The following is a 120604-nucleotide window of genomic DNA, read 5'->3' as shown; positions in this document are numbered from 1 at the left end:
GCTCTGAAAGTAAGTAGCCAAATTAAGAATACAACAGGTCTCTGAGAAACTCAGTGCATGCTTGTTGAATGAACCAATGGGTGAATGAAATGGAAGAAAAACAAGCTATTACTGACTACCTCAGAGAAAAACACAGTTATCTAAGGTAGGAATGAGATATTCAACCTGAACACATAGGGAATATGCCATAGAAAGGAAGAGAGACAAATACAGAGAGAATGCCTACATTCATGTGCTTCCAAGGATTATGAGAGGAGTTATTACTAATTTCTAGGAAATGTAAAAAAGAATTGCCCATAAGACCATTGTTTTAGCCTTTTCCTCTCCTGTTAACATTTTTTGCTTTTGTGTTTGTGTTCTCCAGAAGCCATATTTACCTCTCTTATCTGTGCTTTGTATCCTTATTTAGGTAGGTATTTTATTGTCGTACCTTGGTTTTATAGTCAGCTCTTAGCTTTCATTTGGATTTCAAAGTTTTATATCCAAATCAAACTGTTGTTCTTTGCCACAGGGATTTAATTTCTCTCAAAATGCATCCCATATTTTTCATTGTCCACACTCTCTTCCATATGTCCTGTTTTAGATGATTGTGCTTGAGATCACAATCTCTGCTTTTTTACTTTAGAAAATGTAAATTTGGGTAATTGATATGGCTCAAAGCATAGCTACACATTACCTAATGGTGGGTTATAATTCGGAAATCTTAGCGCATAAGGAATAAGGAATTTTACTGAACACTTACTATGGGCCTAGCACTGTGTCTGTTTCATAAGATAAAATCAGCCATGTGCTGGAACTGGCTTATACCAACTCACAAATGTGAATTTTGCACATCTCTTTCCAATGTCCAGTTCAGTGACTTCATGTCAGTAGCTTGAAATCCACCATAATAGGGGTATTTACACAACAGATATTGACAAATACTACAAATACTTTTTTAAAGAGAGCCAGTTGTTCAACATTTATCAACATACCAATTGACACAATCTAATTATTTGATTTAAAAAATTCATCAGCTTTACAGTCCTGCTATTCAATTATTGCTGAGTGAGCACTAAATACACTGTGAATTAAAAGTTGCTTAAGGAAGCAGAATATTTATGAGCTAGAAATATTTAAAAATCAGACCTTTAAAGTTGTTCTCAGGTGGCAACAAGTAGTTATTTTGTTGCAAAATAAAACAATTTTTTTCAACTTTTCTTTTTTTTTTTTGGCTGCATCACACATCATACCAGATCTTAGTTCCTCAACCAGGGATTGAACCTGTGCCCCTTGCAGTAGAAGCACAGAGTCTTAACCCCTGGACTGCCAGGGAAGTCCCATAACATTTCTTAAGTGCAAATATTTCTCCTATACAACACATTTACATTCACACATTGTGAAGTCAATGAAGGATTATTCTATGGTAGTTTTCTGCTGGTATGTTAGTTCATAGTAATTTCTTAAGATATTTATGAAGACTGCAGAAAAGAGTTCTTGACTGTTATTTTCAGCTAGCATGTAAGATTTTAAAAAAAACCCACAAGGATGTATGGAAGGTAAGTTTGGTGTAGATTTTCACTATACTTCAATCATCAGGGGACAAGACATTATAATCCACTTTTCCAGTACTGAATTAAAGTAAGCAGAATTTTTTACAGCATGAAATGTTTCAGACATATAAAGATATAGAGAGGATAATATTCAATATCATAAACTCCCGCTGTCTTTGTCTCTGACTCTCCCCTCTCCCCCACCCCATCTTCAGAGGTAGCTACCATCCTTAATTTGATGTTCATCATTATCCAGCATATGCATATTTTACTCTAAATTATCCATTAAAAGTATAGAGTTTTTCACATTTCAAAACTATACAGGGCTTCCCTGGTGGTGCAGTGGTTGAGAGTCCGCCTGCTGATGCAGGGCACGCGGGTTCGTGCACCAGTCCAGGAAGATCCCACATGTCGCGGAGCGGCTGGGCCGCTGAGCCTGCGCGTCTGGAGCCTGTGCTCCGCAACGGGAGAGGCCACAAAAGTGAGAGGCCTGTGCACCGCAAAAATAAATAAATAAAATAAAATAAAATAAAAATAAAACTATACAAATGCTATCATCTTGCATCTATCTTGCAAGATTCATTGACGTTGATAGGTGAAGCCCGAGATCATTCATTTTAACTTCTAAATAGTATTTTATTGTATGATATTTCATCATCTAGTTATCTATTCTTCTGTTCAAGGTCATTAACGTTGTCTCCAAATTTTTTACTCTTCCAAATAATGCTGTTATAAACATTCTGGCACATATGTCTCCTTGAGCACATGTGTGAGTGTTTCTCTGGGGGAGACACTTAGGAGTGGAATTGCTAAGCCATACAGTATTCACTTCAACTTTATTTGGTATTAGCAAATTGTTCATCAAAGGGTTGTACCAATTTATGCACCAGTAGCACCGTGTAAGAGTTCTTGCTTCACATTTTTTTTCTGACGCTTGGTATTTTTAGAAATAGAGGCAGAATTTAAAGCTACTAATACTCATGTAAAATGGCTGTTTTGCATTGAATTCAGGTATTTTGAAACTAGTTCTAAATGTATAGGTATAGCTCTGTGTCTTCTCCAAGGTCAGTAAAGAGACCACTTTAGCTTCTAACATTAGATTCCAAAACATCCACTAGGATTTTTTCCCTTTTAAGTCATTTTTGTCATGGTTGAAAAGTTACAGTTCACTGAGTTACTAACATTTTATTTGTTCTCATAGCTTGCCATGTGAAAGAGCACACTCACTATCAAACTGAGATAAAAAAGAAATATTGACTTAGATAATTCTCAGCACGTCGAGTTCTCTTCATGCTTCAGATCTTTCTGACTTTCACTCCAGCCTGGTTTTATTTGTTTGGTTATTTTGGGAGTAATTGAGTTAGTGAGTGTATCTCAGAAATACTTAGATGAAACGTATCTTTGAAACAGTTTACATTTTATTTGGGTTTGGGCTTAAGGGAAGTTTCATTTACCTTAAGGAATTCATCTTCACAAAGTCCAGCTTCATTGGGTGTTCTCAATGCACACTATTAGTCCTATTTGGTGTACATTTGCTGAAATTATCTCTTCAGAATTTAAAGTGCAAATTCATATATGTGAAAATGAGGTGATCAACAAATATTAGGTAGTCCCTCACCAAGTACAAGGGAAAACTTTAGACTTGAGTGTGTCATGAGCTTTAATATAGAAAATACATTTTGAACTAAAAAGGAATTACTTTTTTTAAAAGACTATTGTCAATTCTATTAATTTCCTTTTGAACGATAGAAAGGGTTTACGTTTTGTCTGTGACACTGGTTTGTTTGTTTGTTTGCTGTCCTTGGGCCCCATAAGACCAACTGCAAACTGATCATTCCAAATCAACATAGGGAAGTGTACTGAAATGTAATAAAAATGACTTGTTTTGACAATTAATTGCTTGAGACTTGATTCACTGAGCACTCTGGAGTCTACTGCTCCTAAGGGAAGCACGTTCCTGTGTTCTAATACCTACTACTAATAAGCATTTTTTTCAGAGAAAGTCTGTTAAGTGAAACTGGATTGATTTCTGACTAAACATCAGACAAAATCACTGACCTAATTTCTCTTCAGGTGGAGCATTTCTCATACTCCCTTACACTTTCAAATATATGTTCTGAAACTTTCTCTCTTCTTAAGAGAATACTGTAGCCTGGAAGTTGGGGAGGCTTTTAAAACAACTACATACTCTATATTGTGAGATTCATGTGTAATTTTGGAAATGTCAACAATAATACTTACTCTTCAGCCAACACAGGAATAAAGACTTGAATACACATTTTAATTTTCAAGGAGTTCTTTTATTAATTTTTGGCCCCTGTGTGGCATGCGGAACTTCCTCAACCAGGGATCGAACCTATGTCCCCTGCAGTGGAAATGTGGAGTCTTAATCACTGGACCACCAGGGAAGTCCTCAAGGAGTTCTTGAAGATGGATTAAATGCTTGATTAAGTAGTTCACCAATGGTGCTTCCTCAAAAAAGCTCAAAATAAAATTAAAGGCAAAAAGGAACAGTTGATCCTGTCATGGGATGTTCATTAAGACATCCAAAACAATCTGAGTTTTTGAGAAATGGAAGATTCAACCAAATCAGTTTGATAGGTTTTGATTCCCCCTCTATATTAAGGCATACTTCTAGTTCCCTAATGGGCTGTGGAAGAGATTAAGTCTGGCAAACCTAACTAAGAGCCCTTTGCAAAAGCAAGCAACAGTTCAGAAAACAACTGTGGGTATCTAAATGCTTTCCAGCTTTCCTGGGGCTCCATCACATGGAAGTAGAATTTTTCAGTGTGTGGAAATATCCACTCATAAACATGGCTATCTAACCCCTGAAACTGCTATCCTACAAATTTGGGTAAAGAAATTTTTTAAGCAAAATATTTTATCCTAGCTCTGGTCATATCTCTGTGTCTCTGTGTCTCTCTGGCTCTGTCTCTCTCAGAGAAGCAAGGCTGAAAGTGAACATTTCTTTCTACATTTCCTAGCATCGTTTATTAAACTGTCCCTTATTTCCCCACATGCAATGCTACATCCATCAATACAGCAAATTAAATATATGTAAGACTCTGTTTCTGGGTTTTCTTTGTTCTATTGTATTTTGTCTATCATTGAGCTCATTCTCTTTCTTTATTACAACTTTATGACAAATCTGAAGGTAAGCATTTAACTCAAAATACTTACTGTGTCTTTACTGTATCACTAATAAATGAAAGGACAGGAGTTTTCCATTCTTTGACATAAATCGTACCAATGTTTTCTTAGGTCAGTCTCCCAAGGCAATAGAAATAAAAACAAAAATAAACAAATGGGACCTAATCAAACTTACAAACTTTTGCACAGCAAAGGAAACCATAAACAAAATGAAAAGACAACCTACAAACTGGGAGAACATACGTGCAAATGATGCAACAGACAAGGGCCTAATTTCCAATATATACAAACAGCTCATACAACTCAACAACAATCCAAAAAAAAAGAAAACAACCTATTCAAAAATGGGCAGAAGACCTAAATAGACATTTCCCCAAAGAAGAAGTACAGATGGCCAATAGGCGCATGAAAAGATGTTCAACATTGCTAATTATTAGAGAAATGCAAATCAAAACTACAATGAGGTATCACCTCACACCCATCATCAGAATGGCCATCATCAAAAAGTCTACAAATAACAAATGCTGGAGAAGGTGTGGAGAAAAAGGAACCCTCCTACACTGTTGGTGCAACCTAAATTGGTGCAGCCACTATGGAAAACAGTGTGGAGGTTCCTCAGAAAACTAAAAATAGAATTACCATATGATCCAGCAATCCCACTCCTGGGCATATATCCAAAAAGATACATGCACCCCTATGTTCATAGTGGCACTATTCACAACAGACAAGACATGGAAACAACCTAAATGTCCATGGACAGATGAATGGATAAAGAAGATGTGGTACATATATATAATGGAATACTATTCAACCATAAATGAGAATGAAATAATGCCACTTGCAGCAACATGAATGGACCCAGAGGTTGTCATACTAAGTGAAGTAAGTCTGAAAGAGCAAGACAAATATCATATATCACTTATATGTGGAATCTAAAATAGGACACAAATGAACCTATCTATGAAACAGAAACAGAATCAAGGACATAGAGAACAGACTTGTGGTTGCCAAGGGTGAGGGGGTGGGAGAGGGATGGATTGGGAGGTTGGGGTTAGCAGATGCAAACAATTATACATAGGATGGATAAACAACGAGGTCCTACTCTACTGTATAGCACAGAGAACTGTATTCAGTATCCTGTGATAAAACATAATGGAAAAGAATATGAAAAAGATTATATATATGTATAACCGAGTCACTTTGCTGTACAGCAGTAATTAACACAGCATTGTAAATCAACTATACTTCAATAAAAAAAAAAGGAAAGGAGTTTTCAATGACACTATACTAAACCAAAAAAAATATATGAGTGAGTTTAAGGTTGGATATTTTTAATGTGGAATTAATGCAAGTACATTTACTTTTTAAGTACATTTATAACGTAATTAAAATTTGAAGACTTAAAGGGATTGCTGCTGTTTCATAGTAACACACATTTATAAACCCAAAAAAATTAATACAGTGCAGTTACATATACAAATACATGTACAAATATAGCATTCATTGTACAGTGATTAAAACATTAAAAGACTACACTGTATGTTTGAATATATAGAACTCAGTACTGTCTTAAATGATTAAAATCCCTAGTTTAATACCATGAAAATAAAATGCCTTGTGCAGAGGGGCATCATTATTCAAAGATTTTATCTCCTAATTCTGTCTTCTAACCACAGGGTCAGCACACAAAGAAATGTATTTTAATATCATTTTGTTGTTGTTGTTATTGTTGCAGAAGCATTAATTGAAATATCAAACATATGGACATTTTCATGAGTCAGTTATAAATCAACCATCACAAATTCCAGCAATTTGACATTAGAAGATTTATAATTTACAGGTAACTTTGAATAAAATACAATTGGTTTGTCATATAAATGGTTACATCTAATGATACCACTGAAATAAACTATGATTTGACATGATACACAAGCCTACTTAAAAGATAATTTATGTATTATATAGTTATTGTATTGTTTTCTGTAAAACCAATCATCAAAAACCATGCACCTAATATGCCAACTTGATAGTAAAACTCACGATCCATGATTCAAAAGGCAGCAATTTCAAACCATTGTCTTCAGTGGCCCATAATATAAAATACGCCAAGCCTAAGTTCAACACTGCATGCAACAACTGGGCCTGTGCTTTAAAACAAGTGATCTCGCTGTTTACATATTTAAAAGAAGGGCATCTATACATATATTATCAAAGAAGAACCACAGGAAGAAACACAATATAACTTAAGAAAACCTGCACTAGAATAGATTTTTCTAGAAAATTCAAAAGCAAGTAAAGACACTGGAAAGCAGAGCTTTGTTACAGGAACACCTCTTGTGCAAATACGAATATTTAACTTAAAGCTGTGATGTCTCTAAATTTCAATGCATAAAGTGTAAACTTCAACACATCCTAACTGCAGGATTTTTAGCTTTGAGTCTTTTTAGAACCATTAAGACAGCTCTGACAACCCTAAATACCAGTCCAAGTGCAAAAGAGGTCCTTCAGAACGTATCCCTTTGGTACATTATAGTCACATAGTTAACAAAATTAAATAATAACATAACCTAACAATTACCAAAGGGGTTTAAAATCTCTGATTCTCTCTCTTCTCTCTTTGGATTTTTGTTTTGTTTTGTTTAGATGGAATCTGAATGCATGCCATGAAAAACCCTACTTGGAAACAAAATAACACTGCACTTTTCACCTGGGGGGATGGAAGGTGTGAAGATGGCTTCTTGCAAGAATGAGACAAACTGTGAATGACGAAGTCCACCTCAGTCCTGAGGAAGTTCTGTGAATGTCATGGGAAGCATAGGATCATCCTGACTCCTGTGCTGTTTATCTGTAACACTTTTAAGAACTGTAATCTAGTTCATACCTCCAAAGGAAATCTTATTTTTTAAAGTCTATTCTTTCTCCTTTAATTCAAAGGGAACTTAGTTTCCTTGTGTTACTCAGAGCAGCATCTACAAAATAATGAAGAATGATGTTAATACTCGTGACTTTTAAGGCCAAAAATGTTGTCTGTGCTATGACTTCTAACACTAAATGTGAGGATTCAAAAGGTCCATCATAAATTCAAAGGTGATGTCTTTTGGTTGTTTATTTTAATTTGAAAGTTGTTATTCTGTTACATAGTGATTTATTAAAGGCATCTATTTCATGAACAGCATAACTTCACTAGAAGCAAAATAAACAGAATTCACATCTCCTAAAACCAGATTTCCCGAATATTGTATGAATTATGCTGTGTGCATATAGATGAAACATGTTAAGCACATAGTTAACCGAGAGACCTTTACGTTCCATTTGCCAGATTTCAAATAAGAGACTCTAATACATATTTTGAAACCTAAGTGCTGTTGACAGTTGCATATGCGATCAACTTTCATTTCCTAATCCATTAATTGACACACAATACAACATACTTTTGTAGGCCACGTTATACTATTTTGCTCTATGCAATGTAATGAGGAACAGGTCTCAATCAAGACCACTTGATATAGCATTCAACCAAAATCTACCAAGTACTAATTTGTCAATTCGATCTGTCATAAATCCATGTTATTTGAAAGTAATGTATATTTTTAAAACTTCCGAAGTCAGAACTTTCTAGAGAACAGGGAACTATGGGACCTTGTCACCATATCTAGTAGCATGTCATACCAAGAGAGTAATACATGCTTTAAATGCTGATGGTATATCAATCCATTACACTTAACTCTCCTGATGACACTGCAAAAAAGAAAAGGATATTGAAAAAGTGTACTGATGGCAGAAAATAAAAATGAAAAGAACAGTGTTATTTTTTCCAAATAAACTGTATGTATGTTAACAAATGTATAGTAAGCCCTTCACTGACTGAAAAATAAGCACAAGCCCAAAGCAGATTTAAGTTTTTTTGCCATGCACTTTTTAAAAGGTGGTACTATGCCCTAAATCTACTGTGATTAGTTACAGTAATGGAATCATTTCAAATTAAAACTAATCATATATGTAATTTTACATGTCCTCCATTACTGTTAGCTAAAATTGAATGTAATTAACTTTGTCCTGAATTAACTATGAGGACATCTGTCTCTATATTTAAAATGATGATTATAAAATTTATGGAAAATCTACTGAGTGTTCCTAATGTTGAATACAAATGCTAATATTATATGGAAGTTAGATGAATGCACTTGGTGTTTTCAATTTTGAATTTTGGAGACCTGAGTACAAGAAACGCCATTATTTTCTAGTATATACACTGCACTCTTATTTCATGGCTTTATTGGTTTATAAAATGTGCTTCATTAAAAAAATGATTTATATATTTAATTTACACAGCTCTTCGAGCACGTATTTTAAGTGACTCATGTGTTTCTTTGTCTCTCTCTCATTAACCACTTAAATAAGCATAAAGCAGTTGGCAGAAAGCTGGTCATATTTATTTTCAAACTTAACTCTTTAATGTGTAAGATGGAATCAGTTAATTTGAGGGGAATATATGATTCATTACAGCTATCTGCCTTTTGAAAGTGTTCAAAATGTCACTACCTTAGGTTTTACCTTATTCGAACACATACACATTTTTAAAGTGTAAAGTGCTCAATTCAGCATGTGCAATGTTTCTTTGTGTTTGTCTGATACTCTTCTTTTATGGCTAGTACTTTTTCTGCCCTGTATAATTAACAAGAAAGAAATGGTTAACTGCTCAAAGGCATGAAGATATTGTCCTGTACTTTCAGAAGCTTTATGATTCTAGCTTTTATGTTTAGGTCTGTGATGCAACTGAAATTAATTTTTGTGTATGGAGTGAGGTGTAGGGATGGAGGTTCATTTTTTTAATGTGGATACCCAGTTGCTCCTGCACAATTGCTAAAACAACCTTCCATTCCCCATTCAGTTGACTTGACACCTTGATTAAACATTAATCAGTTATATATATGTGGGTCTATTTTTTTCAATTCTTTTAAAAATTTATTTTATTTATTTATCTTTGGCTGTGTTGGGTCTTCATTGCTGCGTGCTGGCTTCCTCTAGTTGTCTCCAGCGGGGCTACTCTTTGTTACAGTGCGTGGGCTTCTCATTGCGGGGGGGCTTCTCTTGGTGTGGAGCATGGGCTCTAGGTGCGTGGGCTTCAGTAGCTGTGGTGTGTGGGCTCAGTAGTTGTGGCTCACGGGCTCTAGAGTACAGGCTCAGTAGCTGTGGTGCACGGGCTTAGTTGCTCCACGGCACATAGTATCTTCCTGGACCAGGGCTCGAACCCGTGTCCCCTGCATTGGCAGGCGGATTATTAACCACTGCGCCACCAGGGAAGTCCCTGTGGGTCTATTTTTGAACTCTATTTTTCTATACTTAAACCAATACCACACTGTATTCATTACTGTAGCCTTTTAGTAGGTTTTGAAATCAGGTATGTAAATCCTCAAGATTTCTGAGATTCCTCTGTTCTAGGTTTTTTTGCCTTCCATATACATTTTAGAATATACTTGTCTTTATTTTTTCTTCCAAAAGGGCTTGCTGAGATTTTGACTTCATTAACTGTCAATCTGGGGACAATGGATTTCTTAACAATGAGATCTCCAATCCTCGAATATGGTATATCTCTCCTTTTAGTAGGTCATCTTAAATATACCCCAGCAATTATTTGTGGTTGTCAGTATAGAAGAAGCCTTAGACATCTGTTGTTAGATTTATTCCTATTTATTTTATATTTTATATTACTAACGTAAATGGTATTTTTTATTTCTTTTTTTTCTAATTCTTTGTTGCTAGTATATAGAATTACAGTTTATTTTTGTATAATTATTTTATATACCATGGCCTTATAAAATTCACTTATTACTTCTAATAGGGTCTTTTTGTGTATAGATTCCCAATGGTTTCATACATACACATGATCTGCTAAGCATGAGAGCATTGTCTCTTTTCTAATATTTTGGTTCCTTATCTCTTTATCTTGAGTTATGGCACTGGCTAGGACTTCCAATACAATGTTAAATATAAATGGTGAGAATGAATATCCTTGGCTTATTCCCAATCTTAGGGGCAAAAGCTTCCAATATTTCATCATTAAGAATGAGGTTAACTGTGATTTTTCACAAGCACACATTATTCCCTTTATTCCTAGTGTGGTGAGAGTTGCTATCATGAATGAGTATGGAGTTTTGTCAAGTGCTTTTCTGTATCTACTGAAATGATTATGTAATTTTCCCCTTCATTATGTTAATATGGCAAATTATACTGACTTTTGAAGCATGTAATACAAGTACTTAATTTAAAGCTATACAATTCCCTACATTTCCTTCCCTCTTGAGCTGCATCCCCAAATTCTGATATGTCACATTTCATTTTCATCCAATTTTAAATCATTATAATTACTCTTGTGATTTCCTCTTTGTCCCATGTGTTGTTTAGATGTGTATTATTTAATATCCAAATATTTAGGGATAATCTATTTCTAATATAATATCTTTTGAGACTTTATATGATTCCTATCTTCTGAAATTTATTATTTCTTTTATGATCCAACATATGATCTATCTTGGTGAATGTTCCATGTATACTTAAAAATAATGGTGTATTCTGCAGTTGTTGGATGTCGATTTTGAATAAATGCCAACTGGTTCAGGTTGTTGGCCTATCAGACTCTTCTGATTACTAATTGTCTAAATAATTCAGTAATTCAATAATTATCACAAAAAAAAACCTTTGAAAGGTGGCCCAGATTTAGAGAAACAAACAAACAAACAAAAACACAAATAAGAAGTGACTCTATTTTGGAGATTCCCATGTGACCCAATATTTTTATTGAGCCCTATCACCCTTAGATTTTGTTCCATGTCATAAATGAAATTTAGAACCAAGTAAGTTACTCCTGGCCTATTAGATTCATTTAAACACAAGGTAACATCACCTAGAATTCAAATACAAGTCCAAAACTAGGAATTCAAAGGAAATATGTACATATAATAATAATAATCTTGTTCACAAAACAAATCTGTTGTTGTTGTTGTTGTTTTTGTGCTGCCTTTTTATAGATAGCTCAGTATCAGGTGAAAAATTTATAAGAATAGTGGTTTGTATACAGAAATTTCATGTACTAATGCTTGGCTTAATAGAAAGGAACATTCTCATTGCTTCCTAATATCTTCACACATTAAGTCTTGGGAACAGACACAGGGTATGTTTGTTTGTGTGTGCATGTGCGTGCACATGAAACTTTCTTTCAAACCTACCAACCTTGTAGAGAAAAGTTTAACATGTTTAAAACATCTCTATTCATTAATTTAAAACTATTAAGGGAAAAAATTAAATCCTAGCTAACATAATATGCTTGCAGCTCTATTTCTAAGTGCAGAGAGGTTCTTACCCTAAGCCAATTACACATTTGGTGGAGCTTTAAAATTTTTAGCCTTTAAACAAATAGCATACAGTCAAGTTCATACTATACCTGTAACTTTGGCATTCCGAAACCTATAGTCACCAATTAAAACCTGCAAACTGGGGCTTCCCTGGTGGCGCAGTGGTTAAGAATCCACCTGCCAATGAAAGGGTCATGGGTTCGATCCCTGGTCTGGGAAGATCCCACATGCCACGGAGCAACGAAGCCTGTGCACCACCACTACTGAGCCTGCGCTCTAGAGCCTGCGAGCCGCAACTACTGAGCCTGCATGCCACAACTCCTGAAGCCCAGGCACCTAGAGCCCATGCTCCACAACAAGAGGAGCCACTGCAATGAGAGGCCCGCGCACTGCAACAGAGTAGCCCCCGCTCGCCGCAACCAGAGAAAGCCTGCGCGCACCAACAAAGACCCAACGCAGCCCAAAATAAATAAATTAATAAAAAAAGCAAACAAGCAAAAAAAAACCTGCAAACTGTTCCCTGGAATCAGATCTTCTTTTCTTCTGTTTAGATTTTTCACCAACCTAAATAATAAACTAATTAGTAGCCAATAATGGTAATATAAGGTAATAAAATTAACATATACATTGCATTAAAGCTCAGATTTTCACAAACTATTGCACGTATTCAAAGACCTACATGACACTGTGCTTGAGTCCTTTGAGTAATCTACAAAAGACTTAGCTCACTAGCAAAAATGGTTCTTATGTTAATGATCCATCATTAATTTCACCGTCAGATGTACACTCTTCCCCCTTTAGGGTCAGAGTACACAGTCAATGTGGCACTTCAGTTAAAGTTATTGACACAATGAAGGCAGAATTATTTCATATAAAATTTCCAAAAGCTTTATGGAAGTTTCATTCAGTCCTCTTCCAAATAATATTTCCTTCCTCTTTGGGTTCTCTATAATTAAACAGCATATCAGGCAGAAGCATCTTTGCAATCAGTGCTGTATAAAGTCAAATGCATGAGGATAGAATGATAAGACTAAAAAGTCAGTTTTCGAACTGATAAAGCAAAGTGTGGCTATGTTGTAAAGTAGCGAACATGGTCCCTGTCACATAGTGGGCATTCATTAAACATGTGACGAATTAATGAATGACTTAAACGACCCAATGTAATGTGATCTGTAGCCATTACAAAGCCTGATGTATCAGCTGAAACATCTGAGCCAAAGGTAAACCACAAAAGAGCATGCAGACTCATAGCATTTCATTCTTTCAAAGCATTTTTCACTCACCAAAGGTTAACATTCCTTTCGGTGAGCTATATAGGCATGGCTGAAGCAATGAAAATGAAACACTGATAAGAAATGTGTTATTTCTGCTTCTTGAGACTGTATAACAAAGATACAAGTAAAGCAGAACATTTGATTAGATATCCATGTGCCCCAGGCGGAGGTCAACATAGTCATGGAGAATTCACCTACCATTGACCCTTAGCATCCTCATGGAGAAGCTGAATGACATCTCCATTTCTAATCAGGAGGTCTTCTGAGCCTCTCTTCCTGCAATCTGCTAGGGCTTTATATTTGCCTGGAGACTGTAAGGTTGTTGTGAAAATTACATTACAAATTTGAATGCAAAACTACTTGCATAACTGCCTGTTCTGTGACGTACAGACTTCATTCTTTACTTCAATGGTAAATGTGGTTAGCTGCAGCAGCTTTGCAGTAACAAATAAACATAGAGCAGTTTATGATGGCAAAAAAAAAAGCAGGACGTGTTTATTTAACCTGAAGAATTCATTTTTATTTGCAAGAAGAGAATTACAGCATGAACTACACAGAAAATAACAGAGCACAACTGATTTAAGTTACATGAATAATAAACATAAATCCAGAAAAAAATAAGCATGAAAATAATTTTTAAATACTGTTATTTGTAAACTACTCTCATTAAAAATAATTATCTTGGCACATAAAAAAGGCAATGGCCCTGAACAAAGATTTACTAACGCCCCTAAAATGATTCATGTGCTTTATCGTTTTGCACAGGTAAAAATAATGGGCACAAAAGCTTAGTCCAATAAAAGCATATTAAACCATAATGTTGTGCTTTACTTGGCCTTAATCTTTTTGCAGCTATAATTTTAACTTGATTCATTAATAAGCTAAATAATCCAAGGCACACTGATTGCATTTGGTTACAAGGTAGACAGAGAAGAAATAGTAATCTTCAAGTCCAAATGTATTCTGAGATGAGAATTTTTCCAGCACAGTATCTTACACATTGAATATATGATTTTAAAGAGTAAGAGTACCATAATTAAAACTTTTTTAAAATAAAAGGAAAGAAATAATTATGTGGTGTTGATTCTTTGCACGTCCAAAGGAATTAACCTGAAAACATTATTCGCATCACTCGGGCTGAACGTCTTTTGAGCAGTATTTTTATCAAATGGGCCGAGGAGCAGACAGGAAAGAGCTACTTGCCATTTAACAGAGTAGCTTCATTAAAATAGGGCAGCCATCTCCGACACGGGCCTCTACAAGGGAAGCAGCACCCATTATTTCTTGTTTTTGACTTGATAAAGCGAGGCTAAAAGATCAGCTCTTTCCAACCTGTTTTGCTTTTTAGGTTGGGGGTTATTTAATTGAGGGGGTACAGAATGCACTATATTGTCCCTTGTATGTTTTCCTTAGTAGCACAACTCAGGGAATTCTTGGGAGAAGAGAGGAGAGCTAGTAGGTTTTTCTACACTCCCATCCCCTATGATGAAAGCATTAATCAATTTTGCATATTTGCTTTATTTTCTGACATCATAGCTGGAAAAATGCTTACTGAAGGCTTTCTCGGTTCTTGACAATCCCTTCATAGAGCACCATTTACAGCAAACATTGAAATCCCAACTGGCTTCCCTTGACTTACTGCTCACACCTGAACAACGACCCCTCCTGTCCTCAGATAATGTTACTTCAGGAAATGAAGTTCTTTTTATTTATTCATCTAAATCAGCAATTCTCAAAGTTTGGGAGGCTGACCATTGGGAGTTGCAAGGGTCAAAGCTAAATATATTATTTGCCTTTTTCACTCTCATCCTCTCACAAGTCTACAGAGGAGTTTTCAAGAGGCCACCGAATGTGTGATAGCACAACAGGTCAAATGCAAACGCAGATATGAGAATCCAGCTGTCTTTTCTGAAGCCAGATGTTAAAGAAATTTGCAAAAATATTTCATTTATTATTATTATTTTTATTGGCTGCACTACGCAGCTTGCGGGATACCAGTTCCCTGACCAGGGGTCGAACCCATGCCCCCTGCAGTGGAAGCGCAGAGTCCTCACCACCGGACCGCCAGGGAAGTCCCTTATTTATTTTTTAATTTTTAGGCTGCAAAAATATTTCAAATGCCACTCTTCTCACTAGATTTTTTTGGTTTCAAAACTGTAAATTCATTAAAACGTTTGAGCACTGCCAGTCTAGACAACGAACGCTGGACAAATCTCTTACCAGCTCTGAGCCTCGGTCTCCTCCTCCGCCAGTTGGAGGGAATAAAGTCTCACTAAGACTATGAATATTCAGTGTGAAATCACTTTGAAAACTGTAAACGGCCATACAAATATGAATTATGGTCACTGTATTATTAGTGGAAAGAATATTCTGTTGCTTTTTTAAAGAAAGCATTCCAGCGTCGATGCAGCTTTGGGATTCTCCATGCCATTACTCCCTTACCCCAACACCAGAACTGCCAAACTGAATTTATTCCTCTGAAAAGCACCAAGGAACAGTCCACTACAAAGCATCATTCCCACACTCCACCCTGGTGACTTCAGAAAATTGGAGATTAATCCTAAACAGTCCTAACTCCCCTGTAATAATCCATCAGGATCCTAACAACACTGCAAACTAGTTCTTCTATAAAACACTTACTTTTGCCCTAAAGCAACCTTTACTTTCATGGGGTGCCCTCTTGCTCTGATATGCTGAGATCTGTAGCATTAGCATGTTTTTTGACAGCCCACTAAAATACATTCCCCAGATGGTATTAAATAGTTTTTAATGTGTAATGTTTATTTCCTATACTTTCTAATCTGGAATCTAAACTGATTTCTAAGTATATCTGAACCTCCTTTGTGCTCTGATTTCATCTCACATGCCCAGATTGAAAACAGAGTGGTGAAGCTCAATTATAGATAAAATTGGTCATGATATGGGACTTGGAATGATTGACTATCTCATTAACTTCAGTAGGAGCTCCATGTATAGCTCAAACAAGTTCTCACAGAGATAAAAGTGCTTACTGAATGTTCACAGTAAGACTTGCTTCAAATCTTTTGGCTGTGGAAATGACCTCATGACCTCAAGGATACTGACAAAGGATTGCCCCATGTGCCTCACCTATTTCATCAATAAAATTGTTTGAAGGGTTTTTATTTCTCTTAATATGTCATTACTAACCATTAGAGGCCTTTCTCCTTCACTGTCATCATAAGAAGAGTAGAAACAGTTACTGGACCATTCCTCAGGCTCAACAGAGATTTCTGCAGGTGATGACATCTCAGTCCAAACTGTAAGAAAAACATGGAGGGTGGCAGTTACTGGTCCACCACAAGGAGTGAAGTAAAATGAAGTGTAATAATCAAGGCCATACCCTTTAATTGTCCAAGAATAATATCTTTTGTAATAAAACATCCAATTAGGTTGTACTAGTTTAGAATTTCTGATATTTCAGAAAGGGCCTAGAATATCTACACTTCTTTTACTTTTTAGGATGGTTTCATGTTGGGGTTGGTGGGAGTTATTACAGATAATAATAAGTTAAATAACATTCCAGAGAACATTTACCCCTTCTTATAGAAAATCATCTCTTCCAAAAATTCTTTCTACAACATTCTTCTTGGTCCCACTTAAATAGCACTTATAACATTCTACCTGGTAATATTGTTATTTCGGACTTGTATCTCTTGTATTAGGCAGGAACCATGTGTTACACATTGTGTGTCTCATAAGAACCTGCCTGCAAGAGATGCTTAATTAATAAAATGCATTGAACTGGTGTGGATGAAGCAATCTGACGTAGGCAGAGAAATGACAGCATTTTATCTTGGCCACACTAAACTATTCATGTAACCTTGGAAGAGTCATGTTAACTTTCTCTGACTTGGTTTCCTCACCTGTCAAATGAAGGCAGTGGTACTAGGCTCTCTCCTGATGGCTCAGGGGGCCACAGTGTAGATGACCTGAGGGAAGTGACCCGTAAATGGAGAACTGAAGTTGAGCAAGGTTGTTGTTCCTTGTTTCTCCTCAGCTAGTAGAGAAGTCTTTCAGATTAAGGAACATCATATTTAAGCATTGAGTATCAGGCACCCCGTTAGGCATTTCTCCAGGGAAGTCTATGCTGTTGATCCCAGGGTTGTTGAGGTGACCCTTGCAGGTGCTTCTGAAGTGCCTTCCCTGTTATCACACTATCAAATTGAATTTTCATTGCTTGTTGCATTATCTTTCTACTCCCCTAGCTCCGTGGGGATGGCAGCTGAGTGTATCTCAGTTAGACTGTATGCCCAGAGTACTGCACAGTTCCTGGCACACAGGCTGTTATGTTTGTTAAATTAAACAAATTATTTTAAATCCCTTTAAATGACCCAATTTGCAAAATAAAAAGAAATATTCCTGAGCTGTAAATGACTCTTCTCTATTCATTAAACTTACGGTGAGTCAAGCAAGTGTGCATCCCTTGATGCAGGATGTGTTTTATTCACCTCTGTATCCTGTGTAGGAGGGGCTCCCAAACTTGAGAAGGTGCCAGAAAGAATCACATGAAGAACTTGTTACATTACAGCTGGCTGGGTCTCACTCCCAGAGTTTTTGATTCGGAAGGTCTGGGATGGAGCCAGAGCATTTGCCTTCTTAACAAGTTCCCAGGTGATGGTGATGCTACTGGTCCACGGATCACACTTTGAAAACCTCTGCTCAGCTGAGTATCTTGCATATACACAAGACAGAAGAGCCTTCTAAAAATGGGTTAACTTTATTTTCTCCATATAAAGTGAATAGATGGGTAGATTTCTCAAATTAACAACGGGAGGAAACAATTTGCACAGCCATGAATTCTCCCTTCGGATAAGCATTACACATACCTGTATTTGCTTCTGCCCGAACTGACGCGATGGCCTCACCGACTTCCACCATAGCGCTGGTGTGCTCCAAGTCAGTTTCCTCAGCGCCTATAAAAGCTCCCTGTTGCCTTCTGAAATAGTAAATATGTAGAAACTGGTAAGCTTTTTTTCAGTTTAAGAGTAATAATAAATTTTAAATGGTATTTCTTCTACTAATACCATGTGTTAAGAACATAGTCTAAGAATCCATTCAAACAGAGCTGATTTTCCCCCTTATTTAAGTCTGTGTGATAATAGCTCATAATATACAAAAGCTTAAATCCTGGGATCCAAGCCAGCATGGAAAAAAAAAAGGCTCCCTTCTGGACCCAAGGCAGGTATATTGTTTAAAATCCCTGTTGCATATTATATTGTATACCCGAAATTTGCTAAGAGGTAAATGCTAAATGTTCTCACCACAGACACAAAAAATGATAACTATGTGAGGTGATGGATATGTTAATTAGCTTGATTGTGTTGATTATTTTACAGTGTATATGTATGTCAAATCACCAAATTTTATTCTTTTTTTAAAATATCTTTATTGGAGTATAATTGCTTTACAATGGTGTGTTAGTTTCTGCTGTATAACAAAGTGAATCAGCTATACATATACATATAACCCCATATCTCCTCCCTCTTGCATCTCCCTCCCACCCTCCCTATCCCACCCCTCTAGGTGGTTACAAAGCACCGAGCTGATGTCCCTGTGCTATGCGGCTGCTTCCCACTAGCTATCTGCTTTACATTTGGTAGTGTATATATGTCCATGCCACTCTCTCACTTCATCCCAGCTTACCCTTCCCCCTCCCCATGTCCTCAAGTCCATTCTCTATGTCTGCATCTTTATTCCTGTCCTGCCCCTAGGTTCTTCAGAACTTTTTTTTTTTAGATTCCATATATATGTGTTAGCATATGGTATCAAGTTGTACTCTTTAAACGTATATAATTTTAATTGTCAACTATAACTCAATAAATTGGAAAAATATAAACAACAAAAAAACCTTTTTGTTCTATGAACTTTTAACTTCAATGAATTAGGCAAAGTGTATATGAATGACAATGAAACCTCAATCTGATTAATACTGTTGAGTTGTATCAGCTACTATAGAGTCAATTGCTCCATGAAATCTAAAGACTTTACTTCCAGAATACATGATAAAACACTGAGTTTTGTGAACCGTGGAAAATAAAGACTTCCACTGTCATTTTTAAATGGTTCTCCTGGGGCTTCCCTGGTGGCACAGTGGTTAAGAATACGCCTGCCAATGCAGGGGACACAGGTTCGAGACCTGGTCCGGGAAGATCTCACATGCCGTGGAGCAACTAAGCCCGTGTGCCACAACTACTGTAGCCTGCGCTCTAGAGCCCATGCTCCGCAACAAGAGAAGCCACCACAATGAGAAGCCCATGCACCACAACAAAGAGTAGCCCCCGCTCGCCACAACTACAGAAAGCCTGTCCGCAGCAACAAAGACCCAATGCAGCAAAAGTAAATAAATAAAAAATAAACTAAAATGGTTCTCCTAAAGCCTCAGATGAATCAACATACTTTGCACCTGATCTTAGCTACCTGTGAAAGATGATGTGCAACTATTTTTTTATTAGAGCATAGTTGATTTACAATGTTGTATTAGTTTCTGCTGCACAGCACAGTGAATCAGTCATACATATACATATATCCACTCCTTTTTAGACTCTTTTCCCATATAGGTCATTAGATAGTATTGAGTAGAGCTCCCTGTGCAGTAGGTCCTTATTAGTTATCTATTTTATCTATAGTCATATGTATATGTCAGTCCCAATCCCCCAATTTATCCCTCCTTCACCCACCATAACAGTAAGTTCATTTTCTACATCTGTGACTCTATTTCTGTTTTGTAAATAAGTTCATCTGTACCATTGAAAAAGAGTACTTTTAATAAGTCCTTCAATGATCCCTACATCATGCAGATGCTGCGTGGTGAATTTCTGTGCCAAGGCTTTGGAATCAGCGTGGGGATTCTTTCTGCATATATGTAAATGTTGTACGGAAACTCCACCTTTTAAGATTCCTAGAGGTGGAATACAATGGCCACATCTCTAAACCAGCAGCAAAGCTATCATTGAGGATGGCTGCCTTCCTCAAAGACGTCGTGGCTCTGTCCAGGCACAGCCCCCGCCCCTGGGATCCATACCTCCTCTCTAGCTACACAGAGAGGCCAAGTCACCAGCAAGTGGTCTCCATCAAGGGACCACAAAGCTGCAGGCCAGTATTAGCTGCCAGTACTTCATCATTCTTATACCTCTCCTTCTCCAATCAGATTGGAGGTGCCCAGAAATACTTTGAAGAGAAAGCCATGAGTGTAGCCACTTTTGCTAGCAGCCTACATGCAACTCCCCCCAGGGTATACTGAGAACAAAGCACTTATAATCGTGTTTAAAAATTAGCCCAGACTATTTTTCTTTGAGGTAAGGAATACAACTTTATTTGGAAAGCTGGCAGACCGAGAAGATGGCAGACTAATGTCTCAAAATAACCATCTTATCGGGGTCTGCATGCCAGTTTCTTTTATAGAATCAGAGAGGGAGATAAAGTAAAAAGGCATAATAGAGAGTGAGAGGCGGGGAGGAAGTAAAGTAAAAAGGGCCATCAGTCTTGCAAAACATCTCCTGGGGGAGAGGATGTGTTAATCTCTTCTTTCTTGCAGCCATCCACAGGTGGACAGGGTCAAGATGTTTCCCTGAACAAAGGCACTTCCTTATATTCTTTTTAACATCAGGGGAACAGTGGGATAAATATTAAGGACTATCAGGCTCCAAGTCCAAGGACAGAACTGAGAAAATGTGTTTATAGAATTTGATGAGTTATTGCTAAAAGGGCAGGTAATTTTTGTCTGATAGTTTAATTACATTGTTTCATGTTATATACGGAAAACAGAAGATTGGAGAGTGGTATTTCTTAAAGTATAATCACTTACTCATTCCGCTGAGAAGAAAGAGTCTGTTCTGTTAACTGATTATGTTGTTCTTGTTTTTTAACTGTGAAATAAAACAAAGATTATATAAGCATTGTTCGGAAGCCACACTTCTTACTTCCTTGAGGACCAATGACCTTCACATAGCACCCCCCCAATCCCATTTGAGTTCACCTTCACAGACTTGAAACAGCCAGAGAGAAGGCCAGTCTGAATTTGGAATATAGAAAAGGATCGAACCATGTAATATTTTATTCAAGAAATTCAAGTTTATAACTAGCACCACCCCCAGGCCAACATTACCAAGCACTGATTACTGAGGTCCTAAGCAGAGTTGCCTCATAGGAAGCATTTAGAATTAACACATTCAGATTGCTCTATCACTGCACCACTGCTTCTCAGGCACTAGAGCTCATCTTCCATTGTAAAATTCATTCTCCGAAATAGTTTAAACAGCCTCCTGCATCTTGATCTGCTAATGAGTTGAGCAAACCTTTTCATTATAAATAGTAGAAAGTAAATATCAGCCCCATTCCCTGTAAAAATTATCACAAAATCTGAGTCACTGAGCTGTTCTTGTATTTCATTTTCTGGAGAATGCATGCTTGAACTTACCTGTCATAAGTTCCTGTTGCTTGAACAAAATACTTCTGATTTCTTTTAACCACATCATCTTCACATCTACATTTGAAGCCTAAAGATTTAAAAAGCAGGGGAGGAGAGGACATGTTTCCTTTTTTAAATGATGCTTTATAATAAAACAAATGTCACTAAGTATATCAAACACGATTTACATCCTGAACCACCATATACCAACTCTAACATTTTGATTCTTAAAACTTCTAAGAAGCAAATAAGTAGCCATTGGATTAGATGAAATAACAGCCAAAACCATTTAGAAATTGGCCTTCGATAATAATGCTCAGACAAATATGAAATATAAATCTCACTTATTTTTTCTGTGTAGGAGGGTTCTTTTAAATATATAAATGTTTTTATGTTTAATTTTGGTAAAACAAAACAAGTTCTACTGTTTCTGAAAAGACAATCTATTGTAGGGACTTCCCTGGCGGTCCAGTGGTTAGGACTCAGTGCTTTCACAGCCGAGGGCCGGGGTTCGATCCCTGGTCAGGGACCTAAGATCCTGAAAGCTATGTGGCGCGGCCAAAAAAAAAAAGGACTCTTTGAAATGACAATATTCTCTTGAAATGTTCTAATTCCTCTCTTCTTCCATGAGACAGGTTGAAGCTTACAGTGCGTCTGGCCAGAACTTTAACCACATTCTTTAGAAAAAACAATCCGATCTGAATCATCACATCGCCCTGTCTCGTAATCAGGTTCTCTCTGAATGCTGAGCACAAGAGGAACTCAGAACTGTTATAAATCTGTAACTTAAGAAACTTGATGGGGACAGAGAAGCACCGGCCAAGCTCTTGGCTATCGGCTCTTGTTGATAAGTCTCCTGATGTTGTGGTGAAAACTTAAAGCCATAGAAAGCATCGCAGACATATCTCAAGTTAAAGAAAACTCCTGCCAAGATATGGAAGCAACCTAAGTGTCCATAGACAGATGAACGGATTTGGAAGATGTGGTACATATATACAATGGAATACTACTCAGCCAAAAAAAGTATGAAATAATGCCATTTGCAGCAACATGGATGGACCTAGAGATTATATGTGGAACCTAAAAAATAAACTAGTGAATATAACAAAAAAGAAGCAGACTCACAGATACAGAGAACAAACTAGTGGTTGCCAGTGGGGAGAGGGAAGGGGGAAGGGGCAATATGGCAGTAGGGGATTAATAGGTACAAACTATTAGGTATAAAATGAGCTACAAGGATATATTGTACAGCACAGGGAATATAGCCTATATATATATATATATATATATATATATATATATATATATATATATATATATTTTTTTTTTTTTTTTTTTTTTTTGGCGGTACACGGGCCTCTCACTGTTGTGGCCTCTCCCGTTGCGAGCACAGGCTCCAGACACGCAGGATCAGCGACCATGGCTCACGGGCCCAGCCACTCCGCGGCATGTGGGATCTTCCCGGACCGGGGCATGAACCCGTGTCCCCTGCATCGGCAGGCAGACTCTCAACCACTGCGCCACCAGGGAAGCCCTAGCCAATATTTTATAATAACTATAAATGGAGTATAACCTTTAAAAATTGTGAATCACTATATTGTACACCTGTAAAATATAATATTATATAGCAACTATACTTCAATAAAAGAAAAAAAAGAAAACTTGGTAACTGAGAAAATGTTTAATTGCATCACAAAGAATAATAATCAAATAATATTGGGGTAACCTACAGGAAAGGACTGAGAACTTTTGTAATGTAACCAAAATTATTTTTGTTTGAAAATTCAGACTTTTGTATCTTAAGGCAGGTTATGGTTTCTAGAATAATTCTTAAATGACCAACCTGGACAATATAAACTTCTTCCTTCCCAGCATACCAGATTTCAAACTTGCGGTTGTCTCCTTTTACATATTCAGTGATTCCAACTTCATCCATCTACAATATATGAGTCACCATTTTCATGAGCATTTTATTCTGAAAATGAAATTACATTAAATCTACCCCCATCATATTCTAAATGAAACAGAATTTCTCACTTCTGCAAAATGTTTTATAATCAAAGAATATGAAATGATAAATACAATCAGAGACCTGAGTGTTTATATGCTTTCATTAAACTATGCACTTATATAGCACAGACTACATGCTCCATTCCAGTGAGTGAAACAAATGTTTCAAATCTGAGCATCCAAGTAGTCCACATAAGACTGAATTCCTTTATAACTTAACTGTACACTATAAAAACAAATTATTGTGTCAAACACAGAAGTAAAACTAATTAAACATTGTGGAAAAGGTCATCCAAAATTAATTTAAATGGTTCTTTTTAATAACTTTATGCCAGATAAGTTAATCTCACAAATTACTACTTATGTCTATAGAAACCCTACAAGTTATAGACATCCAATTTATGGGTCGGGGAGAACCAACCAGGTACACAGAAATCCCCTCTATTTCCACCAATCTCTTGACCTCTCTAGAAAGCAACCTGTCACGGGACAGTGATGTCTTCTTGTAGCCAGTGAAAATTAGGTATGCAATATCCCTTCCTTACCATAGATTTTCTTCTCTTTCATATGATTGTGCAAAGCACAGACTCTTCCATTTTCTTTCATCCTGTGCTGCTAATAGCTTGGTTAGTTTCATTTTGAGCAATTTCACTCCCTTGTACACACATTCTCTTTTAGTTTCCTTCTGCCTTCTCTTTCCTTTCAATCCTTTCCTAATTAACTAAAGGAATATCTCACTCTCTGTTCCATTTACATGCCTCCCAAATGACCCTCATTACAGCTGATAAGCATTCAAAGTAGTGCTAGTGAGATCCCCATATCAAGGAAAAGAAAAAGGATTATACTTAGAAATGAAAGAGCCTGTGACATCTACCCTGAATGTACTCAGAAGTTACTTTCAGAATGTCCAAAAATATCTTTACATTCCTACTCAACCACTCTAACTAACCTACTTTTGCTCAAACATCAGGTTTTAAGATAAACAATAATCTCATATTCAATCTCTATTTAAATTGATTTTGTTTCAATACATGGTTTTGTTTTAACAGCATAATAAGTTGGAAAGCCCATGCGCTAGCTATGTGTGCCGGGACAAGTTGCTTAACCTTTCTGAATTTCAGTTTCCTCAACTATAAAGTGGGAAGAGTACCTATTTCATAGAGTTGATATAAGGATTAAATAGCATGCACTAAAGGCTTAGATAACATGGTGAGTTTTTAAAAGTATGAGTTTGCTTTTTCAACTTTCCCTTATTTGAATAGCAATGGTTTTGCTATTTTTCATTGCATACATAGAGCACAGCATTATAGATTAAATGAGCTTTTTTGAGTTACTCTGGAAACCTAACCATGATCTCTATCAAACAACACTGTTCTTAGTTCTAAACAATTCACTACAAATGATCCACTGCAATACAATCCATTTGTAATTCATGGATTGTAGATATTTTCTCAAATAACACAATATAAAGGTTTTATCAAAAGGTTTTTATTCTACTTATTAAATATTTACTATACCATGAAAACTTACCTTTAGAACGTAGAGGCAGAGTTAAAGCTCTAACTATATGAATATAGTTATATGATATATTATATAATAAATAATATATATAAAAGAACGAGGCTGATTCTACAGTTATACCCTAACTGTGGTCTCTGCCTCACCCTTCACATTTTCACTGATGATTTCTGGTAGCTATGAATATATTTTCTTTATTTTAAAGCATTTTATCTGAAGACATCTTGCTCTATCAAGTGCTCAGGGCCCCAACTTTTAACCTAATTTTCTGTCTTCAGGGTAGTGTGAAGATGTCAACTACCTTGTTAAAAGTCACCCAGTGGGTCAGAACTCTGGGATTATAACCAATAACTACCTATCTTAAGATTTTTATTAGGCAGATCAGCTCGGTGCTTTGCGATGACCTAGAGGAGTGGGATAGGGAGGGTGGGAGGGAGGCTCAAGAGGGAGGGGATATGGGGACATATGTATGTATGTGGCTGAATCACTTTGTTGTACAACAGAAACTAACACAGTATTGTGAAGCAATGATACTCCAATAAAGATCTATTAAAAAAACTACTTGAATATTGGGAGGGAAAGCACTTGATATATTAAATGAAAAGTCCATGTTATAAAACTGAAAAGATAAAAGACTTTTATTTCTGTATCTGGGATATATAATAGTTACTTCTTGGGTCAGTATTATGAAAAAATTGATCTTGGACTTCCCTGGCAATCCAGTGGGTAAGACTCTGTGCTTCAAATGCAGGGGGCACGAGTTTGATCCCTGTTCAGGGAACTAGGATCCCACATGCCACGTGGTACAGCCAAAAAAAAAATTATATTGATTCACAATAACAATAACAACAAAAAAATGTAGCTAGGCTGAACTGCCGTGAAGCAGTTAGAAACAAGATATTGGATATAAAACAGTAACATAACTGTATATTGAAAATAGTTTATGGGATCAAAAAAAGAAAGAAAATGAGAATTATAACAGAATACTATTTATATAAATTAAAACTAAGTGGGGGGCTCCCCTGGTAGCACAGAGGTTAAGAATCCGCCTGCCAATGCAGGGGACATGGGTTTGAGCCCTGGTCCAGGAAGATCCCACATGCTGCAGAGCAACTAAGCCCGTGCGCCACAACTACTGAAGCCCACGTGCCACAACTACTGAAGCCCATGTGCTTAGAGCCTATGCTCCATAACAAGAGAAGCCACTGCAATGAGAAGCCCGTGCACCACAACGAAGAGCAGCCCCCACTCACCGCAACTAGAGAAAGCCCGTGTGCAGCAACGAAGACCCAATGCAGCCAAAAATAAATAAATAAAATAAATAAATAAGTTTTTAAAAATCTAAATGGGCACAGAACATTAGTATATACTTAAAAAGAACACACAAACAGAAGGATGTACATCAAATAACACAGGGGTAGAGCGGAAAGTAAGTGTGGGGAATGATAAAAAGGAATGAAAGAATAAACAAGCAAGAACAAGGCCTGCCAGCACGGCGCAGTGATTACAATCATGGAGACCGAAGCCATCCGCCCGGGTTTGAATCTGTGCTGCACCACTTACTAGCCATGCTCTTGGATGAATTATTCACCACTCTGGAACTTGGCTTTCTCATCCTTAAAATGGGGTTAATAATAGTTCCTACTTCATATAAAGTTGCTATGTGGATTAAATGACTTAACACTGATATTCGTAAACACTTAGAACAGCTCTTAGCAAACACTGAGTACTACATGTATGTTTGTTAAACTTAAAAACATAGATGATAATAATAAACACATGAACTGAGGAATCTGTAGAACTCAAATGTCTCCATTTGACTAAACATGACTTTAGGGCCTTTCCTTTGCACAGGAGCAGCCGACTTAAAATATAGCACACAATCATCGTATAGCTGTGGGGCTACGAGATTCCAGCTTGATACGATGAAGTCACGGCACCAGTCCCCTGAAAGTGCATCTGCATTGATCCTCTCTACCAAAGGGAAGATTCTGAAACCAGGAACCCAAACTGTTATGTAACACACTGACTAGTCCTACTAGTAATTATTTAATCCTGGAATCTCATATAAGCAAGAGGAAGAAAGCATAGTGAGCTTATAAGAGATAGCCTAATTTCCATCTTTCTCTGTCAGCGATATCACCATTTTCCTAGTAATCCTGGTCTAAATCCTGCAGGCATCACTGACTAATCTCTTTTATTAAGGACACTAGGCATTACTCGGGAATCAAAGAAAAATCAGGCTGATTTTTTTCCTTCAAATGTCAGGTTTTATTTATTTTCAGTATCTAGTAAGTCAATAAGCCTGCCTGTTTACCTGCCATGGAAGTGTTTCTTGCATCTATCCCACCCTCTGTTTCCATGGTAGCCACTGTAGTTCGAAATCTCACAAATTGGTTACCTCATACCAGTCTGTCCTTACTGTGATGTACTTTAGAAACACTCTGTTGGTGTGCCCATCATTGTGACAAATTAAAGGTAAAAAAAGAAAAATAGACACAAGCCAGAAATAGTATATTAGGTAGTAACTAGGTCACACCTAAATGCCCATTGACAGACGAATGGATAAAGAAGATGTGGTACATATATACAATGGAATATTACTCAGCCATAAAAAGAAATGAAATTGAGTTATTTGTAGTGAGGTGGATGGACCTAGAGTCTGTCATACAGAGTGAAGTAAGTCAGAAAGAGAAAAATAAATATCGTATATTAATGCATATATGTGGAACCTAGAAAAATGGTACAGATGAACCGGTTTGCAGGGCAGCAATTGAGACATAGATGTAGAGAACAAACGTATGGGGACCAAGGGGGGAAAGTGGTGGGGGCAGGGGGGTGGTGTGATGAATTGGGAGATTGGGATTGACATGTATACACTAATATGTATAAAATGGATAACTAATAAGAACCTGTTGCATAAAAAAATAAATTAAATTAAATTTAAAAATTAAAAAAAAAGTGAACCAAATGGATTTGGGTCCAACATGGCTATGAAGATAAAATACCTTCCTCTGGAATAAATATACAGACAGCAAGAGACCTGAACCCTGTCTGAGGTCAATTACAAATTCTTGCTTCTCGACAGATGTTTATTAGAGACATAAAAGACCCTTGGAGATTTTGGGGGCTTAGAGGTGGGCGAATATCAAAGGAGCAACTGGGAGACTTCCCTGGTGGCGCAGTGGTCAAGAATCTGCCTGCCAATGCAGGGGACATGGGTTCGCGCCCTGGTCCCAGAAGATCCCACATGCCGCGGAGCAACTAAGCCCGTGCACCACAACTACTGATCCTGTGCTCTAGAGCCCACGAGCCACAACTACTGAGCCCACATGCCACAACTACTGAAGCCCACACGCCTAAAGCCCGTGCTCCACAACAAGAGAAGCCACCACAATGAGAAGCCCGCACACCGCAACGAAAAGTAGCCCCCACTCGCCGCAACTAGAGAAAGCCCATGCACAGCAATGAAGACACAACACAGCCAAAAATTAATTAATTAATTAATTTTTTAAAAGGAGCAACTGGGCGTTTGTTATGAAAACAGTGAGGGTTTTGAACCACCACCGCTGTGGGTTCAGAAGTGAAGCAGGGAAAGTACACAGTAGGAAGAAGTCAGAGACCTAACCCTGGGCAGGAACCCATTAGGAACAGCATGGGGTCATTGGCCTCTGGGAAGAATCAAAAGCAGGGCCTGCTTCTCGGGTGGCCTCCTGACACAAAGCCCTCAGGCCTGGCTCAGGACACATGGCACATCCTCTCCATTACCACTGCTGGACATCGCATCAATTCTGAACATGCTAACAACCAAGAAACAGTGGTTGGGGAGTCGAGGGTCATAATTTTCTCCATTTTCCATATTTTCTTCAACAAATGCCATACCACTTTTACAATGTAGAACTTGAAAGATAAAATTAATTAGGTGTGAAAAAAATCAAATTTGCCAATTACAGACTCATGTGGATTGGAGGTTCCTCTTGTCAAATGTCAAAACCAGCTGGGAGTGTCACTGGATTGCCAGTAACTTCCTCAAACAATACTGCTCTCATTTTAATACCAAACTAACATTAGGACACAATGGCAGTTTTGGCTATGGGAGAGAAGAAGGTAATTTCTAAGGATCGGACAGGACAGGTGTGTGCAGGATTCAGCGGTAGGTGGCTTTGGACACCCAGGAAGGGAGGGGATGGAGGAGGGATACAATGGGAATGTGCTAACCATAAAAGTGATCCATCTTTAAATCACACGGAAAAAAAGGAAGAAACTCTTTCTTCCTTGACTCCCGTATGAGAAAAGCTCCTTGCTACCAAGACCAAGAACTCCACCTGGTGCCATTGGTAAGAGAGTGCTAATGGGGGAGCCTGGGTCACTGCCCACAATTTCAAACTGTGCCGTGCAGGAGTCTAGGACGCCCCCTTGGGGACTGCCTGGGACTGAAGTGAGAGAGGAAAGGAAGGAGGCCACAGTCTGCCCTCCGTGGCTCTCATTTCAGGCCGAAAAGTTCTGCTTCACCTGACTTCTCTCTAAGATTTCTACTTAGGGTTCCATGGGTGGGAGCGTGCGAAATGGGTGGTGAAGGGGGAGTCAAAGGGTACAAACTCCCAGTTATAAAATAAATAAGTCCTAGGGATGTAATGCACAGCATGGTGACTATGGGTACCATGGTTAATAATACTGTACTTCATATTTGAAACTTGCTAACAGATTAGATCTTAAAAGTTCCCATCACAAGAAAAAAAGATTTGTAACTATGTGTGGTGACGGATGTTACTTGTGGTGATCATTTCACAACATATACAAATATTGAATCATTACACTGTACACCTGAAACTAATGTAATATGTCAGTTATACCTCAATTTAAAAAAAAAAGATTTTCAGGGCCTCCCTGGTGGCGCAGTGGTTGAGAGTCCGCCTGCCGATGCAGGGGATACGGGTTCGTGCCCCGGTCTGGGAGGATCCCATATGCCGCGGAGCGGCTGGGCCCATGAGCCATGGCCGCTGGGCCTGCGTGTCCGGAGCCTGTGCTCCGCAACGGGAGAGGCCACAGCAGTGAGAGGCCCACATAACGCAAAAAGGAAAAAAAAAAAAAAAAAATTTTCTTTTAAAAAAAGATGTGCAACTAAAGTATGAGAGTATACATACTTTTTCAGCCCAGTCATCTGAGCTGATAAAGTATACAAACTGGAATACAGTATATGTATATATGAAAGACTATTACATTACACAATTCAAACAGTCTTACTTTCAAACAGTGCTTAAAACTGTATGACGGGTATCGATCAGAGCCTTCTCTGCTTTCAACACGCCTTTTACAAAAAACAATGGCTTTTTCGTACAAGAAAAGGTGCCGCTGCATTGGCTTGAATCTAGCAAAATCCTTCATCTTTGTAGCACCTTTCTTGTGTCCAATCCAAACACTGAATGCACCCTGCATTATCATCTTGCCCAGCTCATTTAAGTTTCCCTGGAATGGAAAACCCAAACTCATTAGTACAAGGCAGAGCAACATTCAGATCTCTGACATCAATATTACAGTGTTTAGGTTGAGTTACTAAAACCCTGAAGCATAATTTATAGTTTTTAAAGTTTCATTCATCATAACTTTTCACAGGAAAACATGCCATGTGTCACCCAGTTACAAAATGACTGTGGGACCAGGAGATAGAAGAAGCCTCCTTTTCCCTGGCTTCATGTTTCCATTACTTCCTCAATCCTAATTGGTAAATGACCTCTCCCAGTCCAAGTTTTCCCACGGGGGGCAGTTAACTCTAAAGATTTGATCTCTTTCTTCCATCTCTATCCTGGACTGAGGCAAAGAGCAATTCTGAGACCATAAGCCTCCTTAGAATAGACCCAAACATTCCAGCAAGCGGGATCTCCCAAGGTCTGCACTTGGGGGTGGGCCTTGTTAGGGACAAGGGGAATGTCGTAAATCCATTTGGGTGCTGATCTGAAGCCAATTTTCCACTTAGCATCATAAGTAATAATGCTGACATTCGGATCCTTCATTTGTCTGCCTCTTACATCTTATTTCTCAGTTGATTCCAGGAGAGGAAGAAAGAGATATTAACATGCTTTCCCTGTAAAACTGCAACAATCATTATGATCTACTTACGATATAGCCATTTATTGCACTCTGATGCATTGAGTCATTAACTGACTTCAGTAAATCCAGTATCATGTCAAGTGCCTCCTTTAATTGTACAGATCCTTCGCAGTCTTTGCTATATTTTAATAGCTCCTGTAATTAGAAGTCAAGAATTAAACTTAATATTAGGCAGATATTAATAACTGGAGAAAATGAATACATTTTTGGCTAACACACTTTCGAGGAGGAATCCAAAGATAATGGCAGTTTTTCGAGTAATTTCTTTCATATGCTATTTGTCACATTAATACTATATTTAATAACAATGTCAAAACTGGGGAAGAAATGGAATAGTGACTAAACAGTAGAAAGCAAAGGGCATTCAATGCTTCTCGAGCTGGAGAACTATAGGTATTAGGACACACTAGAGATCCGTTTTTAAAGCAATTACACATTTTTTGGTCCTCCACTTACAGCAATTCATTTTATTCATTATGCATATACCATAGAACGTTGTAAAAAGACATTTTAAAACAAGCTATGTTGTATTTATACTTAACGTGACATTTTTGGAATCCTTTCACATTACTCAGAGGTGTGCCATCTTCATTTTTCATTGAGAAGAACCATAGGAAATACAGTCTCAAAACTATAGGAAATACAGTCTCAAAACTATATTTGTTTAGTTCTGCTTAACAACAGTAAAAGTTCTGCAGTCAGGGTTATCCATATATCAGTGTAACTTGTATGGACAATTAAAAAGCTAGAAGCATTGATTCAACTGCTAAGTCCAGCTGTCCCAGTCAGGAAGCCTACCTATTTCTAGTGCTTACTAGTCAGCTGCTTCCGTTTTAATAGCTTTGACACATTTGACCCAAAGAAGTAAGTAAAGAAAGAAACTAATGTTTCATGCAATTACCTTCAACAGTAACTGATATTTAGTAATCCGTTGCACTGGTTTCAGTAAATAGGAATCTAGACCAAGTCTGTGTTTTAATTTCCTTTGACATTCCTGTCATTAAAATACAATGATCAATAAATTTAAATTGACATTTACCTATGAAAATGTCAAATGTTCATTGATTAGAACATTATTACATCTCAAGGAAAATTTACCAGAAAAATTGCTGTTATATATGGTATGGAAATTGTAAGAGGCAGTATGTCTAAAAAACTACAGTAAACTTTATTTCAAGGATTGGAGAGGTAGAAAATCCCCAAATTTCAAAGACTAAAAAGTTTTTGTATATAAATTCACAATGATGTGGAATGCTTAAAAAGTAAGAAAGCAATGAATGACCATAGGTTAACATGACCAAAAAGTTCTTCAAAGTATCCAAGAAAATTAACAAAAGGCTCAGCTCTGCAGGCCAAGACCCAGAAAAGAAATAGGTTGTACTGAATATAAATCAGACTGGGTATGAGAAGAGTTTTTTAAATGTCACAAGAAAAATACAGCCCTTATCAACTGGTGCTACATTTCATCTGATTATTGGCTTGCTGCCACTATAAATATAAGAGCCATGACTTTGGGTCCTGGGAACATTGTAGGGTCCATAATTAGGGCAATATGGAGCTGTTTAGGATGAAATCTGCATATAGGAAGTGCAGAACACAAAGGGAATGGGAGAGGAGATATCTATGGAAGATCCAGGACCCTCCTCTGTATGTGATAAAATCCAATACATAATCTAATTCGATTATCAACTTTTATGGTTAAAAATGGTGGACTGATACATGTATTTAAGCTCTCCACTCATGAAACCCAATTAAAGTGATGGAAAAGTTATTTTTACAATGAAAAACCCAAAGTTACAAAGATGAAAGAGGGAAAAACATTGACAAAATTTGGAAACTGGCAGAGGGAAAAGCCAAGGAACAACTCAATTTATGTTAAAGAACACACTTACCCCTCCTCCACGAAGACTCCAGAATCAAGTACCTCTGGAAGTTGGAGATGAAGGTGGGGTTTGATAAAAGATGACTGTTTAAGAAGTAATTTTAAAAGTTTGTTTAAGAAGTAATTAGATACTAACCACCTCTACAGAGGTGTGGAGCAATCAGGCCCCTCATACACCGTTGGTAGGAATGTAAAAAGGTGCAGCAGCTTTAGAAAACAACCCAACAGTTCTTCAAAAAGTTAACAGAATTACCATACGACCTAGCAATTTCACACCCAGGTCTATGGCAAAGAGAAATGAAAATAATGTCCACACAAAAACTTGTACACAAAAGGTGGAGACAACCCAAATGTCCATCAACTGATGAATGGGTAAATAAAATGTGGAATATCCATCCATACAATGGAATATTATTAGGCCATAAAATGGAATGAAGTTCTGACACTTGCTACAACATGGATGAACTGTGAAAACATGATGCTGAGTGAAAGGAGCCAGACACAGAAGGTCACATATTTTAAGATTCCATTTATATGAAATGTTCAGAACAGGCAAATCTATAGTGACAGAAAGTAGCTTTGTAATTGCAGAGAGCTGTGGGGCTTAGGGGAAAATGGGAGGTGACTGTTAAAAGGTATTTTTTTTCTTTGGAGTGATGAAAATGTTCTTAAGTTGACAGTGGTGATGGCTGCACAACGTTGTGAATATAGTGAAACTACTGAATTGTACATTTTAAAAGGGTGAATTTTGTGTTATTTTAATTATATCTCAACAAAGCTGTTACCAAAATAAAAAAAAAAAGAATTAAATGAGCATTAAATCTAAACAAAGCAGCACGGGCAGCAGCAGCAACAGTAAGCATCTTAGACAGCATGCCACTGTGCAAAATTGGGTGGCTGCTGCCCTTGTCCTCATAGCAGAAGAAGGGATGTTTATCTGAAAAGAGTAAAACAGAGGGCCTTTGGACTAGGGAATACCAGGTCCAGCTGACGGCATCATACCATATTGAAAGCAAAGAGATTACTTGAATATTTATGTACCAACTAAGAGACTCTCAACCTTTCCCCCCACTTGGCTACCAGAACACTGGCAGCCAGATCCTTATTCTCCAGGTAGCAGACTGGAGGATCTGACCAGCCTGAGCAAAACGACCTAAACATACAGGTCTTGGGGATCCTCCAAGGATCAAGGATTGGAGCAGTGAGGACCATGGTCAATAAACCCACATAAGCACAGGAAACTTCCAGTGAGCTTTTTAGTGCTTATTCCTAACGCAAGTGGACAACCAAATATCACCAGACATTTGAGGAAAGTGACAGAAACAAAAAAGAAAGAAGAAAAGCAATATAAAGACAACAGAAACTCTGCAAGGAGGAGAAAGCTATTTTTAAAAGGAAAATCTATTATAATTCTCCTCATATAGATAAGTGAAGATATTGAATTCATGAAACATAAACAGGGTTGTACTGAAAGGAACATTCAGAGAACAAAAAGGGGTAGAGGCACTTCAAAATTAATAACATGATGGCAGAAACAAAACCCTCAACAGAAGGACTGGAAGATAAATCCCAGAAGATACAGGAACAAGACAAAGACCCAGAACATAGAAAGAAAAGATAATTAGAGGACTGGTCCAGAATCTCCAACATCTGTACAATAGAAATTCCAGAAAGAGAAAATGGAGAAAATTGTGTGGAGAAAATCAAAGGAAAAAATATCCAAGTAAATTTGGACAAGGGGTTCCAAATTCAAAGGGATCACCATAAGATTGGATAATGGCACAGCACTGTGATATTTCAGAACCCTGAGGATAAAGGAAGCTCCCATAAGCTTTCATAGAGAGGACAAAACTAGGTCACATGCAAAGGAACAAAAATCAAAATGGCATAAGATTTCTTAACAGCAACACTGGAAACTAGAAAACAATGGAGCAAATACCTTCAAAATTCTGAGGAAAATTATTTCTTACATAGAACTCTATACCCAGTCAAGCTAGCAATCAAGTGTTAGGGTAGAATAAAGACATTCACAGACATGCAAGCTCTCAAAAACATTTACCTATCATGCACACTTTCTCAGTAAAGCTACTGTAGGATGTATTCCGCTGAACAAGTTAATAAAACAAGGAAGAGACAGATATGGCACCTAGGAAACAGGAGAGCCTAGGCAAGAGACACGTGAACAGACTCCCTGAAATTGATATTCACCAACATTCCAAGATGGCAGCTGCACAATGGGCTTAGTGAGTCTAGATGAGCAGGTCAGAAGACTCCAGGGGAGATGTTTTCAAGATGAAATTCAGAGAAAGTATAATATTTAAATGTACTAAGAAGAGATTGATGTAACTATCACAACTGGGAGAGTTTGGGGTAGAATAGGGATAAGTACCTAGAAAATTAAGTGAGTAAAAAAGACACTTGTAAGAAAAACAATAAGGAAGGAAAAGCAACCGTCTTATTCCACATTATTCACCTGAGCACAGAAATTACATAGTCTTAATAATTTAACACTGTATATCAATCTAACCAGAGTTACACAGTATAACTAGATTGGGCTATTTGGAGGAAAAGAATGTATGTGTGTGTGTGTGTGTGTGCATGTTGGGGAGCAAGAACAATGAAAGAAAGCTAAATCCTCCTCTTCCATCATGGGAAGTAGCAATATGAGTATGATATTTGGAGGTATGGAGGTAAATATCGAAAGAAGTAGCTAAAAGAGCAGAAAATAGTTGCCTCTGGGGAGCAGCATATATGTTTGTGTGCATGTATGTATATTTTGGGGTGGGTCAAACCACTCTTATATATATATATATATATATATATATATATATATATATATATATATATATATATATATATATATATATAACTTACTTAAAGCAGAAAATGAATTTATAAATAAGAAATATCCCAGTATCTTCCACAGAGAGTACATCCAATACCTGAACAATTACTATACCTGGAAAAAGGCGCATTCTGAATACTTCTTCCAAATTGCCTCTGACCTGGGCTTATTCTGACAATATTCTGCATACATTTGAAAATCATCTTTCTGTGATAAAAAGAAAATTCAAGGGTATTAGCAATTTGTGAGCATGTACTTTTCTTATCAAGGAAGCCTGAGCAAGAGTGAGTATGGCCAAGCATCACAGGGAATGTGGCCTAAAGGGCCTGTCACACTGGCAGCTGGTCAGAAGCCCTCTTTATATTCCAAGAACAGCATGCCCATCAGACCAGATACAGGGACACATAATTATCCAAGGAATTTCATAACTTCCATTTACCAAGTTTAAGAGCTGGAGGGAGAAAAGAAAAGTCAGAGGGAGAAAAGCCTTCTTTGAATGAACTATGAAAACAGACTACTTTTTTCATTACTATGAGGTAATAGGGTACCATGAAATACGCTCCTTCTATGCTTTCAGTCTCTCACTACCTAGTGAATGAACTTAGAGTAACTCCCGAGGTCTTTGGTTCCTCGGAGCATCATCATTGTACCATAACACTGCGAGGCATGTGCCCATGCTATTCTTTCTCCCTGGAATCATCTTTATTTGAGCCTTATGTAATGGGCTACCTCTTACTCACTCATTAACATCCATCTCATGAGTCATCTCTTCTATACAGCCATCATTTATACCTCCAGTCAATATCAGATGCACCTCTTCTTGGCTCCTATAGGACCCTTTGTATATCTCTAATATACCACATCTCACACTGTACACAATGGATTTCCTGTCTTTCTATGTGGATGCTCTTGGTATTCCACATTGCCTAGTAAAGTGCTTGGCACAGAGTAGGTATTCAGTAGATGGCTGTTGAATGAATGAACAGATCAACAGGCACTTATTAAATCCCTACTGGTTGCCAAGAACCATGCTGACCTTATTAGAGATAGAAAAATACATAAGATATAGACCCTGCCTCAATGAGCTTTCCATCTAGTTGGGGCAGATTTCATGAATATGTGTAAAGATGCGTAGTAATGTAAAATTCCCAATGAGTAGCACAGACAAAGGAAAGAGAGGTTGCTGTTGCTTAGGGAAGTCGGGGAGGAATTTGGCCATGGTTTAAATGTGCTTGAAGTTTGGATATATTGAGAAAGGTTCTGCCTTATCCTTATTATTTTCTCACGCCATAAACGCTTTCTGAGATAAGATATCTCCTTGGAAGCTTTCAGTGATCACCTCTATCAAACTGACTCTCAAACCAAGACAAAACTGATCTTTCAAGAAGAGGAGGAACTAGATAAGCAGAGAACATTGTGAGAGAAAACGCTAATGGAAGAGAGTGTGATTACAAAGTCTGGGAAGTCAATTGTACTAAGTACACTCCTAGGACGCAGAGAAATGAGCCTCCCTGAATGATCTTGTAGAATAAAAGGAACACACAGCTCCCCATTTTGCAAAGTTCCTGTGATAGATGCCTTGGTGTCTGAAAGCCAGACTCCATTTGATTCAAAGACTTCACATGTATTAGAGGGGAATATCAAGGCATCTCTTAGGCTAAAAATTAACCAAGCCAAGAATGGTTGTGCTGAGATGATCCCAAATCTCCCATCTTCACAACCAGGATGGTCCTTGGACTCCTGGGATCACCCAGGGGTCAGTGGACACAAGCTGAGCCATTGTAGCATTTGATACCACAGAATACAATGGCCATTTGCACGTTCGAATACCCCATTCCTGTAACAAAACTTGGTTTAGCCTCAAATACTTGCTGGAGTGATGTGTTTCCTCCAAGAACATAAAGACATAAAAAATAATGCCTACCTTGTCTCTAAATCTGTAAAATGACCTGCTCTTTTGGTGGCCTATATTTATCTATTTTGAAATAATCATTGAACTAACCCTTTCCAGGAAACAAGGTCCCACTCTTTCTGGAGCAACAACGCAATTTTCCAGACTGCTCGTGAAAATGCTGTAAAAATTTCAAAGAAAAAATGATATGATTTTGTGTGAAATATGCTAAATTGGTCAATAACCTTTTAAATAATAATCACGAAAAAGAAAATTCAATTCAGCAATTACATACTTGTTATGGAATTCATATATTTCTGCCATATTTCCAAAGAGAACATCCTTTTTATTTCTCAGGAGAGGTGGTATAAGGTCAAACATCTCTGGATTATCCATCTCCTCTCTATAGCCCTACCCAAAATAAATACATTTATTCATTTAAAAAATATTTACATCAACATTTGATTGGGCCACCAAAGGTATAGGTATAGCAGAACACATATGGGATTAATGGGTAAAGTTGTTTGTAATTTTAACATTCAAATTTTCTAGTTCCCAAAGTTATCCACTATTATTATTATTATTATTTTAGATAGCAGAACAAGGAAGTCAAGGTTTTCTACTCAATGGGTAGAATAAAGTAACAGCTCTTTGGCCTTCAGGGTAGCTTATAGGAAAACAAAAGAGAAACAAAATAGGAAACAAAATAGAAACCAGGTATGAAAAATGATATTACAGGTCATTAACTTCTCCTTAAACAGGCAATAATTGTTTGGGTTTTTTCAGACCAAATTAACATTATGACATTTGTATCCAGAGAATGTTTTTTTTCCCATACTTAACGCTTTACATCACAATCTCTAAAGAGCACCCTGGGAATAATTATAACAATCTGCTGTATTCCTAAGGGAACAGCTTATCTGTTCTCTAATAAATTCTGAACCCACAATTCTCACTGCTGAGGGAGAACCTGAATATGCACATTTAATAATCAAGGAAGGAGACAAAAAGAGAAGTCTGCCCGAAGCACTTCCTAAAAGACAGGAAAATACAATCTGAGTCACTTACCAACAAAACAGCAAGTAGTTCCTGAACATACACCTTCTCTGTCTGTACCAGCTCATTTAGGATGTGACTAAAATGAAAGGACCACATTTGTCAGTTATTTTATGGCTTTAGAATTGTATTGCAACATTTCACTTATTATCATTATAAATTGTCTAAGATGAAAATTAATAATGCAGGGGAACTACCAATGGTTTGGTTTTATCATCAAAATATAAAATTAATTCTATGGTTTCTAGAGTAAGTACTACGCACAAGACTTAAATTTTTTTTTAAAAAAAGAGGAGTGGGGCTCAGGAGTTATTTTTAAATGAGAAAGAAAACCTCATCTTATTTCTAACTCACTAAGCTTAAAAATCATTTACTAAAAATTCACAAAATCTATTCCTAAAAATCTGAGGAATACTTTTTGCAGTTAACAATAATCGCGCCTCGAATAAACCTCATTGGCTATGATAGTGCCACTGTGCAAAAGCTGGAAATACTTTTCTGAACAGCACAGTTTCTGTGCTATAGTTCCCTCTCTCTTGCTCAGAAAAAAAAATGATATTAGCATTTTAGGCACAATTTTTCCTTTTTTTCCCAGTAATGTTCTGAAATTTTCCAAGACATGATTATACTGGTTTTCCCAAATATAGATGATACTTAAGTTTCTGTAGTAATTTTTTTACTGTCTTTTTAAAATAAAATACATTTTCCTTCCAATGTGATTTCTAATTGACATCATATTTAAAATTTATTTCCTCACTCCCCAATATAAGTTACCCATTTAATTTGACTTCTATCCTTGGTTTCTTTTAAATTTTTACACTTTTAAGAAGTAACATTTAACAATCTTTGACTATATACATAACTTGCTCCAAAATACTGGTTACTTACTCAAAAGTCTGTGATATAAAATTTAAAAGGTGAATATTCATATGTGGAATATTAACATAATAATATAAAAGTGAACGAAACAATGATTTTTATTAGCACCTATAAAATCACATTGTATATCTACATAATGCTTTGTAGTTTTTGAAACACTGACCCATTCACTCTCACCTCTTTCATAAAAGAGGAGACTAAGATTCTGAAAATATCTAGCTAATTTTCAAGTCACATAAACAGAATATAGGTTGGCCAGGCCTAAATCCAGGACTTCTGACACCTTCTCTAGTGTACTTTTCATCACATCCAGTAGAACCCCATTCTGTGAACTCAAAATTCTAAGCACATTTGCCTTGAACACTGAATCAGAGCCTCCTACTGGTAGATGTATATATGGGTGTATGTTAATAAATAAAAGATACTTTAAAATATCCGGGCTACTGTCATTGTCCAAACTGGAGGACTGAGCAGAACTACTCTTCTGATAATCATGCACCACTTCAATCTGAAATGAAAATAAAAGTGAAATTAGCATCTACGTAGGTATAGTTCTTTTTCATGGAACTCTAGCTCAAATTAAGTTTTCTTCTTTCTACGTTCTAACTATATAGATAAACTGAAAAGTAACACTATGAGTATGATTTTTTCAGAAATAACTTTGATATGTACTAGTCAAAAAAAATATTTCAGTTGCCTAAGAGGACAGATTTAAATTATTCATTACCATTTACTTTATATGTTAAGTAATGTTTCATTTCTTTGGCACTTCGGGAAAATGAGGTTAATTCAGAAAAAGTTGATTGTACTGGGACTTCCCTGGCGGTCTAGTGGCTAAGACTCCGTGTCTCCACTGCAGGGGGCACGGGTTTGATCCCTGGTTGAGGAACTAAGATCCCGCATGCCGGGATTTCCCTGGTGGTGCAGTGGTTAAGAATCCGCCTGCCAATGCAGTGGACACAGGTTCAATCTCTGGTCCGGGAAGGTCCCACATGCCGTGGAGCAACTAAGGCCACATGCCACAGCTACTGAGCCTGCACTCTAGAGCCCGTGAGCCACAACTACTGAGCCCACGTGCTGCAACTACTGAAGCCGGTGTGCCTAGAGCCCGTGCTAGGCAGCAAGAGAAGCCACTGCAATGAGAAGCCTTCACACCACAACAAAGAGTAGCCCCCACTCGCCGCAACTAGAGAAAGCCCTCGCGCAGCAATGAAGACCCAAGGCAGCCAAAATTAAAAAAAAAAAAAAGATCCCGCATGCCACGTGGCACGGCCCCCCCTCCGCTGCCAAAAAAGCTGATTGTCCAGATAACTAAAGTTTATTCATTGAAGAACCAACATGGCTTTTTAATCTTACTGAATTTTTAAAATTATTTATTTATTTATTTGGTTGTGCTGGGTCTTAGTTGCAGCAGGTGGACTCCTCAGTTGTGGCTCGCCAGTTCCTTAATTGTGGCAATGCAAACTCCTAGTTGCAGCATGCATGTGGGATCTAGTTCCCTGAGCAGGGATCAAACCCGGGCCCCCCGCATTGGGAGCTCGGAGTCTTAGCCACTGCGCCACCAGGGAAGTCCCTAACCTTACTGATTTTTTATGGAAATCTGGATAGCAAACATTACATGAATCCTTGAATTCTTTAACCAAGGACACACAGTATCACTGACCCTTTTCCCAGTGACTCAGTGGCATCATCATGAACATGAATGATATGATAAAATCTAATGACACACTCCAGGGCCAACAAGACGTGCAAAACTGTCTATTGTGTCTTGAAATGGCTGTGACCTGTTCATCTTTCTCTGCTCTCCGTCACATGTCAGTGATCTCCCTGATCCTAAACCACTGCCTTATTTTGCAGACTCCACAGGACTTGGACTGCCCTACTGAGTCGACTGCATGAGATTTGTGATGGTTATTTGCTCTTTGGAAGCATATCGCAGGGATCTTGGCTGTACTGGACAGCTGAGCTTGCAAAAAGCCTAACCCCAAAGTAAATGTAGTGTTACTTCTTAACAGCTACAACCGAAAATGAAGTACAGGATCTATCAGCTGAAAAGCATCTCCACACAATCTGACCTACTTATTAACGATACATGTGGAAGGGAACAAACATTCATTGACTGCTTTCTATATATTGAGCAGGCACTGTCTTAGGTGCTCAACACACCTCATTATATCTAATCCGCACAGCAATTTAGCAAGCGATGGCACACTGATCCCCATCCCCATCTTACAGATGGGAAAACTGAGGCTCAGAGAGGTTTAGCAACAGGGCCAAGGTCACCTAGTAAGTGGTGAAACAGAGTCAAGCACATGGTCAGCCACCATTAACATGCTCCCTCTTTAAAAGGTGTGCTTTGGGACTTCCCTGGTGGCGCAGTGGTTAAGAATCCACCTGCCAATGCAGGGGACACGGGTTTGAGCCCTGGTCCGGGAACAGCCCACATTCCATGGAGCAACTAAGCCCGTGTACCACAACTACTGAGCCTGCACTCTAGAGCCCGCGACTCACAACTACTGAGCCCACGTGCCACAACTACTGAAGCCTGCGTGCCTAGAGCCCGTGCTCCGCAACAAGAGAAGCCACAGCAATGAGAAGGCTGCGCACCGCAACGAAGAGTAGCCCCCGCTTGCCACAACTGGAGAAAGCCTACGCACAGCAACGAAGACCCAATGCAGCCTAAAATTAATTAATTAATTATTTTTAAAGAAAGAACACACAAAGAAAATGTTGGGTGCTGCAGTTTTGAGGAGGCTACTCTCTGCAGATACCAGAATATCATGGCTAACTGAGAAGGAATCTTAAATCTATCAAGAAATGAATAGATGTCTGTTTTGAGCCAAGGGGATGGTCCATTAGAATCTGTCTTTTGTCCATGTTTCACACTTGCAGGACTGGAATCACTTATGAAAAGAAATCTCCTTTTGTAAGAAGATGCAACAATTGTTTAGGTGAATTGAGGTGGGGGCAGGAATGAGAAGCTGGAACTTATGTGAGATGTTCTACAGCAATTATTCTGAACTTGAGCCAAGACCTGAGAAACTGCTCATATATCTGGGGCTATGCCAGTACTGCAATTAGACACAATGCAACAGCAGCTTTTTCTTTTAGATGAAATAGGCTTTCAAATGCACAATATTGGTTTAGTGAATGAAAAAATATGGTTTTAGCCCCTATCCCAATTCTGAAACTACAGCAATAAGGCCAATTTTGAATTAATTAATGATATTTACTTTTATGTTGCTCTGACTTTGTCTCCAAGTCTTCCTCCCTGGTAGAGAAATATGAAAGAAGAATTTCAAATGAGAATTAAAATCAACACTTTTCATAAAAATACGTGCATGTGTGTTAGAGAGACATTAATGTTCCATCATGTTTATATTAGTATTTTTAAATCACACTATACATAACAGATGATTAGTTAGACTTATCTATATGATTTCAACTTCTTACAGAGCATGATCTTGCTATGTATTCACCCATTCTCTCATTCATCAAACATGTGCTGGATTGCCAAGCAAGCACGAAGCTAGATGTTAGTACCCATGATTATTTGCAGGTTTAGTGTTCATTCTGCTAACATAAGCATTTAATCAGAGGGTAGCTCACTGATTAACTGAATCAAAATGAATTTTGGAAAAAAATCTCAATTTAAATAACAATTATAGCCTCTGACATTTATTTGGCACTTACTACATGCCAGGCACTATTCTAAGCCCTACACGTGCATTTTCTTTTTTAACCCTCAAATCAACACTAAGCGATAAGTACTACTTCTATCCCCATTTTATAGGTAACTAAGCTTAATATCTTGTCCAAGAAGCAAAAGTGGTACCAAATCCATATAGTCTACTATCAGAATCCATGTTTCTAACTACTACAGAAAACGTTTCTGAAGCACATTAAAATGCTAAAAGAAAACCAAATAAAACAAAAGAAATACTTTATCAAAATTCCAAGCTTTCATCTTTCTGTTCTTCCTACGTAATCTTTCTTTTACTTCTGTTTAATCTTTCCATTTTGCTTACAAAGGGTGAGCTCCTGTATTATTAAGAAAGGAGTCCAGACGTTCCTCCACAGCCTAGGACATGGTCCAGTCAAAGACTAGGCCAGGGGCTTCCTTGGTGGCACAGTGGTTGGGAGTCCGCCTGCCGATGCAGGGGACACGGGTTCGTGCCCCAGTCCAGGAAGATCCCACATGCCACAGAGCGGCTGGGCCCATGAGCCATGGCCGCTGAGCCTGCGCATCCAGAGCCTGTGCTCCGCAACAGGAGAGGCCACAACAGTGAGAGGCCCGCATACCGCAAAAAAAAAAAAAAAAAAAAAAAAATGACTAGGCCGTTTAGGCTCCTAATTGTCAGGGCTGCTGGAAGGAATAGACTTTTTGTCCTTTCTTCCTCGGTGGGAGCCATTACAAGGCCCACTCAGGGAAAGACTCTGTTGTTAAGTTCTCTAAATCTTATCCTTCACTTTCATTTACTTAAAAATATACTCTATATGGGAATATTTACCTTTACACGATATATATGTAAATAGATAAATATAAATTAGACTTAGTGGCAATTACCATATAAAATCAATTTCTCAGTAAATACTGATACCCATCACTTTAAAGAAACTTGATATACAGACATCCAAAGATACTTATAAAGGAAACTTAGGGAGCTTTACTTATTAGCTTTACTAATTAATTCTTTGCAAATACATTAAGAGATGAAAAAGGAATATATACACAACTTATGAAGAATGCATCTTTTTCTGAAAAGCAAGGTAGATGTATTCATTCTTTTAACAATATGACTATATATATATATATATATATATATATATATATATATATATATACACACACACACACATATAATTCTTAAGCACCTATACTCTCTGCTAAGCTTTGTGTCTGGTGCTGGGCATACAAACGTGAACTGCACACAGTCCCCCCTCTGACAGAGCTTACAGTCTAGCAAGAGAGACAGGAAACAGGCAATGACGCTAAAGCTGAGAAGAAATGAAGAGGGGCTAGTTATGCCATAGCATGAACATCTGACCAAACTGGGGTGCAGGGGAGGAGGAGAGGCAGGAAGGAAAAGCTTACCTGAAGGAAGAGGCCTAGAGATAGGAAATCTGATGGAGGAGTAGGAGAGAACAGTAGGTGTAAAGTCCAAAAGGCAAGACAACTAGGGGCATTTAAGAAAAGAAAGTGGGAAACAGGGAGACTGTTGTAGCTGGCAACAGATGGTTGTTAGGCTGGATTCCGGAAGTGGCAGTGAGGGCTAGCAGGGCGGATGGAAACAAGTGGGTTTTTTGGACTGATTAGAGGTCAGGAATGAGTGAGAAAGGGGAGCAGGAGAAATGGTATCAGTTTTGGGGTTCGCTGAGACTGAGCTGCCGGTAGGAAATTCAAGGAGGCAAATTGGAAACGCAGACTCTGAAGTTTAGGAGAAAGATCTAGACTAGAGCTACAGATTTGGGAGCTCGAAACACATCTTACCCCTCGCACACAATGTTCTTCCATAACTTCCCTCTGTATGAAATGTTAATTCAGCAAATAGTTACTACATCTTGCTAGGTGCCAGGCACTGTGTTAGATACAAGATTCTATTTGATGCAAATTAATGAAAATAAACAAACAAAAACACAGTTTGACTTATTTTATAAAAAAAATTGATTTGACCAAATCTTTTTTTTTTTTTTTTTACCAAATCTTATATATTTGGCTTAGCAATTAAAAGTCTTGAAGAATTATTTGGAACTGATTGTCAGAATCCCCACTACTCACAGGCCAATTAGGTAAAATGAACAGTGTTTGTAGCGTAAATAATGCTCTGATTTAATTTAGAAATCATGATGGATAACAGATAAAATCATTTATCCATCCATGTCATTTATTCAGTAAGCTGCCTTCTTCCTTATAAATACATTAGGCAGTTCTAAACCGAGGCAAATTCAAGCTACTCCCAACAATTAGTTTCATTCTGGGTGACAGAGAGTCTCTACAATGAAAGCAAGCTTGATTTATTTTAACATGGCCAATTGTTTTTTTCCTGTTTTTGTCTTATGAGTGGTCATTTGATGAAAGGGAATAATCTACTTTTTATATAGTTATTTTCCAAGGTAAGTTTAGTACTGAGAGAATAATGGATGCTTATTATGAAAAAAAGGAGAGAGTTAATCCTAGGCAGAATGCAAGAATGAATTGCTGCTGGTTTTAGATGCCAAACTGGTTTTTCACACGTACACAAACTCAGAAAATGTACTGATGAAAAGTAATAAAGATGGGTACCTTTTGAAAAAAGTTTACATGCTTGAAAGAAAGAGTATCCAACTCCCACTGCAGAAAGAAAGTGTAACGCCATTAAGTAAGAATATCAGAAAGAAAAAAAATGAAACAACACAAAGCAAAATGTACTTTTAGTGACTAAGGCCTTGAGTGGGTCTTGGGCAGTCTTTTCAGAGCCCTGTTCCTCAACCCGAGGCATGCCGCTTTCAGAACGCCCTCAGAGGAGTTGAGCTTTTAGAAGACCATAAACCAAGAGGCCTTAGTCATGAGGGAAAGAATAGTCTAGTTTATTGAGTATTTTTTATATTCTACAATTTTTTTCCACTTTGTCTTCACAACAACACTTTGAAATCACTAAGTATTATTGTTCCTATTTTACAGACAAGGAAACCAAGGCAAAACCAACAAAGGAGGTTAAGTGAACTGCCCAAGGTCACATAACCCATGAATGGAGCCAGAAATCTGAGTTCTGTCTTCTGCTTAGGAATATCAACCTATTCTATTTTTATTCTCATAGCTATTGGTTTTTATCCCCTATTGGTTGCTTGTTCTTTTTATTCTTTTTCCCAGTATCTTCTTAGTATAATTTATTTATGGCATTGTTCATGGTTTTACTTGTGAGTATATTTTTATATTTAATAACTATTAACTATATAACTTTTATCATCTTAGCCTAGTTATCTGCTTTCATCACCTCGTTTTAATCTGATCCATGCTGGGGCTGAGCTGGATTTTTATATTCATTATGCCTGGCTCAGGCTTTCTCTGATTTTCAAAGCAGTTCCCATCATTAATGAAGTCTCTGATTCTCTCAGATCAAAGAGACCGAATTTAGTCCCATGTTCACCCACTCAACTAACTTAGGGTCCCAAAGGCCAAATTTCTTTCCCCTAAAAGGCCCCAGAGGCAGCTCAAGAAAAACCTTGGGGCAATAGACATCTTACTTCCAAAGTAGCTCAACATCACAGTGACGATAATTCTTTTTATCCCATAGAACGTAGAAAACAGAAATGGATATTACATGTTTAACACTAGTCTACAAAGATTAAAATGAGTAAATGAACTTTGTAACAGTTAATTACCAGTGAAACTACTCAATTTACCTGTGCCTATTTAGAAAAGGCAATTCATTCGATTATTTATCTATCTTATCATTCACTTACTAGAAGCTTGTAAGAACCAAGTAATAGTTTATCCCAAGAAGTGGTAAATGCATGCGTATATATACCAGTTTCATATGCTTTCCTCTACCTGCTGAAGAAAAGGGTGAGTTTGATGCTAGTATAATGTTCATATTCATTGCAAGACTGGGCAATTCAGTCCAGATGTTCATCATCCTGTACTATACTATACTACTACTATGTTTAATTATTGTACGATAATCTCTATCACAACTCCTGCCTTGTGCAACATAATTTGTACATGACCAAGGACGCTAAAAATAAAATTTCAGTTTCTCGGGACTGAAGAATGAGTTCAGTATTTACATCAAGAGTAACAAAGTAAACAATAGCAGGGAAAGAAGAGATAGAAAAGGGGAATGTAAGACACTCTACCTTGTTTAATTGAAAAAAATGGTTCCTTAGGTCTGATCAAACCGTCAGAAGCAGGTACTACAAATGGAATTGGCCTCACATGCTTATCAGTCAGGTTTCTGAGACCGGCTTGTTGGTTCTCAAATATACGTCGGATGTTTTCAAGCTTGAGTTGTATGGTCTGCATTTGAACCTGCAGGTTGCATAAGAATTCTATGAAATAGTTTCTGAAATGGGGGTCATTACAAATCCTATTACATTTCTCAGATTCAGACAGATAAAAAATTAATATAGAGTTTAATATATAACTAGAAGAAATTTAGGAAAGTAATGGGAAACAGATTAATGCATTATTTCACATGGTTATAAAACCAGAAGGTCTCAGCCAAAGCAACTTGAAGAAGAAATTTATCAAGCAGTCATGAAATAGGTCACTGCATAAAGTAATTTACCCTTCATTGGGTGAAAGGGGATCAAGGCCTGAAAAGAAGGCGTGTTTGGTACGAGAAAGCCACCAGGTTAAGCGTTATCATGGTAGTTTGTTATATTTTAGCCTGCAGGACATTCTATAGTTCACCATGTTGTAAAAGGTTCCTCAGAGCCACTGATGATTTGAGGCAGCTAGAGAATCACTTGGTTATCGCCACGTTTCTTATTTTCTGGAGCATTCCCCTCAGATCTGCAGCTAAGAATGGATTTAGATACTGCTCCAAACTTAAGGGTCAATGAGACATTTTAGCAGCAAATAGCATCACAAATGCTCTTATCCATAATGTGGAGACGGGGCTTCATTGCAGCTGCAACAGGGTGGTGCTGAACTAACCTATAGCTCTCTACCCTGCCAACACCAGCCTCTGCTGCTCCCCCTTCCCCAAGAAGACCCAGATCCTTCCCTCATCTCTTCATCCTCAAACTGAGTAGGAAAGCCAGATCTGTGTCCCCAGAGCATCTGCTGGTGGTCACTGCAGCACAAAGGAAAGATGTTTTGGGTAGAGTGTTCTTGATATGGGCCCAATATTCTAGCACAGTTTTGGGCCTTAGTCCAAGGATGCACAAGAAAATGTGTGTGAGAGCTCCTAGTATGTGAAAAGAGTTTAAAAATAAGGCAGTCATGGGACTTCCCTGGCGATCCAGTGGTTAAGACTCTGCGCTTGCACTGCAGGGGGCACGGGTTTGATCCCTGGTCCGGGAACTGAGATCCTGTGTGCCGTGCAGTGTGGCCAAAAAAATAAAAATAAAAATAAACAATAAATTTAAAAATTAAAAATACTGCAGTCAGAGCTCAGAAAGGAAATTACTCTTCATTATAAGGCAAACATAAGCCTTTGGATTCTTTGACGCCTAACAGTGGCTCTGATACAACCCCTAATCCTTAAGAGAACTGTGTAACTGAAATGTGATATAAAGTTACCTGTGAAGCAGTAAAACTCTTAACAACACTAATGCAATTATAGTTTTTTAAAGTTTGTTTACTTGCCCCCAAAAGCCTCTTACCTTGAGTTCAGGGGATAAAATCACATCAAATTCATACTGCAGGGCTTCAGGATCATAATTTATAAAGGGTAGAGCCATTTCAAGAAAATTGTCGATGTCTTGGAGGGCTTTCTGAGCATCTTTTTTAGACTGAAACTTACTTATTTCTTGATTAGCCAGAAGGCACTCTCCTTCATCACAGCACTGGCGAGCCTGGTGAGCAAATCACACACATGCACAAACCATGAATAAAGAAGAAATATGTTTGTCCCTTAGGAGAGTGTTTATCAGCTCTGGCTTCTGTGAATCAGAGTTGTTTTCAGAGCTGTTAAAAAAAAAAGATATCCGGTTTCTACCCCCAGAAATTCTGATTCAGTAGCTCTGGGCTGTAAGCCAGGCATTTATATTTTTACAGCATTCCACAGGTACTTCTTTTTTTTAATTAATTTATTTATTTGTTTATTTTTGGCTTATTCGTTTATTTGTGTTGTCTTTGTTGCTGTGCGTGGGCTTTCTGTGGTTGCAGCGAGTGGGGGCTGCTCTTTTTCATTACGGTGCATGGGCTTCTCATTGCAGTGGCTTCTATTGTTGCACAGCACGGCCTCTAGGCACATGGGCTTCAGTAGTTGTGGCACGCGGGCTCAGAAGTTGTGGTGCACAGGCTTAGTTGCTCCGCGGCATGTGGGATCTTCCCGGACCAGGGCTCGAACCCATATCCCCTGTGGGCTCGAACCCGTGTCCCCTGCATTGGCAGGTGGATTCTTAACCACTGCACCACCAGGGAAGTCCCTTCTTTTTTTTTTTTTTTTTTTGCGGTTCGCGGGCCTCTCACTGTTGTGGCCTCTCCCGTTGCAGAGCACAGGCTCCGGACGCGCAGGGTCAGTGGCCATGGCTCACGGGCCCAGTCGCTCCGCGGCATGTGGGATCTTCCTGGATCGGGGCATAAACCCGTGTCCCCTGCATCGGCAGGCGGACTCTCAACCACTGCGCCACCAGGGAAGCCCCCCTTCTTTTTTTTTAATTGAAGTATAGTTGATTTACAATGTTGTGTTAATTTCTGCTGTACAGTAAAGTGATCCAGTTATACATATACATACATTCTTTTTCACATTCTTTTCCAATATGGTTTATTACAGGATATTGAATATAGTTCCCTGTGCTATACAGTAGGGTCTTTTTGTTTATCTATCCTATATGTAATAGTTTGCATCTGCTAATCTGAAACTTCCACTCCATCCCTCCCTCACCCCCTTCCGCCTTGGCAACCACAAGTCTCTATGTCTCCACAGGTATTTCTGACACACAGCCAAGTTTGGGAAGTGCTGCACTCATTTCATAATGAATTCATTCTGCAGCAGGTGTCTGACCATTCTCTCAACACCAGCACTTCAGCTGCACGCTATTTTCCCAAAATCAATAATTGAAATATGAAACTCCTAGCAAAATATCAAGTGTAATATAAATGCATAGTGATTGCCAAGGACAAGGATAAAAGTTTCCTTGCCAGAGAAGGAGATGTACAGATTAGAATGCTCACATTCAGACCCGATGCCTATAAGTGATACCCCTATTTTACATTCCACTGCCACAATCACAACTTCTCTTCACTGCCTAATCATCAAAGGGGTCAGACCCACAAGCCATGGAGGAATAGTTTCCAATCACTGTTTAATTTGTTATTGCTGTAACTATGAAATGTGGAATGAGTGTCAGGCTTTAGCAAAATGCCCCCAGGGCTTTTTTAAGTGTTCTGATTGCAAACTATCGCCAGGGCAGAGGCTACAGAGATGGACCCAAAATAGAGAGGAAGCCACTGCCACCACCATGTCAATATTCAGAACAGAAGCCAAAATTCGTACAATACTGGACCTGCTCTGAATACTGCAAAGTAGACGGAGTAAACAAGCATAATCAAACTCAGTCCTTCAGACTTCTTACAAATTTAATTCCAAAGCTATACCAGACCTTAGCCCCATAGCCTCTGAGAAGGACCCAGGAAAAAAAAAAGTATCTTCTCTTTCAGAAATGCACCATGTCCCATGACACTACCTGCTGTAGTATTTTATGCATTTTAAAGGTCCTGCTGAGCTGTATCCGTTTGGTTTTGATCTCATTCACCAAAATATCAGAAAGGTAACGTAGCTCATTGCACCTCTGGCAGATCAAATCCAGGGCGTAATGGTGACTTGCTGCAAGCCTGTGTCCATGTAATATCACGAACTGGGCCTTTGCTAACAGGTCCTGATTTTAAGAAAGAAGGGAAACAAAAACTGCATGATCTCTTTCTGAATAGAGGGGGAGAAAAGAACGTAATTAAACAAGCATAAATGGTTGAACCAGAGACAGATATTGCCAAATATACAGTTTGTTGTCATACTTCTGCTGGCTGCAAAAAAAGCCTCCAGTTAAAGTCACTAGCTATGGCAGTGATGTCATCAGAAGCTCATGCACTTCTGGTCACAGAAACAGAAAATTAACCAGCCTGCCCAGAATGTGGATTAGATTTGTTCCTCTTGGTATGTACAGATTTAGAACAGAACCACGCATATCAAATGATGTACACAAAAGCCAAGTGAAAGCTAAGGGATTTCATATCACTTCAGTCTTGGAAATCCCATTGGGTCTAGTTGGCATCTACCTGAGTACTTTACACACATGAAGTGACCGTCACAGAGTTTCCCTGTCAAAAGGGAAGTCAGCAGCCTAGTCTCTACTCTATCAACTACTGACTGCCCCCCAACCCCACGCAGTATAGTGCAAGATGAAAAAGTTCTGGAGATCTGTTATACAACAACGTGAATACACTCAATGAACTGTACACTTCAAAATGGTAAAGATGGTAAATTTTATGTTGTGTGTCTTTTACCACAATTAAAACTAAAAATTATTCAAAACAAAACAAAACCAGATGAAAACAAACAAACAAAAAAAACAAACAAAAAATTCAAAGCTCCCTAGTTTGCAAGCCAGTTTGCCTTCTCTTTCTCCTATACCATAAAGATTTGTAAGTTGCCCCATGATCACAAAGATCTACAAGCACAATTTCAGAACTAGGCACCACAACTGCTGCCTCTCAATTTTGGTTTTTAGATATTTGTGGTACACCCATAAATCTATTTGTTTGCTGAGAACACACCTTAAAAACAACGGCCTTACTCTCACATACGAGACAGGAGAGCAAAGCTAGAATGTGCTGAGTATTAAAGCCATGAGTCCAAGCTTTAAGACCAGCAGAACAATGACAGCTGGCTCTTGTGGGTACTTACTATATATCCATATATCCCAGGTACTGTGCTAAGTGTTTTATCTACAGCATCTAGATAAATCCTCACAATCACTCTGAAAAGTAGGTCATTACATCCCCAATGTATAGATGAGGACACTGAGGCTTAGGAAACTTAAATCGATTTACCCAAGGTCACACAACTGGTAAGGCTAAGCAGATCTATCTGTATGAATCTATGTTTGGTTCAATTGCATATATCAAATGATGGTTATTTAAGGAATTATGTTTCCATCATTTTCAAATGCCAAATAGCATTCTTGATAGACATTTTTCTAGCTTCTTCAAAATGATTTATGCTCTTGTTCCTATTGGTGGGCCTGAAACAGTTACAACTACATAACATAACTGCAGAGTCAACTCAGGCCCACATTGAACAAAACAGAATATAGACCAATATTACTGAACCAATTATACAGATTGTTGCTATGAGAGATTAATCATAATAAGGGTTTATATTACTAAAAAACATCAAAATGTGACTATTATACCCCATAAATATAGAGAACATCTAAAATGTAATTTTACCTGAGAATTTTCTTCTAAGTTTTCCAACTTTTTAATTTTTTGTTTTACTTGAGCTATATTCCCTGTTACATCTGCCAACTCTGCTTGTTGGTTTAAAAAAAGTTCAGCTTCACTCACGAGCTAAAAATAAGGGGGAGAAAAAGTCTTAAAAGCATATAAATTATTAAGCATTTTCCCTTAATTATCAAGTTTTGTAGTAAATGCTAGCAATTAAGAACATCAATATGGGAAAATCGCACATATGGAAAATGTCTTCAGTTATTTTATTCACAGAAATCAATTTAATCTGTTAAAATTTAACCTGCTAGACATCAGTGTGTACTGATGATTTATAAAAGATCACTATGTACATGTAAGGGCATGTGTATATGGACAGGTATGGAAGTATATAGACGTGTATATACATGCATATATATTCCCTAGCTCTATGGTGAATGGTTCTAGAAACAAAGACCCTTCAGTAGCAATGAGCACACCTAGCACCCAGATCTTGGTCTTTAATATCATTTCCCAGAAAAAGAAAGCGGGGCTTTGCAGGAAATTGGCTGGTTCCAGGGCTGAAGCAGAGTAGGAATAAGATGAGTTTGGAACATCTCTTTATGCAAGGAAGTAAAGAAGTGATCAAAATGTTTGGACATGTCACAAGGACACAGCAGCCAGGTGGAAACACCAAAACAGTTAAGAACAGTAATGAATTAAAAACTAGGAAGCCATGAGCCGAATAAATAGATAAACACCAAACAGCATTCTTTTTTTTTGAAAACCCCCCTTTATTTATTTGGCCACACCACACAGCTTGTGGGACCTTTGTTCCCCAACCAGGAATTGAACCCGGGCCCTCAGCTGTGAGAGCACAGAGTCCTAACCACTGGACCGCCAGGGAACTCCCCCAAACAGCATTCTTGATAGACATTTTCCTAGCTTCTTCAAAATGATTTATACTCTTGTTCCTATTGGTGGGCCTGAAACAGTTACAACTCCATGACATATCTACAGTGAGATATGAAAATCAGCATTTCACAACCATCATACTTTGAAGCAAGAATCATCAATTGATGCTAAACTGGATGGGGAATTTTTGATGAGGAACAAGATATTTGCATGGCTTTAAATGTTCTCCCCACATATTGTCTACTAGTTGCAAGAGGGAAAAAAGTAACTATACTCTGGAGAAATTCCACAACACTCTGACAGGGTGATCAAAACCCCTACCAACAATGAGGGGCAGATGGACCTCATCTACCTGCAGATGTGATACCCTCCAAAGGAAACATCACTTATGCAGTATTCTTGCTGGTCATGCGGAGATTAATCTAATCATGAGACAATGTCAGACAAACTCAAAATGGTGAATATTTTATTTTAAAAATGACTGTATTTTTCCAAAATGTCAGTGTCATAAAAGACAAAGAAAGGCTATGGAAATGTTATAGATTAAAGGAGACTAAAGACACATGACAACTTAGTGCAATACCTGACTCTCTAGACTGGATCCTGTGCTGAGGGGGGAAAATGATATAAATGGCATGGTTGAGTCAATTGACAAAATCGGAATACTGATGGCAGATAATTAGAAAACTATTGCATTATTCGTAAATGTATAAAATTTGATCGCTGTACTGTGATTATGCAAGAAAATATTCCTATTCTGTATGTTCAAGAGTATCTCAAGTTTGAGAATATTCAATTTTTTCTTGTAAGTTTGAATTGCCAAATAAGCCTTTATTTAGTTAATTCCTAAATATCCAGAACCCATCTGCATGGATGTGTCAGTGAGATTACAATCCAAGACAAACAACAGCAATACTGATCGGAGGCAACAATGACTTCATGAAACAGACTATAACCACAGGACAAGAATTTAACCTGGAGGCAAATTAACATACAAGTAGAGGCGCAATGGGTCTGTTCAGGAAAAGTGTTGTTTTTGCATGTGTTTGGTTGGGGAGGAGGGACCGACACAAATAATCTGGAAGGCCCAAGAGCAATTTGACCTATTCTCTCTTTAAGAAAGGTTTCATGGAGAGCACGGCACTTCAAAATCTGAATCACTGGAGGGAAAAGGCTGGTAGTAACTGAGCCCTGGGTCCAGAACGCAGTACCTCTCCCCCAACTGATTCTGCCAGACGAGTCAGCCACTCATGGGTAGAAACAAGCTGACCACGTGCAAGAGAGAGAAGTGAGTTTTCCTTGGATCCCTGGGAAAATACTATGACAGAGACTGGGAGAAGCTTGGATGCTGACCATTAAAGAAAAGAAGAAAATAAATCCATATGGGATGGATTTTTCAGAAGGATGGAACTAGAATATACTTATATACATATATATTTAATATATCCATTTAAATAATGTATAATTAAACATGATTTAATTTCATCCATCAGGCTTTTCATAGAAAATAAATTGCTGGATCAGAAAAAAATGTTTTGTTAGATTATATTAAATATGGTCAGCATAGATATATGGTATTTAAAAAATCATGAAGGAAGTTGGTATTATTTCCTTGGAAAGTTATCCCATAGTCTGAAAGCATTTTGTATCTAAAATAAATTTGAATATCAAACATCAGTGTAGATAGCAACTTTATCCATGTCATCTATGTTAGGACTTAAGTGCTTTCTCATAAGAAATGAGTTTAAGCCAGAGAAGTAGAAGTCTTGGCATTTTCGAAGCTGTTTTCTTCATTCTAAGTCAAGGTTCACTCACACTTGCCTCTTTTCACTTCTCTGGGGGGATAAATGGGCACCTTGTGAGGCTGTTTCTGATGATCAAGGAGTAAGAACCTCCAGCATAATGAAAAACACTGTATCAAGGAAAGTTTTAACTGACCTCTTGAAAATCCTGCTCAAACTTCCAGAGTTGCAGATATTGCTCCATTTTTAGCTGGTGTTTTTCCCAAAATCCATCAAAAGCTGTTTCCATATCATGTACTTGAGTCAGCAATCTTAACAAAGCAAAGTCATAATTAAAACAATGATTTGTGTTGTAGGTATGCAGATAAACCTGGTCTGGATGTTAAGAATTATAGGCAAAGTCACAGTCCATGACATTTGGTCCAGGTAGAGACTATCAGTGTCCACAGAACCTCCTCTCTGAGCAAACTAATCTCTGTGAGACAACTCAGGAAGGAGTTCTCAGATTCCCAGAGGTCCAGGAATAATATCACACTTAACAGGTAGCAGCAAAAATGTATAATTCCCTTTCAAAGGTATAAAATAAGTAACTCTAAACCCAAAAGAGTACTACTCACTTATTAATAGTTTGCCAGTCACCACAAATTTGCTGATGATTTTCAAGTCTTGAGCTCACAGCATCCTCGGCATCAGGCACTTCCAGATTTGTTAGCAGGATTTTCCCTTCTTTGGTTACAGCTGTAATATCCTTCTGTACAAAGGCAAAATAGGATGAATCAGCCTGCTGAGAACCTATTCTGAATGACCTGAGGAAAAGGAAGCATACCGCAACAGCATGCAGAATAGAAACAGCAGTTCTAGAAAGGTCTTTGCTTTCATAAGTGAAAAATCAAGGAATACCTCATTACCACAGAATCCAAAAGCTGTGAGGATCTCCAAGAAGTCCTGCTTATTGAGATGGATTTGCAATCACTAATTTTATAAGATCTTTACAGACAGAAGTACCCCATGCTCGGTTTGTAGCCTCCTTCTGTCACAGGTAGAAAGTTCTAATTTAGGGACTTCCCTGGTGGCACAGTGGTTAAGAATCTGCCTGCCAATGCAGGGCACATGGGTTCAAGCCCTGGTCCCAGAAGATCCCACATGCCGCAGAGCAACTAAGCCCGTGTGCCACAATTACTGAACCTGCACTCTCAAGCCACAACTCCTGAACCCGTGTGCCACAACTACTGAAGCCTGAATGCCTAGAGCCCATGCACTACAACAAAGACAAGCCACTGCAATGAGAAACCCATGCACCAAAACGAGGAGTAGCCCCCGCTCCCTGCAGCTAGAGAAAGCCCACGTGCAGCAACAAAGACCCAACACAGCCATAAATAAATTAATTAATTAATAAAAAAAGAAAGTTCTAATTTAATGTGGAAACAACCTAAGTGTCCATCAACAGGTGAATGGATAAAGAAGATGTGGTATATATATACAATGGAATATTACTCAGCCATTAAAAAGAATGAAATTTGCCATTTGCAACAACATGGATGGACTTGGAGGGTATTATGCTAAGTGAGGTAAGTCTGACAAAGAAAGACAAATACTGTATGATATCACTTATATGTGGAATCTAAAAAATACAACAAACTAGTGAATATAGCAAAAAAGAAACAGCCTCACAGATATAGACAACAAACTAGTGGTTACCAGTGGGGAGAGGGAAGGGGGAGGGGCAAAATAGGGGTAGGGAATTAAGAGGTACAAACTACTATGAATAAAATGAGCTACAAGGATACAGTACGGGGAATATAGCCAATATTTTATAATAACTATAAATGGAGCATAACCTTTAAGAATTGTGAATCACTATGCTGTACACCTAAAACGAATACAGTATTGTAAATCAACTATACCTCAATAAAAAAAGAAAGTTCTAATTTGTTCTATTCTATTTTGCTAATATTTTTAATGTGTTCCAATAAAGCAGTAGTAGTGTAATAAAGACTACCACACTAGAAAGCATACAGTTACAAATAATATTTAATGTATATTCAGATATAGTTACATATCTTTCCTTAATTGTTACCAATCACTGCCGGCCATGAGTACTCTGTTACTTCACATTTGGATTAATGAATTCACCATGAAGCATGTACTTCTATTCAGAAGGTCTTAACCTTAGAAAGATCTTGATCCTTTAGGGATCTAAGAGTGATCTATCACTCCCTTCAGGAGATGCAAAGGCCCTCTGAAACTTAAAGGAAAAATTTGGGTGCCCATGTATTTTCTGGGAACAGGTTCCAAGATACAACCACCAACACGAAATAAGAACATAAACATTAAGAGCTACTGTTTATGAAGTGCCAACTATGTGTCAAACACTGTTTGACATACATCAGATACTTACTCCATTTCATTCTCACGACAGCCCTACAAGGTATGCATGTATCATCATCATCATCATCAATCCCATCGTACATATAAGGAAACTGAGATTCAGAGAGGGTAAGCAAATGACCAAGTCACTCAACTTGTGAGGGACAGAGCTTTTTTTCCTTGAATAGAGTTTTGCTTTTAGATTATGATTCAAAATTTCCATTTCTCTCCTCTTCTTAACATAAAAATGTCACCTCCACATAGAGCTTGTATCTGTCAGTGCCCCCAGCATGCCTGTTATCATACAAAGGATGTGAGTTTTACAGGGATGCCTGGTGCTTGTTCAGATCATGCTCAAACTTTTGGGGGAAAGTGAATCTAAAAGTATTTGGTGATTGTCTGAAACGTGACTCGGAATCCTTCACAACACAACACTCCAGACAACTGGGGAGGAGAGTAAGATCAACTTGCTAGCTATGGTCTATTGTAGAAGACATCAAGAACTAGTACTCTGTGGAAAAGAAAGCTTGTAATCAATTTAGCAATGTTTGGCTTGGTCACAAGGCTAGTATATGGCAGAGTTGGGACAAGAAACCAGGCCTCCTGACTCCTCATCAAGTTCTCCTTCTCCATTTCACAGTGTACCTCTGCTGGATGTTGAAACAGAACACCTGTCTGCCTCTTGATCCTCACTCTAGCTTTCCAAATGAGAGGGCCTTTCTATAAGATACAGAATGCATGGCAACAAAAAGAACTGTGGATCTCTTATTCTGGATCATTGATAAACTATTCTATTTACAAATAAACAGCTGCTCAAGAGAATGCACCATTTAAACAAGGGACACTTTTGATTCAACATATCCAGGACATCTTCCTCTTGTAAAGTATTCTTTTTTTAAAATAGTATGCTTTATAATATATAAATATCTCCTTTGTCTCCCTACCCAGCAATCTGTGTGAAATGGACACTGAACATGTCTCTATCAAAAGAAAGACCATGGGAAATTTTGGTTTGTCCCCTCTATCAGACATACCTTTAACAGGTGGTACCTCTCAGCATGAATTGCAAGGATTTCTTCTATTGCGGGAATATCATCTGGTAGTTCTGTCTCAGCCAGTTCAGTTCCAAAGGACTGTAACATCTGAGCCATGTCTTTCACTGTGAGGGCAAAATTTTCTATAGCCTGCAAAGAGCCCAAGATTCTTTTAATTGTATGGAAGTTCTGCCAGCACATCAAAACCTAGACCAGCAATCGTATTAACTTTCATTTAGGTATGACAGCAAACACATATACTATGAACTCTGCTGAGGAAAGCTGGCAGTGCCCTTGACAATCAACTCTAACTTTGCATCTTAAGCTCCTAAGAAACTGAAGTGAGGTAGAAAGTCTTCTCAAATGTCTTTTACCTAAACTTCTGTACTTATTTCTCGAACACCAATGAAAACTCTTTCTTAAAGATGCCATGTAAAGAGTAATTTGTTTTATTCTCTTGCAAAGCACAGTGGTTCCTTATTCTATTAAATTCTGAAACTGCAAAATTATTTTATAATAACTTTACTTCTGAAGAGAAATGAGAACATCAAAGCCACTTTATATTTATTATCATTTATGAGCAAGTATTAGCATTTCAAACAAGGCAATGGACTAAGGTGACAGAGGAATATTAGTCACAACAGTTCATTTCAGGTACTGGGGAAGATTTGAAATTGTTACCCCCAAAGGCTCTGCTGCCCTAAAATGTCAAGTAAGGTTGGGTTGTTTATTTTGTTTCCAAAATCAATGACTCAGAGAAAGAAGGACAACATGTAGAGACCATATAAACCCTTTGTTTACCATGCAACTCAATGTGTCTGCTCTTTTATTTATAGCTTTATAGGTTATTAAAGGCAAGACACTGCTTATTTTGACAATACACTTTCATACGAGTGAACAGGACTGCTGAATGAAAATAAGGATGAGGAAAACAGAATCCTGATTGAATTAAATATCATTATTTCCTTCAGAAGGGTTCCCATATCTCTGGGATTTGGAGTAAAGATTTTTATAGGACAGATTCACACCTGTGAGGCACCGGGCCCTTGCCTATTCGTACATTTCTAGAACAGAAGGCATCTTTGCTACAAATCTAACTGCCCCAGGAGAATCACTAAGCTGATGAGATTAATAAGATTACTTGCATTTTTTGAGGGCGGACCATAGGCCAGGCACAATGTCAAACATTTTACATCTGTAATCTCATTTAATCTTCCTGATATTCCTATGAGGTAAAGTCTTATTCTTCCCATTTTATACTTGGAAAAACTGAGGCTGAGAGAGCTTTTACAACTTGCACAAAGTTATATCCCTAAAAATCAGCAGTGCTAGGATTTGAACCCAAACGCTTGGTTTCTTCAAGTTACTACACGGCCAGAGGAGGGGGTGGGTACAATAGGATCTCCTTACTCCCTATAGGCCTCTCATTCAAATGGCATCCTCAGTGACTCTGCATCATTTCTACATATTTCCTAGGGAAGAAAATCAAGATGTTGAATTATACATGTTTTTGGAAAATAGGAGGCCCAGAACCCTGTTTTTCCCAAGGAGGAAAAAAAACAACTCTAGAACTAGATTTCAAAGCTAACACAAACTATAGGCTCTACGGTAAGGGCAAAAGAAACATACATTTCTGAAGATGATCCATTCACTGTGGCAGTACTGCAAGGTGCCGCCTAACTCAGGGGTTAACTGCCCGTCATCAATGTATGTCAGCAAATCACTAACTGAGCTCAGCATAACAACCTACATAAATAAGCAAGAAAGATACCGTTAACTGCCCTCTGCACAGCCGTACAATGAACTTTAGCATTCATTTAGCAGAATGTTATCGTTTATAAATGGTTCTAACAATTCTCTCCTGTACATCCCCTCCCACCTGGATACACTACCTTCCCTCAGGGAATAACAGCTGTCATTTACAAAACATTTCTCTGTAAAGCGAAAGTAATCACAGAAACCCAAACACCTGATTCTCCCTGATCTAAAATTTTTCACTGTCAATGGTCAACCTTCTGAAAGAATGTTAAGCCCATAACAAAGTAAAAGGGCTTTCTGCAGTAAATTATAATTTATCAGGAGAGACTGATCTTTGCAAAAGTACCAAAATTTATGAGCACTCTATTCCTAACTCTAAAAATGTATAAAAATATCTTTTGAAAAAAAAATGTTACTCTGAACTAGCTCAGGATGTAAGTTCATGGGAGTTCAAATACATAAAACACACACTCATTTTTTTTCTCTAAAAATAAAATGTCCTGATTTTATACACATGCACACATACATATATACACATATACAACATATGTGACAATCATCTTTTTCAAAAGGAACTGCTTTGTTACAAGTTGATTAATCTTTTCCTCTATTTTAACAGTAGGAGCAGAAGACTTTTAGACATTTTGATTTTACAGTTTTGGAAGATAAATTCTATTTTTTTCTTTTACATGCTCTGTGACCACATGTAAAACATAAATAGCATGGTGCAAAGTCTTCATGAGAAAGGGACAAAACATTTAAATACTCTTACTGGTAATTTGAGTAGGAAATCTTCTTGACTAAATCGAAATCCAATGTCTGTGAAAGTTCGTTGGAGAAAACTGGTAGGACGAAGGACCAAAACCAAGTGCAAGTTCCCAGGGAAGGAAACCTATAGAAAGACCACAGGAAAGCAAGAAAAAATTGTCAAAACATGCATTCAAGTGAGCACATGGCAGAAAATATATAGTTAAAGAAAACAAATTCTAAAGTCATAAAAGCCACTAAAAGGATAAAACTTTAAAAAATGGATATTGATAAAATCTAAAAACACAAAAATAGAAATAAAACTAATGTAAGGTCATCAGGTCAGATCCTTGCAGTTCTCGTGGCCTGGAATTTTCTCACACTAAAGTCAATCCCAAGTTATGAAAAATTATACTCTTAAACTTCATTTTAAACTTAGTTGTTTGTACTCAAATTGCATTTAATCCCTGTAAAACAGAATTAGGAGGCAGGTTTCTAGGATAACCCTAAATGCCAAAGGGAGCTGAAATACTGAATACCTGCAGTAAACAATGGAAGAAAACTATTTTATGGACTCATATTTTTATTTCAGTCAAGCAACATTCACAGAATATCTTCTATGTGTCTATTCCATGTATTTAAGTGAATGATTATCAGGCACTGTTAACACTTGGTGTACACAAATTAATAAAATATAGTTCCTACCCAGCTTGCAAGAAAATGACAGTCTAACAGTAGAGTCCATTAGTATCATTTACTCTATAGGACGATAAGTTGATAAATGAAACAAGGGAATTAGAATAATATACAACAGGAAGTGGTAGCACAGAGCATCCTAGACCTAGGAATGTCAAGAAGGTCTCCCATAGGGTCCACCTGCCGGTGCAGGGGACACGGGTTCGTGCCCCAGTCCAGGAGGATCCCACATGCCGTGGAGTGGCTGGGCCCGTGAGCCATGGCCGCTGGGCCTGCATGTCCAGAGCCTGTGCTCTGCAGCGGGAGAGGCCACAGTGGTGAGAGGCCCGCATACCGCAAAAAAAAAAAAAAGGTCTCCCATAAAGAGGAATAAATTGGATTAGAATGTTGTTCTGGTGCACCAATGTTTCCCAGCTTCTTAGAATACTGGCGCATAGTAGGTGGTCAAGAAATAATCATTATATGAAATAATGCAAAAGACAAGGAGGGCACTATACAGAACTTGCAAGGAGTGGAATAGTATAGCCTGATAGAAATGATAAAACACCACATATCAAACGCTTACTGTATACGAAGTATTTTGCCAACATTATCACAGTTCCTCTTCATAATAATCCTGTGAATTAGTTAGGCTATCCTCTTTTACAAACAAAAAATAGTGAGGCTCATAGAGTTTAAGTATAACTTGACCCACCTGGTAAAGTCTGAATTGGTACCCGAGTCTGCCCCACATCAAGAGGTCCCAGTCCAGAAAGCTAGAGGAAAATGCTGATGGGGGTGGAGGGGTGCAGCAATGGGAGATGGTGCTAGAAAGATGAGCAGGAGCCAGATCAGGAAAGATCTTGGGATTTTTCCTGGCGGCAAAGGGAGACTCAAGAGTTTTTAAGCAGCAGAGCAACACGATCAGATCTGCATTTTAGAAGGATCACTTTGGCTTTGGAAAAGGACAGGATTTGGACAAGAGTGGAAGCAAACAGATGAGCCTGAAGGCTGGAACAGTCATCCAAGCCAGGGATGGTGAGTTTCTGAACTGGAGCAACAATAGCAGGGATGAGGGTAGAATTTAGGAGGTACTATCTGCAAGGCATGATGACTGGCTGTGTCTGATGAGAAAGGAAAGACTAGGACAATCAATTTCCAGATTTTTGGCTTGAGTAACTGAGTGAATGGTACGACCCTCACTGACATGGGAACACAAGAGAAGCAGGTTTTCAGGAGAGGGATATGATACTGATTCCCATTCCTTGACCTGTTGGAAGGGGTCATCAGGACAATCTGATGATGTCCATCAGACAAATGGATATACAAGTAAGGAGGGAAAGAAGCCTACACTGGGAATGTAGAGTTGGGAGTCATCAGTCTCAGAACAGTGGGTTAAAGCATAATAAAGCAAAATATGTCCAAAATGTTTAAAATACAGTCATCTTTTAGGAATGCTGGAATATTAATAATTGAAGAAAGCTATAAAACAAAAATTAATAAGACACTGTGGAGGCGGGGGTATATGGGAACTCTGTACTTTCTGCTCAATTGGCTGTGAACCTAATCCTGCTCTAAAAAATCAAGTCTATTAAAAAAAAGAGTAACTTTCATAGAGGGATAAGACCTAGACTTTGAAATGACATTCAAAACTGGAGATTTTTAAAATTCAACTTGAGATGATGATAAAAACATAAACAAGTGGCGATGAGAACTAGAGTCAGGGAAAGAGAACTGAGTGTGATACAAATAGGTAAAAGAAAGGAGCACAAAATTAAATCAATAAACTAAACAATGATTACAAATAGACACAAATCGGGATGGCTGTCTACCTGAAAACTCTTCTATGTGGCCATATCTGTACTACCCTCTCCCTTCATGAGAAACTACTTCCCCTCCCCTCAAAATTCATATGTTGAAACTTAACGCACAAAGTGAAGGTATTTGGTGGTGGGGCCTTCAGGAGGTGATTAGGGCATGAGGGTGGAGCTCTCATGAATGGGATTAGTGCCCTTACAAAAGAGACCCCAGAGAGCTCCCTCACACCTTATGCCATGTGAGGACACAGAGAAAAGATGGCCATCTATGAACCAACCAGGAAGTAGGCTCTCACCAGACACCGAATCTGCTGGCACCTTGATCTTGGACTCCAGACTCTAGAACTGTGAGAAATAAATTTCTGTTGTTTATAAGCCACGCAGTCTATGGTATTCTGCTATAGCAGCCCATAAGGACTAAGACAACCTCCTATTATTCTTTTTTTTTAAATAAATTTCTTTGTTTTATTTGTTTATTATTTTTGGCTGTGTTGGGTCTTTGTTGCTGCACGTGGGCTTTCTCTAGCTGTGGCGAGTGGGGGCTACTCTTCATTGTGGTGCGCGGGCTTCTCATTGCGGTGGCTTCTCTTGTGGAGCACGGGCTCTAGGCATATGGCCTTCAGTAGTTGTGGCATGCAGGCTTCAGTAGTTGTGGCTCATGGGCTCTAGAGTGCAGGCTCAGTAGTTGTGGCGCACGGGCTTAGTTACTCAGTGGCATGTGGGATCTTCCAGGACCAGGGCTCAAACCCATGTCCCCTGCATTGGCAGGCAGATTCTTAAGCACTGTGCCACCAGGGAAGCCCAACCTCTTATTATTCTTAATATTGGTTTCTAATGAGAACTGTTCTCTTTCCTCATGGCCTTGCCCTTCTAACACACAATGATTTGCAGTGTGATGAAAATTTGATGTAAAAAGTCCCACACTAGGGTTTTTCAAACTAGTGCTGAGGGAAGGAAGCTTTGAGGGTGAAGTTCCAGAGCTACTGGTAGCCATGACCCCTGCTGCTAGAGGAAGCTTATTCCAAAGAACAAAGCCAACAATGTATAGAGAACTGGAAGTAGAGACAGAGAGTCCCAATGATAATATGTATCCTACTGTCTATTATGTACATAATGTCTATTATATTTTATGCTAAGAATGGTACATACTTACCATAGTTATTATAAGAATTAAAAGAAATAATGACTATAAAGCTATTTTGTTGGGCTTCCCTGGTGGCGCAGTGGTTGAGAGTCCGCCTGCCGATGCAGGGGACACGGGTTCATGCCCCGGTCCGGGAAGATCCCACATGCTGCGGAGCGGCTAGGCCCGTGAGCCATGGCCACTGAGCCTGTGCGTCCAGAGCCTGAGCTCCGCAACGGGAGAGGCCACAACAGTGAGAGGCCCGTGTACCACAAAAAAAAAAAAAAAAGCTACTTTGTCAACTCTAAAACAATTAATAAGATAGTTTTTTTTAATTTACCTTGGGTTCTTGGACCTAAAGAAGAACAAGCAGACTTAGGTAGAAAACTTTTTCGGTATATGGATAAAGGCTTGCTTAAGGGGAAACTCTGACAGGGACTTGTGAGAACTCTGGACCTACTGCTAGACTGACAGCACTAAGTATATTTCTATCCTATTCACTTTAGGAGTTAAGCCTTTCCTTCTCCTTCACATGGGAAAATTACCAGCATAATTATTATACTTAAACTGCCTTGCCCCAGCTTATTTTTTCACTTTTAAATGAAATCAAAAGCATCCTACTTTTGCCAACACTTAAAGCACTATTACTTTTATTGTTTCATGGATCCTAGGTTGATCTGCTCTCATTGTCTTTTTGTCTCTGACTTTCCTTAATGTCCTATTCTCTGGTATTGCATTGGAAATCTCTAGATGCAACACCCTAGCGATGACTAACTTAAAGCCTGGAATACTGACCCACCTCCAAAATTGGGGGTGGGGGGGATACTATGGGAGCAGAGAAGAACATGTGGCATCTCTCTGCCCTGAGGTCAGGCCCTGGTCTCTAACCTGCCACTCCTAGGAGAACAAGCAGCCAGGCCCTGTGACAGCTGATCACACAGCAGGGAACAAACTAGAGAGGAGAGAGAAGCAGAATCACTGTTCACAGCATCCATGGGGAAGAGAGTTCAGGAAGGGTTTGGGGGTGTTCAGCTGCTCCTAAGTCAGGGATTTCATGTTGGCTGTTTTATTAAATCAGTTATTCCATCTATTTGATAAAGGGGTTTATCCCAAACATTGAAAGCTGAATAAAATGCTTCTAAAGATATTTCTACGTTCTAAGGAGATCATTCTTAAGTAAAACTTCCTGATTATTTTATCATACCTTAATTCCTTAATTCCTTAATTCCTCCCTTAATTCCTTCAAAATGTTTAGTGATTCACTTCTCACAGAAAGCCTATAGGACTTCACTGGTGGTCCAGTGGTTAAGACTCCGAGCTCCCAATGCAGGGGGTCTTGGTTCAATCCCTGGTCAGGGAACTGGATCCCACATGCTGCAATGAAGATCCTGCGTGCTGCAACTAAGACCCGATGCAGCCAAATAAATAAATAAATATATATATTTTTAAAGCCCACAAATATTTGCATTTCTAAAGAACATGCACTATCAAGGATGAACACTTCATTTATTGCCTGTATAATTACATTTGCAATGTTGTTCATTATAGGATAATTTTAGGATCTTTATTGAGCTGCCATGCAAATCTTCCTAGAATACATGGATTCTGTTAACCCAATAGCTACTCTCAAATCTAAGCCATTTGAAGGAATAAGTAACTTGTAGGCAATAGTTATTATTTAGTAGGCAGGACTACTAAACAATTAGGTGACACTCAAAGAACTCATGTGATTTGTCAGAGTTATATTTTTAGAAAACTAAATCATACAGTTCAGACCAGGCATATTGTTTCTATGCCTCACATCCATTAGATCCCATGTATGAATCAGATAAACTTGATTTTTTAATCCCAGTCCCACTCACTTATCCCAAATTTAAATAGGTGCTTGCCAAACTAGTTATAGTAAAACTACAAACTCATGTGAATGACCTTTAATAGCTTCTCTCCAGCAAAAAAAAAAAGTATATATATATATACACACACGTACATATATTTACATGTATTCAGGACCCCTCAAAGCCTTAAGGTAGGGACAGGAGATTGGCTAGCTGGCCATGGGTGGGAGTGTTGCTTTTTACTGAATGACTATTATGAGAACTATCCTCATCGTGATATTATGACATCATACTAAGTATTTTACATGCAATAGGTTCTTTTATCCTCATTTCACAACTAGTCAGTTCCATAAACGCTGTCATGTGGGAAGGTGGGCCCAGCTCTGCCAAATCTGTGATTTCTCAAAAGCCAGAAATCCAGACCTCTGTGGGAAACACGATTTTCAAAGATGGGAAACAAATGGAAAGTTTGTTAAAGCACCGGATGGTCTCAACAAAACACATGTATGGACTACCAGTTTGCAACCTTGGAACTAAAGCTTCATACATCGGAACCTGGGCCAGTATCAACGCTTTGTCCACTTCTCTGGCTGTGATCGCTGGCTATGAGAATCTGGAGGGGACAGGGCACTCTTGAGAAATTTTAACCTAAAGGGCCATTTTGGATTTAGGGTCAGTCTGCATGTGTTTGCATGTGAGCATACAAATAGGTATAGAGACAGATTCTATTCTTTATATACAGATGTTTACATAACTAAAAGATTCAAGATAATCTATTTTAAAGCCGCTATTGAAATGAACATTCAAACAGCATATCACATATCATAAACAGGATCAGATGCACGTATCTTATAGCAAATATAGCGCAAGCCCCCTGAGGTTTCCCATTCAGTTTGGGGAAACTACATTTTTACATTCTCTGGTATGCTGCCTTAAAGATCTCTAATCTGGATGGTTATATAAACATGAAAAGGCCCAGTTCCTATTTTCTCCAAAATCAAACCCTAGATTTGCAAACTATAAATCATTTTTGAGAGCCTGTCAAAAAACCAAAAAGATGTGAGCAAGGGTCAGCCTTGTTTTTTTTTATTGCTTTCTTCTTTACCAAAAAAAAGCATGCAGCATGAGAGAGGAAACAGCATTGGTTTTAGGCACTGGTTGCAGGCTTTTTTTTTTTTTTTTTTTTGGAGTTCCAACATGTGACTGCTTAAAGGCGCCTCAGTAAAAATGAACATGCAGCCTGTCTTCATAGGGCTCAGAGCCATTTCTCCCGTTTCTGAGCACGGCCCCACCCCAGCCCTCGGCAGCAGCTCCGACCGGTTCTTCAAGTTAAGGCTCACAGGATTCGTTTTCTCTCCCCTTCCCCTCCTAGAGAAGACATTTACTCCCTTCTCCTCATGCCTGTCTTCAGATCACCCAGTTATATGGCCTCACGGCAGTTTGGACAGCAATAGCAATGACAAAAGGCATCGCTTTTTCACTACTGAAGTCTGGAAATTAACCTTGTTTAATATTCTTTTGTGCGGCATCTCAGACAGACAATTCATACACCCCCTGCTCGCTTTTCAGTTATTCTAGTTATTTCTTTAAAAACGCTTACAGTGGCTGATGCCACATAAAAATTTGATTATTTTACTATGAAAACAATTTATATTCCTAGAGCTTTTTCTTTGCATCTTTAGGGCAGAGAAATGCAGTCACAATAAGAGGGAAACCAGGCCAATCTGAATGCTAAGGACAAGCTCTTTCCAGGACCCTTAACCCTTTCCAGGACACGTACTTAACAACGCACAGTCTGAATGCAAACTCAGACTTGCTGCCTGGCATTTAGTAATAACTTGACCTTGACATCTAGAAAATAGGACAAATACTAACAGTAAAAACAAATGTTTGAAACAATTTAGCATCATGGAGCCTACTGAACAAAACTATTATAATTTCATATTACAATAGTTACAGAATATAACTATTACAGAATATAAGATACTGAATTGTTGGCAATGTGATTGACCTCGATAAAGTCCACACTATCACGTTAGAATACGCTGGGGAACATCTCGTGCCCTCAAGCTACAGAGAAGAGTTTTCAAGGCCTTGAGCTACTCCTGCACTCTTCCCACATACCCCACCCTTAAAGAAGAGAGAAAGGAAGAGTAACTCCACAGATAGCCAAATAACTTGCCAAGTGATCTCAGGAGCGGGACAGTCCCAGGCTATACTCTTTTCCTTGTGATTCGCCCTTCTTGTCCCATATCCATTCTCAATCCCCTCACTTGTTTACACTCATTTCGATTTCCTCCAAGTAGCCAGTTTAAGCCTCTCTTTGGACTTTAAATCCACTGCTACCATCCTTCCAGGTGCTACCTATCATAGCCTCTAGAATCAGCCCAACTCCAGAGATCCTTCCAAGTCAAACTATGGTGTCACCAACTGAGTTGCAAATTTTTCACTCTGGTCAGCCTCTATGCATGCAACAGAACAAATTTGTCTTCCACCATAGTTCTGGGCTTCAGGCTGAATCCAATCAATTTCATTTCAAGCTAGCTGTTCATAGGGACCACTTAAAGTAATTCATTTGAGAGAAAAAGAGAAGAAAGAAACCAAGAAAGGTAATAGACACATATGCTCTTCCTTAAGGTCCAAACAAACGTCATCTCCTTTGTGAGCCCTTCCCTACCAACTAGAAGTCCTTTCATAACAGTTATTTAATAGTGATTTATGAACATGTCCTACCTTCTCTACTAGATTGAAAGCTCCTTCAGGTCTGTAGCCATTCCATGTTTACCTTTGTAACCCATGTTGTGTGTGGCACAGTACTAGATATATCTATTCACTGAGTACTTGTGTGCTGTATTAATTTGTGTGTATATTAAGGGATGTGCATCTACATGAAACAAAGTTCAGAACTGAGGAAACATCTATGCATATAAAGGAATTAGGAATTTTCTGAAAGCTTAAGTAAATTACTTTTGATAAAATAAGTACTAATGTCAGTTGCACCCAGTATTGCAAAGCATATGCACAGGCATCTCTTGTGCACCATGAATTGTCTGTTAAAAGTCTGAAGCTATTATTCCCATAATACAAAATCATGTGTAGAGATGGAGATAAAAGATTCATATCCTAAACTGTAATTTTTAATATACCATTTTGTGCCAAGAGCTTTATTAGAAAATAAACCGTTTACTCACCCACTGATGTTCACTGGCATTCAATAACAATAAAATTCTTACTGGTTTATTTCCCTGATCTTACTTTTGATTCCAAGTGTCAGTTTTTTCTATGACTGATTTTCACTTTCTTATTTTTTGTGTGTTGTCTTGATTATTTAAATAAGCAAGTCTTATATTTTAAATCATAACATCAACAACATTACCTTAAGTTTTGAAAGAAAAAGAGTAGCCCTGAAAACCTTGCTGATGACCAGTTAGTTATCAAATCAGCTAGTGTTACTTCGTATCTCTCCAAAATACATCTAAATATTCCTTCAGAAATTTGCTGGGAATTTAGTATACAAGTGAACCAACGATGGGAAAATTTGAAAATGTATCTGAAAGGAGAGATTTCTAAATTCTAGCTTATAAAGAACAGTGAGTCACTTTTTTTCCTTTAAGAAACAGTTGTCAACAGGCTAGAACTCTGCATCTTTCAAGTTTGAATATGTGGAAGAAATGAAATCAGAAAGATTTCAAATCATCAGACTTCAACATTTTTTCACTTGTCCGGTAACACCCAGGAAGGGCTGCCTTTTTAAATGCTGATGAAGTCGTCTCCAGGTCTGTCCATGATATCATACTCTACTTGACCATGGTGAAAGGAAGGATGAATCCTTTTGTTAGATATTCTTTTAACTAGTCACCTAAAGCTACTCGGCCCAACGATTCAAAATTGCTCATACAGTCTTGAACAAGTACCATGACGGATGGTGCTTCCTCATAAGAGGAAGATTTAGATTTTGAAATTACATTCTACCTCCTCGGCCTTAACATTCCCCTATGTCCGTATCACAGGAATCACATCAGTGCAGTCCATGCAAACACAAGACTCCATTCTCGCCCTCTGTCCTTAAAAGCCCCATTCAGCAGTTTGTGCTGTAGCACCATGCTGCCGCATCCCTGCCCTTGAACTTGGGAACAGGCTTTCCTGGACTGCAGGCAGAGCCCTTACCGCATTCCTTCTGAACCTCATCTTGCCTCTCGGGGGAGTTGCTTCTGCCATCTCGCCTATACACAATAACACTCTTCTTTTCCAATTGTCAATGCCACATTGATGAAATATGAGCCGCTTCTTAGGTAGTATTTAAAAGCGGCAGCCAAAAATCTCTATCAAACAAAGCTACCGTAGCTGCTTCCATTACCACCGTGGCAGCGCTGCAGAAAAACCACTATCCCTGATTCGTCAGCTGACAGAGCCTTCCCTGCTGCTCATTGTAATTCAGAGTCGACACATTCCCCCAATTACTTAGCCTGATTGAACCTCATGGATTAGCTGGTGCTGGACTGCTCAAGAAGATCAGCCTCGTCCAGGGAGTGGAAGAAGGAAAAAAAAAAAACCACTCTCCTCCTAGGGGCTAGATGGGACTGGCTTTCTCCTCTGCGCAATTTGATTTTTAAGGTGGAATGCTAAGAATCTTTGTGAAGGTAGTATTAACTGATATCTTTAATCTTGTCCTACCCTGGTCTGTAACTTGAAATTCAATTCTGTTTGTTTTTCTTTTTAATTAAATTCTATTCTGGGTTTAAGCCTTGTGAAAGGTTAATAGCTTGTGAAATTTTGTCCTGATGATAATCTAGAAAGAGCAGAATGTGCAAACTTTCTAAGACGGATAGGATTCTCTCCCAAATGAACATTTCCCCAAAATGTATAACTAAAAAAAAAAAAATCTTGTCTCTTATCATTATGAAGTATAGCCTAACTGCGTAGTTTCTTTTGGAATCTAGAAATTAAGATCTTCAAATTTAATCATATAATTACTTCATAGACACTAGTTTTAAATAATGTACAAAAGACAGTTAGACCTATCTATACAACGGCCATTTTCACCAGAAATTCTTTCTGGATGTCAACTTTTGTTCTTGAAATTGGCTTGCATTCAATATTTACCTCTATCGCAAACAGTGTCCAATGGCTATTAATGGTTGAGATACAATTAATGTGATTTTGAGTATGGGTATAGAAGCTCTACCATAAGCAGAAACATTTAAAATGCTAAAAAGAAACAACGCTTAAACTAATCTATAGCCAGTTACATGTCATCATCACCTGCCATTCCCCCACCTCCCACTCCTGCCCGGCTGTTATGCAAGTAAAGCGACCTTGGGCTCAAAGCTCTTTGTTGGGCATACTTCATACTTCCCCACTGAGAGAACATTCCCTAGGGAAACAGAACGGGGAGCATCACCTCCCTTTCGGTTGGGGTCAACAAAGTCATTATTCCTTTGTTGACCCCGAATCAATAGTATCAAGACCCAATTTTGTATTTCTCTTTTGGGAAAAACAAGAACTCTGTTCTAAGCAATCTATTTGATTAATAAAAATAAAACTTTACCAAAAAACTGATGCCATGTGCCAACCAGTCACTCAATGAAAATTAATCTCATCAAGCAGGTAGTTTTGGTCAAAAGAAAAAAAGCTGGGCTGGGTGATAAAAAATGTTTTATTGTAACAAGTGCTATATTTAGTATTAAATAATTGATTATTGTCATAAACTAAAGTCTGCTCAATAAGCCCAAGGACCGATCCTAAAGGCCAGGGCACAATAAATACCTTTTATATGATTCAGCCCATTGATAGGGCTCAATAGTACCTGGAGGCCAGATGTACTCTCTCCAAAGGAATTTCTACCTTCCTCTAAAAAAAAATTAATGTATTTTTCTATCCACATGTCAGTTGGAAAATGATAGGAAGCAGCAGGTGGAAAGGTCACCAACTGGAGTTCATGAAAATTCAATTCTTGCTCCTGCTCTTTGTTACTTAGCTATTTGACCTTGGATTCAACACGTAATCTTTCCAAAATGTGTGTATCAATGTAATTCCCTCATCTATGGGACAATTATAATGATACCTGCCCACAGGACTTAATCAGGAAACAAAGAGAATCAACATTACTTAATAAATGTGAATGCCTTTGAAAAAGCAAAAATGTATTATACAAAATCGAGGTTTTACCATTTTATTTTGGTAACTTTTATGAATCTGGTATTAACTCTTCTCTTCATTGCTTAGGATTAAACATTTCTGTTATAAAAAATAAACAAAAAACCACCTTGCCGACTTGCCCAAGAAGAGAAATAATTCATACTGGGTATGAGAAGAATAATGATCTCATTCATTTTACCATGTGAGTGCCAGTGTATTTCTTACACTCGTCAGCAAGTTAGCAGAGCAAAAAGAACACTGGCTGAGAAGTCCAACAGCCTAGATTTTTGTCTTGCCTTCACAACTAAACCAACTGCCTCTGCTGGGTGTGGCCTCCCGCATGAGTCCGGAGACGAAGGAAGAATTTCAGATGGCTGATGACATTGGACTCTCAAAGAAAAACATATATTGATTCCCAGCTATTCTGGTCTGATAGAGGAAGTTGACTGCACGGCACTTTTGCAGACAGCCCCTCTTACCAGCTCAGGAGGAGTCTATGGGTTCCTCACCTCCCTCTTCTTCTATGAAAGAGAAGTGTCAGACAATATCCAGATGAGCCTAATAATGTAAAAGATCATCTTGGCTGTGGGCAGGATTGCACCTCTCTTATCGTCTCCTTTAGGGAAACTGTTTTTTCTCTCTGGGTCTTGGAGAGCTGGGGACTAGCTTCCAATAGGGACAATATGTCATTTTGCAGGTGACTCCCTTCCCTCTCTACCCCAGGGGAAAGAAAAGTCTAGAAAGATACCCACCAAAATGTTAAAAAGTGCTTATTTCTGGTTGGTTCGATTATTGACTATTGTTTTAATACTTCTTCTTTATACTTTTCCATATATAATGAGTATACAGCAACACAGCTATTTCCATTTTTTAAACAGTTCTCATAAAAGAATTGCCTTGCTTTGAAAGGCATAGGGGACCATGAATCACTTCTCACTCAACTTGAACCATTAACTACTCATTCTTTCCTATTAGGTTTTATTTTGGGTAAAGTTGGTTAGCTCAATCTCCTCTACCAATTCGCCTCTCTAGTTTCCCACCTCCCCATTCCATCTACTTTTATTGTCTCCATCAGTATCAAAATAAGCTGTACCCCACAAACAGAAAGTATAATGCAAAACAAAGTCAAGAAGTTACTGTAGAATACAAATGTAAAACAGTTAGCTAGTGGGAATCAGCCGCATAGCACAGGGAGATCAGCTCGGTGCTTTGTGACCACCTAGAGGGGTGGGATAGGGAGGGTGGGAGGGAGGCTCAAGAGGGAGGGGATATGGGGACATAGGTATGCATATGGCTGATTCACTTTGTCGTACAACAGAAACTAACACAGCACTGTGAAGCAATTATACTCCAATAAAGATCTATTTTTTAAAAAAAGAAGTTACTGTAGAATAAATTGGTACTCACTGAGATTTTTTGGAGAGAGATTTTGAGAGAAGACCAGGTATCCAGTCTTCGATCAAGAATAATGGTAAATCGGGAGTCAGATCCATTTCGCCTACAAGATGAGAGGAAATACTCTGTTTTTCTTAGTAATAACCCAACTTTGCTAGATATGTCCTTACTTCTGATTATTTCATTTACATGTGATGTCTTGCCTGAAGACAGATTTGGAAAGTTATCACAAAGTGCTACAATGGAAAGCCAATTTAATTCCATATTCCACTACTCACTATTTAAAATTTCTTTTTTGTCACTAATGTCAATCTTTTAAATAGGCAAGTAATAGTGTCATGCAGGTAGGCCACTAAAATGGATTCGGAACACTACGATTTGGGGTATGGGAAAACCTTATAGACAGCTGTCCTTCATGACGTCAGATGTAACTTCACGGCAATCCATCAGGAGTCAATGATCCATTCATTCATTCAGAAAAACACTGTTAAATACATATTCCTACCTCTTGCCTGCTCCTTGAGGGAAGGCAGTATTGTAATGGATAATAAAACTTTTATTTGCCCTAAAAAGACCACTTTCAAGCTTTAAGGGGTGCAGTGTAAATTTAGTTTTCTGGGATTTGATTTTTGTTCATGAGGTTCTTCACAATATTATGATTTTAGATTCCTGCTTTCTTAGTCTTCAGGATTAATAACCAGAAAATGTTTCCTTTAAAAAATTTGTTTTCAACCTAAATAAAATCTTTAAGGAAGCTTTTGAAACTTTCCCCTTAAAGCATTCTCATCTCGAATGATTTCTAATATCATGTAACTCCTAATCCATTCCAATATCACTTTTGAGTCTATTTAACTTTCAGTCTTCATATTTTATCATTGGAAGAAATGAAGAATAGCTGTCTAGCTACTGGCTAGTCAGAGTTCCTTTTAGGCGAATTAAAGGCTTTATGTATGATCATCATTTTTAACCTATGTTCTTCTGCATGGGGACAAATACTTGTAGACCCCCAATTTGGTTTTCATAGATCCTCAGTATAATTTTTATAGCAAATTTAGGTAGCTGTCAGCTTCCCCTTTTAAGTTATTTCTTATCTACTCTGAAGGTGAGTCTTATGATCATTTACAAAAACAAAAGCCACACTAAAACACCATTTTTCTTGTTACTACATTCAAATGGGTAGCCAATAGAAACCAAACTGAAAAAAAAATGTAATGAAATGCTATACCTTGCAACAGATGTCAAGTAAGTCAGCACTTTTGCTATCATCTCTTCTGGTATGCATCTGAAATTACAATTTTCCGGAAATGTAATGATCCAAGCATTGTCCTTTCCCCGGCCACCTAAAATAGTATAAAAAAACAAATTAGCATTTTTGTGACAACAATGCAAGAAAGAGGACTTTAGATTTGAGAGGGGTGGTTAGAAGACAGTCTGGGGCCAATGCAACTTTTATAAGGATGATGATCTCCACAGAAACCAAAACGGCACCATGCTCCTGCTGAAGTCTAAAAGTGGCAGGGTGGTTTTGAAATAAAAAAGGAGAAAGAAAGGGGGGGAGACAGAGAGAGAGAAAGAAAGAAAGAAGAAAAGAAAGGAAGAAAGAGAAGGGGGGAGGGAGGAAGGAAGAAAGAAAAAGAAAGAAAGAGGGGAGGGAGGGAGTAGAGAAGGCAAAATGAGAAAAAATTTCACAGAATGTGTATAATAAATGCAGTTGAAAATAGAGCTGATCACTCATATTGGACAACCATGGGTATTGGGAAATAACTATTTCTATACCAATGCTATGAGCCTGAATTCAAAGTGAGTCACTGACAGCTTGATAACAAGTGGAAACCTTGATAAAATTGACCACTTAGAGTCATGGTGAGCATGAAAAGAGTATAGGAAATAAGTGATGTTCTAACGGATTGGTGGAAGAAACAATATAATCAATGGAATAGGAATCTTACTAATGCAAAGAAAGAAAGACCACAAATTCTCCATGGGTTAAAATTCAGTGTGCACCCCACTCCACAGCCCTCTACGCAGCCTGGAGGATTGAGAATGAAAGCCACCCAGTGCACGGATGAGCCTTACATGTGCCTAAGGTCCCACTCTGTAGTCAGCCTAACACCTGGGCACAGAGTGGGTGCTCAGTACATATTAGTACTAAATGGAAGTTGAAAGATTATTTTAGGAGAAAAGTTGTACGGCGGCCTTTGAATTTAGCTTGCTAAAAAAATTTTTTTGAGAGGTTTAGTTGTAATTCTTATTTGGCTAAATTTAAGTGAATAAAGGTACAGGATATAAAAATATTCAATATGCAATAAAACTATGACAAAGGCAAAGGAGAGAAAGTAGAATGATAAAGCAACTAATTCCAAAAGAAAGCAAAAATGGAGGGAAAAAAACAAAGAATAGGACAAATAGAAAACAAATAGTAAATGATAGGTTTAAACTGAGCCATGAATAATCACATTAAATGTACATGATTTTGACAACCCAATTAAAAGTTAGAGATGGTCAAATTGGATAAAAGAATCAAGACACAACTATATATTGCCTACAAGAAACACACTTTAAATATAAAGGCACACAAAAAATATATACATATAAAGGCACAATGCATTAAAAGCAAAAAGATGGAAAAAGGTATATCATGCTAAGTAGTCAAAAGGAAGGTGTCTAATTTTAGACAAAGAAGATTTCAGAGTCAAGATTAAGAAGATCATTTGATAATCAAACAGCAGTAAATTCATCAAGAGGTCATAACAATCCTAAGCGCGTATGTATCTGTTAACAGAGCTTCAAGATACATGAAACAAAAATGGATAGAGCTGCAAGGAGAAATAAACAAATCCAGAATTTTAGTCAGAAATTTCACCACCCCTCTCAATAAGTGATAGAACAAGTAGACAGGCAGTTCACTAGGAAACAGTACACCCGAATAACAATCTGAGCACTGTGACTTAATTTACGTTTCTAGAACACTCTATCCAACAAAAGCAGAACACATATTCTACACAAGGGTACTTGGGAAAGATCAAATTCATTCCTTGCCTTAATCTTTACCAACGGAAACTGAAGGGAGGTCCCCATTCCCATAGTATCTGTTGAATCAAACTGGACCAAAGTAATAAATCAAATGACAATAAATCTTTATAACATTCTAGACTTAAAGAGCAGGATGAAGAAAGATAATCATGGAAAATGATGGCACCCACCCAAGAATTTTAAAGGAACTCAAAGGAGAAACTGTACAACTCTGAACCAAGAGATTAGCCAATCATGAAACAAAGGGCCTCTATAGGTACTGTATGGTGTAGAACTAGGAATATAAATAATATATAACATATAATGCTCTCTCTCTCTCTATATATATATATATATTATATAATATAACTTAGACTTGCCAAGCAACACTTAAGCAAACTATACCTGTCAAAGGAAAGAACGTTGCTTCTTGTTAAGGACAGATTGTCACTGACTAATCTATAAACCGTTATTACCACTGAGTACCTACAAGTGCTATACTAGGTAGTAAACATGCGAGAAAAGAACAAGGGAGATATTTATATTCTGAAATGGGGGCTTTCAGTATTTTTCCCATTGGGAACCCTTTCTTCAGAAGAAACGATAGGCATAAGCATTTTTTAAAACAACTAGAAAAATCAGAGAAGGAAAGAAGTTGTGGAGCAGGATCTAGGTCTAGGAACAGGTCCTGAGGGTGGTTCTATTTGGAACACAGTTGGAAAAACACTAAGAAGCTTCATTAAAATCCCTGAATCTCAACAGTGAAAGCATATCACACATTTATACCACTTATAAAATAAAACATAAAACCACATTAATTAAGTCACCACAATTACCGCTAATTATAATCATTAAAGCAGAGGCCAGATTGAAGTGTCCAATTAGGATCATCTGTAAAGTAAATGTGTGTTTAGTAAACCGAGCATGTAGGTATCATTTCAGAAGAAATAATTAAACTACTTAAAAGGAATAAGATGGTCTCTTGTACTCTGAACACTTAAGAAGGATTTTCATGCAAACAATGCATATACTCGTAAATTCTTCTTATCTGTGTAATACAATAAATATAATATTTAATGGCATAGTTCAAGTTACTCTAACACCTGAAAGGAATCTGCTTGTCTCTAGGCAACGCTTTCCCTAGATATCTGACCAAATTAAAAAGACAAGGGTGGTTTCCCATTGCTATATCTCTCAAAATATGTTAACGCTTTTGAGCAGCATTATTCACAATAGCCAAAAGGTGCAAGCAACCCAAGTGTCCATCAATGGATAAATGGATAAACAAATGTGGTCCATCCATACAACGGAATGTTATTCAGCCTTAAAGAGGAAGGAAATTCTGAAAAACGCTACAACATAGAAAGACCTTGAGGACATTAGGTGAAGTGAAATAAGCAAGTCACAAAAAGACAAATACAGCAATGATTCCACTCATATGAGGCACCTAGAATAGTCAAATACCTAGAGACAGAAAGTAGAATGGTAGTTGCCAGGGGCTAGATGGAAGAAGGAATGAGGGGTAATTTTTTTAACAGGTACAGAGTTTCAGTTTTATAAGACAAAAAGAGTTCTGGAGACGGATGGTGGTGATGGTTGCACAACAATGTGAATGTATTTAATGCCACTGAAATGTACACCTAAAAATGGGCCTCCAGGGGCTTCCCTGGTGGCGCAGTGGTTGAGAGTCTGCCTGCCGATGCAGGAGACACGGGTTCGTGCCCCAGTGCGGGAAGATCCCACATGCCGCGGAGCGGCTGAGCCCGTGAGCCATGGCCGCTGAGCCTGCGCGTCCAGAGCCTGTGCTCCGCAACGGGAGGGTCCACAACAGTGAGAGGCCCGCGTACCGCAAGAAAACAAAAACAAAAACAAAAAAACAACGGGCTTCCCTGGTGGCGCAGTGGTTAAGAATCCGCCTGCCAATGCAGGGGACACGGGTTCGAGCTCTGCTCCGGGAAGGTCCCACATGCCTGTGGAGCAACTAAGCCCGTGTGCCACAACTACTGAGCCCGCATGCCACAACTACTGAAGCCTGCACACCTAGAGCCTGTGCTCCGCAACAAGAGAAGCCACTGTAATGAGAAAGCCACGCACCTCAATGAAGAGTAGCCCTGGCTCACCGCAACTAGAGAAAGCACGTGCGCAGCAATGAAGACCCATGCAGCCAAAAATAATAATAATAATAAATAAATAAATAAAATAAATTTCATTATAAAAGAAGAAAAAAGAATAGCTAAGATGGTAAATTTTATGTTATGTGTATTTCATCACAATTTTTAGAAATTATATACAAATGCATATACAAATACCTATACATATTTTAGAAAAGTAAACTTTTTTATCATGTGTAAATGAAATCCTTTAAAAGAAAACTTAATACATGATGCTTAATTAGGGTGACTTGCAGCATTTGTAATGAACATTTAAGTCATCAGAGCTATGGTGGAGGGGGAAACCTCAAAGAAGACACCTGAGTGGTTACCCTCTCACTCAGCCTGCACCCACCTAGGAGATGTATTCCACTTTCGCCCATCACAGATTGCTGAAGACTTGCCCACACGTCCAATATACAAGACTGGTAAGACTGGTTTTAATCACATATCTAAACATATTTCAAACCTCTAGTTATTCTCTAAGTGTCCGTTTTTTAGCAACTACATGCACAATGTATGAATGTTTATTAAAATATAAAATTTATACAGCCACTTATATAAGAAGGACCAAACTAACTTTGCTAATAGATTCAAACATTTATCTGGTCTAAATATATGAAAAAGTCTACTTACCAGACAGGAAGGCAATGTCTTGCATTGGGAAATGGCTGATGTCCTTCACACGGTGGAGCACCTCAGTTTCTATGACAAACGAGAAAGGGATAGAAACAACGGGCATGTTAGAGGACAGCCAGAAACGCACACATGATTTCTCATCGTGCCGAAAAGAACTCTGGGGGTCTCACAGATCTGCATCCCCAGACGCACTGCTGACCTTCTCTTTATTCCTCTCAGCCACATAAGAAGGAAATCACACTCTGGACAATATCACTGGGTAAGGAGGATCAGTGTCCTCATTCTCAGAATCTATGCCTGGGACATAAACTACTCTCACTCACCAGAAAGCCAGGGGCAAAGGTCCAAACTCCAGGACATCCAGATGTATTTATCTAAAGGGTAGATAGTCACATAGAGACACTGGCATAGTGTCTTTTACTTCTAACAATGCCTTTCACTCTGCAAAGCTTTATTAGTGGTTACAAAGCACTTTTCGGATCGTTTTCACATTGGATCCTCAAAATAACCTGGAGAAAGGTATTATTATCCCATCTTACAGGTCAGGAAAATGTCAGAGAGCAAGTACAAAGTATTGGTTAAGCATGTGAGAAACCTAGATTCCAATCCCAGCTTGTTGCATTTACTGGCTGTATAAACATGTACAAGCTACTTAGCCTCTCAGAGCCTCAAGTTTCCTTACCTGTAAAATGGGCATAATACCTACCCCACAGGGTGCCTCGCCGACCAAATGCAAAATAACTGGCATAAGAGTCAGTGTTCCATGAACGGCAGCCTATTAACTCATCTTTGACCATTAGAGGTGGGACACATCCATGTGATGTTCAATATTTTAGTTGTCCCAGATCTTAAGTGCTAATTTGTAATGTTCAATTCTAGTGAACTCTACAGGGGCCCCAGGTCAAAGTTCACTATGTGCCTCTGGTCCATGAGCAAGGATAACTTTTTAAAAGAAAATGGGTCATCAAACTCAGCTATTTTGGATTGCTGGTTTTAATGCCTGTGACATCTCTCAGAGAAACCATATTTTCCCCTTGCCCTCTGATACATAGGGCCTTCAAAGACCTGGTCTCTGGTGGTGTCAGACTGATGACGCATTACCCTTCTTAGTGCTCTTTAGATCATACCGTATGGAGGTGGTGGATCAGGGCCTATCCTGCTCAAGGACCCTGCACAGACAACTTCTCAATGACCCACACCAGACAGTGGAATAGGGCCTCTGTTATAGAGCCACACACACACAAGCGCACGCACACACACACACGATTTGAAACATAAATTCATTGACAAATTTATTTTTTATAAGAAACATGCCATTAAAAATCCACCATTTGTCAGGACATAAAAATCAATTCCTAAAAATGTCCTGCAATTTAAAAAATTAGCCTCCTGGTACGTCCCAGTCTTCACAACTCAAACTGCCAAAAGCAGTTATTTTTACAATGGTACATGTTTCCTCTGATAAAAGCATGTGTTTATGACAGTCACAAACATGTGTCATATATTGACACTTTTTATGCCTGGAGACCTGAAGGAAGGATGAGATGGGGATAGTGCAAAGAGGACTAGAACTTTCTCTGCTCTCAGAGGCCTGCACAAGTGGCAATGCCCCAAACGTGTTCTACCATTTAGATGAGAGCATTAGGCATTAAAATATTCCTACATAATAAGACCCAATTTTCTCCCCTGCTTTGATCAGTAGAAATAGCTATCAACATAAATGGATAAATTTTATGTCATGTGGCAGATCTGGAAGCACTAATATCTGCAGCCTGATTCCTCCCATACCATTCAGGCTCTTGCACAGATACAGAAACTATGTCTACTTACTCTACAATTTTTTTTAATCCATTCACATAATCAGAGAGGCATCAGGGCATAAAATAAAAGGCCGAGGGCTGGGAATGGGAGGACCTGGGCCCAGTGCTGGCTCGGCCACTGAGCAGCTCTGGGATCTGGGGCAAGTCACTCCCTACCCCTCAGCTCACTACCCTCTGCGGGTAATACAACAAATGCTTTCCAAGGCCCCTTACATTCTCTGAGATCCGACAACAGGTAAAATCCATAGATATAAGGAAAACACACTATCATAAAATGTCTCCCACAATTATGCCAACAAAATGACATTTCCACACTAACAAAAAGGATAAAATAATGGTTAAAAGAAACAGACTCACAGGTATAGGGAACAAACTAGTTGTAACCAGTGGGGAGAGGGATGGTGGGAGGGGCAAGATAGGGGTAGGGGATTAAGAGGTACAAACTAGTATGTATAAAATAAATAAGCTGCAAGGATATATTGTACAGCACAGGGAATACAGCCAATATTTTAGAATAACTATACATGGAGTATAACTTCTAAAACTTGGGAATCACTATGTTGCACCTGAAACTTACATAGTATTGTAAATCAACTACACCTCAATTAAAAGAAATGGTTAAAAGAGAAGATGTTACTACTTTAAGAAATGATCAGGGACTTCCCTGGTGGCTCAGTGGTTAGGCCTCCACACTCCCAATGCAGGGGGCCCAGGTTCGATCCCTGCTCAGGGAACTACATCCCACATGCATGCCACAACTAAGGAGCCCAACTGCCACAGCTGGTGAGCCACAACTAAGACCCGGAGCAACCTAATTAATTGATTAATTTAAAAAATGATCAAGTTCTGGGTTGGAAACAGACTGAAGGGAGAGAAGATGGCAGGAAAGGGAAACAGAAGCCACGGGGTTATCACTGAACAGCCACAAAAGACAAGGTGGGCCTTTTGCTGAGAAGAGAGGAATAGAGTACAGACTTTGGAGAAAGCTGACACTGTGTTAAACCCAGCTTTGTATCTAACCTTCTTGAATTTCCACACAGATTTCCTCCAGAAATGTAAAAGTGAGAACAAATATGGTTTAGAATGTTCTTCTTGATGACCCTTTAAACTCTTTTACTCCAGAGCATGAGAAATAAAAAGCCTGGGTCACCGAAGCCGGATCAGGTCCATATTACAGTATATTCCTGTTGACCAGATTCACATTTGATAGGAGGGTTGCGGAGCCGTCCCACGTGGTAAGGTCAATCATTCAAAAATGAAAGGCGTGCATTCTCCTTACTTTGGACTAGTTGTGAAAAAGGGCTGGTTGGGAAGCCAAAAAAGGGAACTAACTCAATAAGTAATCTGACAAACAGCCTCAAAAACACCCCGATGGAGCAGCTCTTCATTGAAAAGCTCTGCTGAAGAACCAACCATGTGACTGTACAGTCAAACACAATCAGGCACAAACTGAAAACAAAAGACGAGGAGAGTGCTTGTCAACTCATGCATTCCATACATTTGATCAGGAAGCAAGAGAGGCAAGCTTTTATTGCCTTGGCCATAAATTGCAAACTCAATTACTAATATATCTTTTATAACATAACAGGTAGTTGTGCAAATGAGGATACAAGCTCAGAATGCAAATACAAAGAATTTTTAAAGTCCTAAAAGGCATGGAAATAAATAATATATTTAGGATGGTTCGCAGAGGAGGAAGGTAAACCCATCCAATTAGTTGATCCACTTTGGTTGTGTCACTTGCAGAAATAAATGACACTTGTCAGGGCCTTCCTTGGTGGTCCAGTGGCTAAGACACCATGCTCCCAATGCAGGGGGCCCGGGTTTGATCCCTGGTCAGGGAACTAGATCCTGCATGCCACAACTAAGACCCGGCGCAGCCAAATAAATAAATAAATATTAAAAAAAACACTTGTCACCTTGATACAGGGTGCCCTTTATACCTTTTAAAGATTTATCTTGCAACCATTCACTTTTTTTTTTTCGGCTGCGTTGGGTCTTCATTGCTGCTCACGGGCTTCCTCTAGTTGCCTCGAGCAGGGGCTACTCTTCATTGCGGTGCGCAGGCTTCTCATCATGGTGGCTTCTCTTGTTGCAGAGCATGGGCTCTAGGCGCTTGGGCTTCAGTAGTTGTGGCACGTGAGCTCAGTAGTTGTGGCTTGTGGGCTCTAGAGCAAAGGCTCAGTAGTTGTGGCACACAGGCTTAGCTACTCCGCGGCCTGTGGGATCTTCCCGGACCAGGGCTCGAACCCGTGTTCCCTGCATTGGCAGGCGGATTCTTAACCACTGTGCCGCCAGGGAAGCCCCATCCATTCACTTTTTTTAAAACAAATATTTACTGAGCACCTACTATGTGCCAGTTACTAAGCTGTGGATAGATGTTCTGGGTAAAAGTAAAGATTTGCAATCAAAAAAGTTTTGTGACATTGGGGGTAAAGCATACTGCAACATTCCCCAGCAAATACACACACACACATTGCAACTCCCTGGGTATGGGCTATGTATGCAGCATTTCCCAAACCTACTTGATCAGGTACTTCTTTATGTGGTTGGTTGGCTGGTTGTTTGGTTGGTTGGAAGTTGGTTGGTTGGTTGTTTTTTCCCTTCAGAGAGAGAGAGAAGACAAACAGAAAGCAACAGAGACAGCTACACAGACTCCATGTAAAGAAGCACTTGTTTTAGAAGTCAGAACTCTCTGGAGATGAAATGACCGCCGTGGTGGGTAGAGAAGCCTTCCCCTACCACTAATAGGGTTGGAACGAAGGCCAAGCAGCTCTGTAGCAAGGAGGCTAGAGAGGACAATGGAGCATGTAGGTGGATTGGAGTAAATTATCCTTCTTGTCCTACTTCTCCAAGAGTCTATTCCTCCATGAACTGAGTATGTATTACCATTCCAAGATATTTAAATTCTACTGAGTTTATTAATGATTCCTACAAGGAAAATGATGGTTTATAAAGTTAAGTAAATTGGTATCTACAAGCATTCCCATTTTCTAGAAAGTGTTTTACTCCAGATTCTGGTGTATAACAGCTATAATTCCAACCCTTGAGCTTTATGTCACAGTGACATGCTCTTGTGTACAATACATTTATCCCTTCTCCGGGGTTTCTGTTCATACCCCATAGAAGAATACAAGCTCTGAACCATGCTGCACACATGTGCCGTTCTGTTCAAGCGCCAGAGAGCCAGGGCACATACTAACTGCTTAAAAGAGCAAATACCTCTATTCTTACCTTTTCCTAAAAATAAGAGGCAAAAATGGAGCACAAATTAAAATAGAAAGGGAAATAAAGGAAATGTCAACCAGAAAGATACAATCTCTTTCAAGACAACTGACCCACTGCCACAGCCAATATGAAAACAGAGGGGAAAAGTGTAGGGAGTGATTAAAAGTAGATATTTGCTGAGCACCTAGTACTCCAAGATGGATATTAAAACCCTCACCTTACTCAGTGCTCTGTGGTGACCTAAATGGGAAGGAAATCTAAAAAAGAGGGCATATATGTATATGTAAATGGATTTACTTTGCTATACAGCAGAAACTAACAACACTGTAAAGCAACCATACTCCAATAAAAATTAATAAAAAATAAATAAAACTCTCACCTTACAGATGAGGAAACAGGCTCAGAGAGGCTCCCATTCATGTACTTATTCATTTAAGAAATTCACACTGAACAACTGCTAGACACAGGCACTGCTGTGTAGAATCTAGTAGAAGATTTAGAAGAAGCTTTCACAGTGTCATCCATTTGGTTCCCTAACCTTCAGACAGGCAGAAGAATACACTCAATCAGCTCTAATGCAAATTACTAACTATATATAGTTTATTAACCTCCAATTTTCTTCCAGGAAGAATTTTTTTTTAATTTATTTTATTTTTTTGTCTGTGTTGGGTCTTTGTTGCTGTACGCAGGCTTTCTCTAGTTGCGGCGAGCGGGGGCTACTCTTCGTTGTGGTGCGCAGTCTTCTCATTGTGGTGGCTTCTCTTGTTGTGGAGCACAGGCTCTAGGTGCACAGGCTTCAGTAGTTGCGGCACACGGGCTCAGTAGTTGTGGCACATGGGCTCAGTAGTTGTGGCTTGCAGGCTCTAGGGCGCAGGCTCAGTAGTTGTGGTGCTCAGGCTTAGTTGCTCCGCGGCATGTGGGGTCTTCCTGGGCCAGGGCTCAAACCCATGTCCTCTGCATTGGCAGGAGGATTCTTAACCACTGCACCACCAGAGAAGCCCTTCCAGGAAGAATTTTATCCCAAACCACATCAAGAATGTTTATAAACAATCTTTTGCCAGAAACTCCATTATTTTTACACCCTGGAATTCTTAACAATGGTGCTTACTTTTAGCAATCATCTCTTTGAAGGTTCACTATTGCTGATGTGCAGGACTCAAATAAAATTAGGTTTCGTTTTGAGTCCTAAATCCTGTTGCGAGGCAGATGGGATTCTATGAGTGTAATTTTTCCCTTTCAATAGGAACATCAGATACACTGTACCATCTGTAAACATTAATGAGTTAGCACATGCAACAGATTCAAGTACTGTCTTGACAAGTGTTATGCTTTAAAAGGTGGAACAAGGACTTCCTTGGTGGTCCAGTGGTTAAGACTCTGCACTTCCATTGCAGGGGGCACAGATTGGATCCCTGGTCGGGGAACTAAGATCCTGCATGCCACACGGTATGGCCAAAAAAAAAAAAAAAGTTGGAACAAATAAAAGGGCAATTCTGAAACCATCACAAAATGAATTCCCATTAGACTACAGGAGAACAAACTATGCAGTACTTTGTTCTACCATAAAGGTACAGTATAGGGACTTCCCTGGTGGTCCAGTGGCTAAGACTCCATGCTCCCAATGCAGGGGGCCTGGGATCGATCCCTGGTCAGGGAACTAGATCCCACATGCCGCAACTAAGAGCCCGCATGCTGCAACTAAAGATCCCATGTGCCACGATGAAGATCCCGCTCGTGGCAACCAAGATCCCGCGTGCCACAACTAAGACCCGGTGTGGCCAAATAAATAAATAAATATATTTTTTAAAAAGGTACAGTATAAAAGACTCACAAAATTCTGTACTAACAAAAGAAAACAAAGATTCTTGCCAAACCCTTCTGTTAACAACCTCCTTCCAATCTACTGTAATCCAACTCACCAAACATCTAGTGGGTGTCTATCTGCTCCTCTCTGCTAGGTGCTGTGGCCCATTGGAATATGAAAGTGTTTCTCACCTTAAGCTCAAAAATTAACAGAAAATATGACATATAAACAACTGGCCAGAATATGTGGTACAGTATGTGCTATAATAGAAATATACAATATAGGGTATAGGGAGGAAGAAATTATTGCATCAAAATTGAGAGATTAAGAAAAAAGAAGCTTTCACAGATGATGTGACATCTGAGCTGAGCCTTGAAAAGTGACTGGGATTCAAATACATAGACAGGGGAATAAAGAAGGACATTCCAGGTAAAAGAAACAAGGCACGAACACAGGAGTAGGTGAAGGCATCAGGGACTGTACATGCCTGATATGGTTTGAGTTCAGAGCATGGGATAGTCTAGCTAAAGCCTGACAGCAAGACTGGAAGCAAAAAGTGGAGAACTTTGCATGCCTCCAGAGGAGAGCAGGCTTCTAGAAAGCCTCTGATCCAGGATCACTGCCTTAGCACAAAGGTATTTTCCAAGCAGGCAACTCCTGCAACACAATAGCAGGGATGGAGAAACTGGTGGAGTCTCAAGTCAACTACCAACTTCTGGTATAACCTCAGGCAATTCACTGAAGATGCCCCAGGACTCAGGTTGTTTATAAGCACATATACAACAAAATGTGTGGGAAGGAAAAGGGAAAGCGAAGTGAAAGTCCCTCTTTCATGTGTTCTAAACTCCAAATAAAACTTGGCCTGAGTACTAAGATGCCCATTTTTTTTCAGAAATTAACAGTTCTGAAGTCTAGAGGTATAGTAGACTCACCATCACATTTGATTCTGTTTTTCGTTTTTCCATCCAAAACCCTGTATTAAGTAACTTAGAACAAATCAATTACAGTCATAAAAAGGAAAAACAGGAAATTTAAAAACTTAATTCCCTACCTCTTTGTAGTTGAGACATATATATATATACATATATATATATATATATATATATATACACACACACATATATATGTGCATATATATATCAATATATATCTTTAGATTTCACAATTGTCATTTTAGATGTCATATAGTACAAGATAATATGGCATGAAAAAAGTAGAATACAAAACTGTCTATTCAGAGACAAGACATGGAAACAACCTAAATGTCCATCGACAGATGAATGGGTAAAGAAGATGGGGTACATATACACAATGGAATATTACTCAGCCATTAAAAAGAATGAAATAATGCCATTTGCAGCAACATGGATGGACCTAGAGATTATCATACTAAGTGAAGTAAGTCAGACAGAGAAAAACAAATATCATATGATATCACTTATATGTGGAATCTAAAAAAAAATTATACAAATGAACTTATTTACCAAACAGAAACAGACTCATAGACATAGAGAACAGACTTGTGGTTCCCGGGGGTTGGGGGAGGGATGGATTGGGAGTTTGGAGTTAGCAGATGCAAACTATTACATATAAAATGGATAAAAAACAGGGTCTTACTGTATAGCACAGGCAACTATATTCAATATCCTGTAATAAACCATAGTGGAAAAGAATATGAAAAAGAATATATATCTACATGTATAACTGAATCACTTTGCTGTACACCAGAAACTAACACAATATTGTAAATCAACTATACTTCAATTAAAAAAAACCCGTCTAGGGCCTCCCTGGTGGCGCAGTGGTTAAGAGTCCGCCTGCCGATGCAGGGGATACGGGTTCGTGCCCCGGTCTGGGAGGATCCCATATGCCGCGGAGCGGCTGGGCCCGTGAGCCATGGCCGCTGGGCCTGCGCATCCGGAGCCTGTGCTCCGCAACGGGAGAGGCCACAGCAGTGAGAGGCCCACATACCGCAAAAAGAAAAAAAAAAAAAAAAAAACCCGTCTATTCAGTATGATGTCAACTATATAATATACTGGGCTGTCCAAAAAGTTCGTTCAGGTTTTCTGTAAGCTAGTATGGAAAAACCCAAACGAACTTTTTGGCCAACCCAATATCTATTTAACCAAAAATCTGTAAAAGTATATATATATACTTCAGTGTTAGCAGGGCTTTTCCTCTGGACCATAAAATTCTTTTTTGGGGTATATTTTCCACTTTTTTTTGTAGTGATCATGTTCACTTTTTTTTTTTCAGATAAGACAGCCATCAAACTTTATTATAGAGGCCAAGACTTACCCAGACCAAGTTCAACCAAAGTTGTGATACTTATTTCCCTTATAGGAGTACACACATGATATTAAGAGGCACCATGGGAAGAGTATATTAGTAGCTACCATGTTTTGGGTCCTGTGGATTACCTTTTCCGTCAGCCGCATCACTCCCAGCCGGTCCTGAGGAGACGCGGCTCCCGTCAGCGTGAACAGGACTCCACAACGTCCCAAAGCCGAAGCCTCAGCAACTCCTGAGAAGACTTGGCTCCCATTAGCGTGGACTCGACCCTGTGTTGCCCCGAAGCCCCCGTGCTGTCATAATTGACTCAGCCCCATGTGTTCCAGAAGCCAAAGCCCCAGCGGGTTCTGAGAAGACCAGGTTCCATGTTCACTTTTTTTAAGTATACTTTTTTAAGAGCAGTTTTAGGTTTCCAGCAAAATTGAGGGGAAAGTACAGAGATCTCCCATATACTGCCCGCCCTTATATATGCACAGCCTCCATTATCAACATCACTCACCAGAGAGGTACATTGTTACAACTGATGAACCTACAATGACACATCATTATCACCTAAAGTCCATGGTTTACATGAGGGTTTATTCTTGGTGTTGTACATTCTATGGGTCTGGACAAAACTGTAATGACATGTATCCATTATTATGGTACATGCAGCATATTTTCACTGCCCTAAAATTCCTCTGTGCTCCACCCATTCATCCCCCCCACACACACAACCCATGGCAACCACTGTTGTTTTTAATTGTCTACATAGTTTTGCCTTTTCCAGAATGTCCCATAGTTGGAATCATACAGTATGCAGCCTTTTCAGACTGGCTTCTTTCACTTAGCAACATGCATTTAAGGTTCCTCCATGTCTTTTTTTTTTCTTTTGCAGTACGCGGGGCTCTCACTGTTGTGGCCTCTCCCGTTGTGGAGCACAGGCTCCGGACGCACAGGCTCAGCAGCCATGGCTCATGGGCCTAGCCGCTCCGCGGCATGTGGGATCGTCCCGGACTGGGGCACGAACCTGTGTCCCCTGCATCGGCAGGTGGACTCTCAACCACTGTGCCACCAGGGAAGGCCCCTCCATGTCTTTTTATGGCTTGATAGCTCATATCTTTTTAGTGCTGAACAATATTCCATTCTCTGGATGCACCACTGTTTATTTATCCATTCTTTCTTTCTTTTTGATGTTATGTTTTTATTTTCATTTAATTCAAAATATTTTCAAAATTTCTTTTCAGATTTCTTTTTGACCCAAGTGTTATTTATAAGTATGCTGCTTAATCTCCAAGTATTTTAGGATTTTCCAGTTATCTTTCTGATATTGATTTCTAGTTTAATTCCATTGTGGGCTGAGAACAGACACTGTATGATATTTTTTTAATTAATTTTTTTTTAATTTTATTTTTGGCTGCATTGGGTCTTTGTTGCTCCGCACAGGCTTTCTCTAGTTGCAGCGAGCAGGGCCTACTCTTTGTTGCAGTGTGCGGGCTTCTCATTGTGGTGGCTTCTCTTGTTGTGGAACACAGGCTTTAGGCGCGTGGGCTTCAGTAGTTGTGGCTTGCATCCTCAGTAGTTGTGGTGCACGGGCTTAGTTGCTCCACGGCATGTGGGATATTCCCGGACCAGGGCTTGAACCCGTAGCAGGGGGATTCTTAACCACTGCGCCACCAGGGAAGCCCCTAGACATTTTATGATTTATACTCTTTTAAATTTGTTAAGGTGGTCCATCTTGGTCAATGTCCCCTGTGAGCCTGAGAAGAAACACTTTTTATTATGTATTTATTTATATATATTGAGATATAATTCACATACCAAAAATTTGCCCTTTTAAGTATACAATTCAGTAGATTTCCGTATATTCAAAGTTGTGCAACTGTCACCACTATCTAACTCCAGAACATATTCATCATTTCAAACTGAAATCTTGTAAAATGTAAATCAAAACCACAATGAGATATCACCTCACACCTGTCAGAATGGCCATCATCAAAAAGAACACAAGTAACAAATGTTGGCGAGGATGTGGAAAAAGGGGAACCCTTGTTCACTGTTGGTGGGAATGTACATTGGTGCAGGCACTGTGGAAAAGAGTATGGAGCTTTCTCAAAAAACTGAAACTTAAAAAAGAAAAAAGAACTACCATGTGACCAAGCAACTCCACTCCTGGGTTTATATCCAAAAGAAATCAAAACACTAATTTGAAAAGACACATGCACCCCAATGTTCACAGCAGCATTGTTTACAATTGCCAAGGTATGGAAGTAATCTAAGTGTCCATTAACAGATAAACGGATAAAGAAGATGTGGTAAATATATACAATGAAATATTACTCAGCCATAAAAATGAGATTTTTGCCATTTGCAGCAACATGGATGGACTTAGAGGGCGTTATGCTAAGTGAAATAAGTCAGACAGAGAAAGACAAATACTGTATGATATCACTTATATGTGGAATCTAAAAAATACAACAAACTAGTGAATAAAACGAAAAAGAAGCAGACTCACAAATAGAACAAACTAGTGGCTATGGGGGAGAGAGGGAATAGGGGTGGGGAAGTGGGAGGTACAGACTATGCGGTGTAAGGTAGGCTCAAGGATGTATTGTAAAACACAGAGAATATAGCTAATATTTTGTAATAACTGTAAATGGAAAGTAACCTTTAAAATTGTATTAAATTTTTTAAAAATAATTTTTAAAAACTTTCTGGGAAAAAAAGAATTCCTGTAGCATTAGAAGTCAGTACAGAAAGAGTTAACATAGCAGGCCTAGACTGCTTATCCTAAGAAGGGCTGAATTGCAAAGTAAGCCTTTGGCTGGCATCTAGGAACTTGGATTCAGGAAGTAAACAATGCAGATTATGCTAAATACCTGCTTTCCTTCCGGGAGCAAGGAAAATTTTTGGTACCTGCTAGGCATTGGGTGCCTATGTAACTACCCACCAATATCAATCCTGCATTGAGCCTCTAAAGGGGGTCCCTGATTGGCAACATTTCACATGTGTCACAACTTGTTGCTGGGGTAATTGATTAAGCACATTCTTTGTGACTCCACTGGGAGAGAGCCCTTGAAAGCTTGTACCTGGTTTTCTCCAGACTTCATCTCATGTGCCTTTCCTCTTTGCTGATTTTGCTTTGTATCTGTTTGTTGTAATAAATACTAGCTATGAGTAGAACAATATTCCGAGTCCTGTGAGTCTGTCTAGCAAGGCTTCAAACTTGGGGTGGTCTTGAGAACCCCCAACACACAGTCACCTCCCCAAAGGAAGAAGTAAAACTATCTCTACTTGCAAATGACTTGATCTTCCTTGTAGAAAATAATAAGGGATTCACACACAGAGACACAAAAATGACAAAACCTTTTAGTACTAATAAACAAGTTAACAAGGGTGTAGTATATTAGATCAAAAATCTATTGTATTTCTATTGTGCAAAGTATAACTGCAAAACTTATACTCTGAAAACGACAAAACATTATTGAAAGAAAATAAAGATGATCTAAATAAATGGAAAGCCATCCCATATTCCTGAAATGGAAGACAATATTATTATGGCGGCATTACTGCCCTAATTGATATACAGATTCAAAACAACCCCTATAAAAATCCTAGCTGGCAAGACTTCCCTGGTGGCACAGTGGTTAAGAATCCACTTGCCAATGCAGGGGACACGGGTTCGATCCCTGGTCTGGAAAGATCCCACATGCCACGGAGCAACTAAGCCTGTGCGCCACAACTACTGAGGCTGCACTCTAGAGCCCACGAGCCACAACTACTGAAGCCCGCATGCCTAGAGCCCATGCTCTGCAACAAGAGAAGCCACCACAATGAGAAGTCCGCACACCGCAACAAAGAGTAGCCCCCACTCACCACAACTAGAGAAAGCCTGCGCACAGCAATGAAGACCCAACGCAGACAAAAAATAAATAAAATTTTAAAAAAATCCTAGCTGGCTCTTTTTTTTTGGCAGAAATTGACAAGTTGATACTAAAATTCGTATGGAAATGCATGGGAGGCAGGTAAACCAAAACAATCATGGGAAAAAAAGGAACAAAACTGGAGGACTCACACTTCCCAATTTCAAATCTTACTACACAAAATTGCAATAAAAACAAGACAGTGTGGGGCTTCCCTGGTGGTGCAGTGGTTGAGAATCTGCCTGCCAATGCAGGCGACACGGGTTTGAGCCCTGGTCTGGGAAGGTGCCACATGCCACGGAGCAGCTAGGCCCATGAGCCACAACTACTGAGCCTGTGCATCTGGAGCCTGTGCTCTGCAACAAGAGAGGCCGCGATAGTGAGAGGCCCGCACACTGCGATGAAGAGTGGCCCCGCTTGCCACAACTAGAGAAAGCCCTCACACAGAAACGAAGACCCAACACAGCCAAAAATAAATAAATAAATTTAAAAAAAAACTAGACAGTGTGGTACTGGCATAATGACAGACATAAAGATCAGTGGAATAGAACTGAGCGTTCAAAAATTAGGCCATACATCTAGTGTCAATTGATTTTTGACAAGGGCAAGATAATTCAGTGAGGAAAGAATAGTCTTTTCAACAAATGGTGATGGGACAACAGGATATCCACATTCAAAAGAATGAAGTTGGATGCTTACCTTAACACCAAATACAAAAATTAACTCAAAATGAACCAAACATTGAAATATAAGAGCTAAAGCAATAAAACTCTTAAAATAAAATACAGTAATAAATCTTTGTGACCTTGCATTAAGCAAAGACTTCATATACATGATATCAAAAGTAGAAGCAACAAAAGAAAAAATATATATATATTTGCACTTCAAAGGACACTAACAAGAAAAGGAAAAAATCTACAGAAAGGGAGAATATATTTGCAAATCATTATCTGTTAAGGAATATGTATCTAGAATACGTAGAGAACACTTAGTAATCAATAATAAAAAGGCAAATAGCACAATTAAAAATGGGCAAAGGATTTGAATACACACATCTCCAAAGAAGGTATAAAACTGACCAATAAGCACATACAAAGATGTTCAACATCATTTAGTCATTTTGGAAATATCAAGACCACAGTTAGTTACCACTTCATACCCATGGGGATGGCTATAAGGAAAAAGATGGACAATAACAAGTGTCAACAAGTATGTGGACAAATTAGAAAACTCATCTACTGTTGAAGGGAATGTAAAGTGGTTCAGCCCCTGTGCAAAACAGTTGTGTAATTTCTCAAAAAGTTAAACAGAGAGTTACCATACAACCCAGCAATTCTATTTCTAGGTATATACCCGAAAGAAATGAAAACATACATCTATACAAAAACACATACAGGAATGTCAATAGCATTATTCATAATAACCAAAAGGTGGAAACAACACAAATGTCTATCAGCTGAAGAATGGATAAACAAAATGTGCTATATCCACAAGATGGAATATTATTCAGCAATAAAAAGTAATGAAGGACTGATACATGCTACAACATGGATGGATCTTGACAACATTTTGCTAACTGAAAGAAGCCACAAATTATATGATTCCATTTATATGAAATATCCTGAACAGGCATAGAGAGAGATACAGAAAGTAGATTAGTGGTTGCTTAGGGCTGGGGAATGGGGAAACTGGGAGGATGATAGCTGAAAGGTATGGGGTTTCTTTTAGGAATGATGAAATGCCCCAAAATTGGTTTCAGTAATGGTTACACGGCACTGAATGTGCTAAAAACACTGAACTGTACACTTTAAATGGGTAAATTATATGGTATGTGAAGTACATCACAATACGGCTGTTACAAAATAACAAATCAAGGAAAGAATCGGTGTTTTAGAAGAAAAAATTTCATTTGAGCAAAAGTTGCACTTTTTCTACTTCTCCTTCCAAAGGAATTTAAACATGAAAAACAAACAGAAGTGGGCTCGACTTTTGGAAATGTATGTTCAGGAAAAAAGATGAAGGTTGTGCATAAAGGGAAACCACAAGGACATCACATGATCAATAAGTTCACACAGTGGTTATATTTCGGTGCTATCTTAGGTGATGTATAAATATAGAATTTTGATTTTTTTCACACAAATATTTCTTGTAGAGGTAATATAGCACAGTACTTTTTTTTTTTGCGGTATGCGGGCCTCTCACTGTTGTGGCCTCTCCCATTGCGGAGCACAGGCTCCGGACGCGCAGGCTCAGTGGCCATAGCTCACGGGCCCAGCCACTCCGCGGCATGTGGGATCCTCCTGGACTGGGGCATGAACCCATGTCCCCTGTATCAGCAAGCGGACCCTGAACCACTGCGCCACCAGGGAAGCCCAGCAAAGTACTTTTTTTTTTTTTTTTTCTTTTTGCGGTATGCGGGCCTCTCACTGTTGTGGCCTCTCCCGTTGCGGAGCACAGGCTCCGGATGCGCAGGCCCAGCGGCCATGGCTCACGGGCCCAGCCGCTCCGCAGCATATGGGATCCTCCCAGACCGGGGCACGAACCCGTATCCCCTGCATCGGCAGGCGGACTCTTAACCACTGCGCCACCAGGGAGGCCCCCAGCAAAGTACTTTTGAGTGCGTGCTTCAAAGACAGGCTGCCTATATTCCAATTCCAGCTCTACCACTTACAAGTTGTATGACCTTGGACAAGCTGCTTAAACTCTCTGTGTCTCAATTTCCTTTATTGGTAACATGGAGAAAATGACAGTACCTATTTCATAGGGTTATTGTAATGAGTAAAGTCTTTAATACATGCAAAGACATGGAAAAGTGTCTGGTAAGTGCTCAATAAACATTGGCCATTGTTATAGAAGAAAGAAAATATAACATTACAATTTAAAAGGTTTAGTGTACAAGTTAGTATTCAGGCAGTGGCAGATAATGACTGGGTTAGCATTATGCTTCCCACCCTCCCCAAACAGCCACGGGCTGCTTCTAGGCCAGAATACCACTCCCATCTTTCAGTTCATCTGCAAATAGGAGACTAGGTCATGGTTCCTTATCCATATCTCAAGTCTTGTATACAAGGAAAACTCTGAGATGATATCATCTTTGAATATAAAAATTGAACTCTCAAGTTTGACAAACATGAAGGAGTTTTCCCTTTTTGGTCTCACAGGGGACTAAAAATCCTGCAAAATCTTCCTGCTACAAAACATAAAAACATGGTGGGGAAAATAAAATTAAATTCTTTCCAATGAATGGCTGAGTTGGCAGGAAAGACAAGGAAATCCTCAGGGGCCAAAGCCATTACCAAATATTCTGAGAGAAGCCAACTCAGAATAGAAGTTGCCCCAAGGCAGCTGCTAAATCCAAGGTGACTTAGAACTTGGTTTTAATGGTCATGCTTTGGTGGAGATTCAAAGCCTACAGCGTTAGGCATCAGATCAGAGAAAATACAGGAGAATATGTGTATATCCTGTGGGTAGGATAGAATTTTTTAAACAAAATGCAAGAAGCAGAAAGCTTAAAGGAAAAGATTGATAATTTAGGCTACACTAAATTTAAAGTTTTCTTTCATCAAAAGACATCATAAAGAAAATGATGACAAGCCACAAATTAGAAGCAGATACTGCAATACATATACGTGACAAACAAATAGTATCAAGGATATATAAAAGATTGTAAGTCAATTAAAAAAAAGACAAACCACATGACAGAAAAATGGGGAAAAAATAACACAGACAGGCATTTCACGGAAAAGGAAATAGGAATCATCAATAAACATTTGTAAAGACCCTCAACGGCATTTGTAAAGTTTGAAATGCAAATTTCAAGGACAGTAAGATAATATTTTCTACCCACCACTTAAACAATAATTTTAAAACATCAACGTTAGCATGCACCTATATGTGCGTAATCATTATAGATGTTTCGGTTTTGGCCGTGGCTCTTATCACAGATTTCTTTTCTCATGAAGCATCCATTTTGAAAGACCATATTAAAAATTGTTTTAGTGATCACTTAAAGAAAACATATCAGGGAGAGTTTTACCGTGATAGAGCTGAAGGGCAAATGTGGTGACTAGACACAGGCTAAAATGGAAACAGAAAAATCAGTTAGATGTGGCAACAAAGATCAAAGGAACTCTGTGGTGGCATTAAAGGCATGTATAATGTCAACTCAAACATTCGCAAGTGTGGCCTGAGTACCTACTATGCATTCAGCGGTGTTTTAGAACCCGCTTACACGGCACTTAAGAATGAACAGGTTCCAATTCGGGGAAGAACATCCACAGATATGGCTGTGCTCGGATGCTCAGCCTTTTTAATTGCGCTTTGAAGGGAAGAACCGTGGGATGATTTTACCCACAGTAGCACGAAGTGGAATTCTAAAGGATGATGGGAAAGGGAAGGAAGGAATGAGAGGCTGGAAGGAGAGAATAGGAATACAAATCAGGAATCCACATTTCAAAACAACTTTAAGTGTCCTTTTCGTTTACCTATCAGCCACTCTCATCATTTGTGTATTTCTTCTTTCAACAAACCTTTGTTAGACTCCCATCTGTTGCCATGCCCCGAGCAGCGCTGGGGACACAGAAACCAGTGAAAACGCTGGCCCAGCCTCATGGGCTCTTCATCTGGGAGCTAAGTGTTACAATAGTGTTGAGCCTAGGATACTGTGAGCACACAGAGAAAGGACATCGAGCACTAAACTGATAAAATAGATGATGTATAAAAAGTTGAAAGAAAACGGTTTTGTGGCCTAATCTGTGCTGAATACCTCCCAGCATTCATTTGTAGCATTTTCAGTGTGCAGCATGACTCAACGTTATACCAAGGTCGATGGCCTCTGACCTGCTTCCAAGGAGGGGAGTCAGTGGTAGTGAGCTCCCTCAGCCTGTCATGCATGAGACAAATGAAGGGGAACTGTTCATTTCTGTAACTTTTGCCAACTCCGATGTTTATGTGTTTCTGTGCATGCGTATAGTCCAGAGAATTGGAAATAATAAGTATGTAATTAAAATGGCTGGTTCTGAAAATTCATTCTGTCGTCTTTCATATCACTTGTAAAGTCAATAGGCAATATGAAGACGCTCACACTGATAAGAAATGGTTAAAAACTGCAGCATGTTGGGCTTCCCTGGTGGCGCAGTGGTTGAGAGTCCGCCTGCCAATGCAGAGGACACAGGTTCGTGCCCCGGTCTGGGAAGATCCCACATGCCGCGGAGCAGCTGGGCCCGTGAGCCATGGCCGCTGAGCCTGGGCGTCTGGAGCCTGTGCTCCACAACGGGAGAGGCCACAACAGTAAGAGGCCCGCGTACCACAAAAAAAAAAAAAAAAAAAAAAAACTGCAGCGTGGAGCCTTTATTTACTCTTCTGCACTGTGAAAGCGCTTTTGTGACTTGATCATGTGTCTTTTAAAATTTATACTCCATAAAAATTGACAGGATCTTTGCTAAATGCTGGAACTCTGGTAAAGGGCTTTTTAATATGTATATGAGGATATATATTATATACATATGTCATATATGTTATATACAATTATGCATCATCTTCAAAACCATACATTACCTGTTATGAAAATAAATGTCTTTCAGAATTTGCTTCCGTGGGTACTTCTGAGAGCACAGTTTTTAAAAAAACCTCTTCATCACACAATTTTGAATGTTCCAAATTATTTCTTAACAATAGAAATTTGAGAAAAAAAGCATGTAAAACAAAGGGACATCACTTTATTCATCCAAATCATACTCATTCAAGTACCCATGGTGCAAATGAGCAGGCAAATGGACATGAGCTTAAAATCACTACCGCCACCACTAGATGATTCTAAACACACTAACTCAGTAACATGTAAATATTAACATTAGGCTCTTTTTAAATTTTTTATTATAACGTCAAGCCTTTCGAGAGCAGCTATTTAAAGCACAAGCTATAAAAGAAGACGAGATGACCCACTAATATTAGAACTCACAATATCCATGTAGACATATGACCAAATGCCAGATCTATTCCGTGGCTATTCATCTTTTCTTGGGTTCAGACAATCTAATTTTGAAATACACAGCATCTGCAATGGTAAATCCGATTAAAATGACTTACTTTAGCTTATAAGGCATGCAAAAGAACACACAACATCTGTCAATGGTCCTTGGAATGTGTTAACGAAGGAAGCAAAACTGACCCTCTGTTGGAAACTGACAAGTGCAAAATGGCAAAGAAAAACAGGGCCCCTGCTTTTTGCTCTGTGACTAATCACATGATCCGGCTGGCACGTGCAAACACAAAGATGTCCTGCAAATACACATATTACTTTTCAGTGTTATCAAAGAGTCTAAGAATATATAATCACACCATTTCAGTTTAAATAGGGGAAATATTATTTAAAATAACTCCCTATGGCTTTTCTTGTCATCAGACTGATACTGAGCAGCTAATTCTTCAGCTTAACTATCAGTGGCACAGGAGTGCAAGTGAGCGTCTGATGAACAGAGAACCCAGTGTCCCTGAATGTGTAGTAGTCTCTTTGTCTTCCATGAAAGGAAAAAATTTTAATAACATAACAAAATGATTTTATATTATATATTTTATGTTTCCTGTACTCTTGTGTGTATCACACATTTCAATATGAAATCATTTTTAAGTAAACACATTCAAATGCAAGTCACAGTTCAAGGTAAGGAGGAAGATCCCAGCTTAGTAAAATGCTTAGATACACATGGATTCTTTACTGTTGTTCTCACCAGTTAGAAATAAGCTCCTTGTAGGCAGGGATTTTTGTGGGTTTTGTTCACTGAAATATCCCAACAGTGGAGGTGATCAATACATGTTGAACTGAATTAATGTATCTATATCCATAGAAAAGTTCCACAATCCCAAACTGATTGTATATAAATAATTTAATTTAGAAACAAAAGAAAATGTCTTTCTCTTATTTCACTTAGCATAATACCCTCCAGGTCCATCCATGTTGCTGAAAATAGCAAAATTTCATTCTTTTTTATGGCTGAGTAGTATTTCAGTGTGTGTGTGTGTGTGCGCATGCGTGCAAGTATCACATCTTCTTTATCCATTCATCTGTTAATGCACATTTATGTTGTTTCCATGTCTTGGCTATTGTAAATAATGCTATAAGGGCTTCCCTGGTGGAGCAGTGGTTAAGAATCCACCTGCCAATGTAGGGGGCATGGGCTCGAGCCCTGGTCCAGGAAGATCTCACATGCCACGGAGCGGCTAAGCCCATGCGTCACAACTACTGAACCTGCGCTCTAGAGCCTGCAAGCCACAACTACTGAGTCCTCATGCCACAACTACTGAAGCCCGTGCACCTAGAGCCCATGCTCTGCAACAAGAGAAGCCACCGCAATGAGAAGACCACGTACCGCAATGAAGAGTAGCCCCCACTCACTGCAACTAGAGAAAGCCCGTGAGCAGCAACAAAGACCCAATGCAGCCATAAATAAACAAACAAACAAATAAATAAATAAATAAATAAAGGTCTGAACATAGGGGTGCATGTATCTTTTCGAATTAGTGTTTTTGTTTCTTTTGGATATACACCCAGGAGTGGAATTGCTGGGTCACATGGTAATTCTTTTTTTTTTAATTTTTAGTTTTTTGAGAAACCTCCATACTGTTTTCCACAGTGGCTGCACCAATTTACATAGTGTTCGATGGTTCCCTTTACTCCGTATCCTCGCCAACATTTGTTATTTGTGGTCTTTTTGATGACAGCCATTCTGACAGCTGTGAGGTGATACCTCATTATGGTTTTGATTTGCATTTCCCTGATGATTAGCAATGTTGAGCATATTTTTATGTGCCTGTTGGCCATCTGCATGTCCTTTTTTAAAAAATGTCTATTCAGTTCTTTTGCCCATTTTTTAATCAGGTTGTTCATTTTTTTGATTTTGAGTTGTATGAGCTGTTTATATATTTTGGATATAAACCTCTTATCAGTCATATCATTTGCAAATATTTTCTCCCATTCTGTAGGTTGTCCTTTTGTTTTGTCAATGGTCTCCTTTGCCGTGCAAAAGCTTTCAAGTTTAATTAGGTCCCATTTGTTTATTTTTGCTTTTATTTCCTTTACTTTAGGAGACAGATCCAAAAAAATATTGCTATGATTTATGTCAAAGAGTGTTCTGCTTATGTTTTCCTCTAGGAGTTTTATGGTTTCTACTCTTACATTTAGGTCTTTAATCCATTTTGAGTTTACTTTTGTACATAGTGTTAGAGAATGTTCTAATTTCATACTTTTACAGATAGCTGTCCAGTTTTCCCAGAACCACTTATCAAAGAGACTCTGTTTTTGCCATTGTATGTTCTTGCCTGCTTTTTCGTAGATTAATTGCCCATGTAAGTGTGGATTCATTTCTGGGCTCTCTATTCTGTTCCATTAATCTATGTGTCTGTTTTTGTGCCAGTACCATACTATGGTATCACTTATATGTGGAATCTAAAAAATACAACAAACTAGTAAATATAATAAAAGAAATAGACTCACAGATATAGAGAACAAACTAGTGGTTACCAGTGGAGAGAGGGAAAGGGGGAGGGGCAATATAGGGTTAGGGGATTAAGAAGAACAAACTATTATGTATAAAATAAGCTACAAGGATATATCGTACAACACAGGGAATATAGTCAATATTCTGTAATAACTATAAATGGAGTATAACCTTTAAAAATTGTAAATTTTATACAACTGTAACATATAATGTATATCAACTATACTTCATTTAAAAAATAATAATAATATAAATCAAAATAATCTGCCAAAGCAAATTGAAACCAAATATTAAAGTCCTTTTGACTCAACCTTGATCAGATATGTATTGGAAAAGTCATTATTAATCAGTTAAAACTGGAAATAAACATTTGTGGTTTTCTAATATTACAAAGCAAGAATAACTATACCCTAGATCAGTGTTTCCCCAACTTGTCCCTTGCGAAAAAAAAATCACCTGATATGTTTGAAAAGAATGCATATTCCTGTGCTTCATCCTAAATCTGAATCAGAAAAAAGACAATGGAATCTGTAGTTCACCCCAAAGGCCAGGTGATTCTTTTAACGAGGCAGGTGTATGACAGAGTTCACTAGAGCAGCAGTTGGCCAACTATGGCTTGGGGACCAAATCCACCCTACTCCTTGCTTTTGTAAATAAAGTTTTATTGGAACAGAGAAAAAATAAAATCACAAGAAAATGGAAAAATAAAAGGTAATCCCTTACCAAAAGCAAAACACACACACACACATACACACACACACACACACACACAGAGAAAGAAGAAGCACCTAAGGCACTAGGCAAGGAAGAGAGAAATGTTTAAAAGGAGTAATAAAAAAGAGGAGAAAACCAAGAAGAGAGAGGGATGAAAGGGAGAGGGCCAAAAAGCACATGATTTCGAAAAATGAGGCGCAGCAGGTAGGCAGTGACAAGGTGGAACCTCCACCCAGGAGCTGGGTGTCCCAGGTTGCTGGGCCTCGCCTGTGTCTCTTGCAGGTGTTTAAGAGTGTGACTATGGAAAGCTCTTCCTTCCTCCCTCCTTCAGATTAAAAGCCACCCAACAGAGACAGCATGTTTTCCTTGTACAGGGGCGGGAGCTGCCATTGTCTTGGGAACCTGACTAACAATTACAGCCTAGTGAATTCATTACTCCGGAACCCAATACATATAGGTAAATTTTGAGAGGGACTGAATCATGCCATAAAGAGAACTACATATGTGGTGATTTACTGTACGTAAAAATCAGGATTAGAAAATGTTTTTCCTGCTTAAAGCATCATGAAATCCACGGCAGAGTTGGCCCAAGCTTAACTGTCTAGTCACTGCAATCTATTTTCCTGAAAGACATCTCCTGCCACAGGGAGGGGGATTATACATTTGATTGACAAATGGTCTCGTCCAGCCTGGAAAGGTCTTTTGTAGATTCCTGGTCAATGTGGTATAAAAACACATGCTTCTCATTTTCTGTATGTTAACCCACACTAGTCCCACACAGACTCACATGCCAAATGTTGAATCACAAGCACTAAGGCAATTCAGTTTGTGATTATATTTTGTTGTTTTTGTCTTCATTGTGAATTTATCTTCCCTTGGGAGAACGCTTGTGGATATTTACTGTTTTATGCCTCTTAAAAGCTTCTAGCAGGGTCTCTAGAATAATTCCCATAATAAGAATGAAGTAATATATCATAATCCTAACTGAACTCTTGAAAATCTACAGGCGAGTAATCATTCAATGTGAGCACTGATGGGCCAGAAAAGAGCTAGAGTAAATAATTCCCAAATACTTTAAATAGGAATGCCCTATATTTGGGGGAACCTCAATTTGTACAACTAAAAAAATGAGATCCAGACATTCCCTAAATTGATCTACAGATTCAATGCAATACTTAGTAAAATCCTGGCTAGTCTTTTATGCAAAAAATGACAAGCTAATCCTAAAATTAATGTGGAAATGAAGTGTCCCAGAATAGCCAGAACAATCTTGAAAAAGAACAAAGTTGGAAAATTCACACTTGATGATTTCAAAATTTAGTATACAGCTACAGTAATCAAGACAGTATGATGCAGATATAATGACAGACTTACAGATAGATCAGTGGAATAGAATTGTCCAGAAATAAACCCTTACATCTATGATCAACTGATTTTAAACCAGGGTACCAAGACATTTTAGTGGGAAGAGAATATTCTTTTCAACAGATGGTGCTGGGAACACCTGTATATATGCACATGGTTAAAAGAATGAAGTTGGACCCCTAGCTCACACCATGTACAAAAATCAACTCAAAATGGATCAAAGACTGAAATGTAAGACCTAAACCTATAAAACTCAGATGTAAATATAGATGGAATTCTTCGTGACCTCGGGTTAGGCAATATTATCTTATATATGACACCGAAAGCAAAGAAGACAAGAGAAAAAAACAGGTCAACAGGTACAAGAAAAGATGCTCAGCATCACTACTCATCAGGGAAATGCAAATCAAAACCACAGTGAGATGTCACCTCACACCTGTTAGAATAGCTATTGTCGAAAAGACAAGAAATAAGTGTTGGAGAGGATGTGGATAAAAGGGAACTCTTGTGCACTGCTGGTGTTAATGTAAATTGGTATGGAAAACAGTATGGAGGTGCCTCAAAAAATTAAACATAGAAGTACCATATGAGCCACTATGGAGAACAGTATGGAGGTTCCTTAAAAAACTAAAAATAGAACTACCATATGACCCAGCAATCCCACTACTAGGCATATACCCTGAGAAAACCATAATTCAAAAAGAGACATGTACCAAAATGTTCATTGCAGCTCTATTCACAATAGCCCGGAGCTGGAAACAACCTAAGTGTCCATCATCGGATGAATGGATAAAGAAGATGTGGCACATATATACAATGGAATATTACTCAGCCATAAAAAGAAACGAAACTGAGCTATTTGTAATGAGGTGGATAGACCTAGAGTCTGTCATACAGAGTGAAGTCAGAAAGAGAAAGACAAATACCGTATGCTAACACATATATATGGAATTTTTAAAAAAAATGTCATGAAGAACCTAGGGGTAAAACGGGAATAAAGACACAGACCTACTTGAGAATGGACTTGAGGATATGGGGAGGGGGAAGGGTAAGCTGTGACAAAGCGAAAGAGAGGCATGGACATATATACACTACCAAACGTGAGGTAGATAGATAGTGGGAAGCAGCCGCAGAGCACAGGGAGATCAGCTCGGTGCTTTGTGACCGCCTGGAGGGGTGGGATGGGGAGGGTGGGAGGGAGGGAGATGCATGAGGGAAGGGATGTGGGAACAGATGTATATGTATGACTGATTCACTTTGTTATAAAGCAGAAACTAATAAAAAAATAAAAATAAAAAAAATAAAAAAAAGAAGTACCATATGATACAGTAATTCCACTTCTGGGTATTCATCCAAAGAAAACGAAAACAGTACCTCAAAAAGATATATGCACCCCCATGTTCATTGCAGCATTATTTACAATAGCCAAGACATAGAAACAACCTAAGTGTCCATCAGTGGATAAATAGGTAAAGAAGCTGTGGTGTGTGTGTGTGTGTGTGTGTATATATATATATATATATATATATACACACACACACACACAATGGAATATAATTCAGCCATAGAAAAAAGGAAATCTTGCCATTTGTGACAAAATGGACGGACCCTGAAGGCATTAGGCTAAGTGAAGTCAGTCAGACACAGAAAGACAAATATCATATGATGATCTCACTTAGATGTGGAATCTTAAAAAACAAACAAACAAAGAGAACAGATTGGTGGTTGCCAGAGGTGGGAGATGAGATGGGGTGGGGGACATGGGTGAAGAGGGACAAAAGGTACAAACTTCCAGTTATGAAATAAATAAGTCATGGGGATATAATATACAGCAGAGTGACTATAGTTTAAATTACTTGGGGAACTTCCCTGGTGGTGCAGTGGATAAGAATCCACCTGCCAATGTAGGGGACACGGGTTCAAGCCCTGGTCTGGGAACATCCCACATGCTGCGGAGCAACTAAGCCCATGTACCACAACTACTGAGCCTGTGCTCTAGAGCCCGCAAGCCACAAGTACTTAGCCCGTGTGCCACAACTACTGAGGCCGGCGTGCCTAGAGCCCGTGCTCCGCAACAAGAGAAGCCACTGCAATGAGAAGTCCGAGCACTGAAATGAAGTTTAGCCCCTGCTTGCTGCAACTAGAGGAAGCCCACGTGCAGCAACAGACACAACACAGCCAATAAATAAATTAATTAATTAATTTTAAAAAATACTTGGGGGCTTCCCTGGTGGCACAGTGGTTGAGAGTCCACCTGCCGATGCAGGTGACACGGGTTCGTGCCCCGGTCCGGGAAGATCCCACATGCCGCGGAGCGGCTGGGCCTGTGAGCCATGGCCGCTGAGCCTGTGCATCCAGAGCCTGTGCTCCATAACGGGAGAGGCCACAACAGTGGGAGGCCCGCGTACTGCAAAAGAAAAAAGAAACAAAAAACTTGGGAGTTCCCTGGTGGTCCAGTGGTTGAGAATCTGCCTTCCAATGCAGGGAACATGGGTTTGATTCCTGGTCGGGGAAATAAGATCCCACATGCTGCGGGGCAACTAAGCCCGTGCGCCACAACTACTGAGCTCGCATGCCTCAATGAGAGAGACCACTCGCCACAACGAAAAGCCCACATGCCGCAACTAGGACCCAATGCAGCCAAAAATAAATAATAAATAAATGAATGAATAAATACACAAATTTTAAAAAAATACTTTACTGCATATTTGAAAGTTGCTAACAGAGCAAATCTTAAAAGTTCTCATCACAAGAAAAAAAATTTTGTAACTATGTGTGGTGACGGATGTTAATTAGACTTATTGTGGTAATCGTTTCCAATACACACAACTATTGAATCATGTTGTACACCTGAAAGTAATATAATGTTATATGTCAATTATACCTCAATTTAAAAAAAGAATTGAAAACAGAGACTCAAAAAAGAGAGAAAAATAGGTAAATTTGACTTCAAAATTAAAAACGCTTGTGCTTCAAATGAAACCATCAAGAAAATGAAAGATAATCCACAGAATGGGAGAAAATATTTGCAAATTAATATCTAATAAGGATTCTTGAATCCAGACTATATAAATAACTCTTAGAACTAACTAAATAGTAAAAACAGAAATAGACCAATTTTAAAATGGGCAAATAATCTTCATAGACATTTCTCCAAAGAAGATATACAAATGTCCAATAAGCACATGAAAAGGTGCTCAACATCACTAGCCATTCGGGAAATGCAAATCAAAACCACAATGTGAAACCACTTTGCACTTCACACCCACTAGGCTGGCTGGAATCAGACAGACAGAGAGTAACAAGTTCTCAGAAGGATGTGGAGAAAATGGAACCCTCATACAATGATGGTGGGAATGTGAAATGGTACAGTTGCTTTGGAAGTCTGGGAGTTCCTCAAAAGATTAAACATACAGTGACTCTATGACTTAGCATATCGACTCCTAGATATATATTCAAGAGAAGTGAAAACATGTCCACACAAAAACTTACACAAGAATATTCATAGCAACATTATTCATAATAGACAAAAGGTGGAAATAATTCAAGTGTCCATCAACTGAAGAATGGATAATTAAAATATTCAGCCAGATAAAAAGAATGAAATACTAACACATGCTACAACATGGATGAAACTTGAAAACATTATGCTAAGTGAAAGAAGCTAGTCACAAAAGATCATCTATTATGATTCTGTTTGTCTGAAATTTGTGGATTAGACACATCTTTAAAGACAGAAAGTGTGTTAGTGGCTGCCAGGGGCTGGTGGGAAGGGCTGTTGGGAGGAAATGGGGAGTGATGGCTAATGGGTATGAGGGTTTCTTTTTGGGGTGATAGGAATGTTCTAAACTTGTGGTAATTAATGTACAACTCTGTGATTATACTAAAATCTATTGAAATGTACACTTTAAATGGGTTAATTGTATGGTATGTGAATTATATCTTAATAAAGCTGTTAAAAAAAACTTGAATGGGATCCTGTTTTCCCTGTTTGCCTTCTTGTTAAGAAAACTCTTTTCTGTTCCTCCTTGCTGGGAATGGCTCTCCTTCCCTTTTCAGATTAGTGTAAACAATTATCTGAAAACGGAGCAGACATATCCCATCAAGTTGCTGGCTCATAATTTTCCAGAGACAAATACACAAATGTAAATTATAAGTGCTGCTAAAACGTCTGGTTTCCCAGCATCTGCAGGGTTAACGAGCTGACTTAATTTCTTCCTGGCAGAGGTAACAGTATCATTGATAAATATTTGAAAGAAAGTCAGAAAGGAGATAATTACTTTTCAGAGTAAATTTCAATATATTAAAGTGTCACTGGGCTTCCCTGGTGGCGCAGTGGTTGAGAGTCTGCCTGCCGATGCAGGGGACACGGGTTCATGCCCCGGTCTGGGAAGATCCCACATGCCGCAGAGCGGCTGGGCCCGTGAGCCATGGCCGCTGAGCCTGTGCGTCCGGAGCCTGTGCTCCGCAACAGGAGAGGCCACAACAGTGAGAGGCCTGTGTACCGCAAAAAAAAAAAAAAAGTGTCACTATATTTGCTAATCCAACTACTTTATAAAGCCCCAAACTTTATTATGAGTATAAACTGATCCTTCTTTCCAAGTTCCCATCAGCCTTTGATTTTTCCATTAAAATATAATTGTTTTAAAGGAAATTATACCATGTATTGAAAATGATAGGAGGTAACTGATGAAGGTCTTCTCAACTGGGAAGCAATAGTGGCTGCTTAATATTCCTACTGAAGAAAAGAATAAGATGGGAAGGAATTCATCTGCAGCATGAAACTTAAGCCATAAATGACTAAACTGCAGATTTCTTGACGCATAAAGAAGGCTCGTTTAGTGCTGAAGTTGTAGTTTCTCTCTTTGGAGAGCTTTCCTCGTTTACCTCTTCTTTACCCCCCGGCACAGATTATGTTGGTTCCATACTCTGAGCAAAGGAACATGAGTCAAAGTGACCTGTGAGCAAATCGGACAGTGCAAACATTTCAACAACAAACCACAGAAATGATCTGTCTTTTTGGAGCACTGATTCCACTAGTGCTCTCATGTTTTTTTTTAATAAATTTGTTTATTTATTTTGGCTGTGTTGGGTGTTCGTTGCTGCGTGCAGGCTTTCTCATGCAGTTGTAGCGAGTGGGAGCTGCTCTTTGATGCGGTGCTCAGGCTTCTTATTGCGGTGGCTTCTCTTGTTGTGGAGCACAGGCTCTAGGCGTGCGGGCTTCAGTAGTTGTGGCACATGGGCTCGGTAGTTGTGGCTCAAGGTCTCTAGAGCGCAGGCTCAGTAGTTGCAGTGCACAGGCTTAGTTGCTCAGCGGCATGTGGGATCTTCCCGGACCAGGGCTCGAATCCGTGTTCCCCCCTGCATTGGCAGGCAGATTCTTAACCACTGTGCCACCAGGGGAGTCCCTTTTGCTCTCTTGAATGTTGCTCTGGGGAAGGGGTCATCCCCAAGTCTTCACAGGGGGGAAACAAACAACTGTCTCTTCTGACTGATCTCTTCTCTATACTCACTCATCCAGGCTTTAAATACCACCTCTGATGACTCCCAAATTGATATCCCCATCTCAGATCCCTTCCTTGAAGACCAGATTCCTATATCCATTTGCCAACCCAAGATCTCTGCGTGGACATTGAATAGGCACCTCAAAGTTAGCAAGTCCCAAACCAAACTTCTTTTTTTTTTCTTTGCAGGGGACCCGCCCAGCTCGGCTCACGGGATCTCGGTCCCCTGACCAGCAACTGAACCCCAGCCACAGCAGTGAAATCACCGACTCCTAACCACTGGACCGCCAGGGAACTCCTCCCCCCAAACCAAACTTCTGAGCCTCATGATTTCCCCACACCCCGCTCTCCCTGCCAGCATCTCCATCTCCATCCGTGACAATTCCTGCCATCCTTGACACCCCTCTTCTCTCGTAGCCCACATCGAAACCATTAGCAAATTGTTTTGTCTCTACCTTCAAAAATACACCCAGACTCTCACCACTGCTCATCACCTCCAGTATCAACTCTCTGGTTTAAGCTACCATCATCGATTGTCATAGTCTCCTAATTGGTCTCCCTGCTGTCACCTTTCTCCTGCCTTTACCTCATTCTCCACATAGCATCCAGAGCAAGGTAAATCACTCCTCTGCTCAAAATCAGATCAACTCGGTGCTGTGCTCTGTGTCCACCTAGAGGGATGGGATAGGGAGGGTGAGAGGGAGACACAAGAGGGAGGAGATATGGGGATATATGTATATGTATAGCTGATTCACTTTGTTATACAGCAGAAAGTAACACACCATTGTAAAGCAATTATACTCCAATAAAGATGTTTAAAAAAAAAAAAAACCTTCCTGTGGCTCCTCATGTGACTCAGGGTAAAAGCCAAAGTCCTTACCAAGCCCTATACGACCCAGACCTGTTACCTCTCTGGCTTCCTCACACACACACACACACACTGCTTCAGCCACACTGGTTTTCCTCCCGTTCCTTGAACTTGTCAATACTTTGTCATCTCAACGCCTTTACATCGATTGTCCCCTCTGCCCAGAACACTCCCTCAGACCCCCCTCTTGGTGACAATCTACAATCCCTTAGGTCTTTGCTCAGTGTCACCTTCCCAGTCCTGAAAGGAACAAGAAGCCAGTCAGATCCTTACATTTGTCGTGCATATGCATATACAATGAGGGGAGGGTTTGGGTGAAAAATAAATGAAAGGAAGGGCTGTGACATTGGCCTCTTGCCGGGTTCTGGATAAGACCTTGGCAGGATCAGATAAGAGGCATCTCTCTTAGGCGGCTGACCTCTGCTTCTGCACTGGGGCAGGTGGGGAGCAGGTTTTTTATTGAGCCTTCAGAGGGTGCTTGCTTGAGAAGATGCTGTAGAGGGACATTTGCTTTCAATCCTTGGGGGCAACTCCTAAAGACTGAAGTGCCTCCTAGGGCCGAGCACTTGCAGGCATGCCTGAAAAATGCAATGGATAAAATGCATCTCAATTTTCTGATGGATTTTGAACACACTTGCTTATTTGTTTGTTTTACAAGAGAGTAAACTATCACAATTTCACATACTGTAATAGCTTAATTTAAGAGAGAACATGTTTCACTGATAACACTTTTCACAGCATCAAGGGAATTCCCTAGCTGTGCAGTGGTTAGGACTCTGCGCTTTCACTGCTGAGGGCCCGGGTTCAGTCTCTGGCTGGGGAACTAAGATCCCACAAACCGTGCAGCCAAAAAACAAAACAAAACAAAAACAGCATCAACTCTCCAGGACACAACTAAGTACTAGGAAAAAAATTTGTTAAGCTTTTAGGAACAGAAACAGACACACAGATACAGAGAACAAACTAGTAGTTACCAGAGGGGAGTGGGAAGGAGGGAGGAGCAAGATAGGGGAAGGGGATTAAGAGGTACAAACTACTAGGTGTGAAATAAGATACAAGGATGTAATGTACAGCACAGGGAACACGGGCAATATTTTGTAATAACTTTGTATGGAGGATAATTTATAAAAAATGGAATCACTATGTTGTATACCTGAAACTAACATTATATTGTAAGTCAACTATACTTCAATTAAAAAAAAAAAAACACCTTTAAGGCAACCGGAAGAGATATCACAGACTCCATGTGTTAAAGGTCATATACATTAGTAGAAGCAGGCTCCCCAAATACTCATAGTCTATTTACTCGTATTCTGCAAACAACTGTAACAAGTTTGGTTATCTCATTTCCTAGTTCATAACAACACATCAGAAGGGGCAACGAAGGAGGGAGCTTAGAGGATTAGGCAGTAACTGCTGGCTGGTAGAAAGAGTTAAAATAACAGCAGCAAGAAATGGCAACTAACAGAGAGGGGACATATGGAACGATTAGAAAACCAGGCATTACCAATTAAGAGGCAGAACATCTGTGCCCAATTTAATGCAGGGACAAACAGACCGCCACACTTAAGGAGCCCTTGAGGCAACACTATATACAGCGAATTAAAATAACTAATGCTATTATAAGGATAATGTTGAATCATCAAGAAAAGATACAATTATTTCCAGGCTCAGGAGTCAGGAAGGTAAATAATCTTTTTGAAAAGGTTTCCATCCAAAATGGTTAGAGCCTGGGGCGAGGGAAAAGCGGTAACAAGTGCTGAACCTCAGTTACCCAGAAAATCAGTTATGCGGAACAACTCAGAAATTAGCGTTGCCCAGTAAGTGACCCATCATCATTGGAAAACATTTTTATACTATGTTCCAATGTATATTGAATAATTAACTTTTGTTGTGATTTACACAGCTAAACTCTGATAAAATCAAATTTGCAGTGAACAGGTTTTCACAACTACTTCTCTGAGTTATCTAAGGTTACCTTAGATCAGTATAGTTAGAGTCCTTTTGTCCTGCAAGGAACGCAAAACATTTCTTTCTTTTTTTTTCGTTTTTCACCCATCATCAGGTGAGGAAAATTTGAGGGGGGAAGAAAACATCTTTATTTAAAGGTAAGTTCAGAAGGTAATTTTATAATAAATGTGGGCTCCATCTAGGCTAGACTGAGTTATCAATGCATAGAAGTAATTAAGGAAAGTACTTCTGTGCCAGGAGTTGTTTAATGAGCACCACGGATGACTGTAAGAAATAATATTCACTTCTTCCCAGCTGTAGTAAGCTCTCAACTCTGAACCCCAAATTTCCTCTCCATCCTCCATTCCCTATCTTAATGATATCTCTCCCCACCCCTTCACCCTAACTACAAACCTGGAATTAACCTAGTCTCCTTCCCTGTCCCTCAAACATCGCAAGGAGTCACCAAGTCAAATCAATTCTACCATCTCAATTCCTCCAGCTTCTCCCCTTCTCCCCATTCCCAGAACTGACTCAGTCCATGCCTTCGTCCACTCTTGCCCAGCATGCTACAACTGCTCTCTAACTGGCCCCCCTACTTCCGGTCTTCCGGCTCTCTGCTGCACACTCCACACACTGTGTCTTCCCCACAACCACCAGAGTGGTATCTGCAAAAGCAACAAGCCCTGCTATGCACTGGCACTGCCAGCCACTGTGCACACCGTGCCCTGTACCACCCCAGTAAGGGCATCATTCATGGTTTTGCAGTGCACAACCTGTACAACCATATGCAGCAGCCTTGCTCTATTCCCCTATTTGCAACACTCCAATGGCTCCCCATTGCCCTCCAAATAAAGCCCTTTAATATGCCTGATCCAGCCTCTGCCTACTTCTCCAAATTAATCTCTCTCCTGTATTTTCCACACTTTCCACTCCAATCATTAAAAAAAAAGAAAGAAACGACTCCCCAAACCTACTATGCTGTCACCTTTCTGCTTGTTTCAGCACATCTTATTTCCTTTGCCTAGATAACCTCTCCCTACCTTTCCCCACCACACTCCATCCCCATCCCCAGTCCACCTGGACATTTGTATGCATCCTTGAAGATTCAAATCATGCATCACCCTCTCCCCGAACTCTTCCCTTAACTCCCTAAGTAGAGTCAACCACCCTATTTCTGGCTGCCCCGCAGCAGATCCTGCACAAACAGGTGTAATTAGCTTATTGCACCGTGGCATGTCCTGGTAGCGAGCAGTCTCTAAGTGGTCATTACTGAAAAGATCTCTCAGAAAGTTCTGTACCACAGTAAAAAACCTTGTAAACATATTCTTAAATAGAGGAATTTTTTTTTAATAGATGAAATCCCTTTCACACGTAAAACTCTCATCCTAGGGTGCGTGTCCTAACAGCATAGCTACAGACCACTTCCGGGACATTCTGTTGGTCCATCCGGCGGTAGATGTTACTGCTAAAAATGCTGAAAGGCAGAACAGCACCACACGCTCTTGTAAAAACACAGCACAGCAACCGGTGTCATTTAGGTGCTGTGACACATCATAATGCCGAGGCAACTGCCACCATGCAGGAGCCTTCAAAGGTATGGAAGATGAAACACCACACAACTATAGAAGTAGAGAAATCACTGGAGGTAGAAATGTCAACTGACAGTTCATAGCATAGCTAATTGAACTTTGGTGAGAAAGCATACATTTCTCCTATGGAGATTTTTTTCACTCTTAGGAAGATGGATGAGGCAAACACAAGACACAAAGCACTTTCCACACTCCCCTGAGCTGCCCAGCTGCCAGTGAGGGTCTGTTGTATCATCCCAACCCATTCCAGACGCTGAATACCTGAAGGAGCGTGTGCCCCATCACTGCACTCCCCTTAATGGTTGATTACACATGGAAACCAATAGTGCCCACCCCAAATACCAAACAGGGAGGACCTGAAAACGCTCAGGCCGAAGCCTTGACTTACTGCGGTCTAACGACAGGGGTTGCCGTGGCCTCCTTTGGATTCGAGGCTAGCCCCGAATAAGGAAGGAAAGTATTTGGAACGTGTGTGAGGGCTACCTGATTTTCAGAAAATTGTCCCCAAGTCTATTTTTGGGTTGCCAAAACTCCCACTGCAAGGCTGAGCACCTGCTAAAGCAAAACCGCCACGGGAGCAGAGGAAGACACGTCCATGAATTGCAGTACCTTGAGAACTTGTCTGAAAAGCCCTGGCGGAACTTAAGGTACCAGAGCTGCACCCTGTTCTCGGGTTGCTCCCGAGCCCCAGTCCGCATGGACCCGTAGGAACCTAGCTCCTCAGAGCCCAGAGCCTGCTGCACCTTCCCCGCTGCACCAACCCCAAAGCTTGGCACCTCCGGCGAGGTAGATGCGTGTGCATCACTGTGTGCATCACGGCTGGCAAGTGACCACGTCCACCGTCCCCCGCTCACTGCTCACATCCCTCACCCAAATCGCGGCAGTGGCAGTAAAGGATGCGTGGGTTTGTTGGCTCTTTTATGTCTGTCCTATAGTGAGGACCCCAGGAGACAGGAAACTCATGGACCCAGCTGGAAAGATGCACTAGCCCGAGTGTAAGAAAGCCCGAGTTGCCGGCGGCGGCGGCGGCGGCACGGTTTCTCTACAACTCCCCCTCCAAGTGCGGCGCCGAGGGTCTCCGAATCACAGCGCCTTTTTGGATTTGGTTTCCCCAAACGTATTATTCAACCCCCGCCGCCACTTTTGCAGCATTCAGGCGATATTACAAGTGAAGTGCATCCCCGGGAGGGGGGGCTTCTGGTCGGCGGGATGCGGAGTTGGAAGATACCGTCTGGCCCCGTCTCTCCAGCGACACACGGGAGCGGGTGAGGAGCGGAGAGGGGACCTGAACTAGCCACGGCGGAGACGTCCTCACACCACCTCCCGGACTTTCTCACGGTCCCCCTGCAGCGCGGCCCGGGGCCGGAGGAACAACGGCTGCCCGGCCAAGGGCGCTGGCAGCGGGGGAGGACAAGCGTGTGCGGGCGAAGGGAAGACAAAGTGTGCTCGGCAGCCGGGCGGCCGGGGATGGAGCGCAGGCGGAGAGGGGCGCGCGAGCGCGGCGGGAGGCGGAGGCCGCCGGGCGGCGTGCGCGAGGAGGGAACTTACCTGAGAAGAAGACCGCTTGCAGCAGGCAGAGGTAGCTCTTGCCGTACTTATCGGAAATCCGTATGCGCTGCAGGGCCATGTCCATGTCCACCTGCAGAGAGATGGCCTGGGTGGCCGGCACGGACGCGCAGCCGTCCGGGTCCCAGGGCAGGCCCGGCGTCCTGCCGCCCGGCGCGGGGGTCTGCGGCGCCGGGGTCCGAGGCTCGTGCCCGGAGGCCGAGCCCAGGTGGGGCCGGGAGCCCGCCGCCGCCTCCGCCATCCTCACGCGGGAGCCCGGCCCGGCCCGCCGCCGCCGAACTCCACTCCGCCTCCGGCCCCGCGCGTCCGGGCACGGCCGGGGAGTTCTGCCGCCCGCCCGCTCGGCCCCGCCGTGCCGCCACCGCGGCCCGCCCTCCCGAGCGCGCTCGTGGGGACGGGAGCTCTGGAGGCCGAGAGCGCGGCGCGCCCAGAGTCCGGGAACTTGCTCGAAGTTTGGGGCTCCGGTGCAGCGCTTCTGGCCGCCGCCGCCGCGAGGGCCACTCCTCCAGGGAGCGCACACACGCTCCCCCCTTAGCTCCCGGGAGGATGGGAGGCGGGGATGTGGAGGAGGGACTCCGGTAGCCTAAAGAGAGAACCCCTGCAGAGACGCCCATTGTCAGGGGAGGGAAGGCCGGCCGAGGCGAGCACACGTGGTGGGAGGAGACGGCCGGGCCTCGCACTCCCATGGCAACTCTTGCAACTGTTGGCGATTCCTTAGCATCCGGCTAGCACTGGCCGAGGCAAAGATTCGCCACGCGCCGGAGTTGCTCCGTGAGGACGCTTGCAGGTGGCCCTGCCGGGACTGCTGTCCTTGCTGACGCCGAGAGGACACTAGCCCTGGAGAGTCTGAAAGGATGTGTGCTGAAGCCAGAATATGCCCTCCCCACCCCCAGCGCAAACAGACACACACACATTCCTACCCCTTGGGGATGCTAAGTCCTGTGCCCTCCAGATCCCTGATTCTCGAACGCTGGGGTCTCAGGAAGCTCCCTGTATAGACACCTGGGCTGTCATCCCTCAGGGGCTTTGGAACCTTGACCTGCCCTCGAGCGGGAGGGCTCAAGAACACAGAGAGCACAAGAAAACGGAAAGGCAAGAGGAGGTGACCCCGTAAAGAAGCCAAGTGGGAAAGGAAGGAGCCGGAGCTCTTTCCTTACCCCCAAAGCCCCCAGGGATGAGGCCGATGAAAGATGAGACTCCGTAGTGCCTGGAAGGAAAGGAGCGCTGCCCAGGAAGCTGCGGCTGCTGGAGGAGAGGCCAGGGGATGTCAGCATAGAAAAACGCAAGTCTGAAACTGAGTCAGTGCTGTCAGAATTCGCCACGACTTTGCTCCAATGCTAGAAATCTTTATGGGAATTGCAAGTGCCATTTCTCTCTTTAATCCTTATCCTTTTCAAAATTTTCTGGCAAGAGAGTGATCTGATGTTACATAGGCCAATCTTTCCAAGTCCATCTTTTAAACACTCTATGGGGAATCACTGATTTATACCTCCAGAGAATGGGTGCAGGCAAGTACAAAAGGCAAGAGTGAGTAGGGGAGGAAAACAACACACACACACACACACACACACACACACACACACACACACACACACACCTCTTCCTCTAACCAGTTTAAACTCTGTCTGAATGAGTCAGTGCACAGGCAGAATGTTTTCCAGCCCCTCTCTTAAATATGTGCAGAGGGAAGAGGAGCAATGACTTATAGTTGTCCCCTCTATTGTGGACAAGATGACATTAACAATTCCACTGATGCTACAGTTGTTGTTCTTTTACAACAACTTTAAAGTTAAAAATAAATAGCAGTCTATTTAAATAACATTTATTATTTTATTTAATAAAAATAGCAGTCTATAAAAGTACTAGGTGACTATATAGGAGGATATTTTTTATAATCTGGGGTGGAGAAGGCTTTACTTAGCATAACAAAAAAATATGTGATTGATCCACATATGGAAAGATGCCCTGCTATACTGTCAAGTGAAAAAAGTAAGATGCAAAACAATATTTATAGTTTGATCCCACTTTTTAAACACTATACATATGTGTATGCATAGACAATGGTTGGGAAGGATACAAATCGCTAACAGTGGTGATCTCTCAAGAGTGAAACTGGGAGTCACTTGGTTATGGGGGAGCTCTCACTTTTTGCTTTATAAGTAATTATGTTAAATTTTTCACAGTGGGCAATTGTTTTTTAGTAACACATTTTCTAAATAAAGAAGAAAACAAATAGAAAAATAAATTTACGTTCAGAAAGGTATTAGAAAATTAACAATGAAAAAGAATTTTCTAAATATAAAAGCAGTAGATGCTCTGATTTCAATGTATACTGCAAAGCTACATTAATCAAAACAGTATGGTACTGGTACAAAAACAGACACATAGATCAATGGAAAAAAACAGAGAGCCCAGAAATGAATCCACACCTATATGGGAAATTAATCGATGACAAAGGAGGCAACAATATATAACAGGCAAAAGAGAACCTCTTCAGTAAATGGTGTTGGGAAAACTGGACAGATACATGCAAAAGAATCAAACTGGATTACTTTCTCACACCGTATACAAAAATAACCTCAAAATGGATTAAAGACTTAAATGTAAGGCCTGACATCCTAAAAGAAAACATAGGCAGTATACCCTTTGATACTGGTCTTAGCAATATTTTTTTTTGATATATCTCCTCAGGCAATGGAAACAAAAGCAAAAATAAACAAATGGGACCTAATCAAAGTAACAGGCTCTTGCACAGCGAAGGAAGCTATCAACAAAACAAAAAGGTTGCCTACTGAATGGGAGAAGATATTTGCATATGATGTATCTGGTAAGGGGTTAATATCCAAAGTATACAAAGAACTCATACAACTCAACACCAAAAAACAAACAACCCAAACAAGCAAACAAACAAACAACCCAATTAAAAAGGGAGCAGAGGAACTGAATAGATATTTTCCCAAAGAAGACATACAGTTGGCCAACAGACACATGAAAAGGTGCTCAACTTCTCTAATCATCAGGTAAATGCAAATCAAAACCACAATGAGAGATCACCTCACACCTGTCAGAATGGCTATCATCAAAAAGACAAGAAATCACAAATGTTGGCAAGGATGTAGAGAAAAGGGAACCCTTGTACACTGCTGGTGGGAATGTAAATTGGTACAGCCACTATGGCCAAAGTATGGAGGTTCCTCAAAATATTAAAAATAGAAGTGCTATATGATCCAGCAAAACCACTTTTGGGTATTTTTCCAAAGAAAACAAAGACACAATTCAAAAAGATATGTGTGCTCCTATGTTCATTGCAGCATTATTTACAGTAGCCAAGATGTGGAAGCAACCTAAATGTACATCAACAGATGAATGGATAAAGAAGATGAGGTATATATACACACAATGGAATATTACTCAGCCATAAATCAAAAATGAAGTCTTGCCACTCATGACAACCTCAATGGACCTAGAGGGTATTATGCTAAGTGAAATAAGTCAGACAAAGGAAAGACAAATACCATATGATTTCACTTATATGTGTAATCTAAAAATAAATAAATAAACATAATAAAAGAGAAACAGAGTCACAGATACAGAGAACAAACAGGTGGTTGCCAGAGGGAAAAGGGATGGGGGGATGAATGAAATAGGTGTGGGAGATTTAGAGTAACAAACTTGCAGTTACAAAATAAGTATCACAGGGATGAAATGTATAGTATTGGGAATATAGTCAATAATAATGTAATATCTTTGTATGATGACAGATGGTAACTAGACTTATAATGGTGATCATTTTGTAATGTATAGAAATATTGAATCACTATGCTATGTACCAGGAAATAACATAGTGTTGTAGGTCAATTATACTTAAAAACAAACAAACAAACTCATAGAAAAAGAGATCAGATTTGTGGTGACCAGAGGCAGGGGTTGGGTGGAGGGAGAATTGGATGAAGGGATGAAGGTGGTCAAAAGGTACTTCCAGTACTTCCAGTTGTAAGATAAATAAGTACTAAGGATGTAATGTACAACATGATAAATAAAATTAGCACTGCTGTATGTTATATATGAAAGTTGTTAAGACAGTAAATCCTAAGAGTTCTCATCTTAAGTGAAATCTTTTTTTTTTTTTTAAGAAGATGTTGGGGGTAGGAGTTTATTAATTAATTTATTTATTTTTGCTGTGTTGGGTCTTCATTTCTGTGCGAGGGCTTCCCCTAGTTGTGGCAAGCGGGGACCACTCTTTATCACGGTGCATGGGCCTCTCACTCTTGCGGCCTCTCTTGTTGCGGAGCACAAGCTCCAGACGCGCAGGCTCAGTAGCTGTGGCTCACGGGCCTAGTTGCTCTGCGGCATGTGGGATCTTCCCAGACCAGGGCTCAAACCCGTGTCCCCTGCATTGGCAGGCAGATTCTCAACCACTGCGCCACCAGGGAAGCCCCTTAAGTGAAATCTTGAGTTCCCTTCTTAAGTGAAAGGAGCCAGTCACAAAGACCACATGTTTTACAATCCCATTTATATGAAATGTCAAGAATAGGCAAATATATAGAGACAGAAAGTAGAATAATGATTGTCAGAGAATGGGGAGGATGGAGGGAGTATGGGTAAAAACTAAGGGGATTAAAGTTCCTTTTTAGGGTAATGAAATATTTTAAAATTCATTCTGCTGATGGATGCTCAAGTCTGTGAATATACTAAAAACCACTGAATTATTTTTAATTGAGGTATAGTTGATTTACAATATTATATTAGTTTTAGGTGTACAACATAGTGATTCAAAATTTTTATAGATTTTGTGCCATTTAAAGTTATTATAAAATATTGGCTATATTCCCTGTGCTGTACAATATATCCTTGTAGCTTATTTATTTTATATATAGTAGTTTGTACCTCTTAATCCCCTTTCCCTAACATGCCCCTCCCTCCTTACCTTCCCCCACTCATAACAATAGTTTGTCCTTATATCTGTGAATTTTATTATATTCATTTGTTTGTTTTATTTTTTAGATTTCACATACAGTATTTGTCTTTCTCTGACTTATTTCAGTAAGCAGAATAACTCCAGGTCCATCCATGTTGGTGCAAGTGCAAAATTTCCTTCTTTTTTATGGCTGAGAAGTATTCCATTTTATATATATACCACATCTTTATCCATTCATC

At 39.4% G+C, this 120604-nt stretch overlaps 1 protein-coding gene and 1 pseudogene across 4 annotated transcripts; both read right to left on the bottom strand.

Annotated features, from left to right (window-relative positions):
- Positions 1–14531: 14531 nt before the first annotated feature.
- On the bottom strand, positions 14532–115589 carry MCF2 (MCF.2 cell line derived transforming sequence). Of its 4 annotated transcripts, none has more exons than XM_060086698.1 (28): positions 115430–115589; positions 80345–80413; positions 75772–75886; positions 74559–74649; positions 61589–61708; positions 60688–60804; positions 59059–59208; positions 56275–56408; positions 55854–55968; positions 53025–53144; positions 51263–51454; positions 49235–49426; positions 47762–47933; positions 43159–43196; positions 40351–40433; positions 39059–39125; positions 38286–38401; positions 38102–38171; positions 36214–36306; positions 32274–32366; positions 31382–31507; positions 30509–30730; positions 23580–23672; positions 21746–21824; positions 21134–21194; positions 18156–18265; positions 16477–16586; positions 14532–14564 (listed from the first exon to the last, which is right to left on the bottom strand). In XM_060086698.1, exons 1-28 carry the CDS (start codon positions 115512–115514, stop codon positions 14532–14534), a joined length of 3066 nt encoding a protein of 1021 aa, XP_059942681.1. In that variant the 5' UTR covers positions 115515–115589. The 4 variants fall into 4 exon arrangements, with proteins under 4 accessions (XP_059942681.1, XP_059942678.1, XP_059942679.1 ...); XM_060086695.1 differs by lacking the exon at positions 115430–115589 and adding an exon at positions 46209–46256 and having other exon boundaries at positions 80345–80369; XM_060086696.1 differs by lacking the exons at positions 74559–74649; positions 75772–75886; positions 80345–80413; positions 115430–115589 and adding exons at positions 46209–46256; positions 71181–71231.
- Positions 39405–39531, bottom strand: LOC132482797 (U4 spliceosomal RNA; annotated as a pseudogene).
- Positions 115590–120604: the final 5015 nt, after the last annotated feature.

This window comes from Mesoplodon densirostris, chromosome X, assembly GCF_025265405.1.
Source record: "Mesoplodon densirostris isolate mMesDen1 chromosome X, mMesDen1 primary haplotype, whole genome shotgun sequence".
In the NCBI taxonomy this organism is placed as follows: domain Eukaryota; kingdom Metazoa; phylum Chordata; class Mammalia; order Artiodactyla; family Ziphiidae; genus Mesoplodon; species Mesoplodon densirostris.
Note: the sequence above shows the minus strand (reverse complement) of the source record. Positions and strands in the feature narration are given on the sequence as shown.

Excerpts from the sequence above, each read along its gene's own strand:
- MCF2 (XM_060086698.1), bottom strand. The coding sequence starts at position 115,514 with ATGGACATGGCCCTGCAGCGCATACGGATTTCCGATAAGTACGGCAAG. Across the intron at positions 40,434-43,158 it reads AAAGTCAGAGCAACATAAAA|ATTGAAGTGGTGCATGATTA; the intron begins GTAAATATCATT and ends TTTTCATTTCAG. Across the intron at positions 36,307-38,101 it reads GACCTTGTTTCCTGGAAAGG|AAAGATGATTTTCAAATGTA; the intron begins GTTAGTTCAATG and ends TTTTTATCACAG.